Source organism: Bubalus kerabau, chromosome 4, assembly GCF_029407905.1.
Source record: "Bubalus kerabau isolate K-KA32 ecotype Philippines breed swamp buffalo chromosome 4, PCC_UOA_SB_1v2, whole genome shotgun sequence".
Taxonomy (NCBI): domain Eukaryota; kingdom Metazoa; phylum Chordata; class Mammalia; order Artiodactyla; family Bovidae; genus Bubalus; species Bubalus kerabau.
The window spans coordinates 8,427,523-8,541,068 of NC_073627.1; the positions used below are offsets into that span (position 1 = coordinate 8,427,523).

At 54.5% G+C, this 113,546-nt stretch overlaps 5 protein-coding genes and 1 non-coding gene across 7 annotated transcripts; 3 read left to right on the forward strand and 3 right to left on the reverse strand.

The window, feature by feature from the left end:
* The first annotated feature begins 9,807 nt into the window (after positions 1–9,807).
* Positions 9,808–43,007, forward strand: ITGB4 (integrin subunit beta 4). Of its 2 annotated transcripts, XM_055575159.1 has the most exons (41): positions 9,808–9,825; positions 10,341–10,468; positions 14,022–14,110; positions 15,255–15,337; positions 15,552–15,653; positions 15,797–16,001; positions 16,971–17,067; positions 17,255–17,426; positions 18,364–18,627; positions 18,904–18,993; positions 19,275–19,397; positions 19,858–20,022; positions 20,174–20,250; positions 21,431–21,633; positions 23,516–23,619; positions 23,721–23,819; positions 23,957–24,086; positions 24,664–24,786; positions 24,883–24,989; positions 25,726–25,759; positions 25,949–26,140; positions 26,399–26,502; positions 26,793–26,851; positions 26,993–27,016; positions 28,315–28,463; positions 28,550–28,729; positions 29,523–29,671; positions 32,440–32,644; positions 33,811–33,968; positions 34,309–34,489; positions 34,618–34,755; positions 37,276–37,458; positions 37,548–37,679; positions 39,931–40,167; positions 40,307–40,465; positions 40,829–40,978; positions 41,506–41,694; positions 41,784–41,939; positions 42,023–42,187; positions 42,284–42,391; positions 42,511–43,007. In XM_055575159.1, the coding sequence occupies exons 3-41, from the start codon at positions 14,032–14,034 to the stop codon at positions 42,648–42,650; spliced, it is 5,415 nt and encodes a 1,804-aa protein (XP_055431134.1). In that variant the 5' UTR covers positions 9,808–9,825; positions 10,341–10,468; positions 14,022–14,031; the 3' UTR covers positions 42,651–43,007. The 2 variants fall into 2 exon arrangements, with proteins under 2 accessions (XP_055431134.1, XP_055431135.1); XM_055575160.1 differs by lacking the exons at positions 9,808–9,825; positions 40,307–40,465 and having other exon boundaries at positions 9,856–10,468; positions 42,511–43,006.
* On the forward strand, positions 31,677–31,748 carry TRNAA-AGC (transfer RNA alanine (anticodon AGC)). The gene has a single exon. It is a non-coding gene; the product is annotated as a tRNA-Ala (tRNA).
* Positions 43,008–43,055: 48 nt separating the features above from the next.
* On the reverse strand, positions 43,056–49,952 carry GALK1 (galactokinase 1). Its single transcript, XM_055575161.1, has 8 exons — positions 49,687–49,952; positions 48,765–48,954; positions 48,210–48,329; positions 47,887–48,022; positions 47,596–47,777; positions 43,548–43,698; positions 43,303–43,465; positions 43,056–43,202 (listed from the first exon to the last, which is right to left on the reverse strand). Exons 1-8 carry the CDS (start codon positions 49,849–49,851, stop codon positions 43,131–43,133), a joined length of 1,179 nt encoding a protein of 392 aa, XP_055431136.1. The 5' UTR covers positions 49,852–49,952; the 3' UTR covers positions 43,056–43,130.
* A 10,002-nt stretch (positions 49,953–59,954) lies between these two features.
* LOC129648648 (histone H3.3A) lies at positions 59,955–61,551 on the reverse strand. Its single transcript, XM_055575163.1, has 4 exons — positions 61,397–61,551; positions 60,798–60,935; positions 60,529–60,682; positions 59,955–60,428 (listed from the first exon to the last, which is right to left on the reverse strand). The coding sequence occupies exons 2-4, from the start codon at positions 60,923–60,925 to the stop codon at positions 60,300–60,302; spliced, it is 411 nt and encodes a 136-aa protein (XP_055431138.1). The 5' UTR covers positions 60,926–60,935; positions 61,397–61,551; the 3' UTR covers positions 59,955–60,299.
* Positions 61,552–65,080: 3,529 nt separating this feature from the next.
* Positions 65,081–97,325, forward strand: UNK (unk zinc finger). The gene is made up of 16 exons (XM_055575162.1): positions 65,081–65,241; positions 82,932–83,141; positions 84,304–84,480; positions 84,611–84,741; positions 85,419–85,554; positions 86,085–86,202; positions 86,571–86,655; positions 87,861–88,003; positions 88,371–88,571; positions 89,141–89,206; positions 89,659–89,833; positions 90,636–90,737; positions 90,885–91,073; positions 94,052–94,233; positions 94,843–95,100; positions 95,873–97,325. The coding sequence occupies exons 1-16, from the start codon at positions 65,138–65,140 to the stop codon at positions 96,026–96,028; spliced, it is 2,433 nt and encodes an 810-aa protein (XP_055431137.1). The 5' UTR covers positions 65,081–65,137; the 3' UTR covers positions 96,029–97,325.
* A 902-nt stretch (positions 97,326–98,227) lies between these two features.
* Positions 98,228–112,931, reverse strand: UNC13D (unc-13 homolog D). Its single transcript, XM_055575164.1, has 32 exons — positions 112,609–112,931; positions 111,839–111,874; positions 111,495–111,602; positions 111,350–111,409; positions 111,195–111,261; positions 110,797–110,977; positions 110,227–110,271; positions 110,059–110,127; positions 109,814–109,883; positions 109,551–109,655; positions 109,359–109,451; positions 109,180–109,283; positions 107,698–107,815; positions 107,465–107,589; positions 107,257–107,347; positions 107,119–107,175; positions 106,936–107,033; positions 106,783–106,834; positions 106,574–106,704; positions 106,384–106,504; positions 105,893–106,036; positions 105,071–105,169; positions 104,762–104,968; positions 104,486–104,554; positions 102,867–102,946; positions 101,474–101,579; positions 101,329–101,400; positions 100,839–100,922; positions 100,631–100,751; positions 100,308–100,431; positions 99,633–99,829; positions 98,228–98,934 (listed from the first exon to the last, which is right to left on the reverse strand). Exons 1-32 carry the CDS (start codon positions 112,723–112,725, stop codon positions 98,813–98,815), a joined length of 3,273 nt encoding a protein of 1,090 aa, XP_055431139.1. The 5' UTR covers positions 112,726–112,931; the 3' UTR covers positions 98,228–98,812.
* Positions 112,932–113,546: the final 615 nt, after the last annotated feature.

Genomic DNA, 113,546 nt, shown 5'->3' on the forward strand with positions numbered 1-113,546 from the left:
AGGGCGGGAGCTGACCCCTGACCCTCGCAGGGAGGGGGCAGGTTGCAGTGGGGAGATGAATCACCTCCTGGCCTGGCTGGGCAGCCATTCATTGTTTACATAAAGTCCAGCTCCTGGGAGGATCCGCCACCCCACCCTTCCTGCGCCTGTTATCTCTGCCCCACAGCAGCCCTCGGGCAGCGCCAGTGGCCGCTGGGCTCCTCTGGGGCCAGAACAGATTTCCCAGCAGCTGCCAGGCATGGAGCCCTGGGTCTGGAGGAAAAGAGTGCTTTTCCTGCTCTCAGGCAGCTCTCTCCCCACCAGCGGAAGGGCCGAGCGTCAGAGAAGGAAACCAGGCTGTGAAGAGCTGACCTGCTTCCCTGGAGTGGGCAGGGGTTCAGAAAAGTGGTCCCCAGGAGGCACCGGATGCTGGTGCATGACTGGGGGAGTGTGACGACCCAGCCCTGCGGCCCCCAGAGTAGAGATGGAGCCACCCCTGCCCCCTCCCCACAAACACATCCCCAGCTGCAGAAGAGGTCAGGTCTCCCTGTCCTTTGAGGAACTTCGCAGCCCTCGAGAGAGAGAGAGAGAGAGGGCTTCCCGCCTGCAGCCTCCGCCAGGGCCCCAGGGAGCTCATGTGGCAGCAGCTGGGACCTCGGAGTCAGCACCTCTGCTCTGGAGCCCAGGTTAAAACAAATTGTGTTTGAGTCGTGTGTCTCAGGCCTTTAGCTCTGTAAGTCTTCTCTGTCAAATCATGGTAATAAAGCTTTTTGAGCTGGTTGTGAGGAACCTACGAGATGATTTATGCATCGCTCTTGTTGCTCAGTCATGTCTGACTCTTTGCAGCCCCACAGACTGTAGCCCACCAGGCCCTTCTGTCCATGGGGTTTCCCAGACAAGAATACTGGAGTGGGTTGCCATTTTGTTCTCCAGGAGATCTTCGCAACCCAGGGATTGAACTTGTGTCTCCTGTGTCTCCTGCATTATCAGGCAGTAGTGGCTAACAGCACTGAGCCCCCAGGGATACATTTATAGAGTACTCTATCCAGGCTTGTTATTGATCAGTCCAGCTCCTCCTTGTTTTAGACCAAGGAGGGAAGCACCCTCTAGAGATGATAAAATCCGCCTGGATCATGGCCTTCGACTGTCCTCCAGGCCCTCCCAGACGTGCCACCGAGCCATCCGATCAGTAATGGCTATTCCCCCTCGGGGCCCCAGTCACAAGGGCCCTGGGGAGAGAAGTCTGGGAGTTGGACAGCCTGGAGTTAGAGCTGTTCCACTTACTAGCCTGGTGAGTGGGTGAAGGTCTTTAGTCCTGCTGAATTTTGGTTAACTCTCCTGTGAATCGGGTCTAGTGCCTGCCCACCGTAGTCCCACTGAGCCACAGGGGCAGGTTCTCAGCCTTCTCTGAAGGCTGGGTGTCCCAAAGTGCCCTGTCCTTGCTCACAGCCTGTCCAAGCTGAACTCGACTCCCGCCCACCCACACATCCCCACCCTCTCCCCAAGGTCCCCATCTTGGGTGCTGACATCGGGGTTACCCCGGGCTTGCCACTGCATCCTGGACCCCCATGCTCTCCCCGCATCCTGTGGGCCACTTCAGGAACCCCTCCCCATCATTGTCACTGCTGCCCCGGCCCCCAGTTGCTCTCGCCTCATCTGCTGACTCGAACTCTTCCATCCAAGCTCCAGTCTGGCCAGCATCTTCCTGCCCCCCAGCTCTTACCTAGTCACGTGGTCTCCCACTGACCACGAGAGAACCCACTTCAGCCAGGCAGGCAAGGCCACCAGCATTCTCATCACCCCTCCAGCGTTTCCCCTCCTTCTCCCCACCCCCCACACCCCCATGCTTGGCTCCTCCCAACTTTCTCACTCCCAACCTCAGCACCGACACTTGGAAGATTTACTTAATTGCAGGTCAGTTCAGTTCAGTTGCTCAGTCGTGTCTGAGTCTTTGCAACCCCATGAATCGCAGCATGCCAGGCCTCCCTGTCCATCACCAACTTCCGGAGTTCACCCGAAAGTTCACTCATGTCCATTGATGCCATCCAGCCATCTCATCCTCTGTCGTCCCCTTCTCCTCCTGCCCCCAATCCCTCCCAGCATTAGAGTCTTTGCCAATGAGTCAACTCTTCGCATGAGGTGGCCAAAGTACTGGAGTTTCAGCTTTAGCATCATTCCTTCCAAAGATATACCAGGGCTGATCTCCAGAATGGACTGGTTGGATCTCCTTGCAGTCCAAGGGACTCTCAAGAGTCTTCTCCAACACCACACTTCAAAAGCATCAATTCTTCGGCGCTCAGCCTTCTTCACAGTCCAACTCTCACATCCATACATGACCACAGGAAAAACCATAGCCTTGACTAGATGGACCTTTGTTGGCAAAGTAATGTATCTGCTTTTGGATATGCTATCTAGGTTGGTCATAACTTTCCTTCCAAGGAGTAAGCGTCTTTTAATTTCATGGCTGCAGTCACCATCTGCAGTGATTTTGGAGCCAAAAATAAAGTCTGACACTGTTTCCACTGTTTCCCCATCTATTTCCCATGAAGTGGTGGGAGTGGATGCCATGATCTTCATTTTCTGAATGTTGAGCTTTAAGCCAACTTTTTCACTCTCCACTTTCACTTTCATCAAGAGGCTTTTGAGTTCCTCTTCACTTTCTGCCATAAGGTTGGTGTCATCTGCATATCTGAGGTTATTGATATTTCTCCCGGCAATCTTGATTCCAGCTTGTGCTTCTTCCAGTTCAGCGTTTCTCATGCAGGTCAGATTGTCTTAATGCTTTCCTGATTCCCCCCGGGCGTTAGTCGCTCCTTTCTCGGGGCTCCCCACTCTTTCTTGCATCTCAGATGACACTGTTGCCTTGCAGCATCTGTCCACACAGCCCAGCAGCACCGTCCCAAGTGCCGGGCGTGAGATAAGAGCCCAGGTGATGCAAGGGATGGAGGCGGCGTTTTCTGGCCACACCATGCAGCATGCAGGATCTTAGTTCCCAGATAGGTGAGGGTTAAACCCATGGCCCCTGCCTTGGGAGTACAGAATCTTAACCACTAGATCAGGCTTCCAGGGAAGTCCCTGCACTCTCTAATTTTATGCATGAGGGGTTTTTTTGTTGTTCTTTTTTTTTTAAATCAGGGTGTGGGAGGTGCATACAGAGAAACAGTTTGTTTATTTAAGGCAGGAGCAAGGCAGAGATACACACCTGCAGAGAAAGGGTGTGGGTGTTCTCCCTAATGGGAAGGAACGCCTTTATGCATGTTGAAAATCTCCAGGGACTTCCCTGGTGGTCTAGTGTTAAGATTCCACACTTCCACTGCAGGGGGCGCAGATTCGATCCTTGGTCAGGGAACTAAGATCCCACAGGCCTTGTGACCAAAAATATAAAATCTTTATAATTAAAAAAAAAGTCAAGGTCCTTTGAACATAAAGAATAAGAAAGGTCTCTGTGACCAGATTTGGAATGGTCCTCAGGAGAAATAAAGGGCAAGGTGCTGAACAGTGCAGGGAATATGCTTTTGTGTAAGACAGGGAGGACATACAAAACCAAAAGTATAGAGAGGAAAGAGACAAAGAAAACTCATTTTAAATTTGAATTGGAACTATCAATATGAGCTCATGATTCAAATCAGCTATGTCCTTCGGAAGGACCCAGAAGCAATGGCTGGCCCCCTGTAGCAAGGAGCACATGTAGCAGCCGAATCTTGCCCTTCCCTCCCAAAAAGGAACCAGGGCTGCTCGCAGAGAAAGGGCTAATCCAGAAATCTAAGTGGAACTGCTCCAGTGTGCCCCAGAAAGCAGGGAGGACTGCAAGGAGGGTTTCAAAGGTCAAAGGAACTGGTTTGAAAAGACCTCCCGCTGACTAATTATTGTGAAAAAGGAAAAACTCCCTTGCTGACTGTACACTGCTAAGCTCTCACACCAAGTGCGTGGGCTTTTCACAACCAAGCACTTCTAATGCCAACTGCCCAGAGTCAGCACCAACCCCAGAGGTGAAAGGGGCTCCATCCCATAAGACTGTCTCCTACCCAGAAGCCAATTGCAAGTCCTGGCCTCCCCAACTTCCAACTGACTGGCTGTAAATTGGGGGTTCCCACAGTACTCTTGCCGGGAAGGTCCCATGGATGGAGGAGCCTGGTAGGCTGCAATCTACGGGATCGCTAGGAGTCGGACACAACTGAGCGACTTCACCTTCAGTTTTCACTTTCATGCATTGGAGAAGGAAATGGCAACCCACTCCAGTAGTCTTGCCTGGAGAATTTCATGGACAGAGGAGCCTGGCAGGTTACAGTCCATGGGGTAACAAAGAATCAGACATGACTGGACACCTGAGCGCGCACACACTTCATTACATGCTTCATTAAATCATTGGACATTGTTTTGGAGAAGGAAGGCAATCTCTAACCCGTCCCCCTTCTCTGGAGGTTGGGGGTTGGGGTGAGGGTGGGGGAGTATTGAGGCTGAAAGTTTCAACACGTGGTTGGTTCCCCTGGCAACCAGTGCCCCCAACCTTAGTGGCTTTCCAAAAGTCACCTCATTAACATAAACTCTGTTGTTTTTGAAAGGGGCTTCTTATGAATAACAAAGACTCTCCTTTCACTTATATCGCTCCGGAGCTTTTCCATGAACCATAGACAAAAACCAAACATATCTTGCTTATTATATCAGAACATCACCAGTGTAAACTACTGGATAAGTGAAAATCCATTCATGCATGGTATTTGATTTGAAAAAACAGAAAAAATGTATTTGCCACCATTCAAGTTGAATATATCAGCTCTTTACTCTGAAAATTAGAATTAAAAGAATTAACCTTTGTGCACTGCTGATGGGATTATAAAATTATGCAATTGCTATGGAAAACAGTATGGTGGGCCTCTAAAATTTAAAATAGGACTACTACCACGCGGTCCATCACTTCTGGGTTTATATTCAATAAAACTGAAAGCAAGGTCTGGAAGATAATGACTGCACACCCATGTTCATAGCAGCTTAATTTACAATCAGCCCTGGGATTTCTCTGGAAGGAATGATGCTAAAGCTGAAACTCCAGTACTTTGGCCACCTCATGAGAAGAGTTGACTCATTGGAAAAGACTCTGATGCTGGGAGGGATTGGGGACAGGAGGAGAAGGGGACGACAGAGGATGAGATGGCTGGATGGCATCACCGACTCGATGGACGTGAGTCTGAGTGAACTCGGGGAATTCGTGATGGACAGGGAGGCCTGGCGTGCCGCGATTCATGGGGTCGCAAAGAGTCGGACACGACTGAGCGACTGAACTGAACTGAACTGAAGAGGAGGAAGCTACCCAATGTCCATTGACAGATGAATGGATAAAAACAATGTGGTCTATACATACAATGAAATATTATTCAGCCTTAAGGGAAGAAAACCCCACCACATGCTACAACAGAGAGGAAGCTTGTGGGCTTTATACTAAGTGAAATGAGCCAAACACAAAAAGACAGATTGTGTGATTCCAATCAGATGAGGCACTAGAGTATCAGTAGCCCCTTAGACTGCAAGGAGATCCAGCCAGTCCATCCTAAAGGAGATCAGTCCTGAATATTCATTGGCAGGACTGACACTGAAGGTGAAACTCCAATACTTCGGCCACCTAATGGGAAGAGCTGACTCACTGGAAAAGACCCTGATGCTGGGAAAGATTGAAGGCAGGAGGAGAAGGGGACGACAGAGGATGAGATGGTTGGAGGGCATCACTGGCGCGATGGACATGAATTTGAGCAAGCTCCAGGAGTTGGTGATGGACAGGGAAGCCTGGAGTGCTGTAGTCCATGGGGTCGCAAAGAGTCAGACACAACTGAGTGATTGAAATGAACTGAACTGAACTGAGAGTGGTCAAAATCACTGATTCAGAAAATAGAATGATAGTTAACCGGGGGTTGGGGGAGTGAGGAGCCATTTAATGGGTATACAGTTTCAGTTTGCAAGATGAAAAAGTTCTGGGAATCTGTTTCCCAGCAACGTGTACATAGTTAACACTGTTGATCTATACGTTTAAACTGGTTAAGGGAATTCCCTGGCAGTCCAGTGGTCTGGTGCTTTCACTGCCCTGGCCTGGGTTTAATCCCTGGTTAGAGAACTAAGATTCTTCAAGCCACGAAGTACAGCCTAAATAAATAACTGATTATGATGTAATTTTTATGTTTTTACTACAATTTAAAAAAATCTTTGGGGTGGTTTTGTAATGTAATAGTAATTGTTTAAAGTTCTATAACTCAAAAAGAAAAGATATTTACCCTGTATTTTGGATATGTATAATTCATTCCCAGTTGTTGAAGGAAACCTTTTTTTTTAATTTGAAGAATATCTTTTATTATATATAGAAACAGAAAGTCTACTCTTCAACCCCCAAAGAATAATTGATTCAAGCAAGGATCAACAATGGATGCTAGAACTGTTCAGTGAAAGTTTGTTGGGAAAAGGGCAGGATGACAAAACACCATCACCCCCTCTTAACTACTTCTTAATCATGAAGTGAAAATGCATTTTTACAATTAAGAGAGATGGTGAGGCAGCTAACATCCTGTGCCATCCGATAAAACACAGCATCTCCTAAGACCATCCTTGCTGAGAAACTGTAAATCTAATCAGGCTTTTAGACATAACTTCCAGTTTACAGGAGGATAAAAATCAAGTCAAATAACACCATGAGGAAGTAACCAGACAAATCCAGACAGTAGGACCTTCTTCTGGTCAACTGGCCAATCTCTTTAAAAGGTCAATGTTTGGGGGTGGGGGAGGGGAGAGACTGTTCCAGGGGCAAGAAAGATAAAAACACTTACTGTAGTGGGGGTTGAGATAAGGTCTCTAGACGGGTCACCAAACTGTTCCGGTCACACATTCACTGTCCATTTATCATTTAAGCTGTTTATAGAAATGGGTACCACTCGTCCAGTAAGTGACATACATGGTCAAGCAAAAAATAGTGGAGGGCTTCCCTGGTGGCTCAGTGGTTAAGAATCCACCTGCCAATGCAGAGGACAGGTCTGATCCCTGATCCAGGAAGATCCCATGTGCCAAGGAGCAACTAAGCCCGTTTACCACAACTACTGAGCCTGTGCTCTAGAGCCGGGGAACCACGACTACCTAAGCCCGCTCACCCTCCACAAGAGAAACCACCACGATGGGAAACACTTGCACAACCACTAGAGAGTAACCCCTGCTCCCTGCAGCGAGAGAAAAGCCCGAACAGCAGCAAACACCCAGCAGAGCCAAAAATATATAAATAAAATGTTTTTTTTTTTAAGTCAATGTTTGGGGGTGAGAGAGAGGAGAGACTGTTTTAGGAGTAAGAAAGATTAAACAGTCAACTGTGGTGGGGGTTAATACAAGGTCTCTAGACGGGTCACCAAATTGTTCTGGTCACACATCCACTGTCCATTTATCATTTAAGTTGTTTCTTTATAGAAACGGGTACCGTAACTGATGTACACGGTCAAGCAAAAAGTAGGCGCATCCCTGGAGAATATGCCGTCCACCTCGGATGCCCATGGTTTAAACTGTGAGTTCCGTGAAGCAAGCAGGTGGTGTGGCTCATTCCTCTGCGATCCCCGGCACCTGGCTTAAGAGCCCGTTAAATGCTTGTCAATGAATAAATGATTGAACTAATGAGGGAGCAAGTCTGGCCTCCCTGAGGCCGTGGAATGAGCGTGGGTAGGTGGGAGCTGCCATCTGAGGTTCCTGGACCTCTGTTTCAGGGACCTCAGCTCTTTGGCAAAGTCTGCAGAAGGAAACCCCACTACATACCAGGCTCACTCTGGCCCTAAGGCTGCAGAATCAGACAATAGGGGGTTTTGTCTTATTATTTTTTTTTATATAGAAGTAATATGTAGTACAAAGCTCCTTAACCCTTTGGGGACCAGGACCTATTTGGGAATTCAGTGTAATCAAAGGATCCTTTTCCCGGCAAACCCACATTCCCGTGTCAGATACACCTTGAGTTTCACGCGTGATCTCAGATGATTCATGGACCACCCCCCCCACCCAGGTCCATACTCAGGTTCTGGGTAATGAAATTCCAGACTTGAAGAAACCTGAGGGACCTCATGGGTTGTCTTCTGAGGGCCTCTCAGGGTGCACGTCTCACCTCTCAACTGCTGCCAAAGTCCTGCTCTCCTAGTCTTTTTTTTTTTTTTTTTTTTTGGATTGTGCTGCACAGCATGTAGGATCTTAGTTTCCCAACCAGAGATTGAACCTGCGCCCCTTGCATTTGAAGCACTGGACCCTTGCATCTTAACCACTGGATCACCAGGGAAGTCCCCCTAGTCATTTTTTATGACATATGATTTTATTTATTTATTTTTGGCCATGCTAGGTTTTTGTTGTGCGAGCTTTTCTCTAGATGCTGCGAGTGGGGACTACTCTCTAGCTGCGGTGTGAGGGCTTCTCATTTCAGAGGCCTCTGCTGCGGACCATGGATTCTAGGGTGCGCAGGCATCAGTGGTTGCAGCTCCTGGGCTCTAGAGCGCAGGCTCAGTCAGTTGCGGTGCACCGGCTTGGCTGTTCTGCAGCATGTGGGACCTTCCAGGACCAGGGATGGAACCCGTGTCTCCTAAATTGGCAGGCGGATTCTTTCCCACTGAGGCACCAGGGAAGTGCTCCATTAGTCATTTTTAAAAGGGTCTGGAATGAGGAGAGGAAGGGGTTGCTGGGCTCAGTGGGGTCTGTGGCATTACTGCCTCTGGGCGGGGCTCTTCTTCTCTCGGAGGGCGCATCAGCAGCCCCCACTGTGGGGTACACTCCTGATGGATGGTGCCGGCAGCTGCTCCCTGAGCCTGTATTTCCCGGGGTGGACTGGGCGACTGCTGGAGTAGCTCAGATCCGTAGGGCATGACCTGGGTACCCCAACCAAACTGGGGTTTCTGCCGCAGAGCTCCCGACTCCAGGAGCCAGCCTCTGAGCCCCTGGCCCATGCAGAGCAGATCTCAGATGACTGGGCAAGGTGGCAAAGGGGAGACCTGTGGCTCGCGCAGCTGCAGTGAGCGCTTGGTGTCCTTGGCGGCTCCTCAGTCAATCCCAGCTGTTCCTAGGGTCACTCTGAGAGCTGGCGGTGTTTGCGTCTGTTTACAGATGAGACTACTGAGGCTCAGGGAGGCCATGTGACGATCCCTTCTGGGTTGACTACACGTTTATTGAGCAACTGCTATGTGCCAGGCACTGAGCTAGGTGGTGGGGATCAAAAGATGTGCTACACCGTGTCCATCCTTGGGGTTCACCATGCAATAGGGAAGAGATCCCTAAACAGATTATTTCAAACCAGTGTGGCAAATGACAAAAAAAAAAAAAAAAAACATGCCCCAGGGGCACACAACCCAGTCCAGGGTTCAGGGAGGTCAAAGAGGCTCCTTGGAGCATGTGACATCAGCATAAGGCCCTCAAGGATAAGGAGGATAAACCAGGCTGGGTGAGGGTGGGAAGACCCCAAGTAAAGGGACCAGCCTGGTGTAAAAGAGCCCCAGTCCCTGTTTGCAAAAGGATGCTGACTTGAAGCTGCTTGGCTGGGGGAGAGAGGGGGCATTTGTACAAGGTGGGGCCAGAGAAAAAGACCAAGTTGAGGTCATGGAACAACACCAGAGAGTTTAATCACTTAACCATCAGCACTTGAGAGAGGATGGGGAGGACGGGGGAGGGGGGTGGGTGGGGGGGGTGTCAGATTTGTGAAGCAGCTTGTCAAGAACAGCTGTAACCATTCGAGTGTCTCTCCACCTCAGGTGGGTGCTGCCTCTTGAGGGGCATTACTCTTGCTTTAAGAAGGTTTAATTAGCTTGTCTGCAGACACTCAGAGAATCAGTTCTTGCCCAGAGCTCCCTCTGTGCACACGGGGTGAGTGCGCTGGGGAGTTGGGGAGGCTAAGAAGATGCTGGGAAGGCAGACCTGGCCTGGGGCAGCCCAGGGCTTGTCCTCAGTGCCGGCACACAGAGAGGGGGTGCGCGACGTTGATTGTCGGGTTGTGTGTCTGGGGCTCCTGGTGGCTCCCCAGGGCGGGGGCGATGGCTCCCGGCCCAGGGTCTGGAGGTGAGGGACGGCGGTCCCAGAAGGGGGCTAGGAGAGGCCGCCTCCAGCTGGGGGCACCCCTGCCCCCGAGACTGAAGCCCGGAGGGGCGAGGAGGCTCCGCTCCCGGGGCTGGACCGGAGAGAGGCGGGTGACTCCTCCCCGGCCCCGCCGCCCTGGGTCGGGGAGCAGGGCAGGGCGCTGCGAGAGCCGCAGCCCTTTCCGGGGGGCGGGCCCAGAGGCGGCAGCGCCCGGCTCCTGCCCCGACAGGTGCGCGCCGCGCGCAGGAATGCGGCCGGCCTGATTCACCAGCGCCTCCTTCCTACCTGCCTCCCGCCCCATAAAGCGGTCCCCTCCCCGCCGCCGCCCGCCCTCCCTGCAGCCCGCCCTCCGCACCGTCCCGGCTCGCCCGCGCGCCGCATCTGGAGCCGCCGAGCGGAGCCCAGCGCGGGGAGGGCGCGAGTCAGCACCAAGGTAAGTCCAGCCATCCCCCCGCACTCCGCCCGCCCCTCCAGGGCCCCGAGCCGCCGAGGCTGGGCGCTCTCTAGGAGATCTCCGAGGGGAGAAGCGGAAAGGGAGTGCGCACCCCAGCCGCTGGCAGCCCCACGGGGGAGCTGATTGGTGGACCGGCGGCTTTTGTTTTCCCAGCTCTTCCTTTCCTAAAGGCCAGCCGCCCGGGGCAGGTGCCCAGCCTGCCCCGGTGTGTCCAGGGGACCCCCGGGGGAAAGGGAACAGGCAGAGCTGGAGAAGGCGCTTGGTTGTCAGACCTCTGGATGGAGGAGGGCAGCAGGGAGAGAGGTCTGGGAGTCGGGTGGGAGCTTGGGAGAAGTGGTGGGCAGGGTCCCGGCGGGTGGCCTACTGGGCTGGACACTTCTGGGGTTCAAAAAGAAGCAGCCCAATAGAGGCAGAGGCCCTCCGATTTAGCTGGGTGGTGCCACTGTCCATCTGGGGTCTGGGGACTCCCTGACTCTCCTCTCCTCCTGGCTGGGTACACGCCTGCCTTGCTCCCAAAGTCAGCTCAGGAAACCCTTCCTCCAGGAAGCCCTCCTGACCTCACGGCCCACCACTGTGACCTCCTCCAGGGCCAGCCACCCCCCCGCCCCCCGTCCCCACCCTCTCAGCCCCGGGTGGCCCTGTCTGGTTGTAGGTGGGGGCCTCTAGATGGCTCCTCCTGGGCTCCTTCTCCCCAGTGGCCTGGCCACACCCTGAGCCCAAGGCTGGACTGGGTTGTGGTTGCCTCGGACCACAGCTGGAAGTGAAGGCTGCGGGTCTCTGTCCTGGGGGGCTGAGCGGGTAAAGGAGAGCAGGAGGGACAGTGGGGAAGGGGTGTCTGTCTGTCTCCTTGGCCTTGAATCTGCAGGTGATAGAGGAGCAGAGGGGCCAGAGGATAGGGAAGCAGGAGGGAAGAGAGCGGTGGAGGGTGGGTGCGGATGTGCCAGGCGGGGGCTCCCATGGGGTAGGTATCAGGAGAACACTGAGCCCATGTTATGTGGGCCATAGCATGTGTCCAAGAGTATGTATGTCCCCGAGCCTGCCAGACTGGGTGTGCCGCTATGTGATAACAGCGGGTGGCAAGCACTCACTTCCGGGTCCGCCTGCTACATAAAAAGGCCCCGCGCCTGGTGGGACCCGGAGTAGCCTGGAGAGTTCGTGTCCCAAGGGCTCTGCCCGTGCCGCCACAGGCACGTCTCCCAGGAAGCCCACAGTCCTAACTCTTACGTGAGATATTATTTTTCCACCCACCAATGACTACTTTGAAGACTTTTTAGGGAGTCCCCTTGGTGGTCCAGGGCTTCCCAGGTGGCAAAGTGGTAAAGAGTCCGCCTGCCAATGAAGGAGACACGGGTTCGACCCCTGGGTCAGGAAGATCCCCTGGAAGAGAAGATAGCAACCCACTCCGGTATTCTTGCCTGGAAAACTCCCATAGACAGCGGGGCCTGGTGGGCTCCAGTCTGTGGGGTAGCAGAGAGTCAGACATGCCTGAGCATGCATGCAGTGGTGGTCCAGTGGCTAGGAATCGGTGCTCTCACTGTCCGGGCTTGGGTTCAATCCCTGGTCAGGGAACCAAGGTCCCACAAGTCACTTGGTGTGGCCAAAAGCAAAAAAGCTTTTTAGGCGGTTCCCTGGTGGCCCAGTGGTTAAGACTCCATGTTCCCAAAGCAGGGGGCACAGGTTCATTTCCTGGTTGGGGAACTAAAATTTCTCATGCTGCAAGATTCAGCCTTAAAAAAGAAAAAAAAAAACTTTTAAAAACACAAGTTGAGTCAAACACAACACTCGGTGTGCATCGCTGCTATTTTAGTCTCTGAATATAATGTGAAGGTTAAATGGGGCAGGGGGTCTGCTGCTGCACTGCCCCATCTCATCTGGACAAAGGGGATCAGGCGGTCATTCCCCCACTGGTTCCCATGCAGATTAAATGGCGATTATGTACGTAACATGCTGGGCCCTTGCCCATTGTGTGCCCAGCCTGTGGGCACAGGAGAGTGAGTAAGAGCCCGGCTGGGAAGTGCCTGTACCTGCATGTGTAATGGTGCCCCAGGGAGGCCCGGGGAAGCAGCCAGTATTGTGTAGCCTGTGGGTGTGGTGCCTGTGCCCCAAGGCTGCAGGAAAACCATTTCCCCCCCAAGAAGCAGCCCTTCTCAGCTGGCTTGGGGCACCCTTACCCCAGGCCCCTCTTAGAGGCGGGCTCCTCCCCAGCTGACCGCCTGCGGATGTGTTGGAGCTCCTGGTGGCTGCCTCGGAGAGACGGAGGCATGCCCTCCTGCAGCCCCTCGGGTCTCCCCAGAGCCTGGGGGGTGCCTGCCCCACAAGCCAAGGATGAGGGCCAGTAGGCATGGCCTAGTCTCGGGCTGCTGGGTGATTGGCTCTGGAGAAAGCAGCCGGGGCGGTCACTCTTGCCCTCAGCTCTGCCAGGCCAGGCGCCTCTGGCCAGCCCCTCTCTTCAGCAGGCTGTCCATCTTGAAATGTTCTCAGGGATGTCACTGAGAAGGTCACAAATGACTTGAGATAGTTTAATAGTTGAACCAAAGGGGCCTTCCCTGGATCAGTGGTAAAAGAATCTGCCTGCCAATGCAGGAGACACGGGTTTGATCCCTGATCCGGGAAGATCCCACTCGCCGAGGAGGAGCTAAGCCTGTGTGCCACACTATTGAGCCTGTGCCCTAGAGCCCGGGACCCCTAAGCAGAGAACCCACCGCAGGGAGAACCCTGTGCACCGCAACTAAGGAGAAGCCCATGGAGCAAGGAAGACCTAGCACAGCCAAAAACAATGAATAAATAAATCATTTAAAAAAAAACAGTGAAGCAAAGGCAGATGGGGTGTCCTGGGGTGGCTGGCAGTGTGTGTGTGTATGAGTGGGCTGCAGGAGTTTTTAATCCCCCTCCAGGCTAACTTTCGAAAGGGTGATCTGCTCAGGATCCCCCCACTCAACTCGGGCAGGCACAGGTGAGGGGACGCCCTCCTCTGATGGGCCAGGCAGCCATTACAGAACTTAGCTGAGTAGCAAATCATGTCCTCCCTTCCCCAGGCCCCAAATACTGCAGAGGGCCCCCTCCTCCTGGGCTGTATCCCATCACCGAAGGGCAAGTAAGCGGGCCAGGACCCTCTAGGGTGGCCCTGTCCCTGCCAAGCCTGACGCAACCCAGTGGGGTCTGAAAGGCGAGGGTGGAAAAATCCCTGGTCTGCCCTCCGGGGAGCCCAGTACAAAAGGCCTAGCACTGGGACAAGCTCAGAGCCCAGAGTCCTCGGTGGTGAGAGGGTGGGGACCTCCCTGGCAGGGCGTAGGCCTACAGGGCATCTGGCCATTCTAGGGATGCCAAGGAAGGGGGCAGAGGAAAAGAGGGATCAGGGGTCCTGGGCCCTACCACTTGTAGGCCAAGTGGCCTCAGAACGTCACTAAAGTTCTCAGAGCCTCAGTTTGTACATCTGTGCAGTGGGAACGGTGGAGCTCTGACGAGGACCCAGTGAGCTGACACGTGGACCAGGGTTGTCAGGCATCGTGTGTCAATTGTGGGTGTTTTACAGGAAGAGGAGGATGGCAGGGCCACATCCCAGCCCGTGGACCAGGCTGCTGCTGGCAGCCCTGCTGAGCGTCAGCTTCCCCGGGCACATGGGTGAGTCAGACACACCCCTGCAGCACCCTTCTTGGCGGGGCCTCAACTTTCAAGACACTGCCCTTAAGGTAGCAGGGTGTGGGGGGAGGCTCTCTGTCTTGCCCAGACCCTCACTCAGCCATTCAACAAACAGCCACCACCCACTTCAAGGGCTGCGGAGCCATGATCCTGAGCTGCGTGGCCCAAGGGAAGCGCAACGAGACTTGGTCTAAAGGAGGGGAAAGACATCCACTCAGAGAAGGCAGGAGCTTTCAGGGTGTGCTGAGGCCTGGACAGCGGAGTTGAAAGATTTTATGGGAATTTGAAGGAGAGGAAGGTGATCATCACCAGCTCTCTGAGTGTCTGCAGTCTGCAAAGGGCTCCTACTGATAGAATAGTGCCTGTCCGTGGATGCCATGGCTGGCAGCTCAAAGCAGTCCATGGTGGGAACATTTATACTTTGGAAATCGGTAAATGCTGCAAGTCAGGGCTTCCCTGCCCTCACCAGAGACACTGCTAAACATTAACAGCACTCCTTTTCCTGAGTCCAGGGGCCCCGCCCACTAGCACGAGCGGGTCCTCACTGTGATTTTTTTTTTTTTTTGGTTATCTCACAATTTCTTTTTTTTTTTAATTTTATTTTTAAACTTTACATAATTGTATTAGTTTTGCCAAATATCAAAATGAATCCGCCACAGGTATGCATGTGTTCCCCACCCTGAACCCTCCTCCCTCCTCCCTCCCCTCACTGTGATTTTAACTGAACAAAACCAGAGGGTATCCCAACCTCTGGGGAAACTGAAGTTTCACCTCCTTTATTTATTAAAAACTCACCATGTGCAGGGCATAGGCTTGGCACTAGGGACACTGATCAACGAAACACAATCCCAGAGGAGCAGGCAGGGTGGCTGGTTAGGGTGTCCCCGCCAGCAAATGGGCCAGCGCCTCCGTCTCAGCCCCTACCCTCCTTCCCTCCAGACTTGGGTGGAAAGTCCCAGTTTGAGACCTGGCTCTGCAGGTTGCTAACCACATAGCCATTGGCCTCTGTTTCTCCCTCTGTATCTTGGGAGAGAGTCCCTACCTCTTTCAAATGAGGATGCTTAAGGGAAGGGCTTGGCCCTGGGTGAGACCCATCTCAGTGGGCCCACCCCGCTCTGCTCCGCAGCAAACCGCTGCAAGAAGGCCCAGGTGAAGAGCTGTACTGAGTGCATCCGCGTGGACAAGGACTGCGCCTATTGCACGGACGAGGTGTGTTGCTGCGCAGCCCGGCCACCTCCCCAGCCTGTGCGCCCCACCCCTGGGCTCTGGCCAAGTCCACACTTGCCACACCCTCGGCCCAGCCTCGGGCCAGGTGGGCGTGGGAGAACGGGCAAGGGTTCAGGAAAATCAAGGGGTGTAAATCTGGGGTTAGGACAGCAGCGGGGACGGGCACTGCCCCCTGACTCCGTCTCCTTCTGGCCAGGCGTTCAAGGAACGGCGCTGCAACACCCAGGCCGAGCTGCTGGCTGCCGGCTGCCGGCTGGAGAGCGTGGTGGTCATGGAGAGCAGCTTCGAGATCACGGAGGTGCCTGGGGTCAGGGGTCGGGGGAGGCAAACTCAAGGCTGGCTGCTTATGGGGTGTTATGGGGTCCTCTGGCTGAGCTGAGCGGTCTCTCCGTTAGATCTGGAGAGACCCTCCAGCCAGCTGTCCCCCTCCCTTGGGCACAGGAAAGGCAGATCGACACCATGCTGCGCCGCAGCCAGGTGTCCCCCCAGGCGCTGCGGGTGCGGCTGCGGCCGGGCGAGGAGCGGCACTTCGAGCTGCAGGTGTTCGAGCCCCTGGAGAGCCCCATGGACCTGTATATCCTCATGGACTTCTCCAACTCCATGTCTGACGATCTGGACAACCTCAAGAAGATGGGGCAGGATCTGGGTATGGAGCGGAAGACTGCGGGGCATGGAGAGGGTGCCCCCCGCCCCCAGCTGCTCAGGAGGCCAGGGCTCAGGCTAGCTATACCCACTCCTCAAGGAAGGACAGGACTTCTGAGCACCCCAAGAACTCCTTCTCCCCGTTCTCAGAGGAGAGTCCTGGCCAGACCCCCAATAACCATTCAGCAGTACAGAGGGAGGGCCCCACTGGGTGGGCCCCAGACCCCCTCTGGTCCTTTTTGGTTTTTTTGGCTGCACCGTGTCATGTGGCTTGTGGGATCTTAATACCCTGACCAGGGGTCAAACCCTTGCCCCTGCAGTGGAAACCCAGAGTCCTAGCCATTGGACCGCCAGGAAATGCCCTCTTCTGGTCCTGACAAGGAGGGTCCCAGCTGCTATGAGGCTAAGTCCGAGCTCAACAGACGGCTGGTCCAGCTCCCCACCCACCCCCTCCAACTTGCTGCATGCATGACTCCAGGTCTCCTGAGTCCCATTCCCTTCATCTGTAAATAATGACAGGGCTGCTGTGTGCACGAGCTGATGCCAAACATGCAGAGTGTTGATGTTAAGTTATTAAGTTATTCTTCCTCTTCCTCCTTCCCAAACCAGCCCCCAACACCTATGTAGATGTGGGGTTCTTGGGGCTCAGCTGCCCCTTCTTTTTGTTTTTAAAAAGTTTATTTATTTTTAATTGAAGGATATTGCTTTACAATATTGCATTGGTTTCCGCCATGCACCAACATGAATCAGCCATGGGTGTACATATGACCCCCTCCCTCTTGAAGCCCCCTCCACCTCCCACCCATCCCACCCGTCGAGGCTGTCACAGAGCCGCCCGGGGTTGAGGTCCCTGAGCCACACAGAGAATCCCCCCCCAGCTACTATTTTACACATGGCAGTGCGTCTGCTTCCGTGCTACACTCTCCGTTCGTCCCACCCTCAGCTGTCCCCTGTCTTTCCTACTGATGCCCAGCTCAGGTCCTGAGGCAGCTCACCAGCGACTACACAATAGGATTTGGCAAGTTCGTGGACAAAGTCAGCGTCCCTCAGACGGACATGAGGCCTGAGAAGTGAGTGATCGACCGAGTGGACAGGGGTCCTGGCCAGGTGGCCCACCTCCTCTCCACCCAGGCACTTTGAAAATCTTGGGGTTGCACTGAGCCAAGGGGGTGGTCCACAAGGAGAGTGGGCGCAGGGCATGGGGGTCTTCTTCCCTGACTTTCTCTCTCCCTGACGCTCCCCTTCCCACCTTCCCAGGCTGAAGGAACCCTGGCCCAACAGCGACCCCCCCTTCTCCTTCAAGAATGTCATCAGCCTGACGGAAGACGTGGAGGAGTTCCGGAATAAGCTGAAGGGGGAGCGCATCTCAGGCAACCTGGATGCCCCCGAAGGAGGTTTTGATGCCATCCTGCAGACGGCCGTGTGCACTGTGAGCATGGGAGCCTCCTTCCGGCCTAGACCAGGGCTGTGTTTCTCTACAGAGCTGCCCACTGGCCTGCTCTGGTGCCAGGCTGGAGCCCCCATGCCCTCAGACAAGCTCAGAGCCTTTGGGGGACCCTCAATTCCAATCCAAGTTTAGAGGTGTTGGGGCCTGAGCAGTCTTACCCTGGTTTTGTCTTGGTCACCAAGGCGGACCTGAGCCTCGGCGTTCTGGAATCTTAAGTGCCCCGAGCCCAAGCTCCCTGCTAATACCCATCTCCAGCTGTGCTAGAGGAGGACACTTTTTACGTGCGCATCAATTTTTTCATTTAAAAAATAATGCACTGATGTTATAGACAATTTGGAAAACAAAGAACAGAAATTGCCCATAATTCCACCACCATCACAGAGCCAGCCAGCTGCTTGCTACCCCGCCAGCGTGCATCATTCCCTTATGTAGTCGAAATCAGTGCAGATTATAGTTCTGCCCTTTTTTTCCCCCGCCTATTGCTTTTATAAACACGGTTTCCAAAACCACCCTATATATTTCTCAAACAAGTGGCCATGCGCTGCTGTCCCTGTTTTAAGTTTTTTGTTGAACATTGTGTGGTGTCCGTTTTTCTATGCAGTTGAGAGATGCTGGCAGAGTGATTGAGACCTTGAGGGGACAGCTGGCTGAAACTGGCTCCCATCTTGCATGGTGCCCGCTGTGGGTACAGTCCCTGCGTCCATTTCCCGCTCCCCATGGCTGGTTTCTGTGTCCCTTCCCCACCCTGGTCATCCTCCCAGCGCTGTTTGTCATGAGCGTTGCTGACGGAGGCTGTGAATCCCGAGTCCCTGCTGAGCGCTGCGTTGGGATGCGCCTGTGCCATGGCAGTGTGCGGCGCTGTGATGTTGCCGTCAGCAGGCCGCCTGCTCCACGGGCACCCCCTTCTTGCTCTCCCCAGAGTGACATTGGCTGGCGCCCTGACAGCACCCACTTGCTGGTGTTCTCCACCGAGTCGGCCTTCCACTACGAGGCCGACGGGGCCAACGTGCTGGCCGGCATCATGAGGCGTAACGACGAGGAGTGCCACCTGGACCCCACGGGCACCTACACCCAGTACAAGATGCAGGACTACCCGTCGGTGCCCACCCTGGTGCGCCTGCTCGGCCAACACAACATCATCCCCATCTTTGCCGTCACCAACTACTCCTATAGCTACTATGAGGTGAGGGGCTGGGCCTCCCTGGGCTGGGGGAGGGGCCCACCCCCACCCCCACCCCCACCCCCACCCCCACCCTCCTTTCTTTCCTTCCGAAAACTTCGGATGGGCCCTGGTGGGAAGAGGCGGTCATGTGCCCATCCTCCAACCCCACTCCCCAGCAGGCGGGAGCTGAGAGCGTCCTCTACCCGCAAAGTGGGTGAGCCCCAAAGCTCCTGTCTCGATCCGGAGCGATGACGCTCATCAGAGGCTGCGCCCCGGGCCCGACTTTCTCCCCCACAGAGGCTGTCGTCGTATTTCCCCGTCTCTTCACTGGGGGTGCTGCAGGAGGACTCGTCCAACATTGTCGATCTGCTGCAGGAAGCCTTCAACGTGAGGGCCAGTGCGGGCTCCAGGGTCCGAGGGCGGCGGGGGCGAGTGGGAGAGATGGCTGAATGACAGAGGATTGGGAAACAGGATGGAAGGGCAGAAGGGTCTCCTGCGGTCCCTGAGGAGCCCCCCCGGGCCTGGTCCCAGGCTCCTGCAGGCTCTGCTCCCATGACCCCCCAGCACCCAGGCCTCCATGTAGGTAAGACTGCAGCTCAGGCAGCCAGGCCACGGTGCATGGGTCTGGGGCCCACCTCCCAGGTCATCGATAACCTGCCCCCTTTTAGCGCATCCGCTCCAACCTGGACATTCGGGCCCTGGACAGTCCTCGAGGCCTGCGGACAGAGGTCACCTCTAGGATGTTCCAGAAGACGGACACAGGGTCCTTTTTCATCCGGCGAGGGGAAGTGGTATGCCTCCGTGGGGGCCCTGAGACAGGGGAGGACGGGGACAGCGCCCTGCGGGGTGGGATCTACCCAAACAGAGATCCAGAGCGTGACCTCCCGAGTCAGACAGATCTGGGTTTGAAGCCCCTGGAGCAGCCTCTTGGCTGAGCTCTGCACTGCCCTTGGGTGAGCTCTGCACTGCCCTTGGCTGGTGCTCAGCTGTAAAGCGGAAATCAGTCAGCATGGAGCCCAGGTTGCCCAGCTGAATGAGCGGGCCGGAGGCAGCCCTGCTTACTGTCAGGCCCTTGTTGTCCTGACTCTGCCTGGAGGAGCGAGTTGGGAGCCCTGAGCAAGGGCAGGCAGGGAGCTGGGAGCCAGGGGCCAGACACATTGCTGAAGCTTTAGGGCCGAGAACTTTCAGGTAGAACTGCCATCCTGGCTGGTCTAGCCAGGCCTGCCTCAGCTAAAGACGGGGTCCCTGCAGGGCACATACCAAGTGCAGCTGCGGGCCATCGAGGACTTGGACGGGGCTCATGTGTGTCAGCTGCTGGAGGCAGACCAGAAGGGCACCATCCATCTGAAGCCGTCCTTCTCCAATGGCCTCCGGATGGACGTGGGCATCATCTGTGATGTGTGCTCCTGTGAGCTGGTATGACACGGCCCCGCCCAGGGGGCGCGGGCAGGGAGAGGCTTAGCTGACTGTCCGGGGACCCGAGTAACAAAGCAGAGCTCCCTTTTTTGGGGTGGCGGCAAGCATCTCCCCCCCCTCCCCTCTCCACCCCACCACGATTTCATTCCAGCAAAAAGAGGAGCGGTCATCTCGCTGCAACTTCCATGGGGACTTCATGTGTGGACACTGTGTGTGCCATGAGGGCTGGTAAGTGTGGTGGGGGTGAAGCCAGCACCCAGGATGCCAGCAGCTCCCAGTGAAGGGGCCCGCAAGTGCTTGATGCTGGGCATACCATGGAGGCAGGCTGAGGAGGGGGTGGCAGCCAGGCATAGAAAAGGCTGAGAAAGGGGCACATCCAGTTGCTGGATTAAATTCAAAGAACTTTGAAAAACATGGATATGGGAATTCCCTGATGGTCCAGTGGTTAGGACTTGGTGTTCTCATGGCTGGAGCTGTGGGTTCATTCCCTGATCCGGAAACTTAAGATCCTGCAAGCCATCCAGTGCAACACCCCCCCACCCCCCAAAAAAACCCTGGATAATTCTTGAAAAAATACCTGGACCAGTCCATTCTGAAGGAGATCAGCCCTGGGATTTCTTTGGAAGGAATGATGCTAAAGCTGAAACTCCAGTACTTTGGCCACCTCATACGAAGAGTTGACTCATTGGAAAAGACTCTGATGCTGGGAGGGATTGGGGACAGGAGGAGAAGGGGACGACAGAGGATGAGATGGCTGGATGGCATCGCTGATTCGATGGACGTGAGTCTGAGTGAACTCTGGGAGTTGGTGATGGACAGGGATGCCTGGCTTGCTGCGATTCATGGGGTCGCAAAGAGTCGGACACGACTGAGCAACTGAACTGAACTGATATCGGATTATCTCTGCAAAGTCATTTAAGAATCAGGACAGGGTGTTGTGGGTCGGGCAGAGGGGGAGGCTGACTTTGCCCTCCATCCCTTTTGAACCTTTAGTATCTGAGCCATCCTGGAGAAGGAAATGACTACCCACTCCAGTATTCTTGCCTGGAAAAATCCCATGGACAGAGGAGCCTGGCGGGCTACAGTCCATGGGGGCGCAAAGAGTCGGACACGACTGAGTACACAGCACATTTGAGCCATGGGCCCCTATTCCCTGAGCAGAAGTGAGTCACAAATGAGTGATAGTGAGAGTAAGGGCTTTTCAAGCTTCAAGACATTGAACAGATTTGTCGTGACTTGAGCGGACAGAGGGAGGGTCTCAGGGAACTGAGGTTTGAGTTCAGTTCAACCACTACTGTCTGCTTAACTTAGACCCATTGAGAGCCTCAGTTTCCTCATCTGTAAAATGCGACGGTGAAGGCCCAGCCTTCTTGCTGGGCAGTGGGGAAGTGACGGGCTCATCCCGCAGGAGCGGCAAGACCTGTAACTGCTCCACCGGCTCCCAGAGTGACCTGCAGCCCTGCCGGCGGGAGGGCGAGGACAAGCTGTGCTCCGGGCGGGGCGAGTGCCAGTGTGGCCACTGTGTGTGCTATGGCGAAGGCCGCTACGAGGGTCAGTTCTGCGAATACGACAACTTCCAGTGTCCCCGCACCTCTGGGTTCCTCTGCAATGGTGAGCTGCTGACCCAAGTGGGGTGGTACAGGGCTTTGGGGGTGGCCTGGGTGCCCAGCCCACACCCTGCCCCACTGGTTCTCCCATCAGAGCCCAAGTTGGGACGGCCACACCAGGAGTCAGAATCCGCATGTGCAGGCCAGATTCCCTGAGCGCCTCCCCCAAGTCCAGTCCCAACCTGGACCTCTCTCCTCCTCCAAAAACTTGATGCCCAAGGCCCCTACCAGCATGACATTACTCTTATGTTTAAGACTCTGGCTCCCCTGAGGTCCTCCAGTCCACACTCACCTTCTTCTCCACTCTCCCATCCCACTAGGGTGGGTACTACCCAGCGCGGTCTCAGGGATTTGTGCTATAAGGCATGGTGATCTTTCCTCTCTTGGAAGGTGCTACATCTCTGGCAGGCAGGGCCTGGGGTAATGCATCCCACAGGGCCCAACACAGTGTGGGTCCAGGCCAGGGGCCCATAGGCTGGCCAGAGTTTCTGGAACTGGGCAAGGGCCACAGAACCCACAGGGGCCACGTGGAAGGACTGACTGGGTAAATGGAGGAGATTGAATGAAAATCCACTCACCAAATACTTATTAAATCCCAACTGTGTACTTGCCACTGGGGGTCTACTCTTTCCTTCATTCTTGCTTTTATCTGCCTTCTCTTCTCTTTACCTGCCTACCCCACAGTGCACTCAGAGAAATGAAGGGAGAACCCAGGATGTCTGGAGAAAGACAGGTATTTAGCACAGGTGGAGCCATGAGATAGGAAGGGAGGGAGATGCTGCTGGAAAGGAGGCAGGGCCAGAGTGTGAGGGGTTTGGATTCCAGGCCAGGATGTATCCAGTTTTAGTCTAGTCCACACTTTTTCTCGGAGAAGGCAATGGCACCCCACTCCAGTACTTTTGCCTGGAAAATCCCATGGGCGGAGGAGCCTGGTAGGCCGCAGTCCATGGGGTCGCTAAGAGTCGGACAAGACTCAGCTACTTCACTTTCACTTTTTACTTTCACGCATTGGAGAAGGAAATGGCAACCCACTCCAGTGTTCTTGCCTGGAGAATCCCAGGGACGGGGGAGCCTGGTGGGCTGCCGTCTCTGGGGTCGCACAGAGTCGGACACAACTGAAGCGACTTAGCAGCAGCAACACACTTTTTCTTAAAGGGCCAGACATTAAATGTTTTCAGTTTTGTAAGCCAAACGCTTTCTGTCACTGCTGCTCAGCTCTTTGTAGCAGAAAGCAGCTATAGGCAATACGGAAGCAAATGAGTGTGGCTCTGTTCCAGTAACACTTTTGCAAAAGCAGGTGGTGAGCTGGATTTGGCCTGCAGGCTGCAGTTAGTCAACCCCTATTGTAGCAAAGATATTGGACTTTATCCTTTGGGCAAAGGGAGTCATTGGAGGTTTTAATTTCATTTTCTCTTTATATGTTAACTTTGTATCCAGCCACCTTGCTCAACTAACTTATGTAACCTAGCAACTTATCTATAGATTCTTCTTGCTCTTTGGGGACATTTCTGATAATGTCCCCAAATAGCAAAATACCAAAATAACTGGCAAATAATGACAGTTTTTTGTTTCTTACTTTCCAATACGTATGTTTTATTTCTTTTTCTTACCTTATTGCATTGGCCAGGATTCATCAAAGGTTCTTAAATAGGGGAGACATGTGACTGGATTTGTGTTTTGGGGTGATCACGCCATCTGCAGAGTGGAAGGTAGAGGGCAGAATAGAGCTGGGGGAAATGGAGAGAAGGGAACTCCAGGAAAGAGAGGAAGAGACGGCTCTGCCCATGGCTGGAGACAGCCTAGCTCCCGAGGCAGCCCCGCCGGGTGGGCAGCCTGGACTGCAGGAGCAAATGTGCCTCTCCACTCTCGCCTCCCCTTCTTTGCAGACCGGGGACGCTGCTCCATGGGTCAGTGCGTGTGTGAGCCTGGCTGGACAGGCCTGAGCTGTGACTGTCCTCTCAGCAACGCCACCTGCATCGACAGTAACGGGGTGGGCCAGGGCCTGAGGCAGGCAGCGGGGGGCGGTGGGCGGGGCCCCTCGCAGACAGGGATGGGGCGCAGCTGGCTCATGGGGGCCTCCTTTTGCCTCAGGGTCTCTGTAACGGGCGTGGCCACTGCGAGTGCGGCCGCTGCCACTGCAACCAACAGTCGCTCTACACGGACACCGTCTGCGAGATCAACTACTCAGCGGTGAGGCCAGACTCGCTGGGTGTGGGCTCGGGGACCCATCGCCATGGGAGCTGCCCAAGGGGGTGAGGTTGCGGGAGCGGGCCTGGCAGGGGCCACCCAGCACAGTACCCGTCTGCCCCTCCTCTTTGCCCACCCAGATCCACCTGGGCCTCTGTGAGGACCTGCGCTCCTGCGTGCAGTGCCAGGCCTGGGGCACCGGTGAAAAGAAGGGGCGCACATGCGAGGAGTGCAGCTTCAAGGTCAAGATGGTGGATGAGCTGAAGAAAGGTACAGGGCAGGCAAGAGAACTGGGCAAGGGGAGACTTCTAAGAGGGGGGGGTGTCACTCATCAGGGCGGGGCTGTAGAGCCGGGTAGGGGGCTCGTAGTCCAAAGTGAGGACAGGCAGAAGAGGGGTTCCAGGCCTGGGGAGTGGTCACAGAATCCAGACTGGGCACACAGACCCAGGGAGGGGACGCACAGTCTGGCCAGGGCACCCAGTCCTGGGGAGGGGGCCATGAACATAGCGAAGGCACAAAAACGGGCCCTGGGGCACACAGTCTCCTTTCCTCTGGGTCAGAAAAATGTTCTAGAAGCCCAGCTCCTGAGTGATGCCCAGGACAGGCACAGATTTGTGGGCTTTGACGGTCCTGGGCAGGGCAGCCCCCACTTCACCGCCCCCCGTGTGCACAGTCTGCCGGGAACTCACATTCTTCCCCAGGGAGAGGCCTCCTCCCCTCCACCCCGACCCTGTGATGGGCAGGGTGGGGCCCCAGAGCAAGGCTGTGGTGAGGTGCGGACCCCTTGCCAGGCCCTGAGGCGCTCCAGGCTGGGGTCGGGTGCCCTGCTGACCGTCTGTGTCTGCAGCGGAGGAGGTGGTGGAGCACTGCTCCTTCCGGGACGAGGAGGACGACTGTACGTACAGTTACACCGTGGAGGGGGACAGCGCCCCCGGGCCCAACAGCACCGTCCTGGTGCAGAGGAGGAAGGGTGAGCCGGCGGGCCGGCAGGGGTGGGCCTGGGTGGCCTGTCAGACCCGCGTCGGGGGATGGCACTGGCTCCCTCCTCCTCCTCTTTCCTCCCTAGAATGCCCCCCGGGCACCTTCTGGTGGCTCATCCCCCTGCTCATCTTCCTCCTCCTGTTCCCGGTCCTGCTGCTGCTGCTCTGCTGGAAGTACTGTGCCTGCTGCAAGGTGGGGGCTCCCCGGTCCCCACCCCACTGGGGTCCCTGTAGGGGCAGAGGCCAAGGGAACCCACACGTTCCGCCCAGCTCTGGTGCCGTCCCCACCCCAGCCCCTCGCCTCCGCCAGCCACCAGTGGCTGGACTCCTGGGAGTCCCTGGCCCGGGGGTCAGCCGCATGCAAAGGGTCACGAGAACCAACAAGAAGGAAGGAAGGGCTCTGCCCACCAGGAGCTGGCCGTCTCCCTGGGAGGAAAGACCGGAGACAGGAGAGTGCAGAGCATGGCCCAGTGTGGGATACTGAAGGGGGCAGAGGCGCCCCTATGGCAGCCCCCAGGGTCGTATTCATGCGTCTTACAGGGAGAAAGTGTTCTGTGATCAAATACTTTTGAGAAAGTGGTTTCTCCTCTGCAGGGCTTCTCAGAGCCTTTGAGCTAGTTGTTTGCATAAGGAAACTACATGGGGAAGGAATTCAGTGCTTCCCAAAGGGGTTTGATCACAGAACCTTTTCCTTTCCAGAGTAGATGGCGGGACCAGAGTCCCAAGGCATGCATTTTGGGTACCCTCTGCCCCTGTTCACCTCTGTGCCCACACCCAGGCCCCTGTAACTGCCTGGATATCCCGGTGTCTGGGGAAGGCACTGCTAACCCCTCTGGACCACTGGCGTGGGTGGGAGGCGGTGGCCGGAGGGACTTCCCTGGGCCGGTGCGGCCGTCTCAGCTCTCATCCTCGCCCTCCTTGCCTCCTAGGCCTGCCTGGCCCTTCTCCCTTGCTGCAACCGAGGTACGGGCCTGGCCTCGGCGGGGGCGGTGGGCCTCTGACAGCTCCTTCCTTCAGCAGGGGTGGAGGGGAAGCAGGGTGCCAAGTCTGGGACAGAGGCCGGGGACCGTGGGAGGTCCCACCTGTGGGGTGTGGTGGGGGAGGGTCTAGGAAGCAGCCCCTCAGCCCCGTACTGAGGCCTAGGTCCCACAGGTCACATGGTGGGCTTCAAGGAAGACCACTACATGCTGCGAGAGAACCTGATGGCCTCGGACCACTTGGACACGCCCTTGCTGCGCAGCGGGAACCTCAAGGGTCGCGACACGGTCAGATGGAAGATCACCAACAACGTGCAGCGGCCGGGCTTCGCCTCGCACGCTGCGGGCATCAACCCCTCGGAGCTGGGTGAGGGCCGGGGCTGGGCACCGCGTCTCCTGGCGCTGCCCTTGGGGCCTGGGGCACGTTCACCACTGCTCCCCGGTCCGGGATCCGGCGTTTCTCTTTTCTCTGGGTATCAGGTGCAGGCACAGGGCTGGCCACCTCCTACCCTTCCTGAAGTGTATACGCCCCCGGTGCCCCCCCAATCCGAGCCCGGCTTCCGGAGGAGGCTTCTGTGGTGCCCATCATGGCGGGACTGACGACCCCCCTCCTCGCCTGCCCTAGTGCCCTACGGACTGTCCCTGCGGCTTGCCCGCCTCTGCACCGAGAACCTGCTGAAGCCTGGCACGCGAGAATGTGACCAGCTGCGCCAGGAGGTGGAGGAGAATGTAAGGAGCTGGTCCCAGGCAGTGGGCACGTCTGGGCCAGGTGTGAGCTGGGTGGCAGGAGGGCAGAGGGAAGCTGCCTTGGAGCCTGGATGTGTCCGGGTGGGAAAGAAGGGCTTTCTCGGACACATGAGTGGCTGGGGGTCCCCTCGGATCTGCCCCCCATGAATGCTTCCAGCAGGGTAGATCCACTGCGCGTGCCTGTGGCCACACCCCCAGCCATGCCCAGGAGGTCCTCTGGGTGCAGGGGCTCCCCCAGGGCCCCAGCCTCACAGCCCTCCCTTGCCCGGCAGCTGAACGAGGTGTACCGACAAATCACAGGCGCTCACAACCTCCAGCAGACCAAGTTCCGGTGGGTCCTGGGCGCCCAGGGTGGGGTTGGTTGGTGGGGGGGCGCTGCTCCCATAGCTGATGCCAGGGGATTTCTCCCAAGCAGATAATCCCTGCCCCTTAGGGACCATCTGGCTCACAGTCTTCACTTTGTCCCCCACAGGCAGCAGCCCAACGCCGGGAAAAAGTGAGTCGAAGACACATCCGTGGGCAGTACCAGCCCCAAGTCCCACCTCCCCTGTCCCCACCTCCCCCATCCCCACTTCCATCTCCATCATTTCCACCCCATGGGAGAGGAGGGCTGTCCGGGTCTGTCCTTCACTGAACACATACCCATACGAAGCCCTCACCGAGAGCCAGCCCCTGTATGAGAGCAAGAAACCCACAGGGAAACGAGCCAACCCAGTCCCTGGCCTCACACGGGCAATAGCCCCCACCCAGTACCAGGGATGGCCGGTGCCCAGAGCCAGCCCTCCTCTGAGGCCAAAGGCCTTGATCCTGGAGGCGCCGCTGGTTACCAACCAGCTGGTCCAGTGGGTGACGCACTTCTTTCCCAGTTCCCACCCCGAGTCCCAGACCCCCCAGGGAAGAGTGGGGTGGGGTTCAATACCAAGAAGACAAAGTACAGCTCTCACCGGGCACATCACTGTCAGTAAGAACCATTGAGACTGGCACTTTGAGTGTTGACCACCGGCCAGGCCTTGTTCTAAGGACTCATGTGTGTGGTTATCTTACTCAAGTGGGTGTCATGGCTATTCCCATTGTATAGTTGAAGAAACTGAGGATCAGAGAAGTTAAGCAACTTACCCAAGGTTACCTAGCCATTAAGACAGAGAACCAGGGGAATTCCCTGGTGGTCCAGCAGTTAAGGCTTCCCAGGTGGCTCAGTGGTAAAGAACCTGCCTGCCAGTGCAAAGGACAAAAGACACGGGTTCAGTCCCTGGGCCTGGAAGATCTCCTGGAGTGGGAATGTCTACCCACTCCAGTATTCTTGTATGGAAAATTCCATGGACGGAGGAACCAGGCGGGCTACGGTGCATGGGGTCACAAAGGGTCAGACACGACACAGCACAACACAGGAGCAGCAGTTAAGACTCAGGCTTTCGCTGCCAGGGACCAGGTTCAATTTCCATGCGGTTGGGTTAAAAAATATATATATTTTAAGATGAAAAGCCAGGATTGCAGCCAGGCAGTCTGGCCTGTCCCCTTGGCATCTTTGCTGCCCCGCCTCTACATGTGCGTCATCAGCCCTTCTGGGAGAGGTGGGCAAGGAGAGGAGCCTCCTCTCACAGATAAGGACCCTGAGGCTGCAGGGGGCGGCGGCAGGGCCAGCCCGGGCCTCTGCGTCTGTCTGGCTCTGAAAAAACTGCTTTTTGCTGCCTGGAATCTTGTGCCCCAATGCAGAGAGGAAAGGCAGGAGGGGTGGACAGGGATGCGTGGCAGCCTCCCAGCTGGCCTGACACCCCCCACCCGCCCCGCCCCCAGGCAGGACCACACCATTGTGGACACTGTGCTGATGGCTCCCCGCTCGGCCAAGCAGGCCCTGCTGAAGCTGACGGAGAAGCACGTGGAGCAGGGGGCCTTCCATGAGCTCAAGGTGGCCCCCGGCTATTACACGCTCACCGCAGACCAGGGTAGGTGGGCAGGCTCCCTGTGCTCCTCCCTCTCAGCTCCCACCCCCGTGCAGCCCCCTGACCCCTGTCTGACGGCTCCCCACCAGATGCCCGGGGCATGGTGGAATTCCAGGAGGGTGTGGAGCTGGTGGACGTGCGGGTGCCTCTGTTTATCCGGCCCGAGGACGACGATGAGAAGCAGCTGCTGGTGGAGGCCATCGATGTGCCTGTGGGCACCGCCACCCTCGGACGTCGCCTGGTCAATATCACCATCATCAAGGAGCAAGGTCGGTCAGGATGGGGGCCAAAGGGGACTCTGGGACCCTTGTCTCTCCTCACATCCAAGTGGAAGTGGGACCTGGCCATGTGGCCTAGGCAAGCGACTGAACCTCTGAGCCTTGGTTTCTCCATCTGCAAAATGGGTATCTGGCTCTTGTGAGGGGGTTGTGGCTGTACCTCTCATAAGTGCTCAGTATGGGGCTTCTCTTATCATCACCAGAGGGTACTGAGTTCTCCTGGGGCCGTCCCACGACCCTCTCCTTCTCCTGTGGCCTTTGAACTTGAGACTAAATGGGTCCCCAGGATGCCAGGACATCAGAGCAAGAAGGGACCTGGGGCTTTTTCTGCCCAGGCCTACCTAGAGGGCGGGCAAGGCGTCACACCACCATCACCTACCTTGCCTTCCCTGCTAGTTCCTCGGGGAACCTGGACTTGTTCATAACCATCCTTCCGGCGTCCGGAGGGCCTGTTCTGGTTGCTGACCCCTCCTCCCCACTTGCCGCAGGACTTAGGCCTGCTCTGCCCCGGCCCTCGGTCTCAGCACTCGTCTCTGGTCTTGCCGCTGCCTGGCCTCCCTTCTCTGCCCCAACTCTTCCAGGATGTCAGCTGGACACTGTTCCAGCCTTGTCAACTTTTCCTGGAAGACTTTCCCAGCACCTCTGTCCACCCTCCCCAGAGAGCAGAGGGGTGAGGGGTGAAAAGCAGACTCCTGAAGTCTGGACCGGGCTGGGCCAGAGGGAGGGCAGGGGCTGAGAGGGGGACTGTGGTCAAGACCCCTGACCAGCGCCTGGCTCCTTGCAGCCAGCGGGATCGTGTCCTTTGAGCAGCCCGAGTACTTGGTCAGCAGCGGGGAGCACGTTGCCCGCATCCCCGTGGTCCGGCGCATCCTGGACAGCGGCAAGTCGCAGGTCTCCTACCGCACGCAGGACAACACCGCCAAGGCCAACCGGGTGAGTCCTTGCCACGAGGTCAGGCACATCCCAAGGGCCCAGTGGGGGCTGGACACAGTGGCATCCTGGGTCTCTGGATGCTGGTTGTGCCACAGGCTTGCCTCCCAAGGACACGTTTCCCCTGCCACCCTGCAGCAGGGGCATCAGTTCAGTTCAGTTGCTCAGTCGTGTCCGACTCCTTGCGACCCCATGGACTGCAGCACCCCAGACCACCCTGTCCAACACCAACTCCCGGAGCTTACACAAACTCATGTCCATTGAGTCGGTGATGCCATCCAGCCATCTCATCCTCTGCGTCCCCTTCTCCTCCCGGCTACAGTCTTTCCCAGCATCAGGGTCTTTTCAAATGAGTCAGGAAGATCTTCTGGAGAAGGAAGTGGCAACCTACTCCTATTCTTGCCTGGAAAACCCCATGGACAGAGGAGCCTAGTGGGCTGCAGTCCATGGGGTGGCAAAGAGTCGGACACGACTGAGCAATTTCACTTTCACTTTCACCAAAAAGGCCAGTGATGCCCTGAATAAGGCCTCATCATGTCCAGACCATCCGTGTCCCCCTTGCAACATTCCAGGATCCACCCGGACACTCTTCAAAGAAATAGACTGCCCCCTCTGCCATGGCCCAGGGACTCTGGCCTTGTTGACGGGGGATCACAGGCCTTATGTCCCCAGGCTGTCATTGCCAGGCAGGCCCTCTGTCAGCCAGGCCATAGGACCAATCCTTCAGGGCAGGGAGGGCCTCGTGGTGGGCTGGTGTCAACTTTATCACTTTTTGACAACTTAATCACTCTCAGACAACAGCCATGTCCCTGCTTAGTTTGGCTTATATGTCTGTTTTTCTAAATTAATTACCAACGTTTTGTGTATTTTGATTTTTTTGGCCATGCTGCGTGGCTTGTGGGATCTTAGTCCCCCAAACAGGGATCAAACCTGGACCCAGGGACCTGGCAATGAAATTGCAGAGTCCTAACCACTGGACTGCCAGGGAATTCCCTATTACCATTACCAATTTTTTTAAATTAATTTTTTTATTGGCATACAGTTGATTTACCATATTGTTTTTCTGCTGTACAGCTAAGTGAATCAGTTAAACATAGACATATATCTATCCACTCTTTTTTAGATTCTGTTCCCGGATAGGTCATTACAGAGTACTGAGTAGAGTTCCCTGTGCTATACCATAGATTCTTATTAGTTATCTATTTTATACCTATTACCAACATTTTAAAAGTAGAAATATTCATATCAAAACTTCACTGGACTTTCCTCTTGGACTAATGGTTAAGATGCTGCGTTTTCACTGCAGGGGGCATGGGTTCGATCCTGGTCTGGGGAAGTTCCATATGCCACAGAGTGTGGCCCAAAATTAAAAACAAAACAAAAAACTTCACTCAAAAAGTAATAAAGGTTAGTCGCACTGGCCTGCAGACCCACTTGGCAATCATGAGAACAAGTGTGCGCACACACCCTATTCTTTATTTCTTTTTATAGGTAGGAATAGTTCTTATTACTGCTCTAATGCTCCCAGTAAAAATTCCAAAAAGAAATTTGTACAACCATAACGTCACTGAAAGTGAAAAAGTGAAAGTGTTAAGTCGACTGCTCAGTCATGTCCGACTCTTTGCGGCCCATGGACTGCAGCCCACCAGGCTCCTCTGTTCATGGGATTTCTCCAGGCAAGAATACTGGAGTGGGTTGCCTTTCCTTTCTCCAGACGATCTTCCCCACCCAGGGATCAAACCTGAGTCTCCTGCATTGCAGGCAGATTCTTTACCGTCTGAGCCACTAGGGAAGCCCTTTATAAAGATCCTTTGGTAGTGAACTATGTTTTTTAACATTTTAAAATATTTCTCAACTTTTTATTTTGAAAAACTTCAAACCTACAGCAGAATGGAAAGACTAATAAAATTAGCACCCATTTACTCCTGACATAGATTCACCCATTGTTGCTAGTTGCTTTCTCTTTCTATACAAGTGTATACATGTATGTATATACAGATATATGCCTGGGGGTATAGCTCAGTGGTAGAGCGCATGCTTAGCATGCATGAGGCCCTGGGTTCAATCCCCAGTACCTCCATCCTTACATTTTTGAGCTTCCATGGTGGCTCGGACTACTAGCAAAGAATCCGAATGTTAGCTTACAGCGCCACCTAGTGGAATTATGTGAAAAGGCTTCCCCCTACACACTGCAATCTATCTGCCCCATATAGGTACACATTAATCCCAAGACGTTCAGGAAAAAGCTCTAGGGCATTGAAAAATAAAAACTGGAGGTAATAGAAGCACCCCACCCAGAAGGCAGGGCCGGGGGGCTGGTGGGATTCAGACTTCAGAGCCCCAGGGCAGGGAACAGTTCTCCCTCCTAGATGAGGCCTGCAAATCTCAGCTCCCCTGGCTGAGTGCCTGCCTGTGTGGGACCCCCCCCTGTATCTGCATCCTTGTCTCTCTGTACCTTGGTTCAAATCCCAGCTCCACCACAACTACCTGTGTGAACTTGGGCATCTTTCTTTACCTCTGTGTGCCTCAGTTACCTGATCTGTAAAATGGGGACAGTAATATCTCTACCTCACTCTGCCCTGAGGAAGAAACGAGCTAATATCTGTAAAGTACTTGATGCACAAGAGGTGCTGTATAAACAGGAGCCATTCCGTGTCCACGTGGGAGAGTCTGCGTGAGGGTCTCTGCACTGGCTGTCGGGTGGGGGTGGAGCATGTGGCCCTGGCTCATCTCCCAGGCCTGCTCCAACTCTGACCCCTTCCCATTCCTAGGACTACATCCCCATGGAGGGTGAGCTGCTGTTCCAACCTGGGGAGACCTGGAAGGAGCTGCAGGTGAAGCTCCTGGAGCTGCAGGAGATGGACTCCCTCCTGCGGGGCCCCCAGACCCGCCGCTTCTACATCCAACTCAGCAACCCCAAGTTCGGGGCCCGCCTGGGCCAGCCCCAGTCTGCCACTGTCATCATTGGGGACCGAGGTAGCCGGAGCCTGGGGTCAGGTTAAGCAGGTGGGGAGGGAGGGCTGGGGCTTCTTGACAGTCTCAGCCGTAAAAATACAGAAAACTCAGTTAAATTTGAATCTCAGATAAATAACAACTCAACTTGTAGTATACGTATATCCTATATGCTATCTGGGATATACTTATTCTTAAAAAGTATCTTTGTGTGAAATTCCAGTTTAACTAGGCATCTTGTATTTATCTGGCAACCCTGCTCTCAATCAGAGAGACCGGGGTCATGTGGCCACAGGCCTGCCACTGGCTGGGAATCCCACCATTAGGCCTTAGCCCTTTGACTTCAGCCTTAGTTTAAGCTAAAACGCAAGTGTTTCAGAAGGGGTGAAACACTTCTTATGGGCCCTTAGCTTCCAGTATAGTGGGGCCTGTGAGCCCACCCTGGAGGGGAGGTTTGCCAAAAGGATGGGGGCGGAGGAGGAGTCTTGGGGTAGGGGAGAGAGGAAGGGCGTTGGGAAGAGAAAATGTTCTCTGTGGGACACTCCTTGGCTGCCAAAGGGACAAAGAGAGCAAGCCCTCATCCCTCTGGAGACCCTCCCGGGTCCCCCTGGAGCAGGGGGAAGGTTCAGTTCAGTTCAGTTCAGTCGCTCAGTCATGTCAGACTCTTTGTGACCCCATGGACCGCAGCACGCCAGGCCTCCCTGTCCATCACCAACTCCTGGAGTTCACTCAAACTCATGTCCATTGAGTTGGTGATGCCATCTAACCATCTCATCCTGTATTATGACCTTCTCCTCCCACCTTCAATTTTTCCTAGCATCAGGGTCTTTTCAAATGAGTCAGTTCTCATCAGGTGGCCAAAGTATTGGAGTTTCAGCTTCAACATCAGTCCTTCCAATGAACATTCAGGACTGATTTCCTTTAGGATGGACTGGTTGGATCTCCTTGCAGTCCAAGGGACTCTCAAGAGTCTTCTCCAACACCACAGTTCAAAAGCGTCAATACTTCGGCACTCAGCTTTCTTTATAGTCCAACTCTCACACCCATACGTCTGATGTGATGTGAGGGGGAAGGAGTCTTGGTGTTTAACTGGGCGTCTGGTGCCCCCTGGTGGTGCAGATGGGTTCCTGTCCCCTCAAGCCAGAGAGGAGTCTCTGCTGACTGCCTTGCCCCGGCTTGACCCCCTGCAGACGAGCTGGACCGGAATGTAATGAACCAGACCGTGTCATCACCCCCACCGCTCCGGGGTGACCTGGGTGCCCCACAGAACCCCAATGCCAAGGCTGCTGGGTCCCGGAAGATCCACTTCAACTGGCTGCCTCCTCCTGGCAAGCCGACAGGGTACCGGGTAAGGTGGGGGGCGACAAGGGAGGTGGATGGGAGGCTGGGCATATGCTGCAGAGGTGGGCCTGCCGAGGCCAGAGAGGGCCCCAGGGAGAGGAGAGGGCGTGCTTGGCCTCAGTGGGTGGGGAACCCCCATCGGCCCCTGAGGGAGGAAGAAGTCCCTGGAATGTGGCCCCCAGAACCCGGAAACACCTGTGCCCTATGCCAGCCCTGCTGCATGCGCCTGGCAGGGCACTCAATCCCTCCACTTCTGTGTGCCCACCGGACTGTAAGGGCAGGGCTCAGCGGAGGGACGGTGGGCTCTGTCAGCTGCTCCCCGCTGACCAGCCCCACCCTGGGCACAGGTGAAATATTGGATCCAGGGTGACTCCGAGTCTGAAGCCCACCTGCTTGACAGCAAGGTGCCCTCAGTGGAGCTCACCAACCTGTACCCATATTGTGACTACGAGATGAAGGTGTGCGCCTACGGGGCGCAGGGCGAGGGCCCCTACAGCTCCCCGGTGTCCTGTCGCACCCACCAGGAAGGTGAGGCCTCACCACATCCATCCCTGGCCACCCTGATGCCAGCCTGCCCAGCCCTGGCCTCGCCCAGAACTCTGCCCTCTTGTCCGCTGTTGACAGCACTCTTCCTGCACCCCCTCTGCCCCACCCAGTGCCCAGCGAGCCCGGGCGTCTGGCCTTCAACGTCGTCTCCTCCACCGTGACCCAGCTGAGCTGGGCCGAGCCGGCTGAGACCAACGGCGAGATCACAGCCTACGAGGTCTGCTACGGCCTGGTCAATGAGGACAACCGTAAGGACCCGCCCTCATCTTCTGCCCCCAGGGAGGGAAGGGGGTGGAGAATGGGAGGAGGTCATGGAGTCCAGGTCAGTGGATGAGCGCCCACTCTGGTTGCCTGGGGGCATTGTTAGGTTTGTGGTCAGGTTTGGGATTTCTTTGGAAGGAATGATGCTAAAGCTGAAACTCCAGTACTTTGGCCACCTCATACAAAGAGTTGACTCATTGGAAAAGACTCTGATGCTGGGAGGGATTGGGGGCAGGAGGAGAAGGGGACGACAGAGGATGAGATGGCTGGATGGCATCACTGACTCGATGGACGTGAGTCTGAGTGAACTCTGGGAGTTGGTGATGGACAGGGAGGCCTGGCGTGCTGCGATTCATGGGGTCTCAAAGAGTCAGACACGACTCAGCGACTGAACTGAACTGAACTGAACTTGGGCTGAGTTAGTTGCATTCCAAAGCAGAGCCCAGAAGCTCCCAGGGCAGGTGAGGATGGAAGGCCTGAGGTTATGTGTGTGCAATGGGGTCACAGGTCCAGAGTGCCAGCCCACGCAGGTCAACGAGAGTGGCTCAATTCTACACGGGTCTCTTCAGGCCAGGGTAGATATATTTAGCAAATAAAAAGCAGAGGACTCCCTGAACTTCAAACAATTTTTCTAGTACATTTCATGCAACATGTTATCAGAGCACCTGGCAGAACTCTTTATTTTTCTCCCGTCCTGGAAGGGAGAGCTGACCCCTGCACTTGTCAGGATGGAAAACTTTTCAAGGGAACTCAGTCCCCCGCTCTTGCCTGGTGCAGGGCCCTCCTCTCTGCATAGTCACCTGTTGAGTCCATCCCAGGGATGGAGAGCTTCCCACCCCCAGATACAACCTGTGAACCCTAAAGTGGGTCAGGCTTAGCACTCCCAGGTATCCCAACAGGGCAGAGGGCAGCAGGATTGTTCTGGGCCTCAGGCTCCTTGCTCTGTTCGCCTGGCCGACCAAGCACAACCTTTTCAGCCACTGCGTCATACCTTGGCTCCTTCTGTTGGCGACTCCTGGTCCACCCCTGGACCACTGTCAGGAAGTCTTTTCTGGCCTGGCCTTTAATCTTAACCAGGCGTGACTGATGGTTTCGGCCCACACTCTTAGCTCTTGCCTCACAAACATGTAAGGAAGCCCTCCTGACCAAAGGGCATCAGCCCTTTGGGGTGGTCCCCTTCCCTTCTCCCCCTGGCAGACAGATGCGACAGGGTGGACCCCACCTCAGCACTCAGAGACCTCCCCCAGGCAGACAGTCCAACATCAGCCAGTTCTTGGAGCACAGCCATTCTTTTATCAGAGAGCATCGAGCTTTGCAAGTGGGGTTTTCCCCGAGAGCCCTCCCTTGGACCCCTCGGACCCTGCAATCTCTTCTGATCACCCAGAGGGCCCCATGTTGTCAGGTCGGGGCCCCTAGGCACTGCAACTCACTCAGAGCAGCCTGGGGTCTCTTCCTCCCCGCTCCCAGGGCTGTGTGTCCTCCCTTCTGGGTGTGGGGGAGCTGCCTCACCTCTGCTCCCGGCTAACTGACTCTTGTGCAACCTCCATCCCACCCTGGCACACTCAGCTCATGCAGGCCTTGGCCTGTCCTCTGCTGCAGGGTCAGGCCTGCCTCTCTCCTCCCGTCCTTGCCCAGGTGGCCAGGGCAGCCTTGGCGAGTGTCTGAATGTCTCCACTTTTAAAATATTTTTTATTTATTGTTTTGGTTGTGCCGGGTCTTCATGGGGGCATGCGGGGTGATCAGTCTTTATCGTGGCGCACGGGATCTTTTCAGTTGTGGCCTGTGGGATCTGGGGCTTCCCTGGTGGCTCAGCGGTAGAGAATCCACCTGCCAATGCGGGAGATCTGGGTTCAGTCCCTGGGTCGGGAAGATCTCCTGGAGGAGGAAATGGCAACCCACACCCGTTTTCTTGCCTGGGAAATCCCATGGACAGAAGAGCCTCGAGGGCTACAGTCCATGGGGTCGCAAAAGACTTAGACACAACTTGGGTGCTCAGCAACAACGTGTGGGATCTAGTTCTTGGACCAAGGATTGAACCCGGGTCCCCTGCATTGGGAGAGCAAAGTCTTAGCCCCTGGGCCACCAGGGAAGTCCCCAATGTTTCCACTTTGGATTTCCCAACCGAGCATTTGGGGTTTGGTTGGGGACGGTGAGGCACAGGTGGTGAGGGCACTCTTGGCTCTGGAGCCAGACTCGCACAGACGCACGTGAACGTAGGACCTTTACCAATGGGTCAAGGTGACACTCAAGGTGACTTGAGTCTAGTGTGTCTCTGCCACTCAACTTAGCGAGGAACCCCGTGGAGCCCTAGTGACACTTCTCTAAGCCAGTCACACCCAGGTTCTCAGGGCTTGGCCCATGGCTGGGCATCAACAGTTGCTCGCTCCCTGCCTTGTTCCCCCCACTCCTGGGTGCAGTTCAGGGGCCGCGTGACGGTCCTGGGGCATCCGAGACCAGGACCAGGCCAGAAGCTGGACGATCCCTCTGAGGCACTCTCCCTGCCCCAGGACCCATCGGGCCCATGAAGAAGGTGCTGGTGGACAGCCCCAAGAAGCGGACGCTGCTCATCGAGAACCTGCGCGAGTCCCAGCCATACCGCTACACGGTCAAGGCTCGCAACGGGGCAGGCTGGGGGCCTGAGCGGGAGGCCATCATCAACCTGGCCACCCAGCCCAAGCGACCCATGTCCAGTGAGCAGGGGGCAGGGAGGCACAGGGCAGACAGGGGCGGGCAGGGGCCTGAGGTCGGGCCCTGGCTCACCCCTCCCCCCACCCCGCAGTCCCCATCATCCCTGACATCCCCATCGTGGACGCCCAGAGTGGGGAGGACTACGAGAGCTTCCTCATGTACAGCGATGATGTGCTCCGCTCTCCAGCCGGCAGCCAGAGGCCCAGCGTCTCTGATGACACTGGTGAGTGGGCCGGGGATCCCGGCGAGGATGGTGGGGATCCTGGGTAGAGGGTGGGGCTGTCGCTGGTGTCCAGAGACAGCAAAGGGGCCAGTGACCACTGGGCATGAAGATCAAGACTGAAAGTCCCCTCTCTGCAAAATCAACGATTTGACAGGCACCATTCTGGCTCTGGGTACAGAGGGGACAAAGTGGACGTGGCTCATAGGACTGGTGTGCACGTCTCTGTGTGAGGACAGACAGACAGACATGGGCTTGGGGCACATGCACACGGGCTCGTGCACATGAGACTGGAAACAGTTGTGAGAGTGGAAGGCTCACCAGCTCACCAGCTGTGCCATGGAGTCAGGACACCCAAGACACCTCCCAGGGACAGGGCTACAGGCGAAGGAGGCAAGCCTGGTCCAGGAGCCCCAGAATAGCCACTGGCTTGGGGGCCCCCAGAGCAGTGCTCCTTGCACTGGCCCTGCTCCACTTCCCTCTTGGATTCCTGTACATTGTGATGCAAAGAGCCCTCGACTGGGACTCCTGGGGTCTGTTTTAGCTCTGGCTTCACTGTGGGATGGCTTCCCTTGTAGCTCAGTTGGTAAAGAGTCTGCCTGCAGTGCAGGAGACCTGGGTTCAATTCCTGGGTTGGAAAGATCCCCTGGAGAAGGAAATGGCAATCCACTTCAGTATTCTGGCCTGGAGAATCCCATGGACAGAGGAGCCTGGGAGGCCACAGTCCATGGGGTCCATGGGGCAAGAGTCGGACAGGACTTAGTGACTAAGCCACCACTGTGGGAATTCAGATGAATCGCGTACATTCTCTGCCTCGGTTTTCTGATCTGTGAAATGGGATACCAATCATACTAGGCTGAGTGAAAATCCACCAGGATTTGTATTTCCTTTTTATATAATTTATTTTTGGCTGTGCTGGGTCTTCATTGCTATGCAGGCTTCTCATCGTGGTGGCTCCTCTTACTGTGGAGCAAGATGGGCTCTAGGGCTTAGTAGTTCCAACTCCCGGGCTCTAGAGCACAGGCTCGGTAGTTCTGACCTGTAGGCTTAGTTACTCCGCGGCATGTGGGATCTTCCCGGTTCAGTTCGGTTCAGTCACAGACCAGGGGTCAAACCTGTTTTTCCCGCATTGGCAGATAGATTCTTTACCATTGAGCCACCAGGGAAGCCCCAGGATTTGTATTTTCTTCCTTCCTTACCTACATCAGGCTTCCATGGAGTCAAGCTAGGGTTCAGGGGTCTTGAGGGTTTTGAGGGTCTGGGGTAGAGAGCAGCTGGTATGAATCAGGTTCCTCGGCTTGTCGGCACTACACAGATCTACTCCGGCTGCTGGAACTCACTGGGGAGTTCCCGGGAGGCAGGCCGGGGAGACATCACTCCCTCCCTCATCTAGACGGGAAGCAGGCTCAGAGCAGAGGCCTCACGGCTCGCGGCAGAGCCAGGGCTCTGGTCCAGGGGGTCTTCCCTCGCCAGCTGCGGCCCAAGCCGCCCTATAACACCTCCGGGCTGAGGTTCCCGCCTGCCGCCGGGTTCCCCCGCCGCCGCACACCCAGATCGCATGTGCCGGGGGACCACCGGCTTCTCCGCGCCCCTGGCGCCCCCTGGCGGTGCCAACGCGGCCCTTCGTTGTTCCTAAGGCTGCGGCTGGAAGTTCGAGCCCCTGCTGGGGGAGGAGCTGGACCTGAGGCGCGTCACGTGGCGGCTGCCCCCGGAGCTCATCCCGCGCCTGTCCGCCGGCAGCCGGCGCTCCTCCGACTCCGGGCCCCCAGCAGACGGCGCCGCCGATGGGGCCGATGGGGGCACGCGGGGCGCCGGCGGGGAGGGAGGTGACGGCACGCCCCCACCCGCACCCACCTCGGCTCCAGCCAGAGCACACCGCGGCCAGGCTGCCTTGCCCGGTGACCCCAGAGCCAGGGGACCCCAGGGCAGGCGTGTGGGCTCTCCTCAGGGCGGGGCCGACTGCTGGGGCTGCGAGGCCCCGGCGGAGGTCGGGTCCTTGGGGGTCTCCTGCCAGGCCACGGGACCTGTGTTCCAGAAGCCTGCGGGGGTTGGGGAAGGGGGTGGGCCGTGGACTCCTCCAGGGGCCTCTGTCCCTGGTGGGCAGAGGGAGGCTGGGTGTTTTGATGCCAGGGGGGCCCCGTGAAAGTAGGTAGGTAGGTAACCCCCGGAACTCCCAGGGCTGCAGCAGCCCGCCCCTCGGGGCTCCGGGGTCTGCGGCCGGGCCTGTGGGAGTGACCCTGCCCTGTCCCCGCAGAGCACCTGGTGAACGGGCGGATGGACTTTGCCTTCCCGGGCAGCGCCAACTCCCTGCACAGGATGACCGTGAGCACCGCGGCCCACGGCGCCCACCTGAGCCCGCAGCTGTCCCACCGCGTGCTGAGCACCTCGTCCACCCTCACGCGGGACTACCACTCGCTGACCCGCACGGAGCACTCGCGCTCGGCCACGCTGCCCAGGGACTACTCCACCCTCACCTCCCTCTCCTCCCAGGGTGAGTGCCGCCTCCTCCCCGGCCCTCCGGCCAATCGTTCCTCTCTTCCAGCTCCTGGAGGCGGGGCGGGGGCTGTTGCCCTCCGCCCAACACGCACACCCGCCCCGCCCCGGCTCACTTGTGTTTTGTCCTGCCCTAGGCCTCCCTCCCATTTGGGAACACGGGAGGAGCAGGCTTCCGCTGTCCTGGGCCCTGGGGTCCCGGAGTCGGGCTCAGATGAAGGGAGCCCCCCGCTCCGGGGACTCGAGAGACTCTATAATCCTGGCTGGGCAGCCAGCAGCGCCCTCTTGGGGCTCAGGTAGTACAGAGGTGGCAGTCCTGCGTCTCCATGGCCGTCCCGCTCCATGTCACCATCCACCCACCATCAGCACTGCCCGCGCCTTCTCACCCTCCATTCCATCCACATCCACGCTGGTGCCTAAAGCGGCCTGTCCTCCCGGGGTGCTGGGCTGGGGCCAGCTGAGGAGGGTGGGGGGCCGGCCACTCAAGCAGAGCCCGCACTCACCCTGAGTGCGGTGGGGAGGCGCTGGGCGGCCTAGAGAGGGTGCTGTAGGGCTGAGTGGGCTGCCCGACCAGCAGTCAGGGAGGTGCAGCTGAGAACCAGGGACTACTGCCCAGATAACCCCGCCGTGGGCTGACTGCGGCACCCCCCTATCTGCAGGCTCCCGCTTGGCTGCGGGTGTGCCCAACACACCCACCCGCCTGGTGTTCTCCGCCCTTGGACCCACGTCTCTGAAAGTGAGCTGGCAGGAGCCGCAGTGTGAGCGTGCGCTGCAGGGCTACAGTGTGGAGTACCAGCTGCTGAACGGCGGTGAGGCCTGGCTGCTGGTGGGCTGACATACAGGGGCTCGGGCTGTCTGGAGCCCAGCCGAGCCGCTTGACCACTGATGCCCCCCACTGCCACCCCCTGCCTCTCTGAGAGGGCCTTTCCCTTCTGAGTCCCCCAGTGTCCCCTTCACTGCGTCCCCTCTTCCACTGCGTCCTCACTCATCTCCCTGGGCCTCTCTCCTGATCACTTCCCCTGCGAGGTTTTGCTTAGGGACCCAGGGCCTCTCTGCTGGGCTATGAGAAGTGGCCCTTCTCTGGGCAGGCATGACCTGGGCCCATAAACAGCCATCATACACAGATGGGATTTCAGATTCCACTCCTTGTATAGTGCACAACCTGAACCACCAGCCACACCACACAAGGCCGCCCCGACCTGTACCCCAACCACAGCTGGTCCTGTCTGGGCTAGGACCAGGTCTGGGCTGCGGCCTAGGGGAGGGGCGAGATCAGGCCAGGGGCTAGGGATGAGGAATGAGGCTGCTCCACTGTCTGCCTCCGTCCCCCACCCAGGTGAGCTGTATCGCCTCAACATCCCCAACCCCAGCCAGACCTCGGTGGTGGTGGAGGACCTCCTGCCCAACCACTCCTACGTGTTCCGTGTGCGGGCCCAGAGCCAGGAGGGCTGGGGCCCGGAGCGTGAGGGTGTCATCACCATTGAGTCACAGGTGCACCCGCAGAGCCCGCTCTGCCCCCTGCCGGGTGAGTTGCCACCCCCACCCCCACAGGTGCCCCCACCTGGCCCTCAGATACCCACCTGTCCCCTGACAAGCTTCCTCTGCTGCCCCCAGGCTCCGCCTTCACTTTGAGCACACCCAGCGCCCCGGGCCCGCTGGTGTTCACTGCCCTGAGCCCCGACTCGCTGCAGTTGAGTTGGGAGCGGCCCCGCAGGCCGGATGGCGACATTCTGGGCTACCTGGTGACGTGTGAGATGGCCCATGGAGGAGGTGCTGCCCACCCCGGGTTGGGGGGCGGGGGAGAAGGGGTGGAGAGGGAGCCGCAGAGGCTGAAAGGCATCTTTCCTGCCCAGAGCCAGCCACCACGTTCCTGGTTGACGGCGACAGCCCCGAGAGCCGGCTGACCGTGCCCGGCCTCAGCGAGAACGTGCCCTACAAGTTCAAGGTGCAGGCCAAGACCACCCAAGGCTTCGGGCCAGAGCGCGAGGGAATCATCACCATCGAGTCCCAGGATGGAGGCAGGCTTCTTTGCCCCTTCCCCAGCCCCGCCCCTTCTCTGGCCACGCCTTCTCCTGGCACCGTCCTCTAACTGCGCCCCCACCCACCCTCTCCAGGACCCTTTCCACAGCTGGGCAGCCACTTGGGGCTCTTCCAGCACCCAGCGTCAGGGGAATACAGCAGCATCACCACCCACTCCAGCACCACTGAGCCTTTCCTACTGGGTGAGTTGCCTGGTGGGGGCTCCTGGCTCTCCCCAGGAAACACAGAGCTAACAGAGGAAGGGGTGGGGGGAGGCCGTCAGGACCCAGGGGTGGGTCCTTCAACACTTCTTCCCCTGCAGATGGACTGACCCTGGGCTCCCAGCACCTGGAAGCAAGTGGCTCCCTCACCCGGCATGTGACACAGGAGTTTGTGAGCCGGACTCTGACCACCAGTGGGACCCTCAGCACCCACGTGGACCAACAGTTCTTCCAGACCTGAGCGCCCCCCTCAACACACACACCCTGCCCCACCCCCTCCCCATGCGCTGCCTCAGCTACTCCATCCTTGGACTCCTGGTGGCCCACCCCAGCCGCATGCTGATCACAAGGCCACTGCCTCTGGCCACAGCACAGGGGCTCAGTGTCCTCTGGACAGCGTGGAGGGGGCAGAGGTCCCAGAAGGCCCTTCTGGCTGCCCCCCTGCCCCAGGCCCCAGCCCCTTTGTAACCAAAGAGCTGGACCCAGCATGACAAGGGCCTGGCTTTGTTCTGCTATAATAAAGATTTCGCTACTGCTTGGCTCTGCCCTGACCATGTTTCTAGGCCCCGTCCAGAGCAGGGAGCAGTTCTCACACACCCCTTTTCTGATGCCCCAGCACACATCCACCTCTTGAGGCAGGCGGGCATCAGAGTCAGAGATACAAGTTTATTGAGCACCCAGACAGGAGGGGAGGCCCACCGCGTGCTGTCCCAAGAGGGCCTCAGAAGCACAGCACCTTGGCTCCATCAGCCGCCTGGGAGAGGTAGAAGGTGGCGGTCCCGTGGTACTGCTCCTGTCGGGGGATGGGGGGTCTGAGCTCAGGGGTGCCCTGGGAGCCCATCTCTCCTGCTCCCCCGCCCTCCCCTCCCCACCCCGACTCCAGCACTGCCAACCTGGATGTGCTGCATCACCCGAGGAGCGGCAGAGGCCTCCAGCAGGGTCACCGTGCAGCCCCCGAAGCCACCGCCCGTCATGCGGCTGCCGTAAACCCCAGGAGCAGAGAGCGCGGCCTCCACCAGCTGATCCAGCTCCGGGCAGCTCACCTCATAGTCGTCTCTGCAGAGAGAATACGGAGCCTGGAGCCGGCCCCAGCTGCAACACATGTGCTTGCGGGGTGTCAGGCACCCAGGGGCCTCACCTGAGCGAGTGGTGGCTCTCCACCATGAGGCGGCCGAAGGCTCTGTAGTCGCCGCGGCACAGGGCGGCCGCCGCCTGGGCCGTGCGCTGGATCTCGCCCACCACGTGCCGCGCCCGCCGGAAGGCCTCCGTGCTCATCAGGTCCCGGCCAGCTGGGGAGGAAAGGGGCTCAGCAGACCCGCCACCCACGGCCTCTGGGCCCCTGTGGACTCCAGGCCGCTGGCCCCGGGGCATCTCCACTCTGGTTCTAACGAAGCTGTGGGTAGAACCTCGGGTTGGGGAGCAAGGTTTCAGACCTCGCCTCCTTGATTATAAAAGGGGGTACCCAGGACGTCCCTGGGGGTCTAGTGGTTAAGACCCCCTGCAAGCTTCCACTGTAGGGAGCATGGGTTCAGTCCCTGGTTGGGGAACTAAGATCCCACATGCTGGGCAGTGTGGCCAAAAAAGGGGGCATGACCCACCTCATTTGGGATGTGGGGAGAACTCAGTGAGGCAGACACATGCAGAGCTCCCAGTGTGCCTGGCACACGGTGGGTACTCAATAAACAGCAGTTTGAGCCCCATACTCTGCTTCCCTGGCGAATGGGACACTGCTGCCTTCCAGAGGCCAAGACAGAACAGAAAGGACAAGTCCTGCTGGTGTTTTTGCTGGACTAACAGTGAAACCTCCAAGGGCCAGGAATCCAGAACTGGGGTACAGTGCAGGCCTGCCTGGGACACCCCAGGGAACCAGCAGGCTGTCCAACTGGCTAACGCTGAAGCAGGCACAGCCAGCCGAGTCACTAAGGGCAGCCCTGAACACCGAGGAGACTTCGCAACTTAATTCCAGGTGCCAGTGAGATTCTGGAGCCGGGGAGGGACAGAGCTGAGCTCTAGTTGACAAAAGTGACTGCCCTGGGCAGGAGCCCCGCTGGGAGAGGTAGGTGCCAGGAGACCAGATGGCGGCTGTTAAACGTCAGAGACCAGGAGGGGCCCCATGTGGGGAGGAAGGGGAGGAAGAGGAACAGGTCAGAGACCCGAGGGGGCAGGGGGCCAGGAAGCACTCAGGGGTGACTCTGAAGTTTCAAACAGGAGTGACAAGGGTGAGGAAATAACAAACAATGCGAAGTCAGAGGAGAGGTGCCCAGGAGAAGGATGAGTTCCGCCAGGGCCAGGTGAAGGCTCCAGGACCCCAGGTGGGAATGGGGGGTCGGACTCCCATCTGAGTCTTCAGTGAGGCAGTGGTGGCTGGAGTTGAGCTGGGGACAAAGCCTGGGGCAGGCCCAGGAGGAGGTACAGGGCTCTGACCAAGCAGATCCAGCACTGAGGGGGCGGAGAGGGCAGCCCCCAGGTTTCTGCGGGGAGCCCCCGAGAGAGCTGTCAAACCAGGTGGCATGGGAGACCGGCTGCTGGATTCAGAGGATTCAGAAATGAGTAGAGAGGAGAAAGGGCTTTCCAGGTGGCATGAGTGGTAAAGAACCCGCCTGCCAATGCAGGAGACGAGGGTTTGATTCCTGGGTCTGAGAGATCCCCTGGAGGAGGAAATGGCAACCCACTCCAGTATTCTTGCCTGGAGAATCCCATGGACAGAGGAGCCTGGTGGGCTACAGTTCATGGGGTCGCAAAGAGTCGGACATGACTTAAGTGACTCAGCATGCACACAGAGGAGAAAATGGGGGTTGTGAACATCGGGGACCCTTCCCAGAGGACTGGCATAGGAAGGAGACTCCATTTGAGGATGTTAGAAGACTGGGCATGTTTAAAAGCAGGTGGGGAGCAGGTGGAGGACAGAAAGGCAGGCAGAGAGAAGCACGGTTCCTGAGGGAGATGGAAGCCTCCAGGGCTGGGGCGTGGGGGGCGAATGGAAGGGCCGAGGAGGAGGGGAGAAACGGCACAAGTGCTCAAGGGCAAAAAGCTCAACCACCGTGACCTGCACAGAGCAGGTGGCCTAAAGGTGACGGTTCACCAAGAAGGACAAGATGGTCCCTGAAATGGGCCCCACGCTGCCAGGGAGGGCAGCTCCTAAGGCCAGCAGCCTGGCCCCGAAGGTAGGAGGATGAGCTGATCTGCCTGGGATAAAGTCTTAGCCCTGCCACTCACTGTACATCCCATCACAAAAAAAGGGACTCCCCTGATGGTGCAGCGGATGAGACTCCGCCTGCCAGTGCTGGGGCCAGGGTTTGATTCCTGGTCTGGAAGCATCCCATGTGCTGTGGAGCAACTGAGCCCATGCTCCAGTTACTGAGCCCAAGCTACGGAGCCCAGGAGCTGCAACTGCCGAAGCACTTGTGCCTAGAACCACCTCAGTGAGAAGCCTGAGCACGGCAACCAAGAGCAGCCCCGGATCGCCGCAACTAGAGAAAGCTCATGCAAAGCAACAGAGACCCAGGGCGGTCAAAAATAATAAATAGATAAAGACTTTTTAAAGATGAGTGTAATATCTGTCCTACAGACTTGTGAGAGAATTCAATGAGTTAATGTTTACATGACCTTTAAACTGTTCAACAGACTACCTTCCTGGCCATGTATATCTGGAAACTTAAAAATACATGTTATCTTTTGATCCTGTGATCCTACTCCAAACAATCTAATCCTGAGAAAATAGGAGGAAAACGCAGAGAAAGAATTATGTATAAAAACATCCCTCGTGGTGTTAGATGTGATTATCAGAAACTGGTTAAGTAAATTGACACCTATATGCTGAAATGCTACAGTACCTTTAAAAAGCCATGTTGATGGGGACTTCCCTGGTGGTCTAGTGGCTAAGACTCCTGCTCACAATGCAGGGGGCCTGGAACCAATGAATGTTCCCTGGCCAGGGAACTATTAATAGACCTCACATGCTGCAACCAAAGATTCCACAGGCCGAAACTAAGGCCCCAGGCAGCCAAAAAAAAAATTGCTTCCAGTGGCAGGATCTGGGGAAGGGGTGGCAGGCACCATGTGGGACCTCAAAGGTGGCAAGAAGCAGCCCCTGATGCAGCCCAAGAAGCAAGCCAAGGAGATGGGACGAGGAAGATAAGGCATTCAAACACAAACAGGAGGAGGAGCTAAAAGCCAAAGTCGAAAGGCCCCCTGCCCCCAGGAGGAATTAAGAAAATCTGGCCAAAAAATGTTCCTTGTGCCTGAGGCAATGATGATTCTTAGTTCCATTCCTGTTTAAACATCTGGACTCCCTGCCATTAACATCTGTTGCCACCTGCAGCTACAATGAAGTGTCTCTTGTTTTGGAACCTATTGTACATTTAAGAGTAAACTTCTGGGGTCGGAGGGGGGGGGGGTGGGGAGCCATGGTGATGACCGGCCTTTTCTGGTATAGGAAGTGTTCTGAGAGAGTTCAGGGCAATAAAAGGGCAGATAGCAACACTGTATTTACTCAACTTTGAAAATACAGATGACGAAACCAACACAACAGTGTAAATCAACCATAATTCAATAAAAAATTTTTTAAGTATTTTTAAAAGAGAAAATACAGGTACAGAAAACCACTAAAGGAAATACATTAAAATGCTAATTGTAGGACTTCCCTGGTGGTCCAGCGGTTAAGAATCCGCCTGGCAATGCAGGGGACACGGGTTCTATCCCTGATTCGGGAAAATTCCACATGCCAGGGAACAACCAAGCCTGTGCGCTTAGTTGCACAGGGTTGAGCCTACTGAGCCCATGGGCTGCAACTACGGAAGCCCGTGTGCCTGGAGCCCGTGTTCCACAAGAGAAGCCCGCACATCACCAGGAAGTAGCCCCTGCTCACTGGAACAAGAGAAAGCCTGCCCACATCAGCAAAGTCCCAGTGCAGCCAAAAAAAAAGCTTAGTGGCTATCTCTGGGGAGCGATCTTATCGCTTGTTATTTTCTTCTTTGTCCTTTTCTGTATTTTCCACAGTGCACATTAAATTCTTAGATTATAAGAAATGATATCGAGATATCAAGCATTCCTACATTAGCCAGCTCAGGAGGCCCCGCCCCACTCTACCCAGCCCCACCCCACCCCACCCCACTCAGCAGCCCCAGCAGGGTGCCCAGCAGTCTCCAGGACAGAGCGTACCCAGCCAGCCCTCACCCTCCACTCACCCTCCAGCTCCTCCAGCTGTACCTCCCGAAGGCTCTCCTTGCCCAGCGCCCGGGCCACCTCTTCACACTGGCGCCGCCGCAGGGGATACTCGCTGGAGCCCAGTGAGTGGCGAACGTTGGAGTTGGTGATGAGCACGGCCAGCTTGGGGTCCGACAGTGGCACCAGGCTTGTCTCCAGGGACCTGGGGCAGAGATGGAGAGGGGGGCAATGACAAGGCCGGGCGTCTGCTTGCCACGCAGCCTCCATCCAGGAGCTCCTATGAGGTGGGAGGCCCAAGGGGAGCCCCTGACCTGCAGTCAATGAGCAGCGCGTGGCCTCTCTGCCCCAGCAGTGCGATGAGCTGGTCCATGATGCCACAGGGCACCCCTGCGAAGCTGTGCTCGGCCCGCTGACACACCTGGGCCCGGGCAGCTATTGTCCCCGAGTCTGCAGCACAGGGCGAGGTGGGGAGGCTGGGGCCCAGGAGGGGACACTAGGGGTCGGCGGGTGGGAGCAGCAGTAGCTCCACGGACGTTCCAGGGAGATTCCCCACCTACCCCGCCAAGGCCACAGTTGGGGTAGGAAGCTCTGATCACAGGACCTCGGGGAAGGAGGGCTGGGGGCCGGGAGGTACCTGGGCAGAGCTGCTGTAGGAAAGTATACGTGGCCACTTCCAGGGACGCCGAGCTGGACAGCCCACCCCCCAGGGGCACGGAGCTGACCACCACTGCGCTGAAGCCAGGGAGGGGGGCAGCTGCAGGGTAAAGAATGGATGACGGTAAGACGGGCCACCAGGGAGAATGAACACAAGAAGGGAATGCGTTCTGGTGCAAAGGGAGGCAACTGCCAGGCAGCTGCTGCTGGGGGAATGTGTCTCAATTGTCAGAGGTCACCAACCTGCTGGGCCAAGGGGTCTGCTGCCCTCAAGCCGCCCACCCTGAGGGTCCTGAGACAGTCTCCCAGTTCTCAGGATTCAAGGCTCTGGAGACCAACACTTTGGGGTTTGAATCCTGGCTCCTCCATCGTGGGATGGGCAACCCAGGGCTAGTTCTGGAACCTCTGGGGGCATCAGTCTCTTCACCTGCCCATTGAGGAATCTCTACTCTGCACGCCTACCCCGCAGTGGATCAGATGAGCTAATGGGCTTTGTGGCTGAGGCAGGAATCTGACCCAGCCCGGGGCCCCATACCTGGGTAGTGCTGAATCACTCCCTTGACATAGTTGGCCCAGTGAGGGGTCCCAGGCTCCAGTGGCCGCTGGCTTGTGGGCAGAGGAAACTGCAGCCGCCGGGGCTCATCAGCATCCTCAGAGGTAGTGAGGAGGGAAACAAGCCCATCCGCGCGGGGGCTGCCCACCAGCACCGTCACAAGCTCCAGGGCCTGGCAGGAGAAACAAAAGTATGCAAAACTCCCAACACCAGGGGGCCTGGGACAGACAGGCAGCTGACCTCCAGGCTCCAGGTGAAGGGAATGGGGAGTGTCCCAGGAAAGAGGGGTCGGCTCATCAGGCCTTAGGGGGGCTTGAGTCCTGCCCCAGGGGAAGGGTCAGTGCTTGGGGAGTGCAGACCTGAACTCTGCCCTGAGCGTGGGCTCCTGGCTGTGACGCAAGGGGGAGAGAGTTCAACAGGGAAAAAAACAACAGAACTCCTTTTGGCGCTTCCCCATTTGGAGGCAACCTCAGAGGCACTGTACTCACTGAATTTGCCAGGCTGCACCGAGGGATGGACACGGCCCCAGGCTAAGGCAGTCCAATCGCCCCTGTGTGACCTTGGGCAGATCACTAGCCGTCTCTGAACCTTCTCTGCGAATTGAACGGGCTGGACCAGGAAGCTTAGGGCTTTACTTCGCCCGGATCTACCCCTACGACCCCCCTTCCGCATTCCCCCACACCGTGAGGAGGCTCCCAGGGAGCCTGGCGAGGGAGATGGCGAGGATCCGCGGTCCACAGCCTACTTCCTAGAGGATTCCCGCCTTCCTGCCTCCCCATGTGGGAAATGCCCCGTCCGAGGGCCTCCCTACGTGCTCGGGCCCCACACGCGGCGGGAGTGAAAGTTCGGAGAGGCCCGCGCAACGGTGCACGGGAACGCGGGCGCCTCCCGCCCAGCCCCTCACCATGGGCAGCACCAGGCCCCGGTTGTAGTCCGTGTGTTCCCCGATGAGGTTGACGCGGCCCGGGGCCGACACGGCTAGCTCAGGCTCAGCTCCGAACTCCTCCAGGAAGGCTCTCCGGGCCTTGGCCAGCAGCTCCCCGGCCTGGGGCTGCTCCGAAGCGGCCATGACGCTCTCCCGGCGGCTCCGCCGGGTGCAGTCCGGTAGGCGCGGGATGCTGGGGCGGGGCCGCGCGGCGTCGGCTCACAGTAGCTGCTCGCGCCGCCCCAAACCGGGCCGCACTGGCCCCGCCCCGCCCGCCGCGCCGGCCCAATCCACCGGCCGCGGGCGAGGGGGCGGGCTGGCGGCGGGCTTCGGGAAGGATCGCTGGGAGCCCACCGCGGCGGGGATTGGCCGGACCGGGAGATCTGAGCTGCCCTTCCTTGGCCTCTGTGTCACACCCATCCACCCAGCCGTCTACCTCGGCCAGAGCTACAGAGCTGGCCTCCAGCACACCTGGGTCTCCCAAAGGGCTCTCCCAGGTCCCAAAGTCCTGCAGAGGTCACCAACCCCTGATCAGGAATCTCTAAGAGGATGGCCAATCAGTATAGAGATAAGGACTGCCCGAGTTTGGTGGAGTCCCTTCTATAGGCTCCTTTCCTATAGTGGACCCGCTGTCCCAGCTCCTAGCAATGGAGCAGTGAGGAGGGTGGTAGTGGGCAGTCATGGGCCCAACTGCCAAGGCAGGTGCTTCCTCAGTCAGGAACGTTGGTCCCAGAGTCTGGTGTTCTGAATGTGACATCTCCTCTCTCACCAACCTGCATCCTAAACCTTCAAGCCTGTCCACAGTTGGCCACCCCATAGAAACCTTGGAAGGGAAAGGCTGAAATACAAGCAGACTGAAATTAGGGAGGGGAGCTTTGTGGAGGGCTGTGGCCCGGGCTGTAGCTGGGGATCTGCTCAGAAGTTGCCCCAGGAGCATTCAAAAGTGAGCTTTGAAAACTCCTAGAAGTAAACCTAAGGGTAAACCTTTGGGACGTTGGCTTAGTCAATGGTTGTTTAGCTGTGACTCCAGAGCACAAGCAACAAAAGGAAAATAGGCAAACTACTTCATCAAAGTAAAAGACTTGTGCATCTAAGGACCCCATCAAAAAAGTGGAAACACAACTCACAGAATGGGAAAAAATAGCTGCAAATCATATATTTAAAGGACTTGTATCAAGAAAGTATAAAAGGGACTTCCCTGGTGGTCCAGTGGTTAAGAATCCCCCTTGTATGAACCCACATGAAAAGTGAAAGGGAAGTCGCTCAGTCGTGTCTGACTCTTTTGCGACCCATGGACTGTAGCCTACCAGGCTTCTCCGTCCAAGGGATTTTCCAGGCAAGAGTACCGGAGTGGGTTGTCATTTCCTTCTCCAATGAACCCACACGAACGGGGGAAGATAAGCTCTTGTGCTGCAATTGGAACAGTTTACTTCATACTGGGACTTAAACCCATGTACTGGGACTCAACCCTGGAGAGGGAGAGGGCAACCCACTCCAGTATTCTTGCCTGGAGAATCCCATGGACAGGGAAGCCTGGCAGGCTACAGTCCATGGGGTCACAAGAGTTGACATGACTGAATCGACTTAGTGCTGGGACTCAAACCCAGTCAAAACCCTGCCTGGGACTTGAACCCATGTGGCTGCAACTTGAACTCGGCCAAAACCCATGGTCTTCCAACTGAGATCACAGACCTGGTTTCAGGACCTAATGAAGCTCAGGTTCTTGATCGCTCAGCACACAAGCTATTCAGTGAGAGATAAAGTGATAGGTAAGGAGTGGATTTACTCAGATCAGAGAGAAACATGCTTAACAGAGCGTATGGGCCATTACAGAAGGCGAGTGCGGTGGCCTTGAAAAGTGGCATGGTTAGTTTTTATGGGCTGGGTAATTTCATAGGCTGAGTGGGGTATTATTTCAACTATTTGGGGGAAGGGATAGAGATTTCCAGGAATTGGGCCATTACCCACTTTTTGGTCTTTTGATGGTCGGCCTTGGAACCACCCTGGAGCCTCTGGGTGTGTCATTGAGCTTGCTGATTGGGAATCAAGCTCCAGTGGAAGTTGACTTGTCTGCCGTCTTGGATCCATTTGATTCTAATTGGTTTATGTTGTGTCCTCTGGCTCTGTCACTCTTTCAAAAGCTGTGCCCTGTCCTTTCAAAAGCTGCGCCCTCGGCACAGCGAAAGATCCCACATGATGCAATGGAGTTCCCATGGGCCAAAACTCAATACAGCCAAATAAATAAAAATAAGTAAATAAAAAATAAAGTGCTGAGTCTTAAAAAAAAATATCTTAATAGGAAAAAAGATAACTTTAAAATGAGGGGGGAAAAAGATTAATAATAAGTCCTGGGGATCAATAAAGAAAAGTTTTAAAAGCTAGAAAAAAATGGGCAGAAGATTTGAACATTCTTCCAAAGATGTGAAAGGATGTTTAACATCATTAGTCATTTAGAGAATGCAAATCAAAGCCACAGTGAGATACTACTTTACATTCATTATGATGGCTAAACATTTTTTTAAAAGACAGAAAATAACAAGTGTTGGTGAGGATGTGGTGAAGTCATAACCCTCATACACTGCTGATGGGAATGTAAAAAAATTAAGCAGTGCCATAAAATGCTAATCGTAGAGTTATTGTATGACCAAGCAACTTTACTCCTCACTATACACTGAAGAGAACTGAAAACATGTGTCCCCACAAAAACTTGTATACTAATGTTCACAGCAGCACTATTCACATTAGCCAAAAAGTGGAAGTGATCCAAAAGGGATAAATGGACAAACAAAATGTGGCTTATACAATGGAATATTATTTTTTTAATTATTTATTTTTGGCTGTGCTGGGCCTTCGTTGCTGCAAACAGGCTTTCTCCAGCTGCAGAGAGTGAGGGCTGCTCTTCAGTTGCGGTGCATGGGATTCTCTTTGCAGTGGCTTCTCCTGCTGCAGGGCGTGTGCAGCTCGAGGGCTCTGGAGCTCAGGCTCAGTGGTTGTAGCACGTGGGCTTAATTGCTCTGTGGGATGTAGGATCTTCCTGGACCAGGGATCAAACCCAGGTCCCCTGCATTGACAGGCAGATTCTTATCCACTGCACCATCAGGGAAGTCCCAGTGGAATATTATTTAGCTATGAAAAGAATGATGTTCTGATACCTGCTAGAGTATGGATGAGCCTTGAAAACACAGTAAATGAAGGAAGCCAGTTACAAAAGACTACAAATTGTATGATTCTATCAATCAAAAATGTCCAGAATAGGCAAATCTAAAGAGACAGAAAGTAGATTACCGGTTGCTTGAGGCTGAGAGAAATGGGAGAATAAGAGGTGATAAGAATACCAACTTCTCTTTGTAGTGATGAAAATATTCTAAAATTTACAGTGGTGATGGTTGCCATATCTGTGAATATACTAAAACCGCTTTAAATGGGTAAATTGTATGGTATGTGCATTGCATTTTTTTTAAATTTATTTGGCTATTCTGGGTCTTAGTTGCGACACGTAGGACTTTTAATCTTCGTTTCGGCAGGGGGATCTAGTTCCCTGAACAGGAATCGAACCTGAGCCCTCTGCGTTGGGAGCTTGGAATCTTAGCAGCTGGACAACCAGGAAGTCCTTATGCATTGTATCTTAATAAAACTGTTTTTTAAAAAACAAGGAATAAAAGCAATTCCAAATTTCATCTAATGGTCTGCTCCTTTTGAGCACTCCTCAGCTTCCCTGGTGGCTCAGACAGTAAAAGAATCGGCCTGTAGTGCAGGAGACCTGGGTTCCATCCCTGGGTTGGGAAGATCCCCTGGAGGAGGGATAGGCTACCCACTCCAGTATCCTTGCCTGGAGAATCCCAGGACAGAGGAGCCTGGCAGGCTATAGTCCATGAAGTCACAGAGTCCGACACGACTGAGCGACTTCCGCTCACTCGCTGATGGTAAAGCACAGGCATTTTTTGGCATAGGTAAAACAAAACAAGATAAACCATGAGTGCTTCTTGGGGCTGGTTTGTAGCGAGCAAAGACCCCTTGTAGGAGCAAGGATCCGCTGCTCTTCGAATCATTTACCCATCTCAGCTCTGATGGCCAGCCACTCTGAGCCCAAATCTCTGCCCTTACTATTGTGGTATCTCAGTCAGATGACTTATCCTCTCTGAGCCTCAGTTTCTCATCTATCTCCTGGGGCTGGTGTTTCCTTCCTGACAGACTGTTTCAGGAGGAAGAGAATGAGATCAGCTTCACTGAGTGCCCAGCCCAGCCTCTGGCACTTGGTAAGCACAGAATAAATATTTGTTATTATTATCAGTCATCCATTAATACATTGTTGGACTCTCCTGCAAGCAATGGGCCAGATAAAAGCCTCTGGCTTTCACTGTCTGATAGTGGATAGTCTCAATCTGACCCTCGTCCCTCACTGAGATAAATGTCTCAACAGAGGAGGAAAGAGCTTTCTAAAAGAGAGGAGGAATTCTCACCACGGAGAAGGCAATGGCACCCCACTCCAGTACTCTTGCCTGGAAAATCCCATGGATGGAGGAGCCTGGTAGGCTGCAGTCCATGGGGTCACGAAGAGTTGGACACGACTGAGCGACCTCACTTTCACTTTTCACTTTCATGCATTGGAGAAGGAAATGGCAACCCACTCCAGTGTTCTTGCCTGGAGAATCCCAGGGACGGGGGAGCCTGATGGGCTGCCGTCTCTGGGGTCGCAGAGAGTCGGACACAACTGAAGCGACTTAGCAGCAGAAGCAGCAGCAAGCAGCTCACACCCTTATTTTTTAATTTCCACTGTTTTATTTTGATTGAAAAGATGTCCTTTTCACCCATCTTCATCTTTTGTATAGTTTCAGTTGTTCCTGGAAAACCTTAATTTGACCCAAGGGCAAGTTCTCCTGTTGGCTCACGCTGGTCTCTGAAATACTGATTTCATCTACAAGAACTGTTTACTATCAGTGTTTGAATGCTGTCTAGCATGTTACATAAAATTTGTTCAGAAGGAAGTCTGCCTCTGACCTTTGACCCTCCCTCCCATTTCCTGGCCAAATGTCACAAGATTGGGGGGAAGGTGGCACCTTAAAGGGGAGTCTGTCCTCTGCTTGTCCCTGTGCTCAATTCTTAGTCCTTGGGGCCTCCCTGCTAGACCTGGTCTTTCTTCATGCAGTGAATGTCTGTGTGCTTCATGCAGCTCTGGCTGCATTTACAGACAAGACTCCATTGCAATTACAGACAAGACTGGTTTCCTTTAATTGTGGCATGTGGGATCTAGTGTCCTAAATAAGGATCGAACCCAGGCCCCCTGCATTGGGAGTGCAGGGTCTTAGCCATTGGACCCCCAGTAAGTCCCAAGACTCGTTTCCTGGTAGGGCTTGGGTCCACATCTCCCAAGACAGTCTCTGAAAATACTTGCTCTCAGCAGATGGCTCTCCCTCCCACCGATTCTGGGAGGCATTTTTGTTGTTGTTCCCGGAGGGTTAACCTATCTCCTGATTTGGGCCCCCTTTGCCCTTCTGTTTCATTAATGATGACAACTTCTATAGTATTGATAATACTGATATCGAGTTTGTGGTGGGCCCTGGTGTCAGGACTGAGATGCAGTCTGTAGGGCAGCACTGGTTGCTCAGTGCCTGTTCTGAACGGTCAATGCTCCAGACTTTTTTTGTCAAATCTTTTAAAAGGCCCCAGACTTTGCACGGATTGTTTTATTAAATCCTTACAAGCCTCCGGGGTAGGCACTGGTTTTATCTCCATTTTACAGATGAGGGAAAGAATCCCAAATGGATTAAGGAATTCATCCAAGTGGGACAGCTGGGCCTTGAACCTGGGTCTGTCTGACCCTGAGATTGTTCTCTCAGGAATCACCCTGTCCCCAGGAGCACTCTGACCTGCTGTGACGTCCGCTTACCGAAGATCCCAAACTCAGCCTCTTGGTAAGGAGCAGGAGGGGTAGCAGCTCTCCTGGACCCCTGGAGCCCCCATTCCCAATTTGGAAGTCGACCAGTAAGCAGAGCTCTTGGGAACCTGACTGATTTTTTTGCCACCTGGGCCGGGAGCAGATCCAACCAGCTGTGCTGTGGGGCTGCCAGGGCCATTGGGTTGGCCAGCAAACATGCCTGGAGTCTCTGCTGTGTGGCAGGCTGACTCCAGAGGCCCTGGCTCTGGAGCGCCAGGAGCTTCTCGTCCATCCCTGGCCCCAGGTGCCCCGGCTAAGCGGGGGCCAGTTGCAGGCCCCATCTTTGGTGAACCCCACTGTGTCCCTGAAGTTCCTGCCCTCTAGGCTGATGACTACCCTGCTGGCGGCCAGGCAGGGAAGGACGCAGCCGCAGATGACTCTCCCTGTACCTCGCCCTAGGCACCGCAGCGGGCCCTGTCCCCAGGCCACTGTGGGTGGGCAGAACCGAGACTGGCCTTAAGGGCACTGAGCGGGGAGAGGCCCCCAGGTTCAGCCAGACTCTCAGGTTGTATGAAGGCTGGGCCTTGGACCCAGCCCCATCCTGTCCCCTCTTCTGGTGCTCTTGGCTCAGTGCTTAAGGCAGTGAAGAGCTAATGGGAATGGTCCTGGGGGCCAGTGTGTCCAAAAGAGAGGGAGTAGGGAGTAGAGGTTAACAGAGCCTGGGCACCGCCTCCCAGGGGACGTGTGCAGTCCCTCCCACACCTCTCAGCAAAGGCTGCCAGCCCCAAGCTTGCAGCCCAGCAGCCCCTCCCGTCACTGGGACTGGCGGCTGGCAGACAGCCTCCTCCCTTTCAGCCCACTCTCCCTTCCACTGTGTATGGTCCCAGAACTGCAACTTCCTCAACAGGGGCTGGCAGCTGTCAGAGAGAAGACTCCAGACCCTGGCTGCCCAACCACGCCCCTCTGCACATCACTTGTGGCCTTACAGCTCCTCCAGGAGTCACAGCCTCACTGAAGCACTCCCTCCACTCTGTCTTGCTGATAGCAGAGGTGACTGCACAATCTCTTCGCTTCTCCCCAAAGGAAGGGCATTGGGGTAGGTGGGATGGGGGTGGAGGGTCCTCTGCTCAGGGCAGAAGCTGAGATGTGCTGCTCCTGGGCATGCGTGATGGTCCTCTCCCTTGCTGGCCACTGCACGTAGTGCTCAGGTGGGGACACCAGGACAGGCTGGGGACACCTCACACGGAAGTCCCATGACTCTGGCTTGGAGTAACAGTGGTTGTCAAGGTGGGATCCCTCACTGCCAGGGACAGCTGGGCAGTCAGCCGGACCACAGGGAGAGCAGGCACCGCTGCCCCCACCCCAGGAAAGAAGACAACAGCCTCTGGCCCCTCCTCGTAGCACAGCTTCTATGCATTAAGCTTGAAGCTGTTCCAGCTGCCCCCACCCACCTTGGCCAAAACAGCCTCTCAGTCCCTAGACCTGTGGACAAAAGGGAGTCCAAAGGCTGGCCACCTGGCCCAACGGCATGACCTGCAGGCAGTGCTGCAAGATTTGGGTCCGCAGCCGGGGCTAGGGTCTGTTCCTTCCTCCTGCCTCACCCTGAGGAAGGCAGGTGGAAGGCGGGTTGTTTGTGGGAGTTGCTGGCCAGAAGCCAGGCCCAGCTGGATGGGATGGTCTGGGCCAGTGACATCCCCGAGGAATACTGAGGCAGGCAGGAAACGGGCTCTGACTGCCATGATGCTGTCTACGCTCAGCAGCCAACTCTTTGCGACCCCATGGACTGTAGCCCATCAAGCTCCTTTGTTCATGGAATTCTCCATGCAAGAATACTGACTGGCGTGGGCAGCCATTTCCTTCTCCAGGGTATTGTCCTGATCCAGGGATGGAACCCACGCCTGCATTGGCAGGCAAAATTCTTCACCTCTGGCACCACCTGGGAACTCCCATAATTGCCATGAGGTGGCTTAAGTCAAGGAATGGGGAAGGAAGGGTGAGGATTGTGTGCCCAGGAAGGGTGCTCAAGGCTCTTGTGCCTCACAGGCCACACCACCCGCAGTGACACGACAGCTACAGGTGTGCAGAAAACTCACCCTTCTCCATGGAAGGGTAGGTTGGCCGTAAGCCTGAAGCAGATTGCTGCCCTGCTGCTGTTCCCGTTCCTGTGTACAGGCTGGCCTTTGCCTGCAGAAACTTCAGGGCAAGCCCAGTTTCCTGCTGATCCAAAGACAGCTGACAGGGCCGTCTCTACTCTCTGCTGCCCTACTTGAAGGTGATCCAGAAGGGGCCTGCTCTCCATTGAAGCACAGGTCCCAGCATCAACACTTGACACCAGGCAAGCAGCAGTACTTACAAGGGGCCAGACAGGGGAGCCCCAGACCGCTACTGGGGAGAGCTGAGGAAGGTAAAGCTTTCTGAACATTTCCCCAGAGAAGAACTCTGTGAAAAAATACACCATCCAAATCAAGACCATAAAGCTAAGGAAGTCTAAACTTTAAAAACTTTTATTTTTGTTTGCTTTTTTTGCACTACCTAAACCCAGGGATAAAACATATGGGAAGTTTCCCAAAACCAGAAAGTACTTTTGCCTTATAGGTTAAAAATAAACTCTGGAAGCACAAGCTCTACTATTTAAGCAGCAGATTCCAAGTTGCCCAAAAAAATTCAACTTCAGGATGCAGACTTCAGGCAAGGGCAAGCGTCAACCACCTGAGCGCTTCTCAAGGAGCCTCAACTACCACTGGACAGGGTTCCCACCATCACACATTCCACTGGCTAGGATTTCAACATCCTTCAGGAACACAATGAATCAACTGTTGGAACTGGTATGATGGACCTTCTAGGAAACCAGGTTATTTTTATTATACTGTATCAGATTCCACTTTTGGCACCTCATAAAAACTATCAATTCTCAACCCTAATTAACTCCGCTTTCCAATGGAACCTTTTAACCCTTAGTCTTTGAAACTAGTCCAAATTTAAATCCCACTGAACTGTATCAGAGTATTAAGTATCTTTCTATAGCCACTGACTTCAAATTATACAGAATGCGTTTGACTCTGGTGGTTCTTGTGTCCACATTAACACTTCACTGGTGGCCATCACTGGCTAGGAACACTAGTTTCACACTGAAAAGGCAGCTTAGACTTAAACAGAGTTCTACACCTGTGGTCACTTGTTATAACTTGCTGTATAAAGAAATCTATACTGGGAAGGGACATAGGTACCCCCACAGCTATGGCTGATTCATATTGATGTTAGAAAACAAAATCCTGTAAAGCACTTATCCTTCAATTAAAAAATTAAAAATCTATAAACGTTCTTCACAAATAGGTTCAGGAACAAACCCCAAATTTGAGTTCTAGAATTAAATTTCCTGTCCTTGACAGATACAGGGGAGGCAGGGAAGCCTTTTAGTCGTAGGCCCACACTGCAAGTTATGTCGTAACATTTTTAAAAAGCTTCTAGAGGGCTGTTTACCTGCTTTGTAGAATCATTCTTGTAAATACTGCTTTTGTCTATCAAGTAAACTTGAAATAAGCTAAACTTAAAAGCTTTGCATTCAATTTAGGTTTTTGACACTTTAGTTGAATAAACAAGTTTATTTGTAAATTTAGTCAACATACATAATTGACCTAAAAACTTCAATAGAAGGATAAATTTTAAAACCACTTGGAAAGCCATCTCAAGGAAGTGATTTTCCCAGAACCTATGCCACATGAACACCATTTTAACTGGCAGAGGTTCCATAAGCTGAAGCTGTGTCCCTCCCCCACAGCAAGTTCACCCTAAGTTATAATACAAACCCCACAAGGAAAAAAAGTTCGGTATTGTTCCCCCTTGGTAGAGAAAAGTTCAACCTAGTTATGAGACCAATCACAACACAAAGAAAAGCTGCGCTAACTACTATATTAGTAACAGATGATGCTGGTGTGAATAACTTGTATTATCGTCTAGAGCCCTTATAAATAAATCCCCCTCCCCGTTAGTGTTTGCATTATCAGCTAGAAGGTTAGTTTAACATGTGGTAGAATGAGGACTTATGCAAGGTATAACGCGCAAAGCATTTTACTACATAAACAAGTGCAGTCTACTCAGGAGAAACCCAAATTCTAAATTACACACCTTAAAGACAACACTCCCCACCACATGTCAATGTAAAACATTTAATTTAAAAATGTTGACACTACAATATATAAAATAGCTATTATAAATGCACATAGTGTATTCTATAGCTGCCAGGTTTACTTTTTTTAAGGAAACTGTAAGTTACACTGTGGTTAAGACTTGTATCTTCACCCTTGAAAAAGCCCACATTCTATCACAGTGATGTATGGTCAGACTTAACAGCCCCAATTGTTAAACACTTGGATCAAGTCATAACCAGTTTTATTGCAAAAGGACCCTGTACACATTTATCAATTCTAGTACCTTAATAGCTACCCAACAAGTCATTAACATACAGAAACATGCATCATGAGAAGCAAGAAATATCACCCATCCCTTCTGCATATTAGCAACTTGTCACTCCTGAGCAACAGTGCTCACATCACTGAGGTCTGTGAACAGTCACTTTTCGCATTCATCCTGAGTGAAAGATGGAATGACTTAAGTACAAATGCAACATATTATAAACAATTTCTTACAAAAAAAGTCACAAATTAAACCGAAGTATTTTACAGAATTTACTACAAAACACCATAAAAACTGCCTTCACTTAAGCTCTCTCTCCCCGTATCCGGCGAGCCAACTGGATGTCTTTGGGCATGATGGTGACTCTCTTAGCGTGGATGGCACACAGATTAGTATCTTCAAACAAACCCACCAGGTACGCTTCGCTAGCCTCCTGTGGAGGACAAGAGCCACACTATTAGACTCTCTCCGAGGAGGGGGCCGCGCACCAGCCCTCCCCTCCGCCCGGCCGCACACAGCCCCCGCCAGCTCACCTGCAGCGCGCCGATGGCGGCACTCTGGAACCTCAAGTCGGTTTTGAAATCCTGGGCGATCTCCCTCACCAACCTCTGGAAAGGCAGTTTCCGGATCAGAAGCTCGGTGGATTTCTGGTAACGACGGATTTCTCGAAGGGCAACAGTCCCGGGCCTGGAGCGAGCAGGAGAGCGCAAAGGGACACCGGTTACGGCAGCGCCCCGCGAGCCGCGGGCAGCTTCCCGCCCGCAGCGCCGCCGAGTCATCGTCTCCCTGTCGAGCTGCCTACCTGTAGCGATGAGGTTTTTTCACCCCGCCAGTAGAGGGGGCGCTTTTCCTGGCCGCTTTGGTGGCCAGCTGCTTGCGGGGCGCTTTCCCACCCGTTGACTTACGAGCAGTCTGCTTGGTTCGGGCCATTTTCTTTTACCTGTAGAAGACACCCGTGACTCCGGGGCCGAGGCAGGCTCGCCCCCCGGGGTGCGGCGGCCCGGACGCCCGGCGCCCCAACTCTCCCGCCTCCTCGCGCCCCAAGGCGGACGGCAGATGGCCGAGGGCCGCCGCCTCCTCCCCCTCCCCTAATGACTCAGGCTGCGAGTAGCAGCAGCCTCCTCCGGGAGGGGGGGGCGCGGGGAGGAGTCACTTCCCCTCCTCGACGGGCGGAGGCCCAGCTGCCCGGAACCCAGCGTCGGGACCTCTGAATCACCAGCGGGAAAAAGGCGGAGACGCGGTTCCGGAACGAAACCCCAAGGGAAAACTACCCGCCCCCACAGCCGGCGCCAACAGCCAGAGTAGCCCGCACCAGTCGGCACTTGGCTCTCAACGGCCGCGACCCGCGGTATCAACGGCTGGCCAGGCCTCAAGTCACAGATAAAACCCATGAACACTTACCTAACGCCGAAGTTTTAGGCCGCTTCTCCGACCACCGCGCCGCCGCTGCTGCCCAAAGAGCCGCAGTAGCTGAAACACGGGAAAAGCTCCTTCCAACGAACGACCAAACCGCTCTGCGCTCTAAGCCCCCCTATGCCTCCGTTTTTATACCCACGCTTCACGCTGCGTCTCTGCGTCATAGGACCCTAATTTGCATACACCAATGACTTTTTCTATTGGCTGACGCCTTCGCCGACGCGCTGACATCCCCCGACACAAAGGCCGTGCTTCGGCCCCGTTCCCTGATTGGCGGACATCTAGACCACTGATTGGCTGTTAAAGTGGTCTAACGATTGGATGAATGCGAAGAGGAATGGACGAATCAGAGTTTAGCACCAAGCCGCTCTTCTGATTGGATAAAATGGAGCTATGTTTGGATCCTTCCCTTGGTTCCAAAGCTCTACAATAGAAAGTCAATGCAAATGAATTGCACTGGTACTTATCGGGACTGGTCCTTAATCTGGACAGTCGGGAGGGCAAGGGGCCTAACGTTATTTGCATCAAGCTAATACAATGAAGGAGAGGGTATTTTAATGAAAATTTTGTAAATATTTTCCAATGTAAAATAAAATGCATTCCCTGTGATTATTTACTTTTCATGAACATTTTGATAGGTAGGTAGTGTAAATGAACATTAGAATTCAGTAAATCATGTTACCAAGTATTTTATCAGGCATATACATTTTAACCAAAATGCAGTTCTTTTGTTTGGTGGGGTGGGGAGAGGTAAATAACAAATACAAAAACAAATGTCAATACATTATTTTATTTATAAGGACTGTTTTGCATGTCCTTAGACCATCACAAAACACTGTGATTTCAATATGCTTACAGTTAAACAAGGAGTAACTTACTAGGCAACGTATTTTTTTAAATTATGCAATTCAACTGAACAAAATCACTACAGCCAGAATGGGAATAGTCAGTTCTAAACCAGTATTTCCAAGTCCCTAAAGAATAAACAAAAGACAACTAAATTAAATATGGTCCCTTGTATTTAATGGTCTATCCTGGAATATATTACTTCTGAAAAAAACATAAAAATGGTAATCCCTACCTTTGCCTACATGTCTTGAATGGATTTTAATACTTAGTTCTTCAGATGATTCAGTTATATAAAATATCAAAGCAGGCTTAAGGTTAAGACCAGCCAAAGTTCAGAAAATTGAAACAAAGCCTTGGGCATTCTACTCCGCAGTTTTTACCCTGGATTCACCGAATATTTTAAATTATTTTAAAAAGGCATAAAATTCAGGTACATATAGATTTCAACAGAGAATTATACTACATAAATACAATACCTCAAAAATTTACATATGATGTCAAAAGTTACCCCTCTCATCATCAAAAGTGAGAGGGAAAAAATGCAGTTTGATTCAAAGCAGCTATGGCAAAAACACCTTTGGCCCAACCTCTAGTTCCAAATTCATTATTTCGGCCCTCTCAATCATAACACGCACAATATGTATTTAACTATCATATATCTATAAACTTTTATATCATAATTCAGTCAACTTTAGTTTCTTTCCTCTGCTCAAAGGTTAGGGTAGAGGAAACATTAAGTTATTTCATGCCAGGCTGAGAAGAGAAACCAAGATGAAGGTTCTTGCCCTGTTCTCAGAAACTGTGTAAAGCTGAAAAACAGGGCACTGATTATACCTCAGGTAAAAGACTGTCAAGTGTCCTTGAATTTAACCAGAAAAATACACTGCCATCTTTTTTTGACTGCTCAGATGGCCTGGAGAAGGAACAGGATCCTAAATTAACACCCACTTTTGTGTTCCGAGGCTTTTCTAGGAATTCCAGAACCCTAGCTGTCTCATGCTTTCTACAGAATACAGTAGTGATCCATCCCCAATCCCACACCCTCGCCCATCCCTGCCTCCAGTTTTGCTAATTATTAGAGATAAACTAAACTAGGTATGGATTTACATCATCCATTTAAGAATGATTAGTGGAAAGAATCTGTCCCTCTTACTTGGCAGTCTTATCACTAGGTTTTTCTTTTTCCTAACCCTAAGTGAATGCAAAGGAGGAAAAACAACACAAAAATAGGGAACAACCGAAAATGCTAATACAATCAAAACAATGCAGAATATGAGGCAGCATGTAGGTTACTGTCCTAATTCCTGTTCTGTCACGTACTTGCTGAGTAACTTCACACAAGTTTCTTAACCTCTCTGAGTTTCGGTTTCCTCTTCTCTAAGTTAAGCAGTTTGGATGAGATCATCTCTCAATTCTACTAGTACACACTTATTCTGAAGCTCATGGTATACACTCATTTAAAATCTAGCACGCTGAACTGTATTTCTTCAATCAAATCACATTTGGGTATTTTGGAGGATAACCTAAGTTGATTACTTGAATTTAACAATAGGATTAAAGCCATACACCATAATTTACACAACTTTTTTGTCCTTTCGGAATTTTTCATCTTCAAACACCCCTAGTGCTTAAACAATTGATTTGGTCTGTTTAAGAAATACGTTTCTCAACTTGGGTTTGGCTTCTGATATGAAGTTACTCGGAACAACATAAAATAGATATGTATCAATCTCAAACATGAAAAATTTCCATTCAGCCGACAGGGCTTCACCCTTAAGGTTAATCGAATGTTTCTTTAATGAGATTATCATTATTTAACATTATCTAATAAAATGTAATTAGCCTGTACAACAGGGTTTTGAATAGATTCAACATGGAAAACAAAGTTAAATGTTAACTTTGTTAACAAAGTGTTAAAATATCTGTGAAGAACTTCGCCCAACTGGCGGGAAGAAGGGAGGAGACATTTTCCCCAGTAGAAAGGCTGAGGGCCAGAGAACGAGAGTGGAGTGGGTTATAAATCGTACTCCCTACTCAAACCCAGGCCCTTCCTCTGATGCTTTTCGACACTCCTGCAACTTGCCAGTGTACCTGAGACTATGCTAGACACAGATTAAATTCGTTCTTGGCCCTTAACGTACTGGAAACACGTTGGTCGGGCCAGGTGTCGAGTTGGGGGACTCAAGTCGTGTGGAGTTCCAGGTTTCAGGATGGTAAAGGTTTATGGAGCGCCTCGGTAAAGGCGCGGGAACAGAGTATTGTGTTGTATCGCTCTTCGTTGGCAAAGCTTTCTCAAGCTGACTTCCAGCAGGCCAACTTTCCTTCACGCTTTGTCCCGCCGCAGGAATGAGGATGTTGGCGGACTTCAGGTGCCTGCAGCTCAAAGGCCCACTGCTAGGGACCCGCATCAGAACAGAGCCCAAGCTGGGTTAAGTACGGAGGCGAGGTAATCATTATTCTGTTGAGAGTGAAATTACACTTGGAACGGTTTCACAGCAGTCGTTAGGCCCTCCCTAGCTCTGGGCCTTTTCGACCCCAAGGGCTCCAATTGCAGGCAAAGGCTCCCCTACGAACCTGGAAACGCAGTTAAGAAGTAACGCAACTGGACTGCAAGCCCCACATACCGTCGCGAGCTCTCAGCATCCGGGACACCGCCCGCAACGCTCTCTGGGTATTGTGGTCCGTTCCTTCGGCAGCAACCCTCTGCCGGCGGTAAAATTCCAGCCGAACCTGGGACCACAACTCCCAGCAAGCCTTGCTGCCGCGCGGGGGGTCTTCACGTTCTCGTGGCGCGGCGCAGCCGCACTAGGGCCTCGGCACGGACCGCGCAGACTGAATAATAAAAGGGGAGCGGCGAAGAGGCAGGAAGACAGGACCATGTCGAAGGGCCCCGGGCCCGGCGGCTCCGCAGCTTCCTCGGCGCCCCCGGCCGCTACCGCTCAGGTGCTGCAGGCACAGCCCGAGAAACCGCAGCACTACACGTACGTAGAGCCCCCCCCCCTGCCGCGCGCGCACGCCTGACGTCAGCGGCCAGCGTGAGTCACGCGCGCAGGGAGAGCGCGAAGCGGCCTCTCCCTCCCCCCCTTCTTCCTCCGGCCCGGCCCAGACCGGTTCCAACCTGCTGGGGCCGGTCCCAACTGCCTACAACTGCCACCAACCTTTGGTCCGGCTGAGGGGCGGGAAACCCGGTCTCCGGCGCCGAGTTGGGAAGGCGGGAGCTTGGGATGCGGAGTGCACACCTCGTAGGCCGGCGCCTTTCGAGGCCTAACTGTTTCTCAGACCGTAAAAACCACAGTCCCAGGCACTTTGGGGGGCGATAAGAAGTCCAAGACGCGACCAGGATGAGTTCCTAAGCGGCCAACATTAGACCCGCTTATGAATGGACGGTTAGCGTGAAGTCCTGTCAGGCGACCCACGTACTAGGAACCAGAGGCCTTTTGTGACCGCAAGGCCCATATGTTGTCCACGGAGGCCACTCTTGATTGAATTCCCTTAGAAACAGTTGCCCTAGCCTGGGTGATGGGGTCCGAATGGTGGCCTCAGAGGGAGCCCCAAATGCTGACTCTACAAGTCTAGTGAGATGGAAAACCTCTTCCTGAGAATCTGCTTGTATGTTAAGACAGGAGTTTCCCTGTCTTCTCTTTATTTCCCTTCAGGGTACTTCTAAGCAACTGCCTAGAGCTAGATGCTTTGGGAGAAAGTGAGAAAAAGAGGCAGGTCCTCCTGTCGAGTAAAATGCTGGTTTCCATCTTCCCTGATGTTCTTTTGAGTACCGGACATCCCCCTTGGGCTCCCAAGTCGTGTACAAGCCTAGAAGGATCCCCAAGTGTACCTCAGTCTTGCTCGAGATTTGGAACCTGGGGGTTGAACAACCCTTGAGGGGCACACGGTAACGCTGCCTGGTGAACCAAGTTCAAGAAGCATTTGTTGGAGTAGAAATACCTAAAAGACAGGAAGAGCTGTTGTTTGTCACGGAAATAAGACCCATTGGGAAACTTCTGGGATTAGGGAATATCGATTTTAAGAAGTGTATTGGTTTCTTTGTTAGAGTCTCTGTTGTTGGTTTGAAATCATTTGAAACTTGTTCTTAAGTCTGACTCACGTTAACTGTAACTTTTCTAATGTGGCGATTGGTTTGCTGGTCCTTTCTTGCTGGAGTTCTTTCTGCAATCCGGCCATTGATTTTGGTGAGATGGTCTTAAAGAATTGAGTGATTAGATGAAGGGTATGGTCCAACAGCATGGTCTAGATTTGGACATATGCAAGCTTCATCCTATTGGAATTTATTTATAATCTCTGGTTGCTCAGATCACATTTTTTTTTTTTTTCAGTAAAATGTGGATAACATTTTGAGTAATATGAATCTTGGTTTCAGCAACTTGTGTTTCTATGTTGTCATTGAGTATACTATGGAATCTGTATTAGGCTTTCTAACCATTCTGAAATTGAGAGGTGAAATTAATCAACAGCTGTGTAAATGTTAATATGAGTCTTTGTTCTCTTGATGCTAATTGTTTAAAAATGATTTATTTGGCTGCGCTGGGTCTTAGTTGGGAAATGTGGGATCTAGTTCCTTGATCAGGGATGGAACCCAGGCCCCCTACAGTGAGAGCGTGGAGTCTTAGCAGCTGGACCACCAGGGAAGTCCCTGATGCTCATTGTTAAAATGAGATTTGTTTAAAATCTGCCTTTCGGCTTCTTGTGGGACAAGTACAGAGTAATCAGTCTTGGCTCTTGAAGTGGCTTAGTAAATGGACAGTAGCAGATGTAAAGCTCATGTCTGATTGAAGGTTGGAGGTGTTACCATCTCTTTATTTTCTGTTATCTGTTCATGTGTATCTGTGTGTTTGTTTTTATCTCCGAAAATCAGAGGTAGAACTCAATTGGTGGAAAGAGAACTCTTTCTTGATAGATTTATGGGCCTTCAGAAACCTGGATGATTTGGAAAGCTTCATTCCCTTGTCATGGGGTCTGAGGAGCAGGAAGCATAAAGACGCTGTGCGGCACCAGTATACTTGTTGGCTCTGAACCCATTTGTTGTCCTTGGGGGTTAGAAGACAGGAACATTTTAATTTTGATTTCAGTATTTGATATAAAATTTTGAGCTGCCCCACATTTTTTTTATTCTCCTTCATAGCATGAATTTCTACAATTTATTCCAATCTAAAGATGACCTTATCGATTGCACTGATCCCATCATCGAATGAAGATACAGACTCCTTTTTTATGTTTGTATTTCTTTACCTGTCAATTTTTTTTTTTGCCTTTTAAAGCTTGCTTATACATAAATTATGTTAATTTTATGTATTTTTTTGTACCTGATGTTATTTGAGATTATGTGATAAGCAGTAATTTTGCAATAATTCAGGGGAGGTTTGCCTTAAAATTGAATGCCACTGATCTACAGTCCATGGGTCCACAAAGACCCCAACACAACTGAGCAACTAAGCACACACATCATAATGGCAGCGTTGGCAAATGCTTTTGAATCCATCAAAAGTAAAAATTGCCTTCCTGTTGGCTTGCTTCTTGCCCTTTATTCTTACCCCACAGCCAAAGTTCTAGAGTTTGAGCCCTCCTTTTTATAAACCAAGAGGATTATCATAACAGTTTGAAAGATAATTATTTTGTTGGGTGTTTTTTTAAGCTCTTGAATAATCTTACTTTAGGAGAAACAAAAAGTAATCCTTTCAGAAAATTGGTGTATTGGGCACTTGTGCTAGGCCTGAGGAATTCGACCCTTTTAGAAAGTGGTTATATCAGAATTTCCTGTGTTGTACGATTCCATGTGTCTGATTAGCTCTAAGTAAAATGATAATGTGCCTGTATTAGTACTCTTCAATACAAGAACCACGTGACCTCTTGCTAGGTAATTTTTCTTTTTTTTGACAGAGACTAAGTTTAGTGCAGCTTTATTTAGAACAAATCCATCTTATATTTTAGAAGAGTTTTATAAAAACAGGTTGAGGAATGGGAAATTTTGGAGTAATACAAATTTAGCTAACTTTGGGCTTTTTTACTACATAATATTGTTAAAACTGTATAGTTGAAAGGTCAACAAAAAAATTTACCATTTGGGATTTGGCAAGTCCTTGATTTTGGGAATTCCCTGGTAGTCCAATGGTTAGACCTTGGCACGTTCACTGCTGTGGCCTGGGTTCAGTCCCTGGTCAGGGAACTAAGATTCTGCAGCTTAGCCAAAAAAAAATTCAATTTTTGACCTCATTATTTTGATCCCATAAGCGGATATAAACCTCAGAAACATCATTTTTGGATTCTTTTAGTTGGAAGTTGATTCTCAGACTTCTTAATGCTCTGTATTAAAAGAAAGTGAAATTCTAGTTTATTAAAGGTGTATTGGAGCTTTCTGACCACTGGGTGATCTCTTATAGGAAGATAGAGATACATGCTTTATAGTCTCATCTAGCCAGTTGTCATTTTAATTGAGGACTGTTTCCTGGGTATCTTTAAACAAGAATAATGTAGCAGTACTTCCATAGATAAAAGATTTTGAGGGAAATCTGTTAGTGTATGTATTATGTAAATCTCATGAGCTTAGCTTGATTGCATCTGACTGTGTTTTGGAAAATCCAGGCAACGAACAGTATTTAAGTCATTATTGCAAATTGCAGTAACATTGTAAATACGTTACTCTAGAGCACTTGTTGCACAGTGGAAGTCAGTGGAAGCATTCCTTTGCAGCCTCAGCAGGAATGAGTTAAATTACCAATAAACATTTCTGGATCTTGTTTGCTCATTTATCAAGGAGAGCTAATTCCTTGCAGGACAAAATTGAGAGCTCACTGTGGCCTTCAGGCAAGCCTACAAAATCCCCATTAATAAGCGTTAAGTGCCCATGCTAAGGATAGCCTTAAATTTAGCGTCTAGTTGATATTTGCTATCATCTAAATTAATGATTAAAGTGAAAATTTGCTTAATGGTTAAGTTTTTTTGTTTTAATCCAACCATGTTAGATACTAAAGAAGGCTTCCCCACCATCCATATGCATCTGCTTTGACTGGTGGTTTCTCTCAACCTATAAAGACTGTGGCTTATTGGTGAGGGCAGCCGGACAACTCTGAGAGCAACTGAGAGAAATCCATCTTGAGCTCCTTCTCTGGAAATAGCACCCCAGATAAGTGCCCCAAAGCAAGACACCCTCGTGGACCTACTTCCTCCCGCTTTCAACACATTGATGCCTGAAGGTGAGGTCTCCTTCCTGTGTGTCCTAGGAGCTATTAAGCTCACTTAGGTAATGAGAATCCTTCAACAGCCTGAGCACCACTCACCTGCAGGCTTTCCTACCAGACCTTTGCCTAAAGATTGTTTTTCTCCTTAGAAAAGATGCTAGGTCAGAAGCTTGGTAAAAGGTTGCATTTCAAGCTCCGTTACTTTAATTAGAGGACTGATCTAGAGATTATTTTCCCAAATGGGGATGATATTTGCTTAATGATTAAGTTTTTCATTTTGTTTTGTTTTTGATCCAGCTGTGCTTGATACTAAAGGAGGTTTTCCCACATACACATCTTCTGTATTTTGCAATTACAACTGTGGACAGTTATGGCTAATCCTAGTAGATTGTCTTCCCTCTTTTAACATCTTGGATGAATTTTGGGGCACACTAATGTGTTATGTGAAGATGGATGTTGAATGTAAGTTTCTTGTTATTCTTAGCCAATATATGAAAATTACAGTTAGTCTGATTGCTAAAAATGTCAAGGACTTGCGACCAGTATCCTTCTGGACAATGTAGTTTTCTTGTTTTCTTACCATATAGATTCTCTGTAGAGTTACCCCAGCCAGCCACCTTAAATACCTGCATGGGCAACAGAGAGATCTGTGGAGAAAGTTTGGGTAAAGTCAGTGCTTATGAACATAGGTATGGGGTTTATTTGGGGGGGTGGGAGTGTTCTGGAATCAGACCATGTTGATGGTTATACTAAAAACCACTGAAATGTACACTTTAAAATGGTGACTTTTTATGGCGTATAAGTTACTTCTTTTTTTTTTTTTTTAAAGGATTTTTAAAATCAGTATAGATGAGTCCCTCCTACTTAAGAGACCTTAGACACATGGCCTGTCAGGGCTTGGTAGTATCGATAATTCAGCATGGGAGAGCCCACAGTTTTCAAAAAGCTCCTTGGCACCCTTCTCCCAGCCTTCTCAATGGCTTCATCTCCATATATCCATACTAGGTGAATGCCTCCATGTTGTAAGTCTATGGAGATTCTTTTAAGAAGTGAATACTCAGCAAGTTTGGGATTCTAGTTGTTCGTAGTTGTACTTTAAATTGTCTCTGAATTGATAACCATTATATAGAACAAGCACACTTTTCCCAAAAGCTTCGTAAAATGAATTGTGTTTAATTAGTAGGGTGGGTGGGAGGTAGAAGAGGTTGCTGTTCTGCTAAAATGAACTGATTCTGTTCATCAGGTGTTGTGATAATTGTTTTAATGATCACACGGGCATTTCTGTAAGGACAGGCCGTGTGTTTCAGGCATTTAAAATGATATCAATGGCTATAATATTTTTAATTCAAATAATCACAATTAACTTTTAATTTCTTTATAAAATCCCTCAACTTTCACCCCTCTTTTTCTTTGCCAGTGTGTAGAATTTGACAGCAGTTTCAAGAGCTGATGAGGAAGAGAAGATGGAAAGGAGTCTAGCGACTTAAAAATCTCATAGCATTTTCTGTGAGGTGACCTTTTTCCTGTTGGTGGCTCAATTTATTTAGAAAACAAAGATATTAAGGCCTGTGATAGTATTGTCATGTCATATCTGGACTTACTAAAATATTCCCTCCCTTTCCTTATTCTTTATATCACAGTTTGCTTTTTGTGTTCATAAGTTGACTCATTTGTTTCCCGTTAGTATTTGAAACATCTTATGGCCACCATGAGTCCTAACAGAATGACTTCTTGTGAGACGCCGATGGGTGTTCCCACCTTCCTGTGATATTTTGGTCAATTCACAAAACTACTGTTATTGAAGAGAGATAGTTAATGCTTTAGGAAGGAAGAGGTTGATAAAACTTTGGCGTGGTGTGTTATGACTTGCAAGTTTTTAAGCAGTGGTTTTTATGTCTAAGCTTGTATTCATTTTGGTAAGCGCATTATTCTTTTTATTTTACTTTTACTGCTAAGAAGTGCCAAGCATCTGCTAGTTCAGGATTTGTGTTAAGTCAAACATAACCTAAATTAGACTTCTCTGGTGGTCCAGTGATTAAGACTCCATGTTTCTAACGAAGCGGTTGTGGGTTCAGTCCCTGGTTGGGGAACTAAGATTCCATGTGCCGCATGGTGCAGCCAACAAACAAAACAACAAAAAACCCACATAAATTAGAAGCATACACTTGTGTTTTCTTAGTTAAAACCAAATCAAATAGATTTTTACTATTGAACTAAGTGTTTTTATAATGAATAGACAAGATGGATATTATATACCCAGTAGAGTATGCTGAAGTTAACATTTCTGTTTTTGTTTTATGGTATTGTAATTATGGCCTGTCAGAAACTCCCTGACATATTTTCAACAGTTTCTAGAGAGTTGCTTATACTTACTTGCTGCTGCTGTTTTTCCTGTAGCTCAGTGAAGAAAAGCACAGTTAACATCCACGTGGTGTTGAAGAGTAGGACACCAGGACCAGCCTGTCTTGAGTTGCACGGCCGCTCTGCCACTTACAGCTGTGGGACCTGGGCAAGTGACGTCCCCAGTGCGTCCGTTTCCTGACGATACCGTTAGTACCTGTGCCAAGGGGTTGTTATAGGATTCAGTGAGTTAATGTATATAAAGTGCTGAAAACCATGCCTGGCATTTAGCACGATGAAAGTACTGTTCTTACTCAGTATCTGAACAATGCCCAGGTTATTGCTTTCAGTAGCATTGCTGTCTCCTTCAACAGCTTGAGCCTGTGTTGTCTTCAGAGCATACTCCTCTCTTCTGTATCCATTGGAATTTTACTTCAGTCGCAGTTTTTACAGCCTTCGTCAGCCTGGTTATATCTTACATGATGAATTTGTTCTAAACAGATCTACTCTTTCAGGGATACAGACTTTGCTGTACAGAAAACAGTGTTCAAAATAACACATCAGTTCAGACTTTGTACTAAAATGCTCATCAAATTGGAAGCTCTTCAGGCCAGTCGTACCCAAGAAGACTTTGAATCAAAACAAGGTGTTATCTAATTTAGAGAAGAATAAACCAGAGTATTCAATAGTCCTCACATATTCTCCAGAATCAATGATATGAGCCACTGATTACATGAACTTGCTTCAGTTTTACCCGTTGCAAGATCCTAGAAAGAGGGAACCAGGTACACCATCTGGTACTGTTCATGGTTTGTGTTCATTCTTGGGGCCAGGACAGTTCACAGGTGTCAGCTCTTTCCCAGTGAAGAATGGGCTGAATTCATTTGCAATGCCTGACTCCCCACCTTAAATTTTTGCTTGCTAAAATGCCTGTTGTACCGTGGGTCTCTGTGGATGTATCTGTGTTAGGATAGTTTCACTGTATCTCTGAGGTTGCTACTGGCCCTAAAGTCTTTGGCTAAAACCTAGTTATAGAATCTAAGCCTGTCTTAAAGATTTAGACATACACAGAAATTCACCAGATGCTTATTTTGTTTGCCTGAAGAATACTCTTTGAACTTGCTTTTTCTGTCAGAAAGAATGTTCTAAACCAGGATCACGTCAGAAGATAGCACTTTACCAGAATTTATCAGCGCTTTATCCAAATATTTACCAGTTACGAATTTTAGCTCTTATTTATTTATTTATTTTTTTTAATTTTGGCTGCTCTGGGTCTTCACGTGGCCCGCCGGCTCACTAGTTGTGGCATGTAGGCTAAGTTGTCCCATTGGCACGTGGAATCTTAGTTTCCTCACCAGGATCGAACCTGTGTCCCCTGCTTTGGAAGGTAGATGCTTAACCACTGGACCACCAGGGAAGTCCCTGGTGCAGTTTTTTTTAAAAACCTTTTTTTTTCATGCTGCTGCTGCTGCTAAGTCACTTCAGTCGTGTCCGACTCTGTGCGACCCCAGAGACGGCAGCCCACCAGGCTCCCCCGTCCCTGGGAGTCTCCAGGCAGGAACACTGGAGTGGGAGGGGGTGGCAAATCCTACTGGTGTGGTCATTGTTGTACTGTTGTATGGTTTCTGGATTATGTTGGGTGTGAAACAGAATGTGTTTGTAGATCTTTATAAATGTTGAATCTAGAACTGCTAATAGTTTACCTAACGTTTTTCAAAAATGAGGAAAGATTTCTTTGCAAATTGTAAGAAATACTTACACACACACAGATAAATAATTTAGGATTCTTAATGTACTGCTTATCTGCTCTTATAATATTCTTGAAATTAAGGATTTTATTCTCAAACTTAAAAAGGAAGAATCTTTGGTAAGCCATGAAGTATGAGCTCTGTGACCAAATTTCTTTATAGGAATTATATATGGGAGAAAAAAAAAGTAGCCAGTAAGGTTAATATGAATATGGAAAACAGTAGATTATATTAGTAGATAAGTATCATTTGAACCTTTGGACACTACAATAATGAGTTTTTGCCGGGGTGGGGTGGGGGGGGGTTGTTTGTTTTTCCTTTTGCTAGTTTCGAAATCCTGTCACCTTATGACTAGGTCTCAACAGGGAATTTTTAAGAACAGGTTTGTTTGTTGGATTTTAGGGTTTCTTTTTCCATGATAAAGCTTATATATTGCCTGAAACAGACAAAAGTCAGATTTTATAAGACTAGCTGTAATAAAGATGAACAGTGGTGACTTATTAGGGACATGGGTACATCTGTCATGTTGCCAGATCTCTGGCCCCCGTGGGAGGCTTAGGAGCAGTGACCACTGACTGGCTAGGAGAACAGCCGTGCTCCCAGGAGCAGGGCCGCGACCTCCAGGCTGTGAGGTGTCCAGGGTGGGCTGCTTCTGTTGGCTCAGTCTGTTGTCTCCTTTTGGTTGGGCTCATAGATTGCGGTTCACTGTGCACGTTGGGAGCCCTGAGTCCACCTAGTGTTGCCGCACCATCTCTTCCTATTGCTTCTCCAGAGGCCATCATTGTCTTGCCCGTGTGCCTTTTTGTTCAGATCTGACTGTTCTACATGTGAATCCACTAAGATACATATCAGAAGCAGGATGGCGTTTTAGGAGTCATTCATTTTACAAAAAAGTTTACCACAGTTGACTTTTCACTTAACTCTTCTGACTTATTGGCAACATATATCTTTTATTTAATTTTGGATCAGATAGGATTCCCTGTCAAGTTGTCAGTAAAATTGTAGACTTCTTTCCTAACAAGTTTTCTTTATCTTAAACGTTAAGTTACAGCAAAGAAAAGTCATGATAACCACTAAAATCAACTATTAATACTGGATGTATTTTTCTTTTCCAGTTTTTCTTTCTGTATATAGTTTAGCTAGTTGTCTGGTTATATTTATATACTTTTTTCTTTCACTTAATGTATCTCTGTTTATCTTTGCACATTCCCAGCAACAACTACAGAGCAGGCCATCCCCCTGGTTGCTTTTCTAGTCTGCTTGTAAGGCTGAAGATCTTAAATTTAGCATTGAATGTGAGGAGCAAGGCCGTGCAGACATTGTGGGGAAGGTAGCTAGAGAAGTTACTGGTTTCTTAATCACCAGGAGAAACATCTAAGTTGCCTCTCAGTGTTTCGCTGGGTTAGTGCACAGCTGCTGTGGACCAGGCTTATACCACTTGGGATGCTTTAATGTTTTTGCTTTTTCTTGGACAAACGTGTCTTGAACACCTGCTGCAAGCTGGCTTTGTGCAAGGGTACAAAGATGAGCAAACCTGGCTGTGTACAGAGGAGTTGAAATTCTCTATGGTGGGGCCATACCAGCTGGGTTCAAACAGTGTGGTGGAAGCACAGAGGAGGAGGCCATTGACACCCCTGGGCAGGGCAGGAAACTCCTGCAGAGCGAGGCACAGCGCAGAGGGGATCTGGAGGCAGGAGCAGCATGGCCAAAAGCATGGAGAGGAACAGTGAGGGGAGGCTGCGGTGTGCTGCGGAGCACCCACCCCTCAGACAGCGGGCGGTGACCTGCAGCTCTGGGCCAGACCCAGCTGCCTGCTTGTGTGCGGCGTGTGAGCCGAGAGCAGGTTTTACATTTTTAATGGTCGGAAAAGAATAATATCTTGTGACACATGAAAATTACATGAAATTTAATTTTCAGCATCCATAAATAAAGCTTTATTGGAACACGCACTCATTGGCTTACATATTGTCTATGGCCACGTTTGCAGTTTAACCACAGAGTTCAATAGTTTTGATGGAGACCAGGCGGTTGCTCTGCATTCACACATGTGGTGCAAACGGCTCTGAAGTGCAGCGCCGTGCACCAGGAATCACAGTGACATGGTTACAACGCGACAGTGTTTCTAGCGCCACAGTGTTTTGTTTTCTTCTTTATCACCAGTGCCTAACTATCATGTCAGAACGAGAGGAGGGGAAAAATGGACTTGAAATACTGTGTTTTTAGGGCACAGCGGAGTGGATTTTCTTGTCCCTGAATTAGTTGGCCGAGCTATCTGTGATTAAAAAGCTGCGCTGGACGAGTCCGTCGGCGACCAGACTACACAGGTGTCACAGTATTCCCAGCTCCCAGGAAGGAGACTGTCAGAAAAACTAAATTTTTAAAGAGACTGTTTTGTTACAGCGGAATTTCTTCACAAAAATGAAAATGAGGCTACAACGGAAAATGAGGCCTCATTTGTTAACCAGGCAAGGGAAGCCATACTGATATTGAATTAATTAAATTGCATTTGATGCAGGAACTGAAGAAATATGTCCAGAGCATTTGTTTAAAAGAGTGTTAGCCGTTCAGCAAGAACAGTTTCTCAAAATGCTGAGGTCGATGGGAGCAACATCAATAGTCAATTAAAAACAAGGCAGATGATTTTGTGTAGTTTTTCTTGGCTCTTGATGAGTCAACAGAAGCTGTTTAGTTGTTTTATTCATGGAGTCAGTGCCATGTGTGAAGTGACTGAAGAAGTAGCCTCTTTGAATAGTCTACTTAAAACAGCTGCAGCTGAGAATATTTTCAAAAAAGACAAGAAAATACTAATTCAGTACAACCTGAAGTATAATCAGTTAATATCTGTCACAACAAATGATGGTAGGAGTATGTGCAGAGCAGAAAATGATTTAATCTGTCGTGAGCGATTGCAATGCTAGGATCAGCGATGAACTTCACTCCCTCGTGGGATTTAACCATCCTCAGTTCCATGAATTTTTATCAGAAATAAAAGCTGAATATTCTGACATGCCCTACTACATAACCATTTGATAGCTTAGTAGTGGTAAAATTCTCTTGTTGTTTTTTGAATTGAGGGCCGAGATTGAAATTTTTCTGAAAGAACAACCATTTTCAGCCACTATTACTGAATGCTGAATGGCTTTGGAAATTAGCTTTTGCTGCAGACTTGATTTTTCATAATTCATTCTAAAATTACAAGGAAAAACATCACTTATATGCAAACTTTACATTGCATTAAAGTCATTTTGACAACTAATATTTGAATCATAAGTCAAGCTGCCTTATACACTTTCTCTGCTGCTAAAAGTTAAAGGTGAGACCCCTATTCCTACACAGATTTACCATGGATATAATTGCTGAACACAAATTACCGTTTGAAAAGTGACTTTGCATCTCGATAGGAATACAAAGGAAATTTCCATATTTCAAAATATTTGCAAATAAGTTTACACCAAGCCTTCAGATGAAAGTGATTAAGAGAAAAGTATCAGGGCAGTAATACAATTCTATAAATGTCTTCCAAAACTAATATATGCTCAGTTAAAGTCATGCTTATAGAATGATAACCGCATTTGGCAGGACCTATCTATGTGAACAGACATTTCCAAAAGTGAAATCGGTCAAATCCTGTTACAGAGTCAGTATTAACAGATGAACATTTGTAACCAAGTTTTGATGCAGGGGACCGCCAACTTTGCAAATGTTATACTTGCCCCCCAAGCCCGTTCTTATTAGTAGACCTGTATTACCAAAAATTGTGGCCAGTTATTTATCTTCAACAATAAAAATTTGTGGAAATTTGTTTTTTCTCTTGTTATGTAAGTACCTACATAGTATCCTCAGTTTGGGCTCTTAGCCCTCAAAGTCTAAACTACTTACTGTATGGTCCTTGGCAGAAAAGTTTGCTGACCCTGCTGTGGAGGTCAGCCTGCTGGTGCGGGGAGTGGGTCCCTGGCTGCAGGGGTGGCAGAGTGAGGCCATGCCAGACGCTCTTCTTGAAGCAGTGGGGAGCTAGATACGGATCGAGACACCAGCTGCTGCTCGCCTGTTGCCTCCAAATTTACACAGTTTTTCTAACAGTCATCTCTAGTATTTTTCTGTTTATCCAGATTCTCCTCACACTCCTCCCCAGAAGAGTAAAAAACCTAAATGGATAAAGCTATTAAAGGAGACAGCTTGGAATAGGATTTAGTTGGAATTCCCTGGCAGTAGGACTCTTCTTTAAAGCACTGCCGAGGGTGCGGGTTTCATCCCTGGTCCTTGGAGCTGAGATCCCGCAAGCTGCACTGTGTGACCAAAAATAATAAGCTAAGAAAAAGTTTAGCTGGAAATTGAGCTGGTAGCAGTTAGCACTTCTTTTCACACCTACTTAAGAGTGATGTAATTTACTGAATTTATTGTTAATCCCTTACCTGTTATCGCTGTTGGGTTAATGGGCCAAGTGAGTGAATTTAGATATCAAGTAGGCAGATTTTTGTCATTTTTTTTTAGAACTTTGGAAAATAAAAATAATCCAGTAAATATTAAAAGTATTATTTGATTTAAAAAAAAAAGATATTTGCATGTATTTGATTTTTAAAGTTTTCAGGGAAAAGTATTAGTTTTATAAAGCAATTTAGTAACTTGATACCTATGATTATATTTGTGTAAAAATACTGGGAGAAAATTTACCAGAAGTCTAGCAGTATTTGTAGTGGAACTTAGGATAATTTTGCCCTTTTCTGCATTTACAATTTATAAGTGGACATGTTACTTTCACAATGATCTTTTACTTTTATAAGTAAACCATTTAGAGGATAACTAATATGATATCCTAAAAAGGAATGAGCGATGGCTTTGATTGCAAGTCAGGCCCCGGTGGGACAAGCATGTAGGCACTGCTCCTCAGTTAAGGCGAGCCGCTGACCGGCTGTGGTGTCCCTCTAACCTTCCTTGATGCTTCTGCTGGGCGAAGGTGTGGCTGTCTCCATCAGCTCTTACTTACTCGGGGCCTGGGTGGTTTCTTTTTTTCTTTTTCCTTGGTGGTTTCTTGTCTCATCCTGGCCACATGGGTCACCGAGGCCTTGCAGTTTGCAGCTAGTCTGTGTTCATGGACGTTTATCCTTGAGTGGGGTGCTCCCAGGAGGTGGTGTGGGGAGAATTGAGCTCTGTGGCCCTGTGCATCCCTCAGATCTTGGAGTGGGGCCAGGGTGGCTGGTGAGTCTTCTCTCCTAACGGAGGATTCCAGGATGACTTGGTTTTCCTGAGAGCTGGTTGAATTGAAGAGAAACCTTTATAAAATAGAAAGATGGGTTGGAGCTTAAAGGAGAAAATTGTGCATTTCTTCTGAAAATTTGTTTGATTTGAATCCATGAAAGAGTGATTTCTGAGTGGGTTTCTCTTTGCTACCTGGGCACTGCATTGCCACTTAGCACGAGGTTGGAGGGGAGCTGGAAAGTTCGCACTAAACAGTTGGGTTCCCAGGTGGTGGATGGTGCAGTTCTGTTAGCAGAAGCTTAGAAATTTTTCTCATTAATTATTTTTGGTTGAGAGTGGGTACTCTGCCTGCCTGGATTTGGTCATTTGGCCCCTTTTCTCACAAGAGGCTTTTATGTAGGACAGTCTGCCCTATCCCCTGAGTTACAAATTTCCTGCACTGTGATCCTTTTCACAGGGAAATAAATAGTTTCGGCTTCTAGCTCTCAATGTCTGCCTGCTGGAGGCATCATAAAACTCTTGGTATTGCTTTGTGGACTTTGCCCCTTGTGCGACTTTTTATTTCTTGTTATATTCATTCAACAAACTTTGTTACTGTAGTAGGTTCTTACATGCTTGCTATCAAGGACTTTATAATCTAGTAACAGAGGAAAATGTACACATTATTAATATGCAATGCAGGATAAGGGCTATAAGAAATGTCTAGAGAAAGTGCCATAAAAACTTAGGGATGATAACTTAACTGGGGACAAGGGCAGGAGGGGGAGGGTAGGTAGAGGTGAAGGAAAACTTCATGGAGGTGATGGCATCAGAAGGTTCATTACCTTTGAATTCAGCCTTAAAAGATTTTTCCAGGTGAGGGAGGGGATAGGTGCAAAGGCAGGGAAGTTAAAGATCTCTTTGCAAGACACCAAGGACTCCAGAGTTACTGGAATCAAGATAAATGAAGCTGAAAAAGTACACTGGCCCAGATGTGTAGGGCTTGAAATGCCAAGCCAAATAGTTGGTCTTTATCAGTGGCTGCTGGTGGAAGCTAAAGGCTTTTAAGAAAGTAAGAATTCCATTTGGTCTCTGGGAGGAATGCTGGGTGCAGTGCAGCATCCACTGGGCATGGGAGGCCAGATGCAAGGGGCCCTTTTATTGAAAGGTCTCAAGTGCTGCCCCACGGCAGTGGTGATGCAGATGAAGAAGCGTCAGATGAGGTAATCTGCTGCCTCCACGTCTGTTCTACGGGGCATCCCTGCCAGCTGGAGTCCTTTGGAACCCCAGCATCTGCACGCAGCACTGTGGACATGCTGCCCCATGGAAGCAGGCTTGCCAGGACCTCTTTCTCCAAAAGGACAGGCAGTTCTTTGGACAGCCTCCTTGGGTTTCTACTGAGGCACTGATACTAAGCAGATAGGTGCCACTCTTAGGGTCGCTAGATTTAGCAAAGAAAAATACAGGGTGCCTGATAGATTGAAATTTCAAATAATGGAAAATTTTTTAGTACAAGCATGTCCCATGAAGTATTTAATTTATCAAATTCCAGTGTAACTGGATGTTCTGTAGTTAATCTGCCAATCCTGACTACTCACTCTTCTCTGGCCCTGGGTTCAGTTTCCTCCACCCCCATTACCTGCCTGTTACCTCCCGAATGAGTCTTCTGTGGGCCGGGAGTCAGGTAGAGTATGTGCTGCCCGGGAGAGGTTAGTCCAGCCGTTTGAGGGCTTAGTGTCCCAGCTCAGTGCCAGGGTTTGGTCCTATGTACAGCACGCAGGGCAGAGTTCTGTCTATAATCAGACGGGGAGAAACACCTTGAGTTCCAGTGCCAAAGAGGGTGAGAGAGGCCCTAGGGAGCCTTGCAGGGTTCAGCCCGGTGTCTCAGAATATACCTGCAGCCTGGAGATGCTGTCCCTAAAATTTGGCCCCTCTCACACCTTACCTCCTCATCACTTCCCTTTTAGAGTTCTACCCTACTCACATTCCACAAAGGCACTTGGAGCTCTTCACCTCCACATACTGTTTTTAAGAAGGCTGAGTGCCGAAGAACTGATGCTTTTGAACTGTGGTGTTGAAGAAGACTCTTGAGAGTCCCTTAGACTGCAAGGAGATCAAACCAGTCAGTGCTAAAGGAAATGAACCCTGAATGTTCATTGCAAGGATTGATGCTAACGCTGAATCTCCTTTAGCCATCTGATGCGAAGAGCCAACTCATTAGAAAAGACCCTGATGCTGGGAAAGATTGAGGGCAGGAGGAGAAGGGGACGACAGGATGAGATGGTTGGATGGCATCACCGACTCAAGGGACATGAGTTTGAGCAAACTCCGGGAGATGGTGAAGGACAGGGAAGCCGGGCATGCTGCAGTCACGGGATCACGAAGAGTCAGACACGACAGAGCAATTGAACAACAGCTGTCTCTAAGCTCATACTGTTTCCCTTGCCTAAAACACCCTTCTTACATTCTTCACCTGCAAGTACCTCTGCTTCCCTTTCCCATTTCTCTGTGCCAGCCTGGGTCAAGGATCCTTGTGGGTTCCCGAGGAACCCACAGCAAGCCGTCCTTACAGCCTTTTCTACAGTTGACTGATTGCACCTGTCACTGGTGTGTCTCCCGTGGTGATGCAGGCTTCCTGGGGGTAAGGACCTGCTACCTCAGTTCCTCAGTGCTCACTACCGCACCTGTACCTAGTAGGTGCTCAGCAAACAGATGCGGGATGAATAGGACACTATTTGAAAGCTTTACTGCCCCTTAAACACCTCTCTCTGATCTTTAGGGAGCACCCACTTCCAGCTTTCCCACTGCCCAGTGCAGAAGCCTGGACACTTCTCCACACTTCAGGGCTGGGAGGACTTTTTTTTTTTTTTGGCCGTGTTACGTGGCTTGCAGGATCTCAGTTCCCCAACCAGGCATTGAACCCAGGCCCTCGGCACCGAAAGTGCGGAGTTCCAACCACTGGACCACCAGGCAATTCCCCTTGTCTGGGGGGATTTTTCAGCACTTTAATAAGCATCAAAGAAAACCTGTCTGGAAGGTCTCGGCCCTGTGCTCACACCTTCAACATGCCCAGGCTGGCAGGGCCCTGAGCACCCTGGTATGAGCCAGACAAGGGCTGGGCCTGCTTCCCTGTGTCCCAGGCCTCCCAGTTCCAGGTGGAGCTTGTAGTCTGGACAGAGGCTCCAGGTCAGTTGGCCCCCCTGCTCCCTTCTGCTCACAACCTTTTGTACCTTCTAGAACCATCCTCACTGGCATCAAACGCCCTCTATCAAGGCATTTGTCACCTGCGTTGTTAGGACTTGAATAAGAACTGGCCTGCCTGCCTGTCCCCCAGTGTGTGTGTGGGGTAGGGGGCGGGGATGAATCAAAGAAACACTTCACCAGGACACAAAGTAAACAGAACACAGACGGACGGTGTGGTTCTGTAAGGGGTTCAGGCCTCCGCTGCTGGTCATGGCGGGTGGGGCTTGGAGTTGTCTTGGTCATTAGATGCAGAATAAAGGAGAGAGAGGGACGAAGCCAGAAGGACAGCCCCCAAGCCGGGGTGAGTCAGGATGGAAATAGAATACCTTAGTCCTGCAGGTGGTCATTCCTGAGGCGTGGCCAAGAGGAAGTGGCTTCAGATACTTCTAACATGAGCTTCACAGACGTTTGGGTGATGCTTTAGGAAACGTCTCTGGGAAGAGCTTGGCAGAGAGGACAGTGGCTACCTGGGACAGGGGTCTGGAGGGACACCTGGTGACCTGGGTTTTCAGCCCCAAAGCAGCAGCCTTCCTGGCGCTCAGCCTGGCACCCATCCCTGCTCCTGGAATGAGCGAGGCCTCCTGGCGTGGCAGGCAGATCTAGGCAGCAGAGACCCCGCAGGACACTGCAGAGAGGGCCCTAAGCTCCTGTTTGCAGCCTTTCCCCTGCGATCAGTGGTTTGGCCTAGGAAACCTCGGGTGTACTCGGCCACTGAGGAAGCCCTCCCCTGGTCACCATGGGAGGCAGCTGACTGGGGAGGGCATCTGTGGTTCTGCCTTGCAGGCTGGCAAGGGACCTGAGTGTCAGGAAGGATCCTCACGCTAAGGTCCTGCCTTCAGCCTGGACTTCTCTGGTGTCTCAGTGGAACTGGCCCCGCAGAGTAGGGCCCTTGGGGGACTGGATGGCCCACGTGTTGCTGGGAAGCAAGGGCCGTGACTGCGCTCCTGGCCTGCTCACCGGGGGCTCCCTTTGCAGGTACCTGAAGGAGTTCCGCACTGAGCAGTGCCCGCTCTTTGTGCAGCACAAATGCACTCAGCACCGGCCCTACACCTGCTTCCACTGGCATTTTGTGAACCAGCGTCGCCGCCGGTCCATCCGCCGTCGGGACGGCACCTTCAACTACAGCCCTGACGTCTACTGCACCAAGTACGACGAGGCCACGGGCCTCTGCCCGGAGGGCGACGAGTGAGTGCCGGCTGCCCACCGTCCGAGGAGCCCGTCTCCTGGGCCAGAGGCTGCTTTCGGGGGACTGCTGCAGCCTGGCCCACCTTCCTGTGACCTGGACCTGGGCTCGGAGCCTGCCGTCCCCCAGGGGAAACCCCTTTTCCTTTCCCCACTTTTGGGAGGCCCTGCGCAGGCCTTTCTTCTCCTAAGCCTGAAGGCCACACCTGAGCCAAGGTGGCTTCCTGGGCCTCCTGTCCTGGTCCCCTGCAGCTCACAGGACCCTATCCTCAGCCTGCGCAGTTCCCACCACAGCCCATTTACACAGACCCTCTCCAGTTCCCCTTTTTGCTGACTCTGAATATTTTGCCAGGGCTTCCTCCAGTGGCTCAGTGGTAAAGAATCTGCCTGCAATCCAGGAGATGCGGGTTCGATCCCTGGCTCAGGAAGATCCGCTGGAGAAGGAAGTGGCTACCCACTCCAGTATTCTTGCCTGGGAAATCCCATGGACAGAGGAGCCTGGCTGCAGTCCATGGGGTTGCAAAGAGTCAGACATGATTGAGCAACTAAAAGAACAACAAAATATTTTGCCACAGAGCTCTGTGAAGAGACGGCATAACAAACGACAAGCATAAGGAGGTGGCAAACCTGGGAAGGTCTCAGGGCGCGTGTTGTGACCCTGCCTGATGTGTGCTTCCCTCGTGCAGAGGTGGCGATGGGGGCCATCCTGGGGGTTTGTGGGTGCGCCTCACTGGCCGTCTCGCACCAGCCCTCCGCATTCTCTCAGGGGTCAGAGGCTTGCTTATCCCACCCCCAGCCTAATGCAGCACCCAGAACTCAAGGCGGTTTGCTTCTCTGAAGACCCCTGACCTGGGCAGCATGTGTTCTCCCAAGAGTGCCCCCTGGGAAGCTTCTTTTCAGGACGGCCCAGGGCCCCGACTGAGTAGCCTTTGAGAAGTTGACGTGGAACGCCAGGCTTTATCAGGAGCCACTTGGGGCTGCAGCCCTACTAGCAGTGGGAGGGTGGCTCTGTTCCACAGCAGGACTTGTCGCTTGCTTGCCTGCTCGACCCACATCAGCGCCTCCTCCGGGTCATGACAAGCCTTCCATGGGCAAGGAAAGGGCAGGGCTGGGAGCCCGCTGTGGCGGGGGAGGCAGAGTGACACGCAGCCCCACTGCGTTGCAGGTGCCCGTTCCTGCACAGGACCACGGGGGACACGGAGCGCCGCTACCACCTCCGCTACTACAAGACCGGGATCTGCATCCATGAGACCGACGCAAAGGGCAACTGCACGAAAAACGGCCTGCACTGTGCTTTTGCTCACGGGCCCCATGACCTCCGCTCCCCTGTCTACGACATCAGGTGGGCTGAAGGCCATGCCAGGCTGAGGGCCCTGGGCAGGACCGCAGGTGGAGTGCAGGGCTGGCACTCTGCTGCTTTCCTCCTCATGCTCCCTCCCTGCTCTGTGTCTCCTCCACTACTCTCCCTGCAGGGAGCTCCAGGCAATGGAGGCCTTGCAGAATGGCCAGACCACAGTAGAGGGCAGCATGGAAGGCCAGTCGGCTGGGGCCGCGAGCCACGCCATGATAGAAAAAATCCTCAGTGAGGAGCCGCGGTGGCAAGGTAAGGGTGGCCACACGGTGGCCACGCCCCTGCCACCAGCTGCCTGTCCTCTCCCCTGTCCTCCCCATAGCCTCCCTGAGCATCCACCATGGCCTTCTCCACCCCAAACCACCACCTCTCCTGGGAGGCCTGTGCCCCCTCACCCCACCTCACACCAGCCACCTACAGCCCAGTCCTGCAGGGGCACCCCTGACCCTGGTCCTGTCATCCCAAAGTGTTAGGGGTTTCCCTGGTGGTTCAGACGGTAAAGAATCTGCCTACAATGCAGGAGACCCGGCTCAGGGAGATCCTGGGTCAGGGAGATCCCCTGGAGAAGGGAATGGCAACCCACCCCAGTATTGTTGCCTGGAGAATTCCATGGACAGAGGAGCCTGGTGCTCCCTAACTACCTTCAGGGGCTTTCACACATACGTTGGCTGAGCATGTACACGAGTTGGTGTATTCTCAGCCCTCCCGAGAACTCCCTGTTTTATTCTCTGACCTGTGAGTGTCTTTAGTGAGGGATGGTGGTGTCCTCTTTACCTCTCTCCTGGGTTGCACACTTGGTGTTGGCCCACAAGGAGGGGACCTTGCTCATTCCTGTGGCCAAAATCTTGGCTCCTGGACCCTTCCCAGTAGCTTCTCCTTTCCCTGCCCCCACCGTGCCCACCTGACCCCTGCGTCTGCCCCCCATGCAGAGACCGCTTACGTGCTGGGGAACTATAAGACAGAGCCATGTAAGAAGCCCCCGCGGCTGTGCCGTCAGGGTTACGCCTGCCCCTACTACCACAACAGCAAGGACCGGCGGCGGAGCCCCCGGAAACACAAATACAGGTGCTTTGGCCCCAGCAGGCCAGCCGTGGGAGGAGGGTGGCAGGCGACAGATCAGGGCCAAGACTGCTTCCACTGTGCTCCCGGGGTGGGGGGCAGGGAGGCCAGCCCCGGGGGTCACAGGACCCCACTACAGGGGAGGGGAATGGTTAGGAGAGCTGAACGATACTTTGCCGTGAAATGAGGATCTTTTCACTAGAAATCCCTCTAGTTCTGACCCAGAAGGGTGTCTTTAGGGCGAAGCCAGGATGTGGCTGTAGCCTGGCTCTCCTTTTGCGGAACAGTGCTGTGGGGAGGGGAGGACTTGGCTGAAAGGAAGAAAACAGTGTCCTTCTGGTGATGTAGCCAGGCTGGGCAGCGAAGCAAAGCCTGGCTTCTGGCCCGAGTAAGGCGTTCACTCTACAGTGATCTTTCCTGTTTCTGAGCCTGGCTTTGCAAAGCTGAGAGACCTGAGAGGGGCCCTGAGCTGCGATCTCGTTAGCATCCCCCAGGTCCAGTCTGCATCCTTCTGACCCACCCTGTTATTGAACCAGGTCGTCTCCGTGTCCAAATGTAAAGCATGGGGACGAGTGGGGAGACCCTGGCAAGTGTGAGAACGGAGATTCTTGCCAGTATTGCCACACGCGCACGGAGCAGCAGTTCCACCCCGAGGTGGGCCTTGGAGCCGGGATCCTTTGAGGGGCGGGTGTCCTGTGAACGTGGCTCCCTTAATGCCCAGAGGCACGCTGAAAAGTCATAGCCCTGACCAAGATGATGAGTGGGGAAGATCCCTCTGTGAGAGCTGGGTCAGGGCTGGTTGGGCGTGTAACCCAAGAAAGGAGGTGGTCCCCGGCATGGGGGTGGCCGTGTCTGCTTACTGTCTTGAGCAAGGAATTGGTAGGGAGAGACTTAGGGAAGTGGCCTCGAGTAGGGAGGAGAAAGAAGAGACTTCTAAGCTAACCCAGCCCTGCTGAAGGCACCCCAGCTGCCGTCCCTCTCTGCCCAGGCCTGACCTGCCTCTCTTCTGCTCTGCCCTCCAGATCTATAAATCCACCAAGTGCAACGACATGCAGCAGTCGGGCAGCTGTCCCCGAGGACCCTTCTGCGCCTTCGCCCACGTAGAACGTACGCTCCTCCCACTGCCCTGGGGCAGGGCCCACTCCCCCGCCCCACTCCCCTTCTCTGAAGCTCAGTCTGTCAGCCAGCACTGGGCCCTGCCCACACTGGGAGTTCCATTCCCCCGCCGCCCCACCCCACCTCTCTGGAGCTGGCTCGAAACCCAGAGCTTCCAGGGTGGTGAAACAGCAGGGACTGTGCCCCTGGTGGCGTGCTCAGAGTCCCAGGCAGAGCCCCGGCCACTGTGCCTCTCCCGTGGCGGACACCACTGGTGGAACACGACGCTCTGCCCTGCTGAGAGCAGAGCTGTCCAAGCGCAACCTAGTGCAGCCCCCCTGAGTCATCGCAGGCTTCAAGTAACCTCACCTAAAAAAAAGAAGTAGTGTTAAATTAGTTTTTAGTATACTTTTATTTAACCCAACATAAAATAATTTAAAATATAATCAATATAAAATCAAGGTGTTTTTTTTCCAAACGAAGTCTTTGAAAGCCGGTGTGTACTTGAATAGCTGCAGCACAGTCCAGTCCAGACCAGCCACGTTCTGGTCTCAGCTGCAGCCTGTGGTTCTGGGCTGCCATACTGCTCAGCGCAGCTCCACACCGCCCTGCCCGTCTCAGACAGGCTTGAGTTACTGCCCCTGTCCACCCCAGACCACTGCTGTTTGTTCTTAAGCCCTCCCTAGCCTTAGGCCTTGTCTCAGGGATTAGAGTGAAGAAGAAATTGCAGGCCAAGCTGAGGGGGAAGCATACACTTGGCTCAGAGGTGGGCCTGGCTAAGGCAGCATGGAGAACTGATGAATGGCCCAAGCTTTGGAGTCCTGCGGATTGGGGTTCAAATCCCAGTTCTTCTGTTTCCCAGCTCAGCCACCTTGAGAGATTTACCTAACCGCTCTGAGTCTGTTTCCTTATCTGTAAAATAGAGACCAGGATATTACTCCTATTTTCTAGTCATTATGAAGATTCACGATTCATGCAAATTGCCTGGTGCGTAGTAAATGCACAGTGCGGTGTGTGATGAGAGAAACAAGGAGGCGCCTTCCCTTCACACACAGGGCTGTGTGGTCTCCTTTAAAGGGACCCAGATGCGGTTTTGGAGGGCCAAATCTCGTTCACACACACAGGCTGTGTGGTCTCCTTTAAAGGGATCCGGATGCAGTTCTGGAGGGCCGGAGCTGGCTCAGGGGCCTGCTGACACCCTGCCCCATCTCTTGCAGAGCCCCCCCTTAGTGACGACCTGCAGCCTTCCTCAGCTGTGTCCAGCCCCACCCAGCCAGGCCCCGTCTTGTACATGCCGTCTGCTGCAGGAGACTCGGTGCCCGTGAGCCCCTCCAGCCCGCACGCCCCTGACCTCAGCGCTGTACGTGCCTGTCTGGGGGTGAGGGTGGGGGCACCATTCCTGCCCAGAGCCAGCATCTGCCTCTCTTGCCCTGTGCTTGGGGAGATGGCCTCTGCCCAGGGGTTCTGCCCTTTCTGCTCCAGCTTCTGTCACAAGTTGATCGTGGCTAGGGTGGTGTCCCCAGAGCCTACGATCAGCCTGGGTAGAGCTGTAGAAGGGACAGAGAGCCTCATGAGGTTCTGAGTTCCCGGGTGCTGGTTGCTCTCCCTGGCAAATGGAAATGGAACTGAGCTTCTTGCTGGAGACCCTCCCTCCAACAAGGGGATGGAGGGTGGCCATGCCCCCACCTGCATCCTGCTTACCGGCCCACTCTCTTCCTTCGCTGCAGCTCCTCTGTAGAAACAGCAGCCTCGGCAGCCCATCTAACCTCTGTGGCTCCCCACCGGGCTCTATCCGGAAGCCCTCCAATCTGGAAGGCATTGTCTTTCCTGGGGAGTCTGGCCTTGCCCCTGGCAGCTATAAGAAGGCTCCTGGCTTCGAGAGGGAAGACCAGGTGGGAGCTGAGTACCTGAAAAATTTGAAATGCCAGGTAAGGGATGTAGGGGCAGCCCAGTGAGGTTAGCCACATTCTGCCTGTGGCTGGAGAAGCCCTGGAGGGTTGTCCTGGCCCAGCTACGGGGAACGTGACCCAGAATTAGAAAGTCCCTGATCCCAGCCTCTCGAAGACTGAGAGAGTGGGTGAGGCCATCCCATCTTCCAGATGAAGACAGGCAGCTTAGAGGCAAGCACCTCACCCAGCATCAGAGCCGTCAGCTGAGGGCTAGGGGTTCCCACCACGGTCTTCTGACCCTGCATCCAGTCTCTGCTCTGCCTCGTGCCGCCTTGATGGAGCAGTAGGGCCTTGGGGAACAGGACAAGCGGGGTCCGGAACTGGGCTTCTCTATGATTGGAGTCACCAGGGAGGAGAGGAGCAGCGCCCCTGGTCCCCAGGGGAGGGACGGAGAGTGCGTGTGAGTGAGGGGGGACCACACAACAGCGCCTCATGCCTCCTTGCCCCTGGTCCCTGCAGCCTCCACAAGCTGATGCTTGGGAGGACTCTTGGGCTCAGGAGGTCTCCTAGCACCACATTCATCTCCTGCTCCCTGACTTTTCTCTCAGGCCAAGTTAAAACCCCACTCACTAGAGCCCAGGAGTCAAGAGCAGCCTCTGCTTCAGCCCAAACAGGTATAGAGCCCTCAGCCCCTGCCTCCCCCTTCTGGCTCCTGCTGCAGACAGGACAGGCCCAGAACGCCAGGAGGCTTCTTCAGGGAGCTCTGGGCACCACTTTCTCTACAGACTGAGAGCAAGATCAAGGTGGGGCCCCAAATCCAGAGGGCGTGGGGGGGTCAGGCCCTGGAGCCCCTCACCACCTGGACTCACTCATTAGTCAAAAAACTCATTGAACAAGCCGGGCACTAAACTCGCTTCCCCCTTCCCTACTTCAGGGTTTTAGGGGCGAAGGGGCCTGCAGTCTCCAGGCCACACGTCTCCCTCTCCAGCCCCCCAGGAGGGTGTTGAGGGAACAAGCCAAGAGCTGGGACGCACCCTTCCCATCTGCCCAGCCAGCCCCTGCCGCCAGTTCCTGGCCACGGCCTCCGTGGGTGTCCAACTCCATCTTCTCTTCACTCTCGTTGCAGGACATGCTGGGCATCCTCCCCGTGGGCAGCCCCCTCACCTCAAGCATCTCTTCCAGCATCACCTCCAGCCTAGCAGCCACTCCCCCTAGCCCCGCTGGCACCAGCAGCGTCCCTGGCATGAATGCAAATGCTCTGCCCTTCTACCCCACCAGCGACACGGTAGAGTCGGTCATAGGTAATTGGGCCACTTCTGTTGCTAGTCTAGGAGCAGGTCTGTAGTCAGGGATACTGGGTCTCTGGAGTGAGGCTGGTCACTTCAGACATCGGTCTTGGGAGATCAGAAGGTGGGTGCTGCGAGTCCTTTGACCTGGATGGAACGTGCGTCCATGGCGCAGGGCCGAGATGGATTTTGAGTACGTGAGCCCTGCCGTGTGCTCTTCTATACATGTTGGAAGAGGGGCCTCTCCCCGTGGGGGTGTGCTGTCTCAGTCAGAGACACTGGGGGTATCAGTCAGCCCCAACCAGGTGTCCTTGGGAACAGCCTGCCAGCTGTCCTCAGAGCACCTGGTCATTAGATGCCCCTGCCCTCTCCTCAGCAGGCACGTGCGGGTGAGGCTTGGTGCCCGGTCCTCACAGGCACCGGGGTGACAGATGAGACAGGCCCTTCCTGAGCTCCCCGTCCGGCTCCGCAGAGCCCAGTGGACAGGTGCCGGGCAACTGCTAGGCACTAGCCACCGAGGGTCCAGAGACCTGCCCGCGCTCGGGGAGCTCGGGAGGAGGCCTGCCAGCAGGGACTCGTTTCCCCCCCTGGGGCCAGCAAAGACGGCTTCAGAACAGAGAGCCGTTGGAGCTGGACTTGGCCAGGGCTTGGTCTGGGCGGAGGAGCAGCCCATGCACTATGGAGCCTTGAGATGAGGCAGGGGCAGGAGAAGAGGCAGTTAAGGGCAGGTGGGTCCAGACGGCGGGGCCTGGAACCTGGGGACCATGTGGCCCCTTGGTAGGCTGGCCGGCTCATACGCCGCTCACTCTGCCTCCAGAGTCCGCGCTGGATGACCTCGACCTGAACGAGTTTGGGGTGGCTGCCCTAGAGAAGACCTTCGACAACAGCACGGTGTCCCACCCAGGCAGCATCACCATGGGTACTGGGCGGTGGGGGGCAGGGGTAGGGGCGGGCTCCGAGGGTCCAGCCTGGCCCGGGGGCGGGCCAGCGGGCAGTCCATTGCCCGGTGTGGCCCCGCATGGCCCACCCAGCCCTCACTCAGCCCCGTTCCTGGCCTCTGTTGCAGGCGGCAGTCTACTGCAGAGCTCCGCGCCTGTGAATATCCCCGGCTCCTTGGGCAGCTCTGCTTCCTTCCACTCCGCGTCCCCGTCCCCTCCCGTCAGCCTGTCCTCGCATTTCCTGCAGCAGCCACAGGGCCACCTGAGCCAGTCAGAGAACACGTTTTTGGGGACCTCAGCATCCCATGGATCTTTGGGTAAGAGCCAGTATGGCTCCCTAAGGCCTGGGGCGGGAGTCTGGGCTTTTGGAAAGTGCCTTTGGGTGTTCTGTCCTGGCTGGAGGCAGTACAGAGTGGAGGTGAGAGCCGGGGATCTGGGCTCAGAGGTGAGTCAGGCCCCTCATCCACAGTGCTCTGAGCTGTGTGAACCTGGACAAGTGACTTAACCTCTCTGCCTTAATTTCCTCTGTCATGTGGGTATAATGGCAGTACCACCTCGTAAGCTGGTGCTGAGGCTTAAATGATGTGAGTGAAGTGCCAGGTGCCAGACCAGTACACAGTGAGAAGCATGGCCTCAGAGTTGCTAGGGCCTCCATCTGTTCTTTGTGCCAGTGTGGTTGCTCTGCCCGTCACCCAGAGCTCCCAGAGGCCAAGGGAGAGGTCGAACAGGCTCACCCCCAGCACAGGGTGGCCTTCCTGGCCGGCAGAAGCGCCAGGGAGGCGCAGCTCTAACCCCAAAGGCTGTTTGCCAAACCCACCATTGGAACTGTGAGGACTGGGGCTCTGGAAGGCAGGTCAGAGCAGAGGGGCTAGAAAGGCGAGGAGGGGACCTGCGTGTGTGAGCGGGGCCCGGTGAGCGTTCACTGCGGGAACAGATGCAAACCGGCGACATCCAGCCCGCTGCCTCTCGGTCACCAGCAGCCACTGCTCTGACTCCCCCTCCAGCAGCTGTTCCCAGAGACCAGAAGCAGCCCCCCTCCCCTGCCCCCTGGGGCCCCCGAGGGTTCTGGCTGTCCTGGTCACACTGAGCCTGAGCCTCTGAGGTGTGCTTTGACTTTCTGACCAGGTGTGGGTTCTGCCCTGATCTCTTTGGAGACACTTAGGAATGACGCTGAGCTGTCAGCTTTGGAGGCTTACAGCTATGTCTGTCTGACTTGCCTCATACATTCTGGAGGCATCTTGACTGTAGCCCTCCGTACTGGCCACGCATTCATTCATTCCTTCCCCGCATAGTTAACTGAGCAAGTATATGGATACAGTGTGGAGTCAGGCGTCCCTGCTGGCGTGGTGCCGTGGTCTGCTGGGGGAGGCACAGGCGCCAAGCCACAAGAGCATACTTAGAGACCCTCACTCATGGGGAGGCAAAGAGCCAGCTCTGTGACTGAGGATAACGGGGGGACCTAACCTGGAGGAAACACCGCCCGAGTGAGAGGACAGGTGCGGTGGATTGCCTCGCCTCCAGGACGGGCCGAGGGCCTTGCGTCTCCACACGGAATGACACTGGTTACATGGCCATGCTTGTGTTGCTTGGAAGACAGACTTTCTTAAATCCGTTTGGTTCTGGAAAATCCTGGCTGGATTAGTGGGAAAGGGAGCAAGAAAGAAGTCATTAGAGTGATACATGTGGGCAGAATGCGGCCAGAGGTGGGGATAGGTCTCCCTCAGAAGACGGGGTGCCTGAGGGGTCACAGAGCAGGGGCACACAGCGTAAGCAGCCCAGGTCAGTTCAGTCGCTCAGTTGTGACTCTGCAACCCCATGGACCGCAGCACGCCAGGCCTCCCTGTCTGTCTCCAACTCCCGGAGTTCACTCAAACTCATGGCCATCGAGTCCGTGATGACATCCAAGCATCTCATCCTCTGTTGTCCCCTTCTCCTCTTGCCCTCAATCTTTCCCAGCATCAGGGTCTTTTCAGATGAGTCAGTTCTTCGCATCTGGTGGCCAGAGTATTAGAGTTTCAGCTTCATCATCAGTCCTTCCAATGAATATTCAGGACTGATTTCCTTTAGGATGGACTAGTTGGATCTCCTTGCAGTCCAAGGGACTCTCAAGTCTTCTCTGACAACAACACAGTTCAAAAGCATCAGTTCTTCGGCGCTCAGCTTTCTTTATAGTCTAACTCTCACATCCACACATGACTACTGGAAAAACCATAGCTTTGACTAGATGGACCTTTGTTGGCAAAGTAATGTCTCTGCCTTTTAATATGCTGTCTAGGTTGGTCATAGCTTTTCTTCCAAGGAACACACATCTTTTAATTTCATGGCTGCAATCACCATCTGCAGTTATTTTGGAGCCAAGAAAATAAGTCTGTCACTGTTTCCACTGTTTCCCCATCTATTTGCCATGAAGTGATGGGACCAGACAGATGCCATGATCTTAGTATTCTGAATGTTGAGTTTTAAGCCAACTTTTTCACTCTCCTCTTTCACTTTCATCAAGAGGCTCTTTAGTTCTTTACTTTCTGCCATAAGGGTGGTGGTATCTGAGGTTATTGATATTTCTCCTGGCAATCTTGATTCCAGCTTGTCCTTCATCCAGCCCAGCGTTTCTCATGATGTATTATGCATAGAAGTTAAACAAGCAGGGTGACAATATATAGCTCTGACATACTCCTCTCCCGATTTGGAACCAGTCTGTTTAAGCAAACACCCACCAAATGGCCAGGTGAGGGCTGAGCAGGTGAGGGCGCTGGGTGAGCACATGGCTTAGCCTATCGCAGACCACAGGCCTTTGCAGCCAGATGTCCTGACTGTGCTGGCTCTCCCGCTTACAGTTCTGTGATTCCTACTACATGTTTTATCTCAGTTTCCTCGTTGTAAAACAAGGGGGCTGGGCCCAGGACTCCCTGAGCTCTTCTTGCTCCAGCTCTGCCATCGTCTGAGGCTCTGACCCATGTCTTGCTTTCCTGAATCTCCTCCTGGGCCCTCACGTCACAAAAAGGCTTCCTTTCCTCTAGCCTGAAAGTAAAGTTGGGATCACAAATCACCACGCTCTCTGGCTGCTCTCCCCAGTCCCCCAAATCACCTTGGGAGGCAAGTGAGGGGAACCCTTTTTTACAGACAGGGATGCTGAGACACAGAAGTAACATGTGGGGCTTACACATCCCTGTGAAGTTCCCAGCCTGGCATTGCTGGAGCCTGGCACAGACAGCCCCCGGGAGCCCCCAGGCAGGGCTGACAGGGCCCGGGCCCAAAGCCCTTCAGAGTGCTGATGGCCCTCCCCTTCCTGGGGCAGGTCTGAATGGGATGAACAGCAGCATCTGGGAGCACTTTGCCTCTGGAAGCTTCTCCCCGGGCACTTCCCCTGCCTTCCTGTCAGGGCCGGGGGCTGCCGAGCTGGCCCGGCTTCGGCAGGAGCTGGACGAAGCCAACGGCACCATCAAGCAGTGGGAGGAGTCCTGGAAGCAGGCCAAGCAGGTACTGAGCTCCCAGGCCCACCCGCCTTCCCCAGGGCCCGGGGCATTCAGCCGGAGCCTGCCTTACATGGAGTGGGTGCAGGGGCTGGGGGAGCCAGGGGTCCTGGAGAGCAGGGCAGAAATGCGGCTGTTTATTCTCTCCCCCGTGGAAAAACTTGCCTTGTCAGTTGGGACCATGGAGTGTTTGGTATCACAGGCCTGGAATCCCCTCTCCAAGCTGTTCATTTGGTCTGGTCTCATAGTACCGCGTGCCTCTCCCCAGAAGCCCTGGCTCCTGAGCTCCGGGTCCAGGGTTCTAGGTTCTGAGATGGGCCACAGCCTGGTTGTCCCTCGAGGTGCTGGCCAGCTCTGCCTGGCGCTCCCCTGCTCCGCTGGGCTTGGCCTCCTGCCCTGCCCACAGAGGGTCTCTCGCAGGTCCTGAAACTTCTCTTTTCTGCAGGCAGCATCAGCCTTCCTCCCTGCCTCCCTGCCCCCCTTCCCAGACACCTGCCCCAGCTCCCAGCAGGCCCCGCGGCCATGGTGGCCCCCACTGGCCCCCAGAGACGCACTCTCGGGCAGGGGAGAAGGGTAGCGGGCCATCGTGACAAGGTGCTGCGTGTTGGGCCCACAGGCTTGTGATGCCTGGAAGAAGGAGGCAGAGGAGGCCGGGGAGCGGGCCAGCGCAGCGGGTGCGGAGTGTGAGCTGGCCCGGGAGCAGCGGGATGCCCTGGAGGTGCAGGTGAAGAAGCTGCAGGAGGAGCTGGAGCGGCTGCACTTGGGCCCTGACCCACAGGCCCTGCCCGCCTTCCCTGGCCTGGAGGCCCTCTCACTCTCCACCCTCCACTCTCTCCAGAAGCGGCTGCGGGCTCACCTGGAGCAAGTGGACAAGGTCAGCACCCCAGGGAGCACGGGTGAGGCTACACAGTGGCCTTGGCCAGTGCTGGGACTCAGATGGGTCCCTGCCTCTTGGTGCTGGCTACCCTCCTCCTGAGAGCCTCTGCCGCAGCTGAGCTGACCCAGGACACCTGCACTGGGGAGGGGAGAGTGGAGATAGGGGGCACCAGGGCCCACCCCCGCTCTTTGGAGGGCAGGCCTGAGCTGAGCTGTGATAGTGCGCCTGCGCCCTAGGCTTCATCCTGACCACTTCCCTTTCTGTGAGCTCTGCACGCCAGCAGACGTTCCAGAATGTTAGGTCCCTGGGGCTCTTGTCTGCATTCCTCAGTGCCCTGCTGGGTTCTGGGAGCACGACCTAGCAGGGAAGAGCTTTCTTCCCTTCACTGGACTTGCAGCAGCCAGGCCCAGTGGTACCCTCTCCAGACCCCAGAGTCCTCACAGGGGACCTAGGGTCACTACAAGATCTAACAAGACGAGAGGCAGGAAGCCTCGGTGCGAGGAAAGGCCTGACCCAGCAGGAGCTGCAGAGCAGCCCTGGCCTTCCCGCACCCCACCGGGCCCCACTGGGCCCACTGGCAGCTGAAGGCAGAGATCGGGTGCCTCAAGGCGATGAGCCTGGCCTCTGACCCTGCCCTCTTGGGGGCTGTGAGCAGGCTCTAGAGCTCTGTGCCCAGTTTCCTCACCCGAAGGGGCTGAAGTGAGAGTTGAGGGAGCTCCTCGTCCCACGCGGGCCCAGGCCAGTGATTGTAGTGTCCCTTCCTCCACAGGCCGTATTCCACATGCAGTCGGTGAAATGCCTTAAGTGTCAGGAGCAGAACCGAGCGGTGCTGCCGTGCCAACACGCCGTGCTGTGTGAGCTCTGTGCCGAGGGCAGTGAGTGCCCCGTCTGCCAGCCGGGCCGGGCCCATTCCCTCCAGTCGTGACCCTGCAGGCCCGGCCCCGGCCTGGCTCAGATCTTCTCACCTAGGACTTTTTAAAGTATATATATATATATATATATATATGTATGTATGTATGTATGTATGTATGTATATGTATATGATTATGTATATGTATACATTTCTGTACGTATGCAGGTATGCGTGGGCGGCCAGCGTGTGAACAGTGTGTGTATATCTGTACATAGATATAGACACACACTTTAAAACAGACTTACCAAGCACTTTTTAAAAGAAAAAAACTATTTTGCAGTTCTCCCCCTGCCCGCTCCCTACCTTTCCTGCTGCAGAGACAAAGTCCCCTCTTCTCCCACCAGCCTTCTGGCAGGGAATTTGTTTCTGTCTCTTTTTTATGTAGGAACTAACTATTTTTAACTTTTTCCTGGGGCCTGAGCAGGTCAGGGTGGGAAGCTCGAGGGGGCCGAGGGGAGGGGACAAGCCTTCAGGGCAGGCCCTGTTCACCCCACCTCCCCAGGCCTGGGCGAGCCCCAGAGTGTGGAGGACTCAGGGGCAACCCTGGTTCCCAGCTGTGAGGCTGAGAGGGGGTCCACGCCCGCCGAGCTCTTAGGTTTACCAAATGTGTATTTAGTCTGGGCTGGCAGGCCAAAGCTGTGGGGCCAGCCCCACTCCTGACCCTGGGCCCTTGACACTCCTTGAGGGGCAAAGCCCAGGCGTTCTACCCCTCAGGTACCTGAGGCCGGGATCTTCCCCAGCCCTTCCCCCAGCCCTGGGCTCCTGGAGCAGCCTCCCTGGCCCTGGGGCACCCCCTGCCCTCTCCACCCCCCTGCGGCCCTCGGCTGCCCCCCACCCCTGCACAGCCCTCCCCCTGGCAGCTAGCAGGGCAGTGGGTGGGGAGGAGCTGCGGACCGTGAGGACCAAGGCGGGGCCCGGCCCTGCCCTCCTGGCCAGGCGGGGCTCCGTATGCATTCCGTGGTGCTCTCTTGAGTGCAGCTGACGTCCTGCCCCAGTGGGGAGCAGGCGCCCGTGTGCATGTGTGTGTGTGCTTGTCCGATGTATGTTGTGTCTTAGCTTCCATTTTAAACATTGTTCTGTACAGAGAGATGCGGCAGGGGTGGGAGGGCAGAGTGGGCAGAGGGAGGCCACCCCGCTCCCTGCACGGGGGGTCTGGGGTGGGAGTGAGAGGGCCGCCGAGGGTCTGGCCTGGCCCAGGCCCCACCTTGGGCTTAGCACGAAAGGGCTTTCAATGAATCAAGTGAAAACTTTTTTACAAAAATGCAAAAATCAAAGCTCCAAACATATTGGAAATAAAATATGAACTTGCGATGGCAGCTTGTTTACATGGGGGTGCGGGAGAGCGGGGCCCTAAGTGAGGGCCTCCCTACTATGCGCTGGACTGGCGCCCAGCCTGGCTGTCCCACCCAGGCCCAAGGGCTGCTCCAGGCTCCTAGACAGTGTGTTCTCTGCCGCAGGCCTGCTGGGGCCTTTAATCCTGGACTGGGAGACCGCCCAGGCCAGAGGACTCTTCAGAGCTCTGTCGTCAGTGGCAACCGCTGTACCTAACTGTTTTCCAAAAGACAAGGCCCCGAGGCGTTTCTCAGGAACAGACAGTGCCTGCTCATAAAAGCATCAAAAGAAGGGTGGGCCTGCCCCTCAAGGGAGCCTTCGGGCCACCTCCCCCCACCTGCCTCAGGGGAACAGAGCTGCCCGGATCCTTGGAGATGACCTTATCTGATCACCCTTGTGCAGACTCCCGAGAGGTTAAGTGACTCAACCACGGTCAAGGGAATGACAGTGAGCCCCAGGCTCTGACTCCCAGCCTGTGGACCACTCCCCTAGGCAGCTCTGGGGTGCCATTCCGCTAAGCCCTGCTGTCTAGAGCGGCGCCTCGGGCTCAGCCTGTGCTGGGGGAGGCCCCCCACTCCAGGTGCTCTCACGAGAGTGCCAGGTTCCTGTGCTGGCACCGGCCACAGAGCCTGGTATGTCTGGTGGGTGGTTTCTTTGAAGCCTTCAGCCAAAATACCAGTGATCCTAGTTGCCCCAGTCCCTGCCGCGGCATCAGTACCTCCACGCCAGCCTTGCAGCTCTGTAACACAGGGGAGTCCGGGGTGGGCCGGCGTCCAGGATCGGGGCAGCTCAAGGTATCCTGAAGGCTGAGGAGGGAGTTTGCGTGGCCTGACTGTAACCTGGGCCCCACTGCAGGCCAACACTTCGTGTTTGGTGAGAGGATAGCAGATTGTTTATTTTTGCTAAAACAGTTTCTAGGTGGTAGGCACTGTCCCAAGGAGGAGGGGTCCTCAGCAGACAACGCCAAACCATCCCCACGGCCTGCCAGTTCTCACCCTTCTGAGCCAGAAGGTCCCTGGCTCCCGGCTTCTCAGCCTGGGTGCCGGCAGGCCCCTCAGGAGAGGACCCAGGTTCCCTCCATCACAGGTACTGAAGAACAGGCCCCAGGAGCCTGGCCCCCACCCCAGCAGCTAGAACAGGACATGGGGGCTGAGACCCTGTTCTGCCAGAGTAACTTCTCCCCGAGTGGGGCAGGGGTGAGGGAAGCAGACTGCTGTCCCCCCACCCCTTGGACGGGGCTTGCAGGGAATGCTGAGGCCAGGACCAAAGGGAGGAGGGAGGGAGTATAAATACTGTGAACCGGGCTCCCATCATTGTGGGCGCCCAGCTCTGGCAGCAGGAGCCCCCACACGCTGGGGCTCCCCAGACCCGAAGGGCCCTTTTGGGGTGTTAGGCCAGGCGAGAGGGCTGCCCTGTGGCAGGAGAACCTAGACCGCCCCCCCCCCAGGGACCGAGCTTCCACCGCTACCGTCCCGGCCGCGGGCCGTGCTGGGAGGCCTTCTTGGCCCGCTGCCGCCGCAGCCGCACAAACGCCTGGGCCTCGCGGTCACCCTTCCGGCTCTCCAGCAGCTGCAGGATCGGATCCCCTGCAAAGAGAGGCATTTGGGGGTCAGACTCGGGGTGGGGGGGGGTGTCAGACTTGGGAACGCCTGGCGAGTGGCCGGGGCTGCGGTCCCCCCCCGTCCTTCCGAGCCTAGGGACTGGCCCACCCAGCCACGCTCACAGGACAGCCTGGCAGTGGCGCTGGCCTGAATTCTCAGCCCAGCTGCAGCGCAAGAGGCTGATGTGCCTCAGGTGGCAACTGTGACCTTTTCATACGAAAACTTTGGGCCAGTTAACCAATGTGTGCCTTGGTTTGCTCATCAGGAGAACAGGAGAATAGCAACAGCTAGCTGCCTCGCTGGGTGGTCGTAAGGGAGTGGTATGAGGGTTAATGTGTCCAGGCCCATCACAAGTGCTCAGACACAATTCCTACTCCTCTCATCGAGCTCGAGGGCTGCTCTGCAGAAACATCCCCCTGGGCAGAGAGATGGCCCCTCTCCCCAAGCAAAATGCGGTGACCTTATCCCACCAGGGAGAGGCGTGCACACCCAGCCCAGCTTAGACCACGGGTCCTTGATCACCACTCCGGCTCCACAGGCTTCCGCCTCCAGGGAGGTGTTCCTGATCCCCACGTCGCCGCTTCTCTGGGGGCTCCCGAGCCTGGCAGCCCCTCCCCTGCATCCCTGTGCTGGGCCAGGCCCCACACTCACAGCCTCTGCCCTGCCCAAGGGCTCAGGCCTACCGTTGGGTGCAGGGTAGGTGAGGGGCAGGCGGGTCTGAGGTACTTCGCCAGGCTCCTCCATCCCTGTCAGGCCGGGCACGGAGCACAGCGGCAGGAAGGCCTCCCCCTCCAGGTCATCGGTCCCCAGGGTGTCATGGTCCAGCACCGTGAGCAGGAGGCACGCCCCGTCCTTCTGGCACGGCTCAGCAGGCACCAGGCTGGGCGAGGGAACAGAGGCAGCTCAACTGCCTGCCCGGCGTAGTGCCGTGGCCACCTACCCCTGCACACGGGCTCACCCAGACGGGTGGGGATTAGGATCACAACGTCAGTTCTCAGCCTGGCGTATCTTGGGGCACATGCTGTCATGCCTGCTCTGACTGTGGGCTGATGCTTTCAACCAGGGGCCCCTGTGTACCCAGGCCCCCTGTCTTGTGGAACAGAGGACCTTGGAGACATGCCCCTTCCCTGAAAGCAAGCCTCTCAGTCCAACATGTGAGAGGAGTCTCCCCAACAGTGCCCCCTAACTCCACCTACAGGGGTGCAGGCTTGCGGCATGTGCCAGCAAACACTTGTCCCCACTGCCCTCTCCCTGGGACTCACACCGGGTCATCTGAGGGGAGCCCCTGGGCCCCAACTGGGAGGAGCAGGCCTGAGGCGGTCGGGTTGGGGAACTCAGCCAGTGTACAGACCACTCACAATTCAAAGGTCTCATCAAACAGTGGGTGAAGGTCCTTCTTGTGCTTTTGGGTTTCCCGGGGGGCCAGCTCAGGGAACTCATGCCTGGGTTCCAAGGTCAGCTGGACAAAGGGGTCGCTGGAGCCTGGCAAGTGGCCCGGGAGGAGACGTTGCTGGCCAAGGATGATACCCCAAACCCTGAGTGCAGTCCGCCCCCCAGCAGTGGTGCCCTGCCCGCTAGCACTCCCCGCTCCTGGTGGGCCAGGGGAAACGCACCGAGCACCCAGGAACTCGGGGGAACCCGAGGGCAGACACGGAGAGCGGCCGGGGCAGCCTCCACTCACCATTGGAGTCCAGGGGCAGCAGGTTGGAGGCGCTGAGCAGCTCCACACGCAGCTTCTGCTCGGAGGGGCGGTAGGAGGCCTTGACGGTGACGGCCCCGAGCTCCTCGGAGGTGGTTGCAGCCTGGGGGGGGGGGCGCAGGGGCGGGGTCAGCGGGGGCCGAGTGGGGCTCCAGGTGCGCGGTGACCGCGGCGGAGCGCGGGGCCTCACCTGCTGCTGGAGGCGGCTGCAGAAGTACTTGTGGATGAGGTCCCGACTGGAGGCCGCCTGCAGCTCCAGGTCCCTCTGCAGAGCCTGAGGAGGGGACACACCCTGAACCGTCACCCCCAACCGCAGCCCAGGGCTGCCCTTCAGAAGGTCACAGCCGATGGGGAAGCCCACAGAGTGATGTGGAAAGCACCGGGTGCCCTGGGACCACAAGCCAGGGTTGCCCCTGCGACAGCCAGAGGCACCGACGCAGCGGGCTCCGCAGGTGTGTCTCAGCTGCCCTGCCCCAACCGGCTTTAGAAGAACCTCATACTCGGTTTAAGCTCCTGCTGTTGCTGTCTTAAATTTTTAAAAAAAATTTTTTTTTTTTTTTAAGAAAGGGCCCATATTTTCATTTTGTGCTGAGCCCTGTAAATTATGCAGCAGGCCCTGGACACAGGCGAGCACAGGAAGGCAGGCTCCCTAATGCCGCCAGCTCACCCAAAGGGCCTACCTGAAAAGTGGCGGTGTGCAGGGCCTCGGGCGGCAGGCCACATCCCTCTGCGTAGAAGCAGATCTCCAGGTTCTAGAGGGGCAAGCGGTGAGAGGTGAGCCCCCGGCACTCGACCCAGCAGGGCCGTCATTGTTACTGGTGTTACCTGTAGTGCAAACTTCAGCCTGCTACAGGCCAGGGGGCAGCTCCGCTGGGAGGCAGCCACCTCCGCCAGCACCGTGAGCGTGTGTGTCCAGAGCAGACTCAGGAGGCTGGGGGGACGTGCAGAGGGACGCAGGACACAGGACGGGAGGACAGAGAAGGAAGCCGAGATGCTCTTGAGAAAGGGGAGGCCTCAGGGCCCCCGGGCCTGTGCCCAGGTCTGCCCCGCCCCCACCCTCCACCTGTTGGGACTTCACTGGTGGGACTGGGACCTGGGGCACAGGCAGGGTAGGGAGGGAGGGCTGGTCTCCTGAGGGAAGAGGGGATAAGGGGGCAGTCAGGCCCAGTCCTATCTACAAGCTAGTGAAGAATCCTCGTGGGATTTTCAAACCCAATAAACAAGGGGGGGAGGGGGAGGGGTGGTCCCCCAATGACAGAATCTTGAGTGAAGATGTGAGTGGCCAAAATGAATCAGCAGGTACTACTTGCAGGGAGAAAAAAAAAAAGCAAACCAAGCCACAGTCCATCCTAATAATGACCTGAAATAACAGAAATTTCACTTGTCAAAGTAGAGTCAGGCAGAGAAACACACACAAAAAATGTGTGCTTAAGAATGGGGGAGGTCTAGGGGCTTAAGAATGGGGGAGGTCTAGGTGGTCCAGTGATTAAGACTCTGTGCTCCCAATGCAGGGAGTCTGGGTTTAATCCCAGGGAACTAAGATCCCACACACAGCAACTAAAGAGCCCTCATATGGGCTCCCAAAGCTGTGCTGCCCCAGCGGGAGAGGAGCAGGCCTCCGGGGGCCAGCGGCCCCATGTGGGGGACCAGTCGGCATCATCGTCACCGTCATCACGGCGGCTCAGTCACCGACCACTTCCTTTGTTGCAAGCTCTGCTCTCAGCACCTCACGTGACTCATTTAGTCCTCCACAGAGGCCAGAACTATGATCAACTGCACGAGAACTTGAATGATCTGCTCAAGGCCATCCACCAAGCAGCAGTGAAGCTGGAGTCTGAATCCAGGTCATCCAGAGCCCATGGCCTTGACCTCTACCCGCTGCTGCCTGTGTGCGGGGCCCTGCTCCAAGAGACACTAATGGGAAGCTCTCCTGGAACATGGGAGAGGAACACCAGCTTCCAGGAATATTAGGGAGGGCAGATGCAGCCCCCAGAAGATGCAGCCCAGGGCCAAGGGAGGGTGACAGGCAGGTTTCAGCTCAGCCAGAGGTGAAGTGGACGGGCTTGTGCAGTCCTGAGCGCCCTGACCCAGGCAGCGAGCATTTTAAGAACCCAGTTGCATTCTCCCCCGAGGAGGTATGCTGAGGCCGGGAAGGAGGGGCAGGAGGGAGGAGAGGAGGAAGCGGTGGGACACGGCGGGGCAGGCAGCTGCTACAGACCTGCTGAAGTTCTCCTGCACCAAGTTGGTGTTCATGTAGCAGAGCTTCACCTCCAGGAACTTCATCAGGGGCAGAATGGCCTGGGGAGGGGTAGCAGTATGTCTGGCTCCGGCCCATTTGGGTCCCACCCCCGTCCCCTCGCCCCTGACCAGAAAGAAAACAGGGCCAAGAGCTTTCCTGCCCATCGGTGGAATGTCTGCAGAGCTGACCCCAGCCCCAGTGGGCTCCAGCTACGTTGGCCTCCTCTATAGCCCTTGAACCTGCCAGGCCTGGTCCTGCCTTTGTCTGTGCTATTTCCTCCCACAGAAATCCTCATGGCTCCTTCTCTTGCTTCCTTGAGGTCTTGACTCAGCTGTTACCCTCTGAGTAAGGCCTTCTCTGGCCACTATCTAAAATTACAGTCCTCAGGGACTTCCCTGGTGGTCCAGTGGTTAAGACTCCACACTTCTACTGCAGGGGGTTTGGTTTCCATACTGGTCAGGGAACTAAGATCCCACAAGCCACATGGTGCAGCCAAAAAAAAAAAAAGCAATCCTTTGATCCTTTCCACTCCCTTGTGTGTTTTTTCTCTAGAGAGTTTATCATTATCTAATACATGTGAGCTTCCCAGGTGGTGCTAGTGGTAAAGAACCTGCCTGCCAATGCAGGTTAGACGTAACAGATGAGGGTTTGATCCCTGGGTCAGGAAGATCCCCTGGACACGGGCACGGCAACCCACTCCAGTACTCTTGCCTGGAGAATCCCATGGACAGAGGAACCTGGTAGGCTATAGTCCATGGGGTCGCACAGAGTCAGACATGACTGAAGCGACTTAGCATGCATGCATGCATAGGCATATATACATTTATACACACACGTATATACAGTTCCAATAACGGCTACAGTGGCATTTATACTTAGCTCTTTCTAGCCTCCCTTACTAGAATGAAAACTCTAGGAAGGCAGGCGTTCTTATCATGGTGTCCACTGATATATATCCCCAGTGTCTAAATCAATACTTGGGACAAAGCGGGTGCTTAAATAGTTGATGAATTAATAAGTAACTTTCTCCCAAACCCTGATAGCTCAGTTGGTAAAGAATCCGCCTGCAATTCAGGAGACCTTGGTTCTATTCCTTGGTCGGGAAGATCCCCTGGAGAAGCAAAAGGTTACCCACTCCAGTATTCTGGCCTGGAGAATTCCATGGACTGTATAATCCATGGGGTCACAAAGAGTCGGACAGGACTCAGCCACTTTCACTAGGCTCCCAAACAGTCACAGGTGTACATTACTATCGCTGATTGCAGATGTGGACCCTCAGGTCAGCTGGCCTGAGTAACCAGGACAGTCATGTGACTAGGCAGTTGAGAAGGATGCAGGGCTATCTGGCTGCAAAGTCTAAGCCCTCCTCCACTGCACCCCCGACACTGTCAGTGCTAGGAGAGCCTGTGGGATGACCCAGCCCCACCCGCTCAGCATCCAAGGAGGAAACCAAAGCCAGGAGGGAACATTCCTTGCCCACGTCTGGGCAGCTTAACTCTGACACCTCACAGCCTTCAGCCCCCTGCCCACCCTAAGCCCTCAGCAATCCCTGACCCACGCTTGCTGGCAAAGGTCAGTGAGCAGGGCGGGCCACTCACGTCTTCAGGCAGGACGGACTCCCTGATGCCCACGAGTTTCTGGATGTGCTTGGCAATGCCCGCCTCCAGCTAGAGACACAAAATGGAAAGAGGGAGGCCAGGGGCATGAGTCGGGGCGGCGGGGGGGGAAAGGGGGCAGTAGTCGGGAGAGGTTGATTGGGGCCTGCGTTTAGGTTCAGGAAGAGGAGGGGGCAGGGCACTGAACCCAGTCCTGCTGGGAGAGGACTTCAGGCTGAGGTTGGGTGGGGCGGGGTCACTGTGGGTCCAGCAAATTACCTGCTCGGCCAAGGTGCGGACACCTGTGCGGATCTCATGGCCCAGCCCAGCCAGGGCGCCCTGCAGCTGGGCATGCAGTGTGTTCTGCAGCTGCTCCTGCTCCACCACAGCCCCCACCCGCTGCTCCAGCGCTTCCCATGCCAGCTGGGTGGGCAGCTTGCCGATCACCAGCCTCAGCTGCTCCATGTCATTCACCACCACGCACAGCTGCAGGCAGGCAGGGGCACAAGGAGACAGGCTTTACTGAATAGTGTCAGCATTGGACGGCTCTGCCCCCAGCCCAGTCCAGCCCCCAGCTCTGGCCCTTACCATATTAGCCGCCTGGCCTTGGTCCTTCTGGCCTGCAGACAGCTCCCGGGCACGGGCCTTTATAAGGCTGCAGTACACCAGGGCCAGCCGACAGGTATCCTGGAGTGAGGAGGGGATGATCAGTTTGGTGGGGGAGGGTGCCAGGAGAGGCAGGTAGGGGAGGCACAGGAACCTCAGTGTCCTGGGCAATTTAAGGTGGAGTGTTCTGGATGCTGCTAGGGTGAGAACTGGGACTTCCCAGGTAGCTCAATGGTAAAGCAGCCACCTGCCAATGCAGGAGACATAGGTTTGATCCCTGGGTTGGGACGATTCCCTTGGAGAAAAGTGAAGTGAAAGTCACTCAGTCATGTCCGACTCTTTGCAACCCCGTGGACTATATAGTCCATGGAATTCTCCAGGCCAGAATACTAGAGTGGGGGGCCTATCCCTTCTCCAGGGGATCTTCCCAACCCAGGGATCCAACCCAGGTCTCCCACATTGCGGGCAAATTCTTTACCAACTGAGCTATCTATCAGGCAAGCCCTTCCCCTGGAGAAGAAAATGGCAATCTACTCTAGTATTTTTTTTTTTTTTCCCCTCCTAGTACTTCAATCCCACTCCAGTATTCTTGCCTAGGAAATCCCAGGGACAGAGGAGCCTGGTGGGCTACAGTACATGGGGTCACAAAGAGTTGGACACGACTTAGCAACTAAAATAAAGAAACCAGTGGCTAAGACTCGGTTCTCCCAACTCAGGGGCTCAGGTCGGATCCCTGCTCAGGGAACCAGATGAGAACTTGGGTGAGAACTTGGGAGAAATAGTGGAGTGGGAATGAGGCTGCACCTCCACAAACTTGACAGTGATCATGAAGGCCTCCTCCGGGTCAGGCCAGTCCAGCTGCTTGGCGGTGTGGCTGATCTGGGCGAAGCAGGTGGACAGATCCACAGCGGACGTGCTATGCTTGGTCAGTTCCCCCAGGGGCACCAGCTAGGAGATGGGGGAGTGTGTAGAAAGGAGAGTTCAAGGCTTGCCAGATGCATGCCCCTTCCTCCCTGCTTGCCTCTGCAAGCATCCAGAGTTGATACAGCCAGCAAGCTCTGAGCTGGGCAGGAGGCTGCAAGGCGCACAAGCAGGGCTCCACTCAGAGCCCGCAAGCCGCCAGGATGAGCCTTTATGGGAAGCCACGGTTTACCCCAGAGTATTACAGGAGACAGCGTTTCACACCTGCAACTGGCCTCAAAAGCACCGCTCAAAGCTGGTTACCCGATTCCGCACCTGCTGCAAGGCCACACCCCCAAATCTGGGACTCCGCCCCTAGCAGGCCCCACTCCTACCTGGTCCATCTGTACCGCGCGCTGTACGCGCGCCAGGGCTACACTGTAGGTTTTCTGCAGCCAGGACGGGATGGCCGGCTGGAACCAGCGGTGGAAGCCTTCCAGGGCCAGGACGCCATCCCTGGGGAGAGCGGGGATCAGCCTGGGGAGCTGCAAGCCCTCCTCGCCCGGCAGCCAGTCGACTACCCACCTCTCCGAGGGGAGCGGGCCTAGCTGGTAGAGCTCCTTGAGGCTGAGGTAGAGCTGGAACAGGCTCTCGCCTACCTCCGGGGTCACCGAGCCGCCCACCGCCCGGATGTGGTCTTGCACCCGCTTGGCCACCTGCGGAGGGAAGGCGTGGTAGGCGGAGCTCCAGAGGCAGGTGCAGGAGGCGCGGCCTCGGGACACGGGGAGCCTCACCAGCCACTGCAACTCCAGGAAAGCCATGGAGAAGAGGTCGATCTTGAGCACGCTGGAGGAAAGGCAGCAGGCGTGACCTGGCGGCACACAGCCGGGTCCCTCTGGACCCCGTGCGAGCCCCCATGCACTGCCCCCGCCCCGCCGCCCGCTCACTTATGGAAGATCTTGTTCCACGTGCGCTGGCACTGGTGCAGGTCGCCAATGATGTCCTGTACCAGGCTCAGTAAGGCCTTGCCCATCTCCAGCAGCCCCTGGCAGGGACAGAAATGAGCCAGGCAGGGCTTCAAGCGGTGGGCATCCGGTCCCACCACCTACCACCTGGCATGAGCCCCTCACCTGCACCATGGGCTGATGGTGCTGCTGCTTCAGGTGGAACCATCCCACGGTGCCAGCCTGGGGGCAGAGAGGCCATGAGCAGGGAGGGGTGCCAGGCCCAGGCATGCGCCCTCCCCACCCCCAGGGCAGGCGTCGTACCCGCAGCGCCTCGGTCACCAGGTTGGGCAGGGGGGCGCTGTCCGGGCACAGTTCCCCAAAGGCCTTCATCTTGCACATCTGTACCAGGACCCTGTGGGGATGGGGAGCCGTGTCTAAGATGCCGCTGCCCTACGACCCCCTCATTCCTCCAGGAGACTGCCACCCCGCCCAGAGGTGCCCCTGGATGGGGGCAGGAGTCACCACCGACCTGAGGAGGGACTGCAGCCGGGCTGGGGAGTCAGGCACCGAGAGGGGGAAGACAGACCGGAACCTCCGGATGAGGGAGAGGCCATAGGCCAGCAGGGAGCTGAACGAGGTGGCCAGCTCCTCCAGCTGCAAGGCCCGTAAGGTTCCGTGAGGCAGGGGCTGCTTTAGGGGGCCGAAGCCATTCCTTGAGCCCTGCCCGCCCAACACCTCCCCCTACAGCTCCCCGCAGCCCACCTGCTCGGCCTTGAGCCGGCCCTGGATCCACTGGTACTCGATGCTGGTGATGGGGAACAGGAGGCAGCTGCTAGGGAACTCCAAGCTCTGGTAGAGACGGCTGTAGGCCAGCCACTGCCTGTGGCGGACAGGAAGCCCTCAGCCAGCTGGGGGACCTCCTATCCCACGGCTTGCCTGGCCTGGGGGAGGGGGTCAGGGGTGGACAGTGCCCAAACCTCCCTAGCCCTGCTCCACCCCAAAACCTCCCAGGGTTTCTCATCAGCCTTTAGAGGCTGAAAACCAGTGACTGAAAGTAACCCATGGGATTGCTTTTGTTACCATAGTGAAAATGCTCAGTCATGTCCGACTCTTTGCGACCGCACGGACTATACAGTCCATGGAATTCTCCAGGCCAGAATACTGGAGTGGAGAGCCATTCCCTTTGCCTGGGAATCTTCCCAACCCAGGGATCGAACCTGAATTGCTGGGGGATACTCTATCATCTGAGCTACCAGGGAAGCCCTTTGTTCCCATAAGAGTTTTTAAAAACATGTAAATGAATTGCCCCGTCTCTTAAATTAGAATATTTGTGATTTTAAAATTCAGGACTTCTTGCTTCTTTCGAAAAATCAGATTTGGAGACTTGAGCCTTCAAGTCCAAGTCCAAGTCAGCCAGAGCATCCCTTTAGAGAGCTGAGGGGAGACTTCACAGAGGGGGCCGAGTGGCAACAAGCGGGAGGGTGAAGGAGGCTGGGGCAGCACAGCAGCGCAGAACAGGCCTCCGCCATCCAGGGACGCAGAGGCTGCCAGCACTCCTGCTGGGGCCCTGCGGCTGGGGCGGCAGACTCAACTGCCCAGAAGGACTCAGGTGATGTCAGGGAGTGAAGTGTCCAGAAGGCAGCCATGATGAATGATGGATGGGGGAAGCTAGGCTTCCCTGCCCTGACCCCCTGCTGCCCAGCAAGGCGACAGTCCCGCAGCTTCGGCACGAATCTTTCATGGGAAGCTGGAGATGTGAATCAGCACGGGAAATCTCCAGATTTTAAAAGTTGGTGACTGGACTTCCCTAGTGGTCCAAGGGTTAAGAACCCACCTGCCGATGCAGGGGACACAGGTTTGATCCCTGGTCTGGGAAGATGCCCCATGCAACTAAGCCCATGTTGCCACAGCTACTGAAGCCCGTACGCCCTGGAGCCCTGCTCCGCAACAAGAGGAGCCACTGCAGTGAGACGCTCGCCCATGACAACTAAAAAGTAGTTGCCCTGCTCGCCGCAACTAGAGAAAAGCCCGCACACAGAGACAAGGACCCAGGGTAGCAAAAAACAAATACAGTTGAGTCAGTTGCCAACTGACTCAAAACTGAAAATACACAGTTCGGGCCCCAAACAGAAATCTCTGGAGGGTTAGACTTGGGGCTGCCAGCCTGAAGGAGGGCAAGCAGGGAGGGAGCAGGGGGCGCAGTGCAGACAGCCCTTGGGCGCTCTGGCTGGGCTGGGCACTCACGCCAGGGACCGGTGGAAGTCCGACAGGTCCTTCTGCGTGGCATGGAGGAAGAGGATGGTGGCCGCCTGGGAGCTCAATGACCCGTCCCAGGAGGTGCTGCCGGCCTGAGGAGGCAGGCGGAGGGGAGTCAGGACCTGGCAGGCAGGCCCTGGTCCCGCCCGGCCCTAGCAGGGCAGTACCTGGTGCTGGGTGACCTCGTGGGACACCAGCTGCTGCAGGAGGTGGAGGTGTACCGTGTAGCTGGGCTGGGAGCGGCTGGCCTTGGTGGCTCTCTGTGGGCGGGGTGGGGGCGGGGGGTGACCAGCATGGCTGTGAGCAGAGGACCCCACGCCCGGGGCAGCACCTCCTCCCCACCCAGCCGGGCCACCTACCCGCTTGTGGATAAACTGGAACTGGAGGTGACACTGACCGCGGTCCGGGTAGGTGTCTGTGCAGGGCTCCAGGGGGTACCAGTGATCCTCCCGGCAGCGCAGATCCTGGCAGGCCAGGCAGGCAAGAGGTGCCCATGCCCTTGAGTCGCAGGAGCCGCTAACGCTTGGGGGCCAGGGAGGCGATGGGAGGCAGACCCCAGGCTCCGCCCAGTGCAGACCTGGAACCCCTCCCTTGGACGCCTCATTACCCCCACTCCACTCACCTGTAGTCTGAGAACCACGTTCCCCAGGAAGTCATCCTGGCCTTTGTCCTTCCGGGCCTCCTTAAACATCCTGTCCCAAGGAGAGGGGCCGAGAGCCTGGCCAGGTCAGGCTGGGATCTGCTCCCTCCCTCTGGCCACCTGGGCGCAGCCAGAGCCTGCAGCCCAGCCACCGGGGTGCACGTGGCGGGGGGTGCAGGCAGAAGGAGTCCCGACTCCTTCCCCAGGGAGGACCCCACGGCACTCACCTTCGCAGCCCATGCAGGTCTGTGAGCTCCCCAAGCTTCTGTCTGACGGACTCCACTGTGTCCATGTCCCTGGTGTGGGCAGAGGCTTCAGTGGGAAGCGGACAGGGCGTCCTGGGAGCCCCCCACCCCTTCTTTTCCCCACCCCAATGGGCGGGGCCCGCCCCTCACCACATATCCAGATGAAAGCTGGCGTTGCTTATGTCTTCAAACTCTCTGTAGTGAGAAAAGAGCCTGGCTGAGGGGCTTGGACGGCTAGGCCCCCTGACCAGGCCACTGGACCCCAGGCCCAAGCCTGCCATCCTCAAAGTCAGTTCAGTTCAGTTCAGTCGCTCAGTTGTGTCCAACTCTGCGACCCCATGGGCTGCAGCACGCCAGGCCTCCCTGTCCATCACCACCTCCCGGAGTTTACCCATGTCCTCAAAGCTACCCATCCTCAAGTCTTAGCCCTTGCCTGCAAACTCCTCCTCCTTCTCAAATGCATTGCCCCCTCCTGCACCCCCATTAACCCAGCTGTGCCTGACCCCCCTCCCCCAGCACATGGCATTTATGCCACTGCCCTGCCCTGTCTGGCCTCTGGTCTGTCTTCCCTGCCTTGGGAGCAGCCTCCACCTCCAGTCAAGCCACGCTCTCTCCCTCAAGCCAGGAAGTCCCGCTGATCTCACTGATGGGGGGCACCCCCTCACACCCGAGTAGCCCCTGACAACCAGAGCGGGTAGGAGTCGGGGCAGGGCCACGTACAGGATGAAGGTCTCGTCCCACACGGGGTTGAGTGTCTGGGTGATGACCTGGGTGCGGTGGGTCTGCTCCTCGGGGATGGTGTGCCTCACCACGGCCTTCTGCCGGCGCCGGAGCCCTGGGCTGCCCCCGGACACCGTCATCCCCTGCTCGATGCCCAGCAGGCAGTAGGGGTCACTGAACCCTGGGGAGGAGGGGGTGGAGGAGGCAGTCAGGGTGTTGGCTAGGCTCCCAGGGAGAGTCCTTATCACCCCCTCCCCATCCCAGACTCCAAGGGCCAGGGGCCAGCAGCCCCCAGCTGAGCCCCAGGGGACGTTTGGGGGATGGTAACTCTGGGACAGGCTGTGACGGGGAGAGGAAGGAGCCAGGAAGAAGGCCCCGGGTCCCCATTGCTTACTCACCGCTGACATCCTTGCCTAGGATACCCTTGGCTTGTTTCACCGTTGCCTTCAGACAAAAGACTGGTTTCTGGAGCGACAGGAGGTGGGGGCTGAGTCCCTGAGGGAGCTGGCCCTCCCAGCCCCTCTGCTGGCCCAGGGTGGCCCTGGCAGGTTACCTCGAGCTGCTGGACGCTCTTTAGCATCTGCTGATGCTCCTCGGGCTCCATGCGAAAGGCCTGGTGGGGCAGGAGTGGGAAGCTGGGGGCACAGGGTGGGGGCGGCCAGGCTGCAGGGAGGTGGGCAGGAAGGGGCTGGGCTCACCTCCTGCAGGTACCGCAGCAGCTCGGAGGACTCTCCCACATGGTTGGGCTCTGGCTGCCCCAGCCGGTACAGGACGGTGTAGAGAGCTTCCTCGTAGAGCAGGGCCCGCTGAGACACAGCAGGGTCACCGCAGGATCCCCCATCCACCCACCACCACAAGGTCTGAGCGCCACCAGCCACCCTGGCACCCAGGGCACATGCCCGAAGCGGGGACCAGGTGTCTGCATGCAAAGGGAAGGGAGAGGGTTGAGACCCAGCCTTGGCAGGGGGCAGGGGGCTGTTTGGGAGGATGCTGGCCCACTTCCTAGCTCCCCTCTGTACCCCCGAAACACCAAGATTCTTACCTCCTCAGGCGACAAGTGGTGGGATGAAGGCTCGATCTGGGGAGTGAGGCAAAAAGACAGGGTGTCCCAGAGGCCAGGACCGGGCTTTGGATGCCCGTACGGCTCCCCCCAGGGCAGGCCCAGCCCGAGGGCTCGGGGGCCCCAGCATCCCGGCGTCCAGCCCAGCGGTGCTGCGCACCTGTTCCTGCGGCAGGCCTCCTGGGGGCCCGGCCCCTGGGCCACCTTCCTTGTCCCCTGGCCTGCCATGGCTCGGGTCCATCAGTTCTCAGCTGCCCTTCGGCAGCGTGAGCTCAGCACGGCCCGTGGCCCCAACCTTCCTTCCTTCCCCAGAGGAAACAGGGCTGCTTATCGGCGGCTCCGCTCCGCACCCCAGCGGCGGAAGTGAGGCCCAGCAGCGAGGTAGGAGACTGGGGGTCATGCCCAGCGGGCCTGGGGGCTGCTCAGCGGGTCCCCCAAAGCCCAGCCCACAGCAGCGATCCTCGTTGCCTAATGGAGCCCGTGGAACTGGAGGAGCTCAGGACGGCCAGCAGGGGTAGGGGCAGGTGCCGTGGGCGGGGGCCCACCAGAGGGAGGGGTCTCAGGGAGGCTCAGACCCTGGGCCTGAGGCTCTGGGGAGCCCAGAGAACAACTGTTCCGCTGACCCAAAGGCTCTGCCCGGGGCTGGGGTAGGGCCAGGGAGGGGAGTAGAGCCGCAAGAGGTGGGGCCCAGCACCCAGAGCCGGCAGAGCCCCACCCAGGCCTGCTGGGCTGCCCACTGAGGTCCCTCCTACCTCCTGAGCTCGTGGGGGCCGGGGATCCTGCAGATCTCTGACCCCGCGGCGCCTTATCTTGATGGCCTGGCGCAAGAGGGGAGGGCGCCGCTGGGGCCGGGAGAAGAGCGTAGCCATGGTGTACAGCCCAGCCCTTCCCCTTTGCCTGGGGGAAGATAGCGAAGCCGCAGGGTTATGCAAAGAGCCCAAGGCTGCCACCCGGTTCCAGGGGAGAGGGAAGGAAGGGCAGGCCCGGGGGAGGGTCAGGTCAGGGTTTCACCACCTCGGGGTGGGGGCCCCTGGCTCCCTGGCCCCTGGCCCCTGCACCTTCCTCCCTGGGGCTGGCTGGGATGCTGGGAGGAACCTGGGCGGACTGCAGGCAGAGGCAGACTGCCCAGCCGCAGCCTCCCACACAGGGGGCCCAGGGATTGTCCAGCACCATCCAGCAAGGGGTGTGAGGGCAGGGGAACAGCAGCCCCCCAGGTGACTGAGGGAGGCTCACCTGGTCAGTTCTCACCCACAGCTTCCCCAGAATGGGCCGCAGACCTGGAGTTGGGGTGGGGAGTCGGCAGGGCACAGGGTGGGGACCCGGAGAGGCATCTCCCCCTGGGGCCAGCCAACTGCTCAACCTGCTCTGCCCCACAGGTGACATTCCACCGAGCTGACGAGGCCAGGCTGTGCCAGGCCGGGACGGACCCATGGCCCTGCCCCCACAGGGAGGGCGTCCTCTTCAAATGACCTTGCAGAGGGTTTTGCCAGGCCCAGGGGCTGCTGGGCAGGGCTGGCCAGAAGGAAGAGGCTGGGGAGGTGACTTGGTCCAGAAGGCACAGGAAAATCGATGCTTCAGGCTAGACTGGGCTTCAGCACATCCAGGACCTCCCTCCAGGTCAGGGTCCTGGGGGTGCAGGCCTGGACCTGGGCTGTGGCCGATTCCCACCCTTCCCGCCTCAGGCTCAGAG

What these genes read in the sequence shown, in the direction of transcription:
- LOC129648648 (XM_055575163.1), bottom strand. Translation starts at nt 60,925, where the DNA reads ATGGCCCGAACCAAGCAGACTGCTCGTAAGTCAACGGGTGGGAAAGCG. An exon ending in AAAAAACCTCATCGCTACAG is followed by an intron (nt 60,683 to 60,797) that starts GTAGGCAGCTCG and finishes TGCTCGCTCCAG; the next exon opens with GCCCGGGACTGTTGCCCTTC. An exon ending in CCGCCATCGGCGCGCTGCAG is followed by an intron (nt 60,429 to 60,528) that starts GTGAGCTGGCGG and finishes TGTCCTCCACAG; the next exon opens with GAGGCTAGCGAAGCGTACCT.
- ITGB4 (XM_055575159.1), top strand. Translation starts at nt 14,032, where the DNA reads ATGGCAGGGCCACATCCCAGCCCGTGGACCAGGCTGCTGCTGGCAGCC. An exon ending in CCTGCATCGACAGTAACGGG is followed by an intron (nt 23,620 to 23,720) that starts GTGGGCCAGGGC and finishes CTTTTGCCTCAG; the next exon opens with GGTCTCTGTAACGGGCGTGG. An exon ending in CACGCTCACCGCAGACCAGG is followed by an intron (nt 28,464 to 28,549) that starts GTAGGTGGGCAG and finishes GCTCCCCACCAG; the next exon opens with ATGCCCGGGGCATGGTGGAA.
- UNC13D (XM_055575164.1), bottom strand. Translation starts at nt 112,725, where the DNA reads ATGGCTACGCTCTTCTCCCGGCCCCAGCGGCGCCCTCCCCTCTTGCGC. An exon ending in TCCTGGAGTTGCAGTGGCTG is followed by an intron (nt 106,705 to 106,782) that starts GTGAGGCTCCCC and finishes TTCCCTCCGCAG; the next exon opens with GTGGCCAAGCGGGTGCAAGA. An exon ending in AGTCCGTCCTGCCTGAAGAC is followed by an intron (nt 102,947 to 104,485) that starts GTGAGTGGCCCG and finishes ACCCCTCCCCAG; the next exon opens with GCCATTCTGCCCCTGATGAA.
- GALK1 (XM_055575161.1), bottom strand. Translation starts at nt 49,851, where the DNA reads ATGGCCGCTTCGGAGCAGCCCCAGGCCGGGGAGCTGCTGGCCAAGGCC. An exon ending in AGTGATTCAGCACTACCCAG is followed by an intron (nt 48,330 to 48,764) that starts GTATGGGGCCCC and finishes TTTACCCTGCAG; the next exon opens with CTGCCCCCCTCCCTGGCTTC. An exon ending in ACAGCTGGAGGAGCTGGAGG is followed by an intron (nt 43,699 to 47,595) that starts GTGAGTGGAGGG and finishes TTTCCTCCCCAG; the next exon opens with CTGGCCGGGACCTGATGAGC.
- UNK (XM_055575162.1), top strand. Translation starts at nt 65,138, where the DNA reads ATGTCGAAGGGCCCCGGGCCCGGCGGCTCCGCAGCTTCCTCGGCGCCC. An exon ending in TGAGGAGCCGCGGTGGCAAG is followed by an intron (nt 84,742 to 85,418) that starts GTAAGGGTGGCC and finishes CCCCCCATGCAG; the next exon opens with AGACCGCTTACGTGCTGGGG. An exon ending in CCCAGGCAGCATCACCATGG is followed by an intron (nt 90,738 to 90,884) that starts GTACTGGGCGGT and finishes CCTCTGTTGCAG; the next exon opens with GCGGCAGTCTACTGCAGAGC.